Source organism: Bombina bombina, chromosome 6, assembly GCF_027579735.1.
Source record: "Bombina bombina isolate aBomBom1 chromosome 6, aBomBom1.pri, whole genome shotgun sequence".
NCBI classification, from domain to species: Eukaryota; Metazoa; Chordata; class Amphibia; order Anura; family Bombinatoridae; genus Bombina; species Bombina bombina.
The window spans coordinates 522316363-522460541 of NC_069504.1; positions in this window are offsets into that span (position 1 = coordinate 522316363).

Sequence of the window (144179 nt, forward strand, 5' to 3'; positions counted from 1 at the left end):
TTTATTGGCTAATGCCGGAACATAAAGTTCTTAACTACAGTGCTACAAAGTACACTAACACCCATAAACTACCTATGAACCCCTAAACTGAGGCCCCCCCACATTGCAAACCCTATAATAAAAATATTTAACCCCTAATCTGCCGACCGGACACCGCCGCCACCTACATTATAGCTATGAACCCCTAATCTGCTGGTCCTAACATCGCCGACACCTATATTATATTTATTAACCCCTAATCTGCCCCCCCAACATCGCCGCCACCTACCTACACTTATTAACCCCTAATCTGCCGACCAGACATCGCTGCGACTATAATAAATGTATTAACCCCTAAACCGCCACACTCCCGCCTCGCAAACAGTATAATACCTTTTTATTAACCCCTAATCTGCCCTCCCTAACATCGCCGCCACCTACCTACAATTATTAACCCCTAAGCTCCCACCCCCAACGTCGCCGCTACAATAATAGTTATTAACCCTTAAACCTAAGTCTAACCCTAACACCCCCCTAAGTTAAATATAATTTAAATAAAACAAACTAAAATTACTATCATTAAATAAAATTATCCTGTTTAAAACTAAATACTTACCTATAAAATAAACCCTAATATAGCTACAATATAACTAATAGTTACATTGTAGCTATTTTAGGATTTATTTTTATTTTACAGGCAACTTTGTATTTATTTTAACTAGGTACTATAGCTATTCAATAGTTAATAACTATTTAATAGCTACCTAGTTAAAATAATTACAAAATTACCTGTAAAATAAATCCTAACACTAAATTACAAAAAAATAAAAAAATATTACAAGAATTTTAATATAATTACATCTAATCTAAGCCCCCTAATAAAATAAAAAAGCCCCCCAAAATAATAAAATTCCCTACCCTAAACTAAATTACAAAGTAACCAGCTCTTTTACCAGCCCTTAAAAGGGCCTTTTGCGGGGCATTTCTCCAAAGTAATCAGCTCTTTTACCTGTAAAAAAAAATACAATCCCCCCCAACATTACAACCCACCAACCACATACCCCTACTCTAAAACCCACCCGATCCCCCCTTTAAAAAAACATAACACTACCCCCCTGAAGATCACCCTACCTTGAGCCGTCTTCAGCCAGCCGGCAACCGATGGGACAGAAGAGGACACCCGGACCGGCAGAAGTCTTCATCCTATCCGGGCAGAAGAGGACATCCGGACCGGCAGACATCTTCATCCAGGCGGCATCTTCTATCTTCATCCTTCCGGAGTGGAGCGGAGCCATCTTCTATCCAGCCGACGCGGAGCCATCCTCTTCTTCCGACAGACTAACGACGAATGAAGGTTCTTTTAAATGATGTCATCCAAGATGGCATCCCTCGAATTCCGATTGGCTGATAGGATTCTATCAGCCAATCGGAATTAAGGTAGGAATAATCTGATTGGTTGATTTAATCAGCCAATCGGATTGAAGTTCAATCCGATTGGCTGATTGGATCAGCCAATAGAATGCAAGGTTAATTCTATTGGCTGATCCAATCAGCCAATCGGATTGAAGTTCAATTCGATTGGCTGATTAAATCAACCAATCAGATTTTTCCTACCTTAATTAGGATTCTATCAGCCAATCGGAATTCGAGGGACGCCATCTTGGATGACGTCATTTAAAGGAACCTTCATTCGTCGTTAGTCCGTCGGAAGAAGAGGATGGCTCCACTCCGGAAGGATGAAGATAGAAGATGCCGCCTGGATGAAGATGTCTGCCGGTCCGGATGTCCTCTTCTGCCCGGATAGGATGAAGACTTCTGCCGGTCCGGATGTCCTCTTCTGTCCCATCAGTTGCCGGCTGGCAGAAGCGTCTCAAGGTAGGGTGATCTTCAGGGGGGTAGTGTTATATCGCTTATATGTTGATTTCTCAAAGTATATTACTTATAGGGTAATTTCCCAGCATTAGGGCTTATACTATTGATTGACTAATTTCAGCCCACTTTATTTTCATACATATGTCTTGAATCACTGTCAATTTTACACTCCTGCACACTTACACATCAAGCAGGTTTTTATCAGAGAATAACCTGACAACACACCACGCTCCCCCTTTCTTGTATATGTGCAGATCTTGTCAGATAGACTTCACTCTTTAAAAATGTTTTAGGACTATACTGAAATATTGTTTTTAAGGTAATACTAATATTAATATGGATCCATATTTTTGTATGTAACATATTAAATTCTGCTATTTTATTTGAAAACGTATTTTCTGTGCCATTCATTGTTCTTATCGATAAATTCTTCACTGTAATATACATACAATTTTGATTTTAAACTTGCATTTTTAGTGAATGTTACCATAACCCCCAGTCTAAGGAAATATACGCTTGGACCTCACGCATTCAATAAATCTACTAACACATTAGATAGGACTATTGCAACCTCTATGGTCTAACTTCACACAGGACTAATCCCAATCCTGATTACATTAAACCAACCATTCCCTTAACTTTTGGCCTTGCCTCCTTTGGCGCTCCTATCTAACTATTTCTCTAAACATTAGAGCCAATCAACAACAGACACTCCCAGCTACTCGGAATCCGCCATTTTAGACTCATAACGACCTTGCTTTTTTAATGAGAGGACGTGTTGTGTTTTTGCTCCTGACATTAATAGGAAAAACATAGCTAGGCTAGTGTATTTACAATCCAGAAGGACTCCACTCATCTCTGCTGCAAGCACAGCACCCCAAAAAGCCCTTTTTAGGGCTATATTTCGTGCCGTTTTTTTTTTTTTTTTTTTTTTATTAGCATTTGCCTGGCTTTCAGCTGTGTGTTTAAGGCTCACAGCATATGCTGTGACTACTGCCACCACTGATATCTCCCTAACAACATTAGTTTAAATTTAACTCACCCAAAAATATAATTATTTTTCTAGTGTAATTTTTTTTCATTTTCTATCAGGCCAGTGTCACACAGCATATACTCTGGTTCATTGCTCTGTGCCAGCCAGCAGCCAGCAGTGTTAATATCCGTTTATAACATTATTTTTCATTTTAAAAAAAAAAACACAAAAAAATATTTTTCTAGTGTAATCTAATTACATTTACTATCATGCCTGTGTCTGTCAGGCTCACTCAGCATTAATATACCTCTTTTTTTTTCAGTCTTTTGGTTAATTGGTCTGTGCCAGGCAGCCACCCAGCACTCATATATATTTTTCTTTCACCTTAATTTTAATATTAAAAAAAAAAAAGTTTAAATTTGTTTGCTAGTGTAATCAAATCTAATTTTCTATCCGGCCTGTGTGTTTTGCTGACATAGAGAGCCTACTGTGTTTACTTGCTGCCCTCCCTAGTCTATGAGCCACGACTCATATGTGTTTAACCTTTTTTTAATTTCCCCCCCAAAAAAATAATTTCAATCATTTTTCTGGTATAATCTAATAGTATTTTCTATCAGGCGTGTGTGTATCCGACATACATAGCCTACTGTTTTTAATAGCTGCCCTTGCAAGGCTATCAGCCACGACTCATATGTATGTGCTTAACCTTTTTCTTAAAATTTCCAAAAAAAAAGTCTTTAAATCATTATGCTAGTGTAATCTAATTGTATTTTCTATCAGGCCTGTGTCTAACTGTCTATCTGACTTACACAGCATACTGTTGTTATAATTGCTGCCCTACGTAGCAGCCAGCCAGTGCGACCACTCATAGAGTCATATGTGCATTGCACTTCTTAACATAATTTTAATATTAAAATCTAAAATTTTAAAATATTTTGCTAGTGTAATGTAACTTAATTTTCTATCAGTCCTGTGTTTTTGGTCACTTACACAGCATACTGTGTTAAATTACTGCCCTACCTACCATCCACGACTCATATCTGCCAGCCTGTCTGCCAGGCCCAAGTAGCCAATTAGTGGCACCAATCACAATTCTTGTAACAGTAATAAAATAAAAAAAATCATAATTTTTTGGACTGCAATTATTCAGTCTCCTAGGGCCATTGAATTTCATTTACCTCCTGCCTGCCACTGCCAGACTTTTGTGCCAGGCCGTCTAGCCAACTATTTACACCAATCATAATTGTTGTCTCAGTCAGACAGTATAGTTATTAATTTAAATAAAAACATTTTTTAGTGTTGATCTTAACCCTCAGTTTGCTCGTGCCTTTGAATTGCACTTTTCTACAGCCTTCCAAGCCTGTGTGCCAGGCCTACTTCAAAAATATTTACACCAATCATATTTGTTGTGACAGTATTCTAATAATTAAAAATTAATATTTTTGTTAATAGTTGCTGTGATTTGAATCGTCAGTTTGCTGGTGCCATTGAAACACACTTTCCTCCTGCCTGGCAGCCTGCTGTGAGCCAGGCCCCCACCTAGCCAATTGTTGTCAGCAATCATATTTCTGTTAACAGTATTGCAAACATTGTCAATCATCACTGTTTAGACTGTCAGTAATCAGTCTCCTAGTGTCCTTGAATTGCATCTCCCTCCTGCCTGCCATCCTTTTGTGCCAGGCCGTCTTGCCAACTATTTACACCAATCCTAATTTTTTTGTCACAGTATAGTTACTAATTAAAATTAAAAAAATCTTTATTGTTGATGATCTTAACCCTCAGTTTACTCGTGCCTATGAATTGCACTTTTCTATAGCCTTCCAAGCCTGTGTGCCAGGCCTACTTAAAAATATTTACACCAATCATATTTGTTGTGACAGTATTCTAATAATTAAAAATTAAAATTTTTGGTAATAGTTGCTGTGATTTGAATCGTCAGTTTGCTGGTGCCATTGAAACACACTTTCCTCCTGCCTTGCAGCCTGCTGTGAGCCAGGCCCCCACCTAGCCAATTGTTGTCAGCAATCATATTTCTGTTAACAGTATTGCAAAAATTGTCAATCATCACTGTTTAGACTGTCAGTAATCAGTCTCCTAGTGTCCTTGAATTGCATATCCCTCCTGCCTGCCATCCTTTTGTGCCAGGCCGTCTTGCTAACTATTTACACCAATCCTAATTTTTTGTCACAGTATAGTTACTAATTAAAATTAAAAAAATCTTTATTGTTGATGATCTTAACCCTCAGTTTGCTTGTGCCTTTGAATTGCACTTTTCTACAGCCTTCCAAGCCTGTGTGCCAGGCCTACTTAAAAAATATTTACACCAATCATATTTGTTGTGACAGTATTCTAATAATTAAAAATTAAAATTTTTGGTAATAGTTGCTGTGATTTGAAACCTCAGTTTGCTGGTGCCATTGAATAGCACTTTCCTCCTGCCTTGCAGCCTGCTGTGAGCCAGGCCCACCTAGCCAATTGTTGTCAGCAATCATATTTCTTTTAACAGTATTGCAAAAATTGTCAATCATCACTGTTTTGACTGTCATTAATCAGTCTCCTAGTGTCCTTGAATTGCATCTCCCTCCTGCCTGCCATCCTTTTGTGCCAGGCCGTCTTGCCAACTATTTACACCAATCCTAATTGTTGTCACAGTATAGTTACTAATTTAAATTAAAAAAATCTTGATGGTTGATCTTAATCCTCATTTTGCTTGTGCCATTGAATTGCACTTTTCTACTACCTGCCAGCCTGTGTGCCAGGCCCAACTATCCAATTAGTGCTAGCAATCATATTTCTTTTAACAGTATTGCAAAATGTGTCAATCAACACTGTTTTGACTGTCAATCTGCAGTCTACTAGTGCCCTTGAATTGCATTTTCCTCCTGCCTGTGTGCCAGTCCCAACTAGCCAATTAGTGCCACCACTCATATTTATTGTAACAGGATTGGAATTTTTGTTAATCATAACTGTTTTGACTGTGATTCTTCAGTCTCCTAGTGCCATTGAATTGCAGTTTCCTTTCTCCCAGCGTGTGGGCCAGACAGGCTCATTTGCCAAATAGTGCCAAACAATCATATTTGTTGCCACAGTACTAGTAATATTTAAAAAAATTAACAATTTGTGATTTTTAAAACATCTGTCTTTTTTGTTGTTGTCAGTCTCACAGCGTATACTGTGCCCACTTTCACAGTGCCACCACTCAATTGGTGTAATAGTATTGTTAGTGTCCATTTAAAAAAAAATGACAGGCAGAGGCAGGCCACCCCGCAGGTTCCGTGGTCGTGGTCGTGGTGCTGTGATTCCTTTAGACCCTACAAATATGCACATTGTTCAGACGCCGGGTGCCAGGGGGGATGCAAAAACTTCTGAGGAGGACCTAGTTGAATGGCTAACACAGGAAACCCAATCTTCTTCAGCTTCCGCTGCTAGTCCTCCTAACCTTGACGCACCATCTAAGTCCAGCTGTGCTTTGGGCAGGTCTCAAGTGACCAGTGACACTCCGCCGCCTGTCGCCACCACCAACACTAGCACCACAGCCGCTTCACTTGATCTGTCACAGGAGTTATTGACACATCATTTTGAAGAAATGAGTGATGCGCAACCATCATTGACAGAGGATGTAGATAATAGTGATCAGTCTCAGTCAGGCAGCATTACCGACATGGAGGTACGGTGTGATGATGATGGTGATGTTGTACCCGCTGCTGCTTCCTTTCTTGATGTTTCAGATACAAGTGAAGCGGTTGATGATGATGTGTCGGTGGATGTCACGTGGGTGCCTGCTAGAAGAGAAGAAGAAGAGGGGGAAAGTTCAGATGGGGAGACAGAGAGGAGGAGACGATTTGGAAGCATGGGGAGGTCGTCTCAAGGAGCTAGTGGCACAGTCAGACAGCATGCATCGTCACCAGGGGTCAGCCAGACAGCCCGCCGACGCCCATCAACGCATGCTGTTGCCACCACCAGAATGCCGTCATCGCAGAGCTCAGCAGTGTGGCATTTTTTTTGTGTGTCTGCCTCTGACAACAGCGATGCCATTTGCAACCTGTGCCAAAAGAAACTGAGTCGTGGGAAGTCCAACAGCCACCTAGGTACAACTGCTTTGCGAAGGCACATGGTCTCCCATCACAAAGGCCGATGGGAAGAACACATGAGTAGAAGCAGCACACAAAGTGAAAGCCGCCCTCCTCCTCCTGCTCCAGCATCTTCAGCCACGTCAACCAGTGCTGTCCTCCTTGCCCCCTCTCAACCATCCTCCACTCAGTCTCTCTTACGTAGCAGTTCCTGGTCATCTGCCCACAGTCAGGTGTCTGTCAAGGACATGTTTGAGCATAAGAAGCCAATTTCTCAAAGTCACCCCCTTGCCCGGCGTCTGACAGCTGGCTTGTCTGAACTCTTAGCCCGCCAGCTTTTACCATACAAGCTGGTGGAGTCTGATGCTTTCAAAAAATTTGTATCTATTGGGACACCGCAGTGGAAGGTACCTGGCAGAAATTTCTTTTCACAAAAGGCAATCCCAAACCTGTACTCTGTTGTGAGAAAGGAAGTTATGGCATGTCTGGCACACAGCGTTGGGGCAAGGGTCCATATGACCACGGATAGCTGGTCTGCAAAGCATGGTCAGGGCAGGTATATCACCTACACTGCGCATTGGGTAAACCTGCTGACTTCTGACAAGCATGGAATGCGTGGCTCTGCAGAAGAGTTGGTGACACCGCCACGACTTGCAGGCAGGCCTGCTGCTACCTCCTCTACTCCTCCTACTCCATCCTCTTCCATAACCTCTTCCTCGGCTGAGTCCTCTTCAACTTCTGCGTCTTGCTCCACATCTATGGCACCCCCCCAGCTCCCCAGGTACTATGCTACATCCCGGGTACGGCAGTGTCACGCCGTCTTGGGGTTGACTTGCCTGAAAGCGGAGAGTCACACCGCACCAGCACTCCTGACCGCCCTGAACGCACAGGTGGATCAGTGGCTGACTCCGCACCAACTGGAGATTGGCAAGGTTGTTTCTGACAATGGAAGTAATTTGGTGGCGGCATTGAAATTGGGCAAGTTGACACATGTGCCGTGCATGGCACATGTGTGTAATCTGATTGTACAACGATTTGTCCATAAGTACCCAGGCTTACAGGACGTCCTGAAGCAGGCCAGGAAGGTGTGTGGCCATTTCAGGCGTTCCTACACGGCCATGGCGCACTTGTCTGATATCCAGCGTCGAAACAACCTGCCAGTGAGGCGCTTGATTTGCGACAGCCCGACACAGTGGAATTCAACACTCCTAATGTTTGACCGCCTGCTCCAACAAGAAAAAGCTGTTAATGAGTATTTGTATGACCGGGGTGCTAGGACAGCCTCTGGGGAGCTGGGGATATTTTTGCCAAATAACTGGACGCTCATGCGCAATGCCTGTAGGCTCATGCGTCCTTTTGAGGAGGTGACAAACCTTGTCAGTCGCACCGAAGGCACCATCAGCGACATCATACCATTTGTTTTCTTCCTGGAGCGTGCCCTGCGAAGAGTGCTGGATCAGGCAGTAGATGAGCGTGAAGAGGAAGAGGAAGAGTTGTGGTGTCCATCACCCCCACAAACAGCCGAATCAGCATTGCTTGCTGGACCTGCGGCAACGCAGGAAGAGGAGTCAGAGGAGGAATGTGGCTTTGGGGAGGATGAGGAGGAGGAAGACAGAGCACAACAGTCATCCCAGGGTGCTAGTTGTTGTCACCTCTCTGGTACCCGTGGTGTTGTACGTAGCTGGGGGGAAGAAGATACCATCAGTGAGATCAGTGAGGAGGAGGAACGCGACATGATTAGCTCAGCATCCAACCTTGTTCAAATGGGTTCTTTCATGCTGTCGTGCCTGTTGAGGGACCCTCGTATAAAAAAGCTGAAGGAGAACGACCTGTACTGGGTGTCCACGCTCCTCGACCCCCGGTATAAGCATAAAGTGCCTGAAATGTTACCAAATTCCCGCAAGTCGGAAAGGATGGAGCATTTTCATAATAAATTAAAAACTATGCTTTATACAGCGTATAAGGGTGATGTCACAGCACCACGGGAATGTAATAGGGGAAGAGATGAAATTAATCCTCCTCCTCCCACGACCACGGCGGCAAGGACCGGGCACTTTCCTGACGTCTTGTTGATGGAGGACATGCGTACCTTTTTAACTCCCATGCACCATCAGAGCCTTTCGGGATCCAGCCTTAGAGAAAGACTCAACCGACAGGTAGCAGACTACCTAGCTTTAACTGCGGATCTCGACACTCTCAGGAGCGATGGACCCCTTGACTACTGGGTGTGCAGGCTGGACTTGTGGCCTGAGCTATCCCAATTTGCAATGGAAATTCTGGCCTGCCCCGCTTCAAGTGTCCTGTCCGAAAGGACTTTTAGTGCAGCAGGAGGTTTTGTCACTGAGAAGAGAAGTCGCCTAGGTCAAAAAAGCCTTGACTATCTCACTTTTATAAAAATGAATGAGGGCTGGATCCCGAAGGGACTGACATTGGGCGATACATTTGAATAAAAAACTACTGATGATGATATGAGCTGCCTTGGGCTACAACTGGTACACAGGCTGGCCTTTTTTTTTTGGTTATAAAGACGGAGGACTTGCTTGACTTATCCGCCAACAACTAGTGTTCAAGCCACAAGCTTTTAGGGCACTTTATAAATGTTTTACAAACATCGATTTTTCTGGCCGCTGCTACAGCAGTTGCTCCAACAATACCCCAATGTTTCAGTCATTTGTACATTCTTAATTTTTCTGGCCTCTGCTGCATCTCTGTGGGTACAAAACTCAAATAAAAAAAATAAGGCACATAACACTAGTGATTAAACTGTTACGAATTGTACAACTTTACACACCACTCATATCCGGTGGACCATTCAATTGAACGCAAAATGCAACAAATTTGAAAGAGTAGGACCGACCAAGCATCTTTATCCGTCTCTTGGTTGATCTAAATTATCTCCGTGTTCCATCTATGACATACCTGTACTCTATTGTGCAAAAGGGTGGCATATGTTTTGTTTCATGCTGTTGTGCCTGTTGCGGGTCGTGGCCCATGATATAAAAAGGCTGAAGGAGAATGACCTGTAGTAATGGTTGCCCCATCCAGTTTTTATAAAAATGTTCCTGGTTCCTCTCAATTATCTTTTGGTTTCTAAAATGGATGCCATACCTGTACTCGCTTGTGCAAAAGGATGGCATATGTGGTGGTGTTTCCTGCAGTTGTTTCTGTTGAGGGTGCTGGACCCTCTTATAAAAAAGCTGAAGGTGAACGACCTGGAGTGGGAGTCCAAGCATGGTTTTTGGTGCTATTTCACTTTTACAAACAATTATCTGTCGTTTTCACAAATCAATGCCGTACCAGTACTCTATTGTTCCAAAGTATGCCATATGTTCTCTTTCCTGCTGGTATTTTGTTTGAGGGTCCTGGACACTCTTATAAAAAGGCCTAAGGTGAAAGAGGTGTACTGGGTGTCCACTCATTTTTATTTTCTATTTCTCATTTGACCAAAATTATCTCTGGTTTTGTAAAATCAATGCCGTACCTGTACTCTATTGTTCAAAAGGATGCCATACGTCCTCTTTCCTGCTGGTGTTTTTTTTTGAGTGTCCAGGACCATCTTATAAAAAGGCCTAAGGAGAAAGAGGTGTACTGGTTGGCCACTCATTGTTATTTTTCTATTGAACAATTGGCCAAAATGATCTCTGTGTTTGTAAAATCAATGCTGTACCTGTACTCTATTGTTCAAAAGGATGCCATACGTCCTCTTTCCTGCTGGTTTTTTTTTTGAGGGTCCAGGACCCTCTTATAAAAAGGCCTAAGGAGAAAGAGGTGTACTGGCTGTCCATCGAATCATTTTTTTTATTCAAATTTACATTTTAAAAAAAAATTCTATGGGTTTCTAAAATCTATGCCTTTCCTGTACTCTATTGTTCAAAAGTATGCCATATGTCCTCTTTCCTGCTGTTTTTTTGTTTGAGGGTCCTGGACCCTCTTATAAAAAGGCATTATGGATAAAGAATTGTACCTGGTGTCCATCCAATCATTTTTTTTAATTCAAATTCACGGTTGCAACAAATTATCCTCGGGTTTCTAAAATCAATGCCTTTCCTATAATCTTTTTTTCACAAAGGATGCCATATGTCCTCTTTCCTACTGCTGGTTTTGTTGAGTGTCCTGGAGCCTCTGCTAAAAAGGCAGAAGGATAAAGAATTGTACTGGTTGTCTATTCAATGTTTTTTTAGATTTCCCAGTTGTAACTTATTTTTTCTGTCTTTCAAAAATCAATGCCTTTCCTGTAATCTATTTTTCAAAAGGATGCCATATGTCCTCTTTCATGCTGTTCTTCGAGTTGAGGCTCCAGGACACTCTTTTAAAAAGGCCTAAGGATAAAGAAGTGTACTGGGTGTCCAATCAATGTTTTTTTTCTATTTCCGGGGTCATATAACTGATCTCTGTGTTTCTACAATCAATGCCTTTCCTGTAATCTAATTTTCAAAAGTATGCCATATTTCCTCTTTCCTGCTGGTGTTTTTTTTGAGGGTCCAGGACCCTCTTATAAAAAGGCCTAAGGAGAAAGTGGTGTACTGGGCGTCCATCGAATCATTTTTTTGATTCAAATTTACATTTGCAAAAAATTATCTATCGGTTTCTAAAATCAATGCCTTTCCTGTACTCTTACTGTATTGTTAAAAAGTATGCCATATGTCCCCTTTCCTGCTGGTGTTTTGTTTGAGGGTCCTGGACCCTCTTATAAAAAGGCCTAGGGAGAAAGAATTGTACTGGGTGTCCATCCAACCATTTTTTTTATTCAAATTCACGGTTGCAACAAATTATCCCCGGGTTTCTAAAATCAATGCCTTTCCTATAATCTTTTTTTCACAAAGGATGCCATATGTCCTCTTTCCTACTGCTGGTTTTGTTGAGTGTCCTGGAGCCTCTGCTAAAAAGGCCGAAGGATAAAGAAGTGTACTGGGTGTCTATTCAATGTTTTTTTAGATTTCACATGTGTATCTTATTTTTCTGTCTTTCAAAAATCAATGCCTTTCCTGTAATCTATTTTTCAAAAGGATGCCATATGTCCTCTTTCATGCTGTTCTTTCTGTTGAGGCTCCGGGACACTCTTCTAAAAAGGCCTAAGGATAAATAAGTGTACTGGGTGTATAATCTATGTTTTTTTAGATTTCACGGTTGCAACTAATGATCTCTGTGTTTCTAAAATCAATGCCTTTCCTGTAATCTAATTTTCTAAAGTATGCCATATGTCCTCTTTCATGCTGCTGGTTTTGTGGAGGGTCCTGGAGCCTCTGCTAAAAAGGCCTAAGGATAAATAAGTGTACTTGGTGTGTAATCGAAGTTTTTTGTGATTTCACGGTTGCAACTAATGATCTCTGTGTTTCTAAAATCAATGCCTTTCCTATAATCATTTTTTTCAAAAGGACACCATATGTCCTCTTTCCTGCTGCTGGTTTTGTGGAGGGTCCTGGAGCCTCTGCTAAAAAGGCCGAAGGATAAAGAAGTGTACTGGCTGTCTATTCAATGTTTTTTTAGATTTCACATGTGTATCGTATTTTTTCTGTCTTTCAAAAATCAATGCCTTTCCTGTAATCTATTTTTCAAAAGGATGCCATATGTCCTCTTTCATGCTGTTCTTTCTGTTGAGGCTCCGGGACACTCTTCTAAAAAGGCCTAAGGATAAATAAGTGTACTGGGTGTATAATCTATGTTTTTTTAGATTTCACGGTTGCAACTAATGATCTCTGTGTTTCTAAAATCAATGCCTTTCCTGTAATCTAATTTTCTAAAGTATGCCATATGTCCTCTTTCATGCTGCTGGTTTTGTGGAGGGTCCTGGAGCCTCTGCTAAAAAGGCCTAAGGATAAATAAGTGTACTTGGTGTGTAATCGAAGTTTTTTGTGATTTCACGGTTGCAACTAATGATCTCTGTGTTTCTAAAATCAATGCCTTTCCTATAATAATTTTTTTCAAAAGGATGCCATATGTCCTCTTTCCTGCTGCTGGTTTTGTGGAGGGTCCTGGAGCCTCTGCTAAAAAGGCCTAAGGATAAAGAAGTGTACTGGGTGTATAATCTATGTTTTTTTAGATTCCACGTTTGCAAAAAATTATCCACGGGTTTCTAAAATCAATGCCTTTCCAGTAATCTATTATTCACAAGGATGCCATATGTACTTTTTGATGCTGTTGTTTCGGTTGAGGCTCCGGGAGCCTCTTATTAAAAAGGCCTAATGAAAAATAAGTGTACTGGGTGTCTAATCAATGTTTTTTTCGATTTACCGTTTGCAACTAATGATCTCTGTGTTTCTGAAATCAATGCCTTTCCTATAATCATTTTTTCCAAAGGATGCCATATGTCCTCTTTCCTGCTGCTGGTTTTGTTGAGGGTCCTGGAGCCTCTGCTGCGCATAATAAAGAAAAAAAAATTAATTTAACTTGACATAATAACTGAAGCATGACTTCAGGAGTCAGGTGTGGTAGTAGGTAGTGGTTGTTGTTAGCAGATTATTTTTATTGCAAATTGCAATTGCCACAGTGTGCATAAAATGTGCGTCACTAGTCCAAATTTTAATTATTTTTTTTTCATTCATGATTAGTTTGGGGTACGGCGCAATTTTGGAAAGGCAAAAAACAGGTCTCGGTACCCGTTGATATAAGGGGTGACTACTAGTGCTTTTACCAGGCTCCTCTTGGATAGCCCCAGAAAGTGTGAGTATAAATCCCCCCAAAAAAATTAAATTAAGGTTGAAAAATTACTCCTAAGTAAATTGTAAGACCAGGAGCTCCTCAAACACACGTCCTACCGCAACAGGTATAGGCTCCGCCCACCCAAATCTTACTTTTTTAATGCCAATTGATATTGCCACAGCTGGAATAACAGTAACTAACATGTGCGTCACCACAGTCTCCGAATCTATTGTCGGATGTATACAAAAACAACAATAAAGAATTCATTTTGGGGCGCAAAGAGATGGCTACCGGAACACTCCAGGAACTTCACAAAAGTGGCTGTCTTGTGTTTCTGGTGATGTTGTAGACATCTGGGTAGTGTACAGGGAGGGCAAAAATCCTCTCCATCTCTGTGCACTACAGGACAGGACGTCCTTGTCATCCATAAGCACATGAAATTGCTGGCATTTTTGTTGCTTCAAGAAGTTCATTTTTTGTGGTGATAGATAGTACTGAATTAAATAAACTTTGGTTTCCTACCATACTCAAGACAATCTTGTAGTTCAAGCTTCGGACTTGCTGTTGGAAACAGTGGGCTGTCCATAGCAGGAAGATGATTTAGACAGAAGTAACGGGCTCTGCTTGCAGGTGACACATGTTTATCGTCAATCATCAAAGGTGTTGCGTGCAGAATATGGCTGATGGCCCCTTATTCACATGTTTGTTCAGAGCAACAACATTTGCAAACAGCCAGAAGAGAGGTCGGTTCTAACCAGCCTTAAGTTGAGCTTCAATTACCAAATGCTGATATTCAATAAATAGACAAACAGTGCCTTAAAAAACACATTTGCAATATGGATTCAGCAGAGCAAGGTCATTGCTAGTATTTCCCACAGTAACAAAATTAAAATGACACAACTCCGCAATCTTCCCCTTCACATTATTATTGTCACACTCCATTGTACTCCTATGCCCACCTCCCTGCTCTTGTTTTTGTTGAGGGTCCTGGAGCCTCTGTTAAAAAGGCCTAAGGATAAATAAGTGTACTTGGTGTATAATCGAAGTTTTTTGTGATTTCACGGTTGCAACTAATGATCTCTGTGTTTCTAAAATCAATGCCTTTCCTGTAATCTAATTTTCTAAAGGATGCCATATGTCCTCTTTCATGCTGCTGGTTTTGTGGAGGGTCCTGGAGCCTCTGCTAAAAAGGCCTAAGGATAAATAAGTGTACTTGGTGTATAATCAAAGTTTTTTGTGATTTCACTGTTGCAACTAATGATCTCTGTGTTTCTAAAATCAATGCCTTTCCTATAATCATTTTTTTCAAAAGGATGCCATATGTCCTCTTTCCTGCTGCTGGTTTTGTCGAGGGTCCTGGAGCCTCTGCTGCGCATAATAAAGAAAAAAAAATAATTTAACTTGACTTAATAACTGAAGCAAGACTTCAGGAGTCAGGTGTGGTCGTAGGTAGTGGTTGTTGTTAGCAGATTATTTTTATTGCAAATTGCAATTGCCACAGTGTGCATAAAATGTGCGTCACTAGTCCAAATTGTTATTTGGGGTACGGCGCAATATTGGAAACGCAAAAAACAGGTCTCCGTACCCGTACTGCTTTTACCAGGCTCCTCTTGGATAGCCCCAGAAAGTGTGACTATGAATCCCAAAAAGAAAATTAAATTAAGGTTGAAAACTAACTCCAAAGTAACTTGTAAGACCTGGAGCTCCTCAAACACACGTCCTACCTTAACAGCTATAGGCTCCACAACCCACAAATCTTAACTTTTTCATGCCAATTGATATTGCCACAGCTGGAACAACAGTAAATAACATGTGCGTCACCACAGTCTCTGAAGCTGTTGTCGGATGTATACAAAAACACTGATAAAGTATTCCTTTAGGAGCGCAAAGAGATGGCTACCGGAACACCAGGAACTTCACAAGAGTGGCTGTATTGTGTTTCTGGTGATGTTTGAGACATCTGGGTAGTGTACAGGGAGGGCAAAAATCGTCTCCATCTCTGTGCACCAAAGGACATGACGTCCTTGTCATCCATAAGCACATGAAATTGCTGGCATTTTTGTTGCTTCAAGAAGTCCATTTTTTGTGGTGATAGATAGTACTGAATTAAATAAACTTTGGTTTCCTACCATACTCAAGACAATCTTGTATTTCAAAATTCGTACTTGCTGTGGGAAACAGTGGCCTGTCCATACCAGGAAGATGATTTAGACAGAAGTAACGAGCTCTGCTTTCAGGTGACACATGTTTATCGTCAATCATCAAAGGGGTTGCGTGCAGAATATGGCTGATGGCCCCTTATTCACATGTTTTTCCAGAGCCACAACATTTGCAAACAGCCAGAAGAAAGGTCGTTTCTCACCAGCCTAAGTTGAGCTTCATTTAACAAATGCTGATATTCAAAAAATAGACAAATAGTGCCTTAAATAACACATTTGCGATATGGATTCACCAGAGCAAGGTCATTGCAAGTACTAAGTTCCCACGATAACAAAATTAAAATGCCACAACTATGCAATCTTCACCTTCAGATTATTATTGTCACACTCCATTGTACTCCTATGCCCAGCTCCCTGCTCTTGTTTTTGTTGAGGGTCCTGGAGCCTCTGCTGAAAAGGCCTATGGATAATAAAGTGTACTGGGTGTCCAATTTTTTTTTTGATTTCCCGGTTGCAAGTAATTATCTCAGTGTTTCTAAAATCAATGCCTTTCCTGTAATCTATAATTCAAAAAGATTGACATATGTCCTCTTTCATGCTGTTGTTTCAGTTGCGGCTCCGGGACCCTCGTATTAACAAGGCCTGAGGATAAATAAGTGTAACCGGTGTCTAATGAATGTTTTTTTCTATTACACGGGTCATATAAATGATCTGTGGGTTTCTAAAATCAATGCCTTTCCTGTAATCTTTTATTCAAAAGTATGACATATCTCCTCTTTCATGCTGTTGTTTCGGTTGAGGCTCAGGGACCATCGTATTAAAAAGGCCTGAGCATAAATAAGTGTCACGGGTGTGTAATCAATTTTTTTTTCTAATTTCACAGTTGCAAATAATGATCTGTGGGTTTCTAAAATCAATGCCTTTCCTGTAATCTTTTATTCAAAAGGATGACATATCTCCTCTTTCATGCTGTTGTTTCGGTTGAGGCTCCGGGACACTCGTATTAAAAAGGCCTGAGCATAAATAAGTGTCACGGCTGTCTAATCAATGTTTTTGTCTAATTTCAAGGTTGCAAATAATGATCTGTGGATTTCTAAAATCAATGCCTTTCCTGTAATCTTTTATTCAAAAGGATGACATATCTCCTCTTTCATGCTGTTGTTTCGGTTGAGGCTCCGGGACCCTCGTATTAAAAAGGCCTGAGCATAAATAAGTGTCACGGCTGTGTAATCAATTTTTTTTTCTAAATTCACGGTTGCAAATAATGATCTGTGGGTTTCTAAAATCAATGCCTTTACTGTAATCTTTTATTCAAAAGGATGACAGTACTACCAAAATACAGCCATTGAAGGGCCTTAGGAAGACTGAGCCAAGGTTGGATTGTAGTATTTGGTTAGGCTAATCATGATGGCCATGTAGACCACCACCACCGAGAGTCCTGGAAGTAACAGGGATGATGAGATGAAAGAGCTAAGAATAGTAGAACTTGAAACAACAGAGTTAGCCATGGGTGTTAGTGCAAAACCGCTTGGCTTTTTTTTGGCTTTGGGTGCAGCTATTCATGCAGGCCATATAGAGCTGACAACATTCGGTGTCGTATCAGCTATTAAACTAATAAGAACAGTACTACCAAAATACAGCCAATGAAGGGCCTTAGGAAGACTGGGCCAAGGTTGGATTGTAGTATTTGGTTAGGCTAATCATGATGGCCATGTAGACCACCACCACCGAGAGTCCTGGAAGTAACAGGGATGATGAGATGAAAGAGCTAAGAATAGTAGAACTTGAAACAACAGAGTTAGCCATGGGTGTTAGTGCAAAACCGCTTGGCTTTTTTTTGGCTTTGAGTGCGGCTATTCATGCAGGCCATATAGAGCTGACAACATTCGGTGTCGTATCAGCTATTAAACTAATAAGAACAGTACTACCAAAATACAGCCAATGAAGGGCCTTAGGAAGACTGGGCCAAGGTTGGATTGTAGTATTTGGTTAGGCTAATCATGATGGCCATGTAGACCACCACCACCGAGAGTCCTGGAAGTAACAGGGATGATGAGATGAAAGAGCTAAGAATAGTAGAACTTGAAACAACAGAGTTAGCCATGGGTGTTAGTGCAAAACCGCTTGGCTTTTTTTTGGCTTTGGGTGCGGCTATTCATGCAGGCCATATAGAGCTGACAACATTCGGTGTCGTATCAGCTATTAAACTAATAAGAACAGTACTACCAAAATACAGCCAATGAAGGGCCTTAGGAAGACTGAGCCAAGGTTGGATTGTAGTATTTGGTTAGGCTAATCATGATGGCCATGTAGACCACCACCACCGAGAGTCCTGGAAGTAACAGGGATGATGAGATGAAAGAGCTAAGAATAGTAGAACTTGAAACAACAGACTAGCCATGGGTGTTAGTGCAAAACCGCTTGGCTTTTTTTGGGCTTTGGGTGCGGCTATTCATGCAGGCCATATAGAGCTGACAACATTCGGTGTCGTATCAGCTATTAAACTAATAAGAACAGTACTACCAAAATACAGCCAATGAAGGGCCTTAGGAAGACTGGGCCAAGGTTGGATTGTAGTATTTGGTTAGGCTAATCATGATGGCCATGTAGACCACCACCACCGAGAGTCCTGGAAGTAACAGGGATGATGAGATGAAAGAGCTAAGAATAGTAGAACTTGAAACAACAGAGTTAGCCATGGGTGTTAGTGCAAAACCGCTTGGCTTTTTTTGGGCTTTGGGTGCGGCTATTCATGCAGGCCATATAGAGCTGACAACATTTGGTGTCGTATCAGCTATTAAACTAATAAGAACAGTACTAATAAAAAAACCGGGAATGAAGGGCCTTAGGAAGACTGGGCCAAGGTTGGATTGTAGTATTTGGTTAGGCTAATCATGATGGCCATGTAGACCACCACCACCGAGAGTCCTGGAAGTAACAGGGATGATGAGATGAAAGTGCTAAGAATAGTACTACTTGAAACAACAGAGTTAGCCATGGGTGTTAATCCAAGACCGCTTGGATTTATTTTTGTATTGGGTGCAGCTAATCATGCAGGCCATATAGAGCTGACAACATTCGGTGTTGTATCAGCTATAAAAATAATAAGAACTGTACTATCAAAATACAGACAATGAAGGGCCTATGAAGACTGAGCAAAGGTTGGATTGTAGTATTTTGTTCGGCTAATCATGATGGCCATGTAGACCGCCCGTAACAGGGATGAAAGTGCTAAGAATAGTACTAATTGAAACAACAGAGTTAGCCATGGGTGTTAGTCTAAGAACACTCTGCTTTTTTTGGGGTTTGGGTGCAGCTAATCATGAAGGACAGATAGACCTGCCACCATTTGGTGTTGTAACAGGTATGAAAATGCAAAGAACAGTACTACATAACACAACCTACTTACCATGGGTCCCAGAACATATGTTTGGTTGTTATATTTTGTAAGGGTAATCATGCAGGCCATATAGACCTCCACCGATAGGGTGAGTATGAGTAACAGCTATTAAAATGTGAAGGACATTACTAATTAACACAACATAGTTACCATGGGTCGCAGACCAAGAGCAGATGTCTTATTATTATATTTTGTATGGGTAATCATCCAGGCCGTATAGACCTCACCAAATAGGGGGAGTTACAGAGATTAAAGTGCTAAGAATGGTAGTACTTAAAACACAACCTCGTTAAAATAGGTAGCAGACCACATGTCTTATTATTATAATTTTTCAGGGTAATCTGGCAGGCCATATAGAACTCCCACGATAGGGGGGGGGGGGACAGGGATTAAAGTGCTAAGAAAAGTACTAATTGACACAAGCTAGTTGGGTCCAAGAACGCATGTTTGATTATTAGAATTTATTAGGGTAATTATATATCTAACAAATATATCTATTTCTCTTGACAGAGGATAGCTGTTTTTGACAGTAATCTGATTCAAGGCTTGATAATCAATACAGGGACGAAGACCTCCATCTTTTTTCCCAATGAAAAAAAAACCTGCACCCACAGGTGAAGAGGAAGGACAAATGAATCCTCTGGCTAACTTGTCCTTTATGTATTCCTCAAGAGAGACATTTTCTTGACGAGAGAGGGGATAGGTCCTTCCCTTAGGTAGAGGAGCCCCTGAATACAATTCTATAGGACAGTCAAATATCCGGTGTGGAGGTAACGTCTCAGCCTCTTTTTTAGAAAACACATCACAAAAGGCATGATAGCAATTGGGCAATGATTCAGGAACTTCTACCATAGCTACGACAGGACAGGATGGTTTAGAGGGATTTTGCAGGCAATGTTTGAAACAGGTAGTTCCCCAGGAAATAAGTTCTCCTTTAGACCATGAGAAAACAGGATCATGAAGCTGCAACCAAGGTAACCCCAGAATCAATGGTATGTGGGGAGAAGAAATGACATCAAAACAAATAATTTCAGAATGAAGTATGCCCACAGTCAAAGAAGAGGAATGGTAGAATGTTGTATGATACCAGTACCTAGAGGCTGTCCACTGACAGTAGTTACCTTAATTAACTGTTTCTTGGCTTGAAGAGGAATCCTGAGAGAGTCAGCAAAGTTTGAATCAATGAATACTCCAGCAGCTCCAGAATCGATGAGAGCTTGAGCTCGAAACTTGGTGTTTCCAAAAGAGATAGTTACAGGAACAAAAAGTTTAGAATTGAGGGAAGACATGGGATTCTGGCTTAACTCTGTCCCTCTATCAAAAGTTAAGCCTTGGCTTTTACTGGCCGGGCAGGACAGTCCTTCAGTAAATGTCCTTTGGTACCACAATACAGACATAACCCAAGAGTACGCCTTCTATAGCGTTCAGCTTCTGACAATTTAATAGCTCCTACTTCCATGGGTTCCACAGACTCAGGAGATTGGAAATTATTATTAGAAAGACTTGAGGTTCGAATAGGAGGACGAAAAGAAGATTTAACAAAGGATCTCTGATTCCTATCTCTCTCCTGAAGACGTTCAGAATGCCGGGCGTCAAGAGTAATACATAAATTGATAAGACCCTCCAATGAATTGGGGAGTTCCCGAAATACAAGTTCATCCTTAAGGCGTTCGCAAAGTCCTTTGCGAAAGGCTGCCCGTAAGGCTCCATGGTTCCAATCAGTTTCTGCGGCTAAAGTCCTGAATTCAATAGCATATTGAGCTACCGAAAGGGATCCCTGTCTCAGATCCAACAATCCTGCCTCAGCAGCTGCAGACCTCCCAGGCTTGTCAAAAACAGAAGAAAAAATGGACACAAATAATTCCACATCCTGTAGTAATGGATCATTCTTCTCTAAAAGAAGGGACACCCAGGCTAGAGCCTTACCCTTCAAGAGAGAAATAATAAAGGGGATTTTGGAAGTAGAATTGGAAAAAACTTGAGGATTGTTTCTGAAGTGTAAACGACACTGATTAAGAAATCCACTGCATTCTTCAGGATTACCGTCATATTTATCTGGAAGTGGGATTCGTGGTATATTCTGTCCAACAGTTTGAGGTGGATTAAAGACAGCGTTGGTGCTAGTAGAAGTGGCAGCAGGAGTCACCGTCACTTGAGAAGGAGCGGAGAGATTATGTAGCAGAGCAGTAATCTGGTCAAGCTTGGAATCCAAAGATTGCAAATGAGCAGAATGATTTCTTAGAAGTTGCCCTTGTAGAGCCACAGCCCTGGATAACTCGTCAGGGTCCATATTATTGCCAGTTTGTACTGTCAGGTTAGGAAATGTCCAGAAGAAAAATGCTAGGGCGAACTTAAACAACACCCTTGCACTCTGAGTTTAATCCAGGACGTGACCCCACGACAACCTCCAAAAAACAAAGTACTCACGATATGGAGCAGGGTTAGCCTGTGCCAAAGTAATTCATTATATCAGCCAGATAGACTTCTGAATAAGGAACTGGTTTCAGGAAATGTCTTCCACAGTATCAGGAGAGCAGGGATAGTCCATTTATACTCAGACAGAAGAAGGGTAAAACAGGAAACAGTTAATAATGCAGGAGTAGGTCATTTGTTATCAGGCAGTCTGAAGGTTAACACTGTGTAGGCAGTCTTTGCAGAGTATGCAACAGGTAATCAGGCAGTTTGAGGGTTAACACTGAGTAGACAGTCTTTGCAGAGTATGCAACAGGTAATCAGGCAGTTTGAGAGTTAACACTGTGTAGTCAGTCTTTGCAGAGTATGCAACAGGTAATCAGGCAGTTTGAGGGTAAACACTGTGTAGTCAGAGTAGACAAAAAAAGACAGCGCCTCATAAGGCAGACAACTTCAAAAGTGGATATCAAACTTGAAAAGAAAAAGCAGATGTACTCACAAAGGGATTGGCACTCTTGTGAAAAGAAGTGCAAATGTGCAGGCTGACCTTTAACAGCAGTCAGTACGCTGAGAAACGCGTTTTTAAGCTCTCTTTTACTTGTAATTCCAAGTGTTTGTATTAAAACCAAACTGTTTTTAATTATACTTTGTTGCGGTTTCCATTTTACAAAGATTTGGACTGTTTTTCACGCACGACTCGTAAGAGGTCTTTATTTCATATAATTTCCCAAACCATCTACTGTACATTGTGCTGCTTGATCCTGACACAGGATCATCTAAACATTCAGACCTGACGCTGACATCCAAGGCTTCGTGTGAGTTTGAAGGAGAGTCCACGGCTGCATCACCGATCCCCTGGAGGATCCATCTCTCAGTGCACTGGCATAGGATTCCGTGTTGAGTTCCAAGGAGAGTCCACGGCTGCTTTCACCGGTCCCCTTTGGAGGATCCACTTCTCAGCGTACTGACTGCTGTTAAAGGTCAGCCTGCACATTTGCACTTCTTTTCACAAGAGTGCCAATCCCTTTGTGAGTACATCTGCCTTTTCTTTTCAAGTTTGATATCCACTTTTGAAGTTGTCTGCACTATGAGGCGCTGTCTTTTTTTGTCTACTTCACAGATTCACTGAAGGATCACTCAGTCCAAAGACCAGCTACCGAACGTTTTTTTAAAAGTACTTTCACTACCTTTGGAGAGACTACCATATTATATTTATACATATCCTTTTTGAACATATATACATATTTTTTTGAACTTTTATCCACATCAATATTTATTATTCAATGATTTTTCTTCATCTGAGTGTTTTTCATATTGGTTTTAAATTGCACCAGGATAGCTTTTTGTTTTTTCCTAAATATTTTTTCTTTACTTCTCATTAACTAAACATTGGTTTTAATTTCATTATATGGTCATATTTTATGGTTATTTTTTTTGTAGCCGGCGCATACTATAATACTATATATCTTTATATAGTATTTTTCACTGTGTAGTCAGAACTTGCAGAATTAACAACATGTAATCAGGTAGTTTGAAGGTTAACACTGTGTTGTCAGAACTTGCAGAGATAGCAACAGGTAAGCTGGTAGTTCGAAGGTTAACACAGATTAATCAGTACTTGTTGAGATTGGCAACAGGATATCAAGCAGTTTGAAGGTTTACACTGAATAATTGTATTTGCAGAGTTTGGAAACAGGTAAACATGCAGATTGAAGGATTCACAGAAATAACAGTATTTGAATAGTTTGGCAGTACACAGAGTAGTCTGAATATGCATGGTTTGCAGCAGGTAAACAGGAAGTTTGAAAGTTTCACAAAACAAACAGTACTTGCATTGTTTGGAGACTGGTAATCAGGAGGTTGAAGGTTAATCCAGCATAGTAAATCCTTGAAGAGATTGGCAACAGAAAAGCAGCAGTTAGAGAGATTCCTCAGCAAAATCCTATCAGAAGCCACAAAGTTAACAAACAAACTGGTACTGGAGAAACAGGAAGCTAAGAATAAAAAGCCTGGTTGTGACATCATCAGGAAGGGGTGGCTCAGACACCTGTCAATCAAGCACACAGAGAGGACTGCAGAGCTTCCCAGCAGCTGAGCGTGACAGTAACTATTAGTTATATTGTAGCTATATTATGGTTTATTTTATAGGTATTTAGTTTTAAATAGGATTAATTTATTTAATGATAGTAATTTTAGTTCCTTTTATTTAAATTATATTTAACTTAGGGGGGTGTTAGGGTTAGGGTTAGACTTAGGTTTAGGGGTTAATAACTGTATTATTGTAGCGGCGACATTGGGGGTGGAAGCTTAGGGGTTAATAATTGTAGGTAGGTGGCGGAGATGTTAGGGAGGGCAGATTAGGGGTTAATAAAATTTATTATAGTGTTTGCGAGGCGGGAGTGCGGCGGTTTAGGGGTTAATACATTTATTATAGTGGCGGCAATGTCTGGTCAGAAGATTAGGGGTTAATAAGTGTAGGTAGGTGTCGGCGACATTTGGGGGGACAGATTAGGGGTTAATAACTATAATGTAGGTGTCGGCGATGTTGGGAGCAGCAGATTAGGGGTTCATAGGGATAATGTAGGTTGCGGCGGTGTCCGGAGCGGCAGATTAGGGGTTAATAATATAATGTAGGTTTCAGTGATAGTGGGGCCAGCAGATTAGGGGTTAATAAGTGTAAGGTTAGGGGTGTTTAGACTCAGGGTTCATGTTAGGGTGTTAGGTGTAGACTTAGCAACTGTTTCCCCATAGGAAACAATGGGGCTGCGCTAGGAGTTGAACGCTGCTTTTTTTGCAGGTGTTAGGTTTTTTTTCAGCCAGCTCAGCCCCATTGTTTCCTATGGGGAAATCGTGCACAAGCACGTTTTTCCAGCTTACCGCTACTGTACGCAACGCTGGTATTGAGGGTTGAAGTGGAGCTAAATTATGCTCAACGCTCACTTTTCTGAGGCTAACGCAGCCATTCAGACAACTCGTAATACCAGCGTTGGCTTAAGGGTGTGCGGGGAAAAAAAGACTCGTTAGCACCGCAGGTGTTTACCGACAAAACTCGTAATCTAGGCGTTTAAAGTTCTGGGAACCCTTTTGTCTGTGATCAGAATTCAAGTTATTGCAGTTGCCTTACCTAGTCAATATCTTGGTATCTTGGTTCTGCTTTAGTTTTTCTTTTAGCAGAATCTCTTCTTTTCAGACTGTGGATGTATATTTACCTATATGGTTGAAATTTCTGTGTTTTTCTCAGACAAGGGTTTGGTTTTTTTTTGAGAAAGCTAGTGTTAGTTAGCTTGTTAGATCTTCTTCAGTCTATTTTCATTTCTCAATTAGGTCTCATGTTTGCTGCATTGAATGCTTTTCAGTTTACTAGTTTTTACTTGAGGCCTCTTCAACTTTGTATGCTTCTGCAGTGGGTCGGGATCATACGCATCAGCCTTAAATGTTTATCTATTTCACAGGACAAGGTAGTCCCTGTCTGGGTGGTTGTTTTATCAGCTTTTTATGTAGGGGGCTGCTTTTGACCATCCTATTTGGACTGTAATCTCTTCTGATGCAAACCCTTAGGTTGGGGGTTGTCTGGAGGTCTCTGAGGGGACATGGGGCTTGGTTTTTTCTGGAGACGATGTTGTCAATTTATGTTTTAGATCTCCATGCAAGTCCTTCAGATTTGGCCTCTGTTAAAAAGGTAATCGTATCTCCATTTTCAGACAGACAATTTTTTGCATTGGCTTTCATCTTTCATCAGGGGGAACTCTTGGGTCCCTAGCTATGAGTGAAGTATCTCAAATTCTTTCCTGAGCAGAAGCCAATTGTTGCTTAATTTCTGTATTATTATTTTGCCAGGAGTGAACTTATGGAAAAACATAATTTATGTAAGAACTTGCCTGATAAATTCATTTCTTTCATATTAGCAAGAGTCCATGAGCTAGTGACGTATGGGATATACAATCCTACCAGGAGGGGCAAAGTTTCCCAAACCTCAAAATGCCTATAAATACACTCCTCACCACACCCACAATTCAGTTTAACGAATAGCCAAGTAGTGGGGTGATAAAGAAAGGAAGGAATAAAAAGCATCAAAAAAGGGAACTGGAAATATAATTGTGCTTTATACAAAAAATCATAACCACCATAAAAAGTATGGGTTTCATGGACTCTTGCCAATATGAAAGAAATACATTTATCAGTTAAGTTCTTACATAAATTATGTTTTCTTTCATGTAATTGGCAAGAGTCCATGAGCTAGTGACGTATGGGATAGTAATACCCAAGATGTGGAACTCCACAAAAGAGTCACTAGAGAGGGAGGGATAAAAATAATAACAGCCATTTTCCGCTGAAAAAATTAATCCACAACCAAAAAAATTTTGTTTTTTTTCTCATAGTTGAAAAGAAAAAAACTTAAACATAAGCAGAAGAATCAAACTGAAACAGCTGCCTGAAGAACTTTTCTACCAAAAACTGCTTCCGAAAAAGCAAATGCATCAAAACGGTAGAATTTAGTAAATGTATGCAAAGAAGACCAAATTGCTGCTTTGCAAATATGATCAACTGAAGCTTCATTCTTAAAAAAAGCAAGCAATATACAGAGGTGAAAGATGGAAAAAACACACAATATTCTGTACAAATGAACTAAGAACTGATACTCTCCTTTAGGTCAGACCACAGCCTTCTTGCAGTCTCTCCCTTGTGACTGTGTATAGGTAGATAGTAGTGGTAGATGGCGCTAGTCTATTGAATGATTTTCTCTAGTAAGTGAAGAGAAAACAGGTTTGAAGCATATATGGAAGCCAATTAATATGGGTGCAGTATACTCACTCCATAAGATGAATCTATACAGCTGAAAGGAAACATGGCATCAGATGGAAAGAGTCCACAGATTCCTGGTGTCAGATACTGAATTTTCCAGGTTTATCCAAAAATGGACTATAAATGAATAAAGACCCAAATGACAAAAGTATCCAGTGTAAAATTAAAAAAAATGTAGTAACTTACTCCATAAATAAGGAGATTCCAGCTCAGCACATCAAAACAAGATCTTGACAATCTTTCAACAAAGGATTCTTAAAAGCCCACAAAGTGGAGACTGATCTAGTAGAATGAGCTGTAATTTTCTGAGGCGGGGCCTGACCTGACTCCAAATAAGCCTAATGAATCAAAAGCTTTAACCAAGATGCCAAGGAAATGGCAGAAGCTTTCTGACCTTTCCTAGAACCAGAAAAGTCTTCCTGAAGTCTTTAGTAGCTTCAATATAATATTTCAAAGCTCTTTCAACATCCAAAGAATGTAAGGATCTCTCCAAAGAATTCTTAGGATTAGGACACAAAGAGGGAACAACAATTTCTCTATTAATGTTGTTAGAATTCACAACCTTAGGTATAAATTTAAATGAAGTCTGCAAAACTGCCTTATCCTGATGGAAAATCAGAAAAGGAGATTCACAAGAAAGAGCAGATAATTCAGAAACTCTTCTAGCAGAAGAGATGGCCAAAAGGAACAACACTTTCCAAGAAAGTAGTTTAATGTCCAAAGAATGCATAGGCTCAAATGGAGGAGCCTGTAAAACATTCAAAACCAAATTAAGACTCCAAGAAGGAGAGATTGATTTAATGACAGGCTTGATACAGACCAAAGCCTGTACAAAACAGTGTATATCAGGAAGTAAAGCAATCTTTCTGTGAAATAAAACAGAAAGAGCAGAGATTTGTTCCTTCAATGAACTTGCAGACAAACCTTTATCCAAACCATCCTGAAGAAACTGTACAATTCTACGAATTCTAAAAGAATTTATGAGAAGAACACCATGAAATATGTCTTTCAAACTTGATAATAAATCTTCCTAGAAACAGATTTAAGAGCCTGTAACATAGTATTAATCACTGAGTCAGAGAAACCTCTATGACTAAGCACTTAGCATTCAATTACCATACCTTCAAATTTAATGATTTGAGATCCTGATGGAAAAATTTACCTTGAGACAGAAGGTCTGGTCTTAAAGGAAGTGGCCAAGGTTGACAACTGGACATCCGGACAAGATCCACATACCAAAACCTGTGAGGCCATGCTGGTGCTACCAGAAACACAAATGATTGTTCCATGGTAATCTTGGAAATCACTCTTGGAAGAAGAACAAGAGGCGGGAAGATATAACCAGATTGGTAACACCAAGGAACTGCTAACACATCCACTGCCTCCGCCTGAGGATCCCTGGACCTGGACAGGTACCTGGGAATTTTCTTGTTTAGATGGGAAGCCATCAGATCTATTTCTGGAAAACCCCACATCTGAACAATCTGAGAAAACACATCTGGATGGAGCGACCACTCCCCCGGATGTAAAGTCTGATGGCTGAGATAATCCGCTTCCCAACTGTCTACACCTGGGATATGTACCGCAGAAATTAGACAGGAGGTGGATTCCGCCGAAGACAGTATCCGAGAAACTTCTTTCATAGCTAGGGGACTGTGAGTCCCACCCTGATGATTGACATATGCCACAGTTGTGATATTGTCTGTCTGAAAACAAATTAATTGTTCTCTCTTCAACAGAAGCCAAACCTGAAGAGCCCTGAAAATAGCACGGAGTTCTAAAATATTGATTGGTAACCTCGCCTCTTAAGATTTCCAAAACTCTTGTGCTGTCAGAGATCCCCAGACAGCTCCCCAACCTGAAATACTTGCATCTGTTGTGATCACAGTCCAGGTTGGACGAACAAAAGAAGCCCCTTGAACTATACGATGGCGATCTAACCACCAAGTCAGAGAGAGTCGAACATTGGGATTTAAGGATATTAATTGTCATATCTTTGTATAATCCCTACACCATTGATTCAGCATACAAAGCTGGAGAGGTCTCATAAGAAAACAAACAAAGGGGATTGCCTCCGATGCTGCAGTCATGAGACCTAAAACATCCATGCACATAGCTACTGAAGGGAATGATTGAGACTGAAGGTTCCGACAAGCTGAAACCAATTTTAATCGTCTCTTGTCTGTTAGAAACAGAGTCATGGACACTGAATCTAAATGGAAACCTAAAAAGGTGACCCTTGTCTGAGGAATCAAGGAACGTTTTGGTAAATTGATCCTCCAACCATGTCTTTAAAGGAACAACACTAGTTGCTTCGTAAGAGATTCTGCAGAATGTAAAGACTGAGCTAGTACCAAGATATCGTCCAAAATATGCTGATGACGATTCTAAGCATTAGGCATGTACACACGTACAAGTATACACGCCTCCTCAGATACTGACTATACGACAGAGGATTAAACACCCCCAGCTGACGTCACTGACGGCATCTTTGGAGCCTGTATTTGTTTGTATTGAGCACTTTGTTTTTTTAGTAACGTTTCAAGGTATTCACTACACACATCCTCCGTGATTTTATCATATATGTACCAGTTATGAAGATGATTGATTGGTTTCATTAGGTCCACTGACGGATCATACTTATATTCAGTGGCAAAGGAATTGGTAGGTCAATGGTATTATTATATACATGTGATTATACAGCCTTTTAGATACTTTGCCATCCTTGTGAGTTGATATGGGGTCTGTTGTACCCGAGAGACGAGTATATACCCCAACACATATATTGAATGGGGTCAGAATGTGACATCACTAATAGGATTATGCATCAGCTGTGTTGATGACAGAATGTAGGAGTTAATGAATATGTGCACACAGATGGGATTGGGTTTGGTGAAGGGGGTGGGTAGGCCAAATTAACCAATGAAAAGGTTCTGGATGTGTATATAGCAAGTGTATCTACTTTTTTTTTTTTTGGTTTTCAAATATTTTATTAAGAGGTAAAGAAATTACAACATCTTAGAGCATCACAGAATGAACAATAAACAGTAAAGGTGTGCCTTCTCGGCTCCCAGTGCAGCAGCGGGGAGGGTGGGTAGAAAAAAGTCCCCAGCTGGGGGCTGGTCCGCCAGCCCCGAGGTATTTATGTTACACAGTCTTATAATGACTCATAATGGCAGTTCACCCCATTGTCCTGGGAATGGCCGTAGCTGGATCGCCCCATGTCGTGGTGATGGAAGAGAGTGATATGGAATGTCTTGGGTGAGTCAGTGAAAAGTCGAAGTCATTGTTCACATCTATTCGATCTGTGCAGCTTCACCGTCAGACCACATGGCCAGCATCTGCTCGTGTGTGTCTAGTGTGCCCTGAGTGAGATGGTGATATCTCTACAGGTGGAGAAGTGTAGAGACCTGTTGCTTCCACTCCTCTAGAGTCGGGACTGTCTAGGATTTCCAGTACCTAGGAACTAACATCTTGGCGCTATTCAGCATGATCATCAGCAGGGCCCTGGAGGTTCTGTTCCTCATTTTAGGTAGAGATATATAAAGTAAGGATTTGGGGTCATTTGTTAATGTGTACCCTGTTGTGTCTTTTATATGGGTGAGTATCTCTGTCCAGTACAAATCAAGTTTGGGGCACCCCCACCAAATGTGGGAGAGTGAGCCCTCACCTCCACATTCCCTCCAGCATCTCCGAGAAGCTGTCTTGTATATGGACTGCAGTCTGACTGGTGTAAGATGCCATTGGGATAGGAGCTTGTAGTTGGATTCTTGCACCCTAGCTGAGACTGAAGAGTGTTTAGTGTTATCGAAGGCTTTGTGCCATGCTTTGTAGGGGATGTCACAGTTTAATTCCTGTTCCCACGCCTTAGTGTAGGAGGGGAGTGTTTGCGTGTCGGCCAGTAACAAGAGTTTGTAGAGCCTAGACGTTGCATGTCTTTTGGGGGATTTTTGTATACACAGGGTCTCGAAAGGGGTCAGAGATCTTGTGAGTTGTTGCTTGTGTTGGTGGGTGGAGTAAAAGTGGTTTAGTTGGTTGTATGAGAACCATGTCAAGGGAATGTCAGGTTAGGAAATATCCAGAAGTAGACCCAAATGCAAGGGCGAACTTAAACAACACCCTTGCACTCTGAGTTTAATCCAGGACGTGACCCCACGACAACCTCCAAAAAACAAAGTACTCACGATATGGAGCAGGGTTAGCCTGTGCCAAAGTAATTCATGATATCAGCCAGATAGACTTCTGAATAAGGAACTGGTTTCAGGAAATGCCTTCCACAGAATCAGGAGAGCAGGGATAGTCACTTATACTCAGACAGAAGAAGGGTAAAACAGGAAACAGTTAATAATGCAGGAGTAGGCCATTTGTTATCAGGCAGTCTGAAGGTTAACACTGTGTAGACAGTCTTTGCAGAATATGCAACAGGTAATCAGGCAGTTTGAGGGTAAACACTGTGTAGTCAGAACTTGCAGAATTAATAACATGTAATCAGGTAGTTTGAAGGTTAACACTGTGTTGTCAGAACTTGCAGTGATAGCAACAGGTAAGCTGGTAGTTTGAAGGTTAACACAGATAATCAGTACTTGTGGAGATTGGCAACAGGATATCCAGCAGTTTGAAGGTTTACACTGAATAATAGTATTTGCAGAGTTTGGAAACAGGTAAACATGCAGATTGAAGGATTCACAGAAATAACAGAATTTGAATAGTTTGCACTACACAGAGTAGTCTGAATATGCAGGGTTTGCAGCAGGTAAACAGGAAGTTTGAAAGTTTCACAAAACAAACAGTACTTGCATTGTTTGGAGACAGGTATTCAGGAGGTTGAAGGTTAATCCAGCATAGTAAGTCCTTGAAGAGATTGGCAACAGAAAAGCAGCAGTTAGAGAGATTCCTCAGCGAAATCCTAACAGAAGCCTCTAAGTTAACAAACAAACGGACACTGGAGAAACAGGAAGCCAGAATAAAAAGCCTGGTTGTGACATCATCAGGAAGGGGTGGCTCAGACACCTGTCAATCAAGCACACAGAGAGGACTGCAGAGCTTCCCAGCAGCTGAGCGTGACAGTGCCCCCTCCTCAAGGACCCCTCCGGGGGACCCGACCGGGCCTGGCAGGGTATTTCTTGTGAAAAGACTTGACAAGAGCTGGAGCATGAACATGAGAGGCCAGTTCCCAAGATCGTTCAGAGATAGGATAACCCTTCCAATGGACCAGGTAGTACAGCCGATTGCCCCGTAGCTTGAAATCGAGAATCTGGCTGACTTCAAACTCAGAAGTTCCCTCTACGGAAAGTGGAGGAGGTGGTTTACTCTTGATAGAGTACCGATTGTAGATGACTGGCTTGAGTAGGGAGACATGAAACACTGGATGGATCTTGAGAGTCTTGGGTAAGGCCAGGCGGTATGCAGAAGAACAAACTCTGGAAACAATTTGAAAAGGTCCAATGTACTTAGGACCCAACTTGGTACAAGGTTGTTTTAGATGTATGAATCTGGTGGATAAAAATACTCTGTCTCCAATACGAAGTAAAGGAGCCTTGCACCTTCTGCGATCAGCATATTTCTTATGTCTTAAGGAAGAAGAGAGTAGATTTTGATGAATGAGTTGCCAGTGATTACTGAGATTTTTCACTATACGATCTGCTCCAGGGACTTCAGTAGAACTGGTAATCATAGGATAGGTTCTAGGTTCAAATCCATAAGCTGCCTTAAAGGGAGAGGTCTGTAATGAGGCGTTATAACGTGAGTTGTGAGCTAATTCCTCCAAAGGCAATAACTGAGACCAGTTGGAGTGTTGATGGTCTACATAATGTCTTAGAAAAGATTCCAAGGCTTGATTTACACGCTCAGTCTGTCCGTTGGATTGAGGATGGTGTGCAGTAGAAAGTGATATGTTGATTCTGAAGTGTTTACAAAAAGACCTCCAAAATTTGGAAACAAATTGGACTCCACGATCTGAGACTATGTCAGTGGGAAAACCATGTAAACGAGATATATGTAGAACAAAGAGTTCAGAAAGTCTTTGAGCTGTAGGCAAGCCTGGAAGAGGTATGAAGTGAGCAGACTTGGAGAACCGATCCACCACTACCCAAATGGTCGTATTTCCAGCAGAATCAGGAAGATCTGTAACAAAGTCCATGGATAAGTGAGACCAAGGGTAATGAGGAATAGGAAGAGGGTGTAATAGACCAAACGGTCAATGAGAAGATTGTTTGTTCGAAGCACAAGAACTATAAGCAGCAATATAATCCTTAACATCCCTCCTCATAGTGGACCACCAAACATGCTGCTTCAGTTTCCACAATGTATTGGTTATTCCCGGATGACCTGCTGAAATGTTGTCATGAGCCCAACATAGAAGCTGAAGACGTAATCCTTTGGGTACATACAGGATACCAGAAGGTAGTTTGCAAGAAGATGGTACCCGGACTTGAGCAGCATGTAAAGCCTGTACTGGAAAAGAGGATACTTGAGCCAAAACTTTGACTGGACGTAGTATAGGTTCTGAATCCAATGGAGAAGGTTCAGAAGATTGGAACTGCCTAGAAAAAGCATCTGCCTTGGAATTTTTTGAACCAGGAACATAGGAAAGTACAAAATTAAACCTGGAGAAGAACAAGGCCCACCAAGCCTGACGAGGATTGAGATGTGTAGCTGTTTGGAGGTATAAAAGATTCTTGTGATCTGTCAGAATGAAAAAAGGTTGACTGGTACCCTCTAACCAATGCCTCCATTCATCCAAAGCTAATTTTATAGCCAAAAGCTCCTTATTGCCCACATCATAATTTAACTCGGCAGGATTGAATTTTTTCGAAAAGAACGCCACAGGATGTATCTTGCTGGTAGTCGGATCACGTTGGGAGAGAACAGCTCCAGCTGCTATAGAGGAAGCGTCAACCTCCAAAATAAACTGGAAATCAGGAATTGGATGACTGAGAAGAGGTGCAGAAGAAAATGCTGATTTTAGCGTTTCAAAAGCCCGTACTGCCGAAGTGGACCAGTTCTTACAATTTTGCCCTTTCTTAGTAAGAGAAGTGAGTGGAGACGTGATGTCAGCAAAGTTCTTTATCAACTTTCTATAGTAATAGGCAAAGCCAAGAAACCTCTGCAGGGATTTGAGAGTAGTTGGTCTGGGCCAGTCCTTGATAGCCGACAGTTTAGCAGGATCCATCTCAAAACCTGATTCAGAAATGATATACCCCAAAAAGGGGATGGAACTCTGATGAAAAGAGCATTTCTCCAATTTAGCGAACAGGGAATTGTCTCGTAACCTCTGAAGAACCAGTCTTACATGATGTACATGTTCTTGTAATGTTTTTGAATAGATTAGAATGTCATCGAGGTAAATGATAACAAATTGATTTAGATAATCTCTGAAGATTTCGTTAACAAAGTGCTGAAATACTGCTGGTGCATTGCACAATCCAAATGGCATTACTAGATACTCATAGTGACCAAATCTAGTGTTAAATGCCGTCTTCCATTCGTCTCCTTTACGGATTCTGACCAGATTGTAGGCCCCACGGAGATCTAACTTGGAAAAAATAGAAGCACCTTGAAGACGATCGAATAACTCAGAAATGAGCGGCAAAGGATAGCTGTTTTTGACAGTAATCTGATTCAAGGCTCGATAATCAATACAGGGACGAAGACCTCCATCTTTTTTCCCAATGAAGAAAAAACCTGCACCCACAGGTGAAGAGGAAGGACGAATGAATCCTCTGGCTAAGTTGTCCTTTATGTATTCCTCAAGAGAGACATTTTCTTGACGAGAGAGGGGATAGGTCCTTCCCTTAGGTAGAGGAGCCCCTGAATACAATTCGATAGGACAGTCAAATATCTGGTGTGGAGGTAACGTCTCAGCCTCTTTTTTAGAAAACACATCACTAAAGGCATGATAGCAATTGGGCAATGATTCAGGAACTTCCACCATAGCTACGACAGGACAGGATGGTTTAGAGGGATTTTGCAGGCAATGTTTGAAACAGGTAGTTCCCCAGGAAATAAGTTCTCCTTTAGACCATGAGAAAACCGGATCATGAAGCTGCAACCAAGGTAACCCCAGAATCAATGGTATGTGGGGAGAAGAGATGACATCAAAATGAATAATTTCAGAATGAAGTATGCCCACAGTCAAAAGAAGAGGAATGGTAGAATGTTTTATGATACCAGTACCTAGAGGCTGTCCGCTGACAGTATTTACCTTAATTAACTGTTTCTTGGCTTGAAGAGGAATCCTGAGAGAGTCAGCAAAGTTTGAATCAATGAATACTCCAGCAGCTCCAGAATCGATGAGAGCTTGAGCTCGAAACTTGGTGTTTCCAAAAGAGATAGTTACAGGAACAAAAAGTTTAGAATTGAGGGAAGACATGGGATTCTGGCTTAACTCTGTCCCTCTATCAAAAGTTAAGCCTTGGCTTTTACTGGCCGGATAGGACAGTCCTTCAGTAAATGTCCTTTGGTACCACAATACAGACATAACCCAAGAGTACGCCTTCTATGGCGTTCAACTTCTGACAATTTAATAGCTCCTACTTCCATGGGTTCCACAGACTCAGGAGATCGGGAATTATTATTAGAAAGACTTGAGGTTCGAATAGGAGGACGAAATAAAGATTTAACAAAGGATCTCCAATTCCTATCTCTCTCCTGAAGACGTTCAGAATGCCGGGCATCAAGAGTAATACATAAATTGATAAGACCCTCCAATGAATTGGGTAGTTCCCAAAATACTAGTTCATCCTTAAGGCGTTCGCAAAGTCCTTTGCGAAAGGCTGCCCGTAAGGCTCTATGGTTCCAATCAGTTTCTGCGGCTAAAGTCCTGAATTCAATAGCATATTGAGCTACCGAAAGGGATCCCTGTCTCAGATCCAACAATCCTGCCTCAGCAGCTGCAGACCTCCCAGGCTTGTCAAAAACAGAAGAAAAAATGGACACAAATAATTCCACATCCTGTAGTAATGGATCATTCTTCTCTAAAAGAGGGGACACCCAGGCTAGAGCCTTACCCTTCAAGAGAGAAATAATAAAGGTGATTTTGGAAGTAGAATTGGAAAAAACTTGAGGATTGTTTCTGAAGTGTAAACGACACTGATTAAGGAATCCACGGCATTCTTCAGGATTACCGTCATATTTATCTGGAAGTGGGATTCGTGGTATATTCTGTCCAACAGTTTGAGGTGGATTAAAGACAGCATTGGTGCTAGTAGCAGTGGCAGCAGGAGTCACCGTCGCTTGAGAAGGAGCGGAGAGGATATGTAGCAGAGCAGTAATCTGGTCAAGCTTGGAATCCAAAGATTGCAAATGAGCAGAATGATTTCCTAGAAGTTGCCCTTGTAGAGCCACAGCCCTGGATAACTCGTCAGGGTCCATAATATGGTCCGTTTGTACTGTCAGGTTAGAAAATATCCAGAAGTAGACCCAAATGCAAGGGCGAACTTAAACAACACCCTTGCACTCTGAGTTTAATCCAGGATGTGACCCCACGACAACCTCCAAAAAACAAAGTACTCACGATATGGAGCAGGGTTAGACTGTGCCAAAGTAATTCATGATATCAGCCAGATAGACTTCTGAATAAGGAACTGGTTTCAGGTAATGCCTTCCACAGAATAAGGAGAGCAGGGATAGTCACTTATACTCAGACAGAAGAAGGGTAAAACAGGAAACAGTTAATAATGCAGGAGTAGGTCATTTGTTATCAGGCAGTCTGAAGGTTAACACTGTGTAGACAGTCTTTGCAGAATATGCAACAGGTAATCAGGCAGTTTGAGGGTAAACACTGTGTAGTCAGAACTTGCAGAATTAATAACATGTAATCAGGTAGTTTGAAGGTTAACACTGTGTTGTCAGAACTTGCAGTGATAGCAACAGGTAAGCTGGTAGTTTGAAGGTTAACACAGATAATCAGTACTTGTGGAGATTGGCAACAGGATATCCAGCAGTTTGAAGGTTTACACTGAATAATAGTATTTGCAGAGTTTGGAAACAGGTAAACATGCAGATTGAAGGATTCACAGAAATAACAGAATTTGAATAGTTTGCACTACACAGAGTAGTCGGAATATGCAGGGTTTGCAGCAGGTAAACAGGAAGTTTGAAAATTTCACAAAACAAACAGTACTTGCATTGTTTGGAGACAGGTATTCAGGAGGTTGAAGGTTAATCCAGCATAGTAAGTCCTTGAAGAGATTGGCAACAGAAAAGCAGCAGTTAGAGAGATTCCTCAGCAAAATCCTAACAGAAGCCTCTAAGTTAACAAACAAACGGACACTGGAGAAACAGGAAGCCAGAATAAAAAGCCTGGTTGTGACATCATCAGGAAGGGGTGGCTCAGACACCTTTCAATCAAGCACACCGAGAGGACTGCAGAGCTTCCCAGCAGCTGAGCGTGACAGGGAATGTGTGGTGTATCCTCCTCTATCCCCGCCAGGTCCTTTAGCTTGTGTCCCTCAACTAACGTATGCCACACCCTGTCTGACGTGTGTGTGACCCGGTACTCTCATAGAGGGGTTGCTATGTAAAGGGATGAGTGGGGAGATTCTGGTGGATATGTTTGTGGATGTGTTGATTATCCTATCCCATGTATGGAAGAAGTCAGAGAGTATGGGGTAGGTTGTTACGGACTCTGGCCTATGTCTTGCTTCTAACCATGCAGTCGAGCCCGCATTGTTAGTGTGTAAAATGTCACAGTCTAAGTGGATACAGTCTTTGTGGGGGTCATTCTGGCACCACTCTAGTAGCCTGTGCAGGGAAATGGCCTGCTTGTACACCGGGATATTAGGGACCCCCAACCCACCTCTGTCCCTTGGGAGATAGATGGACCTCTTGGCCACTCTTGGCCTAATGTCTTTCCAGATATATTGTTCCAGGTGGGATTGGATTCTATCCAAGTATCCTGGCGGCAGCGGTATGGGGGTAGTTTGTAGGAGGTAGAGAAGTTTGGGTAGGACTTTATCACATTGATTCTCCCTAACCAAGAGATAGTTTTATTTTTCCAACTAGATAAATCTGAGACAAGCTTGGTTTCTAGGGTCTTGTAGTTGGCCTGGAATGTCATTTGGGGGTCCGGGGAGAGGTATATGCCTAGATACTTCATTTTAGAGTGCTGTCTCTTCAAGGGGCAATTTCTGAGAATGTTAGGTAGCTGATCAGCATCGTATGTGATGTTCAGCAATTCCGATTTACCGAGATTTAGGTGGAAGTTGGATACCCTACCGTATTCTACTAAGGTCTCTAAAACCTTGGGGAGCGAGGAGTTGGCATTCGTAAGGGTAAGCAGAATGTCATCTGCGTAAAGTGCGAGCTTGTGCTCGGTTGTCTCAGTTTTAATGTCTGTGATTAGGCTGTCTAAGCGCATTTTTTGTGCCAGTGCCTCAATAGAGATGGCAAATAGGATAGGAGAGAGCGGGCATCCCTGCCTCGTTCCATTCTGTATTAGAAAGCTATCAGAGAGCAAATTATTCACTTTGACCTGCGCTGTGGGTTTGCTGTACATGGAGAAGATGTGGTCTATGAGTTTATTGCTAAACTTCATCTTGACCATAGTTGCTCTAAGGAATCCCCAATGGACCCTGTCAAAAGCCTTTTCGGCATCTGTTGAGACAAGGACCATTGGGATCTTATTTAGTTGGGCATATGATATCAGCTGCATCGTTTTTAGAGTGTTGTCCCGCACCTCTCTACCTGGGACAAACCTACTTGATTGGGGTGTATCAGGGACGGGAGGTTTTTATTTATTCTTGTGGCTATTATTTTTGCGTATATCTTTAAGTCTACATTTAACAGGGAGATGGGGGCGAAAGTTTTCGGGACGGTCTGGTTTCTTACCCTGTTTGGGGAGGACGGTAATATGTGCTTTCAGCATTTGTTTTGTAAAGCCGCCGGTCTCTAAGAGGGTGTTAAAGACCGAGGCGAGGGGCTGTAGTAGATGATGCATGTACGTCTTGTAGTATTTAACGGTCAGCCCGTCAGGTCCAGGACTCTTTCCATTAGGCATGCTTTTTATGGCTGCTTTGATTTCTGCTATCGTTATGGGGGCCTCAAGCGCGTCCGAGTCCTCTGATGAAAGTGTGGGAAGTTGTAGGTCAGTCAGGAATTTGTCAATGTCATCCTGCGTGCAGTCGCTTTCTTTCTTTCTTTCTAGGTTGTACAGCGTTTCGTAGTAGCATCTAAATGTTTCCGCTATCTGTTTGCTATCCCTATGTGTATGCCCTTTTGCATCCCGTAGTGAGTGTACATGTGTATTCAATTGTTTGCGTTTAAGGGCCTTTGCCAGGGATGCCCCGGCTTTGTCGTTGATGTCATAGAATTTTTGTTTCAGTATGGCTGTCTTGCGTTGGTATGTTTTAGTTAGATAGCTCTGAAGATCAGATCTGACCTGCTTGAGGTCTTTTTATGTTCTGTCTCCCAGAATTTGATTTGGGCCAGGGTGGCGTTCAAAAATTGTCTGTTCTCCCTAACCTCCCTAGATTTGTGTTTGATGAAGTCTCCCCTTGTCACACATTTGTGTGCCTCCCAGATAGTGATAGGGGTGGTACTGTCCTCTGTGTTTTCTCTAAAGTAGTGGCCCAGTGTGGTGTCTATGTCCTGTTTGACCAAGGGATTGTTTAGAAGGAACTCATCGAGTCTCCAGATAAAGGGTAGGATTGGAGAGGAGGGCCAGGATATCTTGCACGTTACTGGGGCGTGGTCTGACCACGTTGTTTGTAGTATAATAGAGCTGTCTATCAGGGACAGTCCCAACTGGTCACATAATATATAATCAATTCAGGAGTAGGAGCGGTGTGGGTTTGAATAAAATGTATAATCACGTAAGGACGGGTTGGAAGACCGCCACACATCGTGTAGTTTAAGTTGTTGTATGTGCGTTGTTACAGCTTTGATCGTCCGCTTCGGTACGCTAGACCTGCCTGTGGTTGTGTCTAGTTCAGGGTCTAGGGGGAGATTGAAATCACCTCCTACTAGCAATATGCCTGTTGCGTGCTCCAGTATTAATTGGGTTATTTGTTTGAAGATAGCACAGGAGTTATCAGCGCTAAAAATCTAAAAAGGATACCTAAGCCACTCTCCACTATCTCCTCAAGATAGAAATGGAACAAACAATATGGCAATTGGGAGGGCGCTAAAAAGCTGGGTATACTTAACACACCTAATTATTAAGATTATATCAAAACAAAAAATAAATCAAATATAGTGAGTTTTAAAAATCTTTACTAGTGGGAATAATCCCTACTTATGCAATACATAAATTTAAAAAACAATACGTAAGAACAATTACAGGCACATAAAGTAAGTATTGGATACGATATATATAACTATTACTTGGAATACCACCCTGATAAAAATATTTATAATAAGCGCTTTTTTAAAAAAATATAGAATTGATCAATTACTATGTCCTTAAAATCAAATATTTTGTTCCTGAATATAATGGACAGTCTCTATGGTCCTTATATATTTGCAGCAGATGAAATCCCTTTTTGTTTGTATGGTATATAACATACAAGACTTATCTCTGTGATTGAAATTAACGTGCTGGGTAAAAACGATAAAATGTTCCTTAATTAGGATACTTTGTATCTTTGCTGGTTATATGTAACTTTAACTCACAGAAAGTTGCAGCGACTGTGTCCAAATGTCGCTGTAATGTATCTCAGAGTCTGTGGTCTTTAGTCAAAACACGCTCCTTGCGTGTGAGCCGCTTAGTGTGCTGCAGCTTCTATTCCTTGGTACAGGATTCACCACTCCCTCCGTGGGGAGGTGACCGGCAAAGGTACGTCGCTCCTTGTGTGTGAGTACCTGGCAAGCTGTTATCTTTTGCTTCCAATGTTCCCAGCTCCCTGCTTTTGACAGACAGTCTGGATCTTTGTAAATACAGTCACTGAGGTGAAAAAGGCACCCGCTCTTAGCGTTAATACGCGCGGGCAAATACTAGGTACCTAGTGGGTTTGGTTCTGGTAACAGGCAACTTCAGCTTCTACGCGTTTCACCCATGTGTGTGGGCTTTATCAAGATATCAGTTGCTGCCAGAACTTGGATTTAAAAAGCCGTTACTTCCTTCTCATTGGTTGGTGTGTTTTCAGGTAATTGTTTCTTAAGGTGGATTTCTCAGGTGAATGATTCTTAAGGTGGAATCACATTAGTTATTATTTTGTTCCTTTGGGAATCTTAATCTCCCATGTTTTCCTGTTATGTTTCTTTGGCCATTACGAGATTATGGAATAATGTATTAACAATAATGTTCTTTTATATATAAAACAATAATAATGTGAATATAATTGGGATTATTACTGCCTCAGGGTGGTATTTCCAAAGGGTGGTATTCCATTGTTTGAAACGAAAACAAAATATAAATGAGAATAAGTTAAAGTAGGGAAAATGTATATATATAATCACTATGATCTGGGTATCTTGCTAATATTATACTAAATTATATTTTTGTTTAGCGCCCTCCCAATTGCCATATTATTTGTTTGAAGAGCAGGTGCTGGCCAGAATTAGGGAGGTAAATATTTACTAGCATCAATGGGCAGTCAAAAAGAAGGCCTGATACAATTATGTACCTGCCATTCACATCTTTTACTATGTGTTGGGGTTGAAACTTAACTGAATTGCGTAGCCAGATACCCACCCCGCCATTCTTATTCTGGCCCGAGGCCGTAAAGGCTGTCCTAAATTGGTTGGTGATGTGTTTTGGTTCCCCCCCTCTCCAAAAGTGTGTTTCTTGTACAAAAATCATGTCCCCCGCTGCCTGGTGTAGGTGGCGGAAAGCTATTGAACGTTTCTCGGGGCTGTTTAAACCCTTGGCGTTTATAGATATCAGTGTGATGGGACGGGCTTTGTGTGCAGGGTTGTCCGCCATAGTGTCAGGGGTATTGTCCAAGAGGTCAAGGTCGTGTAGGGCCTGGGGATAGGTCTTGTTGCCCGTGTGTGGTCTGTCGTCAGTGAGAGGGCAGGGAAGCGCCCCCTTGGGGCCGGTGGCAAGGACAGACAGTTATATTGATGTAAAAAGTGTACCAAGCTTGCAAACCCTCTGGGGGGAAAGAGGAAAAAGAGAACAAAACAAAGGGAAACAGTGCAATAAAACTTGTAAAGAGATATAAAATTTGTTTAACAATCAGATTGTTAGTTAACTGTCCTATGAGGCTGGTAAACCCACAGTAAAAGAAAACCTTCAATATATGCACAAGTTGAGTGGGAAGTATCCCACATCTCTAACCCTAAGAACAAGATAAACATATCAATGCAATAACATAAACATACGACCTGTAGCCTTCTGTCCATAATTAAAGTATCAGTCCCAGGAGAAGGTAGTTGGTGGCTCGTCAGACACCAGGATTAGAGTCCTTGTTGCGCCCAGCAGGTGGTTGAGTTTTGGTGGGCCCCTCATGAATGTTTCCTTGAGAGGGCTATGTTCTGGATGTGGATGAGAAGGCATCCAAGGGGCTGTCTGGTTGAGGGTCGTGGTGTTTTATAGTGATCCGCAGGGCTTCACAGAATCATGGGAGGTCATCCTTATGCTTGAAGACAGCAGTTGTGTGTCCCCTTGTAGCGATGATGCTAACTGGAAATCCCCACCTGTAGGGGATATTGTGCTCTCGCAGAGTTGATGTGATGTAGGATAGGTCCCGTCTCTTCTGCAGGGTGGTGGGACTCAGGTCTGCAAAGATCTGGATTCTGTTGCCAGCATGTGTAAAGTCCTTTTTCTGCCTTGACAGCCTTAGGATTTCCTCCTTGTCTTTGAAATGTAGAATTTTAAGGATAACATCTCTTGGTGGCGCCTTTGGGGGTGGTTTTGCATGTAAGGCTCTGTGGGCTCTTTCTATTTGAATCTCTGGTGCCCTCTCATCTCCTTTTAAGGTTCGGAAGAGGTTTTGTAGGCAGCCCTCCAGGGCGCCTGGCTAAACACTTTCAGGGATGCCCCGTATCCGCAAGTTGTTCCTCCTGCCCCTGTTAAAGTGCTGGGCTTAGGGCCTAGGCTGCAGCAGTCCTTATGCTTGCAGGCTGTTTATATGCTTCTGGCCCTATGAGTCTTTATTGTGGCTGTGGGCACGGTATGTGGGCCTGCTGCGTGTGCTGGATGAAGACTGGCCCCTTGTATGTGTCCGCCGGTGAGCGGTTATGTGCAGTAGTTGCTGTGTGACCTGCACCAGCTGTGAGTGAGCGTGATCGCTTACCGGGCGCTGAGGCCTCAGTTCGTTCCATGCGCGGGGCCGCTCTGGGAGGTAGTCTGCTGTGCCGCCTGCTTACTCTCAGATTTGCAGAGAGTTCTTCGGCTGTGGATCTGTTGGCGGCGTGGGTAAGTTACGGGCCTCTGCAATACTTCCAGCCCTTTGGGTAAAAAAGTTGCGGCTCTTTGTCCCGCGCAACGGCCCGCTCTGATGTTTGTCAGGACCCGCTGCGGAGTCTGTGCGGGGGCACCAGTCAGTTCGTTTTGTGCCTGGGGTCTTAATCCTCCTCCCTGGGTACGTTTGGGTAACAGTGAAGGCTAATTTTATGAGGGTTAAAAGATGTGGGCCTAGGAGCTATTCCTCTACACGGCCATCTCTCAAAGCGGCCAAGCTCCGCCCCCAGTGTATCTACTTTTACATTTTTATTGTATAGCCTGAGAAAACAGCCCTAGAGGGGCTGAGAAACACGTTGCTTTGTTTTTAATAAATACTTGTTTGTGATACACTTGCTGTCATTTTTGGGACTTTATTTTGTTTGGATATACGCCGTGTGGCTAGCGATTGGATTCTACCTTTGCCTCAGCACAGTCTACTGGGCGTCTGAAAGGTTCCAGCTTGCCTTTATTGCAGCTGGTGGTGCGCTCCTAATTGTAAGTTTGACCAGTAATTGCGAATTTATCTTTACTTAAACTGTACTGGGCTATAGGTGTTGTTTTATATCACCCACAGGAATACAAGTTTGGGTTGCTGACCTGTTGTTATCTACCTGAGTGTCTCCATTGTGGATATACAATAGGCTGGACCGCTGCTAATTTATCCAGCCTGTGCCACTTGCACCTTTGGGTGCTCCACTTTTTTGAGTACTACTCCACTTAACAATGTTCTACCCATGTGCAAACGTTGTTAGACCATATTGGCGCCTCTGTGTCTCCTTTTTTCCAGAATGTAAAGACTGAGCTAGTACCAAGATATCGTCTAAAATAAGGAAACACAGCAATACCCTGTTCTCTGATTACAGAGAGTAGGGCACCGAGAACCTTTGAAAAGATATTTGGAGCTTCGAGTTTGGAGCGAAAAATTGGTAATGCTTGTCTAGAAAAGAGAATCTTAGAAACTGATAGTGGTCTGGATGAATCGGAACATGAAGATATGAATTCTGTAAGTCTATCGTGGACATATAATGCCCTTGCTGAACAAAAGGCAGAATAGTCCTTCTAGTAACCATTTTGAAAGTTGGCACTCTTACAAAACGATTCAAAATTTTCAGATCCAAAACTGGCCTGAATTCATTTTCTTTCTTTGGGACAATGAATAGATTTGAATAAAACCCCAGACCCTGTTCCTGAAACGGAACTGGTATGATTAACCTGAAAGCTCCAGGTCTGAAACAGACTTCAGAAAAGCCTGAGCCTTTACTGGATTTGCTGGGATGCGTAAGAGAAAAAAATCTTCTCACAGGAGGTCTTACTCTGAATCCTATTTGGTACCCTTGAGAGACAATACTCTGAATCCATTGATTTTAGACAGAATCTGCCCAAATGCTTTGGAAGAATCTTAATCTGACTTCTACCAGCTGAGCTGGAATGAGGGCCGCACCTTCATGCAGACTTGGGGGCTGGCTTTGGTTTCTTAAATGGCTTGGATTTACTCCAACTTGAAGGTTTCCAATTGGAACCAGATTCTTTGGGGGAAGGATTGGGTTTCTGTTCCTTAATTTGTTGAAAGGAACAAAACGGTTAGAAGCTTTAGATTTACCCTTAGGTCTTTTATCCTGAGGCAAAAAAAAACTCCCTTCCTCCCAGTGACAGTTGAAATAATCAAATCCAACTGAGAACCAAATAAATTATTACCTTGGAAAGAAAGAGATCGTAATCTAGACTTAGATACCATGTCAGCATTCCAATATTTGAGCCACAAAGCTCTTCTAGCTAAAATAGCTAAAGACATAGATTTAACATCAATTTTGATTATATCAAAAATGGCATCACAGATAAAATGGTTAGCATGTTGAAGCAAGCGAACAATGCTAGGACAAATCAGGATCCATTTCCTGTTGCACTAAACTTTCCAACCAAACAGTTGATGCAGCTGCAACATCAGCCATAGAAATGGCAGGCCTGAGAAGATAGCCAGAAAAATAAGCTTTCCTTAGATAAGATATCAAGTTTCCTATCTAAAGGGTACTTAAAGGAAGTACTATCTTCCATAGGAATAGTAGTACGTTTGTCAAGAGTAGAAATAGCTCCATCAACTTTGGAGATCTTTTCCCAAAACTCCAATCTAACTGCTGGCAAAGGATACAATTTTTTAAACCATAGAAAAAGGCAAGAGGCATATAGGAATGGGGTTTTAAATAATTAAATTATTTGGCGCTAAGTATGACGCACAATGTAAAATTTAATTTTTGAGTGCTAACAACATCCGGAAATGACACACTCACATCATTGCAAACGCAACCTTATGCAAGGAAACTCGGCGTCGACTAAGATGCCGGAAACTACAAATTTGCGTCAACGGACGTACCTTCGCGCCAAAAATGACACAATAAACATCAGCATTTTGCGACCTCACAAGGCTAATTTTGCCCGCGAAAATGTAATGAAAAAGCAGTCAATTTGAAAAAAGTAAAAGTAAGAAAAATATTTTCCTAAATATGTTTTTTCCCAAATATGAAACTGATAGTCTGCAAAAGGAAATATACATAAAACTGACTCATGGCAAATATAAGTACAAAACATATATTTAGAACTTTATATTAATACATAAAGTGCCAAACCATAGCTGAGAGTGTCTTAAGTAATGAAAACATACTTTCCGAAAGACACCCATCCACATATAGCAGATAGCCAAACCAGTACTGAAACGGTTATCAGTAGAGGTAATGGAATATGAGAGTATATAGTCGATCTGAAAAAGGGATGTAGGATATAACAGAGAACCTATGAAAACGATTTCCCGCAAGGAAAACCATAGAATTCTATAGGTGATACTCCCTTTACATCCCTCTGACATTCACTGTACTCTGAGAGGAATCAGGCTTCAAAATACTGAGAAGCGCATATCAAGCACAAACTTACTTCACCACCTCCATAGGAGGCAAAGTTTGTAAAACTGAATTGTAGGTGTGGTGAGGGGTGTATTTATAGGCATTTTGAGGTTTGGGAAACTTTGCCCCTCCTGGTAGGATTGTATATCCCATACGTCACTAGCTCCTGGACTCTTGCCAATTACATGAAAGAAACAGATTTTTATCTGTCATCAGTCACTGCATCCAGGGGTGTGGTCTTATTATCTAGATGTTATATTTTGTATAGTGGATCTTTGGTGTCTCCTAGAGGTAGATCTGAGGATCTTTCCATTGAATTATATTCTTCTTAGTGGATACTCTGGTAGCTCCATGGCCTTTTCGGCTGGCTTATGTTTTTTACTCCTCTGGTTCTTCTTCCCAGAGTGATTTTTAAGATCAGGCTAGTATCTTGATTGCTTCAGTTTAACCTTACAGAATTTGGTATGTAGATCTGTTTCAGATATCCAGTGGCCCTCCTTGATCTTTGCCTTTGAGTCCGGACTTTCTATCTTAAGGTCTGTTTCTTTCATCAGGATCTTGTTTCTCCAAGTTTAATGGCATGGAGATTTAATGGTTATTTCTCAGGCAGAGAGGTTTCTCTAATTCTGTTGTTGAGACTTTGATCAATAAGACTTTTTTGGAGGTGGGTTTTTGCCCATTCTATCAGATAAGTTTCCACTTTTGGGCTTTTTAGAATGAGGCTTTTGTTGGCCAATTTTGCAAGGTAGCTTTGGTTGGAAGTCTTTCAGGGAGCTTTGTCAGGATAATTTAGATTTTGCCTGTTAGTCATTTTCATAATGTATTACCCAGTGTTTTTCTTTGGGTTCTGTTTGGTTGTGTATCTTTTCTTTTACAAAGATATGACGAGTCCACGGATTTCATCCTTACTTCCTGCTGACAGGAAGTGGCAAAGAGCACCACAGCAGAGCTGTATATATAGCTCCTCCCTTCCCTCCCAATCCAGTCATTCTCTTTGCCTTGTTAATACTAGGAAAAGGTAAAGTGAGGTGTTAGTTTTATTTTCTTCAATCAAGAATTTTTTATTTTAAAATGGTGCCAGTGAGTACTATTTTTCTCAGGGAGAAAATTGACAGTTCCTTACTTCCTAAGAGGAGTGGGGACATTTGGTTTTCTGTACTGATGTTTATGATCTTAAGAAAGGTTGTCTAAGACTAAGATCCGTGTTAGTTCCCACAGCATCTGAAGGTAGTGAAAGAAAATCTTCAGTGTGGAGAACCATGTCTTTCTACAAGCAACTTTGAGGTATGTTCAGTCCTTTTAGTTTCTGGGAGAATTGATGTACGGAACAGGCTGACATTTTTACCTTATGGGTAGGGGTAAGCAGTATACATTATGTGTAAAGTGTTAATGTACCTGAAATCCCTTATTTGTTCATTGTTATTTTGTTTTGACAAAGTGTATTCTATGTTCTTTGTTTTTACTATGGGCCTTTTTTTTTTTTAGTTGCTGGGAGTTGCGGTTTATTTTAGGTTGTTGGGTATACACTGGCCGTAGGTACCTGATATTATAGAGGGTACATGGCTTTATTTCGGACATGTTTTTTGTTTTTGTTCATTCAGACCCATGCGGGTCTTGCTGAGTTTGTAATACACCCACGGTGGGTGGCGCCTTGTTTTGTGCGCTGCATAACCGGATCAGGTGGAGTTTAGAATCCTGATCTGTTGTGGGGCCTATGTTATCCGGAGCTGCTAGGACCTGACATGCTTCTCGATCGGCGGCTGTGTTCAGTCCGGGGGCAGTAAGGCGCCACATCGGTGCTGTGGCGTGATGCAGAGGTTTAATAAAATATAATTTTTTATACTTGGGACAAAGACGTTATCTTATTGATCTGTCTTCTTTGCAAACTATACAATACTGTTAGAGTGTTTGGGACACTTTTAAAAGGATATTTATTACCATAAAACAGTTTTTTAAGTTTTTGAGAAATATAGTTGCTTTTTTAAAATTTAAAGGCGCAGTACAGTTTTTTTGCTGCATTATTTTTTTGATTATAATATAATTCAGAGATAAAAGTTTATTTTATAAACGACTATATTTGAGATTGTTAATCTGTTTAACATGTCTGACTCTGAGGAGGAAACTCATTGTTGTATGTGTTTAATTGCCATTATGGAACCCCCTTTATCTTTTTGTCCCTCATGTACTGAGAGGGCCTTACAATGTAAAGCACAGATTTTATGTAAAGAAAATATGTCTAAGGATGATTCTCAGTCTGAGGAGAATCAAGGTATACCGCCTAATTCTCCCCAAGCATCACAACCTTTAACGCCCACTCAAGCGACGCCTGGTTCTTCAACAGCGTCTAATTCATTTACTCTGCAGGATATGACTGCAGTTATGTCAACTGCCCTTACAGAGGTATTATCTAAGTTGCCAGTATTACAGGGTAAACGCAGTAGGACAGAGGTTAATTTTAATGAGCCTTCTGATGCGTTGTTAGCTATTTCCGATGTACCCTCACAGGGATCTGATTTGGGGGTCAGGGAACTTCTGTCTGAGGGGGAGCTTTCTGATTCAAGAAGTGCATTACCTCAGACGGACTCGGATGTCATGTCTTTTAAATTTAAGCTTGAGCACCTCCGTCTGTTACTTAGGGAGGTTTTAGCGACTCTGGATGACTGTGACCCTATTGTGGTTCCACCAGAGAAATTGTGTAAGATGGACAAATACTTAGAGGTACCTGCTTACACTGATGTTTTTCCAGTTCCTAAGAGAATTTCGGAGATTATTAAGAGGGAATGGGACAGACCGGGTATCCCGTTTTCTCCCTCTCCTAATTTCAAAAAAATGTATCCTATATCTGACACTGTTCAGGACTCGTGGCAAACAGTCCCTAAGGTGGAAGGAGCTATTTCTACCCTGGCTAAGTGTACAACTATCCCTATTGAGGACAGTTGTGCTTTTAAAGACCCTATGGATAAGAAATTGGAGGGTCTTCTAAAGAAATTGTTTATTCATCAGGGTTTTCTTTTACAACCAGTGGCCTGCATCGTACCAGTTACTACTGTGGCGGCCTTCTGGTTTGATGCTTTAGAAGAGTCTCTTAAGACTGAAACTCCTTTGGAGGATATTTTAGACAGAATTAAGGCTCTTAAGCTGGCTAATTCTTTTATTACATTTGCCGCTTTTCAGATTGCCAAGCTGGCGGCTAAGAATGCTGGATTTGCCATTTTAGCGCATAGAGCGTTATGGTTAAAATCTTGGTCTGCTGATGTGTCATCTAAGTCTAAGCTTTTGGGTAAGAGATGTTCAGGATCCTTGGACACTGGAAATCGTGTCCCAAGGGTATCAACTGGAATTCAAGGGTTCTCCCCCAAGGGGGAGGTTTCTACTTTCACGGTTGTCTGCAGACCAGACAAAAAGAGAGGCGCTCTTACGTTGTGTAAAAGACCTCTCTACTATGGGAGTAATTCGTCCTGTTCCAAGACTGTAACAGGGAGAGTGGTTTTACTCGAATCTTTTTGTGGTTCCCAAAAAAGAGGGCACGTTTCGACCCATTTTAGATCTAAAGAGTCTAAACAAGTTTCTCAGAGTCCCATCATTCAAGATGGAGACTATTCGCACAATTCTTCCATTGATCCAGGAGGGTCAATATATGACTACCGTGGACTTGAAGGATGCATACCTTCATATTCCTATCCACAAGGATCATCATCAGTTCCTAAGGTTTAGCTTCCTGGACAAACATTTTCAGTTTGGGGCTCTTCTATTCGGGTTGGCCACAGCATCCAGGATCTTCACAAAGGTTCTAGGGTCCCTTTTGGTGGTTCTCGGGCCGCGTGGTATTGCAGTGGCGCCTTATCTGGACGATATTCTGATCCAGGCGTCGGCTTACCATCTGACAAAGTCTCACACAGACATGGTTCTGTAATTTCTGAGGACTCACGGGTGGAAGGTGAATCTAGAAAAGAGTTTATTGATTCCACAGACAAGGGTTCCCTTCTTGGGAACTCTAATAGATTCTGTATCCATGAAAATCTTCTTGACCGAGGTCAGAAAGTTAATGATTCTGAATACATGCTGATCCCTTCAGTCCAATTCTCGGCCATCAGTGGCCCAGTGCATGGCAGTAATTGGATTGATGGTGGCAGCAATGGACATCATTCTGTTTGCTCGTTTTCATCTCAGACCGCTACAGCTGAGCATGCTCGGACAATGGAATGGCGATTATACAAATTTGTCTCCTCAGATAAATCTGGATCAGGAGACAAGACACTCTCTTCTTTGGTGGTTGTCTCAGGATCATCTGTCCCAAGGGATGTGTTTCTGCAGACCATCCTGGGTAATTGTAACGATGGACGCAAGCCTTCTAGGTTGGGGTGCAGTCTGGAATGTGTGGACTCAGGGTGTGTGGACTCAGTCGGAGTCACTTCTTCCAATAAATATTCTGGAATTGAGAGCAATATTTAATGCACTTCAGGCATGGTCTCAGTTGGAATCGGCCAAGTTCATTCGTTTTCAGTTGGACAACATCACGACTGTGGCTTACATCAATCATCAGGGGGGAACAAGGAGTTCCTTAGCCATGACAGAAGTATCCAAGATAATTCGGTGGGCAGAGGCCCACTCTTGTTGTCCGTCAGCAATCCACATCCCAGGAGTAGACAACTTTGAAGCAGACTTCTTAAGCAGACAGACGTTTCATCCGGGGGAGTGGGAGCTCCATCCGGAGGTTTTTGCCACTCTGATCCTCAAATGGGGCAGACCAGAGTTGGATCTGATGGCATCTTGACAGAATGCCAAGCTTCCAAGATATGGGTCCAGATCAAGGGATCCTCAGGCCGAACTGATAGATGCCTTGGCAGTACCTTGGTCATTCAACCAAGCTTATGTGTTTCCACAGTTTGCTCTCCTGCCACGGGTGATTGCTCGGATCAAGCTGGAGAGGGCTTCAGTAATTCTAATTGCACCTGCATGGCCTCACAGGACTTGGTATGCCGATCTAGTGGACATGTCCTCTCTGCCGCCGTGGAAGCTTCCACTGAGGCAGGACCTTCTCATTCAGGGACCCTTCCAGCACCCAAATCTAGTTTCTCTACAACTGACTGCTTGGAGATTGAACGCTTGATTTTATCTAAGCGGGGGTTCTCTGATTCGGTTATTGATACTTTGATTCAGGCACGTAAGCCTGTTACTAGGAAGATCTACCATAAGATATGGCGTAAATATCTTTTTTGGTGGGAATCCAAGGGCTACTCATGGAGTAGAGTTAGGATTCCCAGAATTCTGTCTTTTCTCCAAGAAGGATTGGAGAAAGGGTTATCAGTGAGTTCCTTAAAGGGACAGATCTCTGCTTTGTCAATTTTACTACACAAACGTTTGTCAGCTGTTCCAGATGTTCAGTCTTTTTGTCAGGCTTTAACCAGAATCAAGCCTATGTTTAGACCAATTGAATTTAGTTCTTAATGTTCTTCAAGGGGTTCCGTTTGAACCTATGCATTCCATAGATATTAAGTTGTTATCTTGGAAAGTTTTGCTTTTGGTTGCTATTTCTTCTGCTCGTAGAGTTTCTTAGCTTTCAGCATTACAATGTGATTCACTTTATCTTATCTTCCATTCTGATAAGGTGGTTTTACGTACCAAACTTGGTTTCCTTCCTAAGGTTGTTTCTAATAAGAATGTAAATCAGGAAATTGTTGTTCCTTCATTATGTCCTAATCCTTCTTCTAAGAAGGAGCGTAAGTTGCATAACCTGGACGTGGTCCATGCCTTGAAGTTTTACTTGCAGGCGACTAAGGATTTTCATCAATCATCTTCATTATTCATTGTTTATTCTGGACAGCATAGGGGTCAGAAAGCTACGGCTACCTCTCTTTCTTTTTGGCTGAAGAGTATCATCCGTCTGGCGTATGAGACTGCTGGACAGCAGCCTCCTGAAATAATTACGGCTCATTCTACTAGGGCTGTGGCTTCCTCATGGGCATTTAAAAATTATGCTTCTGTTGAACAGTTTTGCAAGGCTGCAACTTGGTCGTCTCTTCACACTTTTTCCAAATTTTACAAATTTAATACTTTTGCTTCTTCTGAGGCTGTTTTTGGGAGAAAGGTTCTTTAAGCATTGGTACCTTCCATTTAGGTTCCTGTCTTGTCCCTCCCTTTCATCCGTGTCCTATAGCTTTGGTATTGGTATCCCACAAGTAAGGATGAAATCCGTGGACTCGTCATATCTTTGTGAAAGAAAACGAAATTTATGCTTACCTGATACATTTATTTCTTTTACGATATGACGAGTCCACAGCCCACCCTGTCATTTTTAAGACAGGTATATATTTATTTTTTATTAAACTTCAGTCACCTCTGCACCTTTAGCTTGTCTTTTCCTAACTTCGGTCGAATTACTAGATTGGGAGGGAAGGGAGGAGCTATATATACAGCTCTGCTGTGGTGCTCTTTGTCACTTCCTGTCAGCAGGAGGATAATTCCCACAAGTAAGGATGAAATCCGTGGACTCATCATATCGTAAAAGAAATAAATTTATCAGGTAAGCATAAATTTCCTTTTTATCCCGCCCTTATTTTTCATTACTCGTGGATTTAACAGCTTGGGTATCAGTTCCCAGGAGTAATTGATCATGGACACTCACCATGAAAACATAATTCATACTTACCTGATAAAGTCATTTCTTTCATTGTGATGAGAGTCCATGAAATCCCACCCTGTTTTTTGGTGTTGATACATTTTTGCATGCATTTTTTCCCCCTGCTTTTATTTCTTTTCCTACCCCTTTTGCTTTGCTGTATGTCAGGCTGGTTTTATAGAGCTCTTGTGGTTTGGGATATTTTGCCCCCCTCCTAGTGGTAGGTAAGAGTAATTCCTAGGAGTAATGGATCACCACCATAAAAGAAATTAATTTATCAGGTGAGCATAAATTATGTTTTTTTCCTGCCATGCAGTGTTCCAGACATGTGCACACTACTGGTATCTCTTAAACAAAGAAGACCATCAAAACAAAGCAAATTTTGATATTAGTAGTAAATTAGAAATATTTTTTATAATTGTATTCTGTCTGATTAAATAAATCCCTTAATAAACTTGAAGGTTTTTATATCACCTCTCTCCCTTCTCTCCTCTAGTAAACACATTACAACTTAGCCTTGGATATTTGTCAAGGAGTGTAGTAGATTTAACATAAATATTTTGAGTTGGAAAAGATGGTAAATATCGTTAAAAGCTACTCTGTGAATCTTATGTATAAAGCTGTTTATCTTTTGAAATAAGGACAATGTCTATTTTCTAGGACCCATAAAGTAACAAAATCTCCCCACTTCATCTAACAGTAAATCTTGGATGGAAAAAGCCTTTAACCCCTTAATGACAACTGACGTACCAGGTACGTCATGCATTAACAAGCAGTTAATGACAATGGACGTACCTGGTACGTCAGTTGTCTAACAGAGTGCTGGAAGCGATCACAAATGCTTCCAGCAGCTCTGAGGGTATTGCAGTGATGCCTCGATATGGAGGCATCCTGCAATACCACTTTACAAGCCCCCGATGCAGAGAGAGCCACTCTGTGGCCCTCTCTGCACCGGTAGCGATAGTGCCGGGTGTGAGGGTGCGCGTGCACGATGCACGTGTGTGCACGTGAGCATGCATGTGCGCGCGCGTGCACATGCACCCATTAGCCACACTGACACCAATGAATGAGGGCAGAAAGGGGAAAAAAAAGGGATTTTTAAAAAAAAAAAATATATAAAAGGATCTGGGAGGGGGTGGGGGTGGGGGTATTGTCGGGGGCTGCTACACTACAGAAATAGTTTTTTAAGTAAAAATAAAATAAAAATACTTTTTGGGGGGGTTTTGGGGCCAAACTGGGTACTGGCAGACAGCTGCCAGTACCCAAGATGGTGGTAATTAGGTAGGGGAGAGGGTTAGAGAGCTGGAGGGGGGATCAGGGAGGTTGAGGCTAAGGCAGGGGTCCATCACAGCTAAAATACTTTATTATTTTTATTTAAAAAAAAAAAAAACTCTTTTATTTAGTACTGGCAGACTTTCTGCCAGTACTTAAGATGGCGGGAACAATTGTGGGGTGGGGGAGGGAAGAGAGCTGTTTGGGAGGGATCAGGGGGTGGGATGTGTCAGGTGGGAGGCTGATCTCTAAAATTAACCCTGCAAGCTCCCTACAAGCTACCTAATTTAACCCCTTCACTGCTGGGCATAATTAACGTGTGGTGCGCAGCAGCATTTAGCGGCCTTCTAATTACCAAAAAGCAACGCCAAAGCCATATAAGTCTGCTATTTCTGAACAAAGGGGATCCCAGAGAAGCTTTTACAACAATTTCTGCCATAATTGCACAAGCTGTTTGTAAATAATTTCAGTGAGAAACCTAAAATTGTGAAAAATGTTAAGTTTTTTTTTTTATTTGCTCGCATTTGGCGGTGAAATGGTGGCATAAAATATACCAAAATGGGCCTAGATCAATACTTGGGGTTGTCTACTACACTACACTAAAGCTAAAATTAACCCTACAAGCTCCCTACAAGCTCCCTAATTAACCCCTTCACTCCTGGGCATAAAACACGTGTGGTGCGCAGCGGCATCTAGCGGCCTTCATACATATAAGTCTGCTATTTCTGAAAAAAGGGGATCCCAGAGAAGCATTTACAACCATTTGTGCCATAATTGCAGAAGCTGTTTGTAAATAATTTCAGTGGGAAACCTAAAGTTTGTGACAAATTTTGTGAAAAAGTGAACTTTTTTTTTTATCGCATTTGGCGGTGAAATGGTGGCATGAAATATACCAAAATGGGCCTAGATCAATACTTTGGGTTGTCCTCTAAAAAAAAATATATACATGTCAAGGGATATTCAGGTATTCCTGACAGATATCAGGGTTCCAATGTAACTAGCGCTAATTTTGAAAAAAAGTGGTTTGGAAATAGCGAAGTACTACTTGTATTTATTGCCCCATAAATTGCAAAAAAAGCAAAGAACATGTAAACATTGGGTATTTCTAAACTCAGGACAAAATTTAGAAACTATTTAGCATGGGTGTTTTTTGGTGATTGTAGATGTGTAACATATTTTGGGGGTCAAAGTTAGAAAAAGTGTGTTTTTTTCCATTTTTTCCTCATATTTTATTATTATTTTTTTTAGTAAATTATAAGCCATGATGAAAATAATGGTATCTTTAGAAAGTCCATTTAATGGCGAGAAAAACGGTATATAATATATGTGGGGTACAGTAAATGAGTAAGAGGGAAATTACAGCTAAACACAAACACTGCAGAAATGTAAAAATAGCCATTGTCATTAAGGGTAAGAAAATTGAAAAATGGTCCGGTCATTAAGGGGTTAAAGAGGTTTTTTGATTGGCTGTCAGGGACCACTGTCAGTTCTTAAAGTGTACACAACATACTTGAAGTTTTCAAAGAAGTTTATGGTATCTGACATTGTAGCTTACATTAGTTGAATGAATATGCTTCACATGCAAAATACTTTTATTCCTACAGAAATCCCAACACTATTTCAGACAAGTGTAGGATGGGTTATCCAAACAGACCACTTAGGGGAAAATCACAGATGACCCATTATCTTATTAAGTCTAGACATTGGGGCCTAGTTATCAAGCCGTCAACCTCAAATACGCTGGAATTCCGCAGCGTATTTGTGGCGAGGCTGATTCGCCTTAGTTATCAAAGGCTAGAGACCGGCAAAAGTAGAATTTTGTGACGTAAGCTTCGATCCGCCGGACTCAGTCCGACACAGATCGATTCTTACGTCACTCCAGATGTTCCGCACACAAGTGCGGCACAATCTGACTACTTTTGCTAGTAATCAAAAAACTAGCAGGTACGCACGGCACTTTTCCGGCCCAGCGTACCTGGTTTTCAAACCGCCACCTTGGAGGCGGCGGATCCCATAGGAATCAATGGGAGTCTGACCATAGCGAAAGTACAAGTTCGCTGCTGCCAGACATCCCATTGACTCCTATGGGAGATGTCTGCACCTAACACCCTAACATGTACCCCAAGTCTAAACACCACTAATCTGTCCCCCCTACACCGCCGCAACTAAATAAAGTTATTAACCCCTAAACCGCCGCTCCCGGAGCCCACCGCAACTATAATATATGTATTAACCCCTAAACCGCCGCTCCCGGAGCCCACCGCAACTATAATATATGTATTAACCCCTAAACCGCCTCTCCCAGAGCCCACCGCATCTATAATATATGTATTAACCCCTAAACCGCCGCTCCCGGACCCTGCCGCAACCTATATTAAATTTATTAACCCCTAATCTGCCCCCCCTACACCGTCGACACCTATAATACATTTATTAACCCCTATCCTGCCCCCCACTACACCGCCGCCACTGTAATAAATTTATTAACCCCTAAACCTAAGTCTAACACTAACCCTAACACCCCCTAACTTAAATATTAATTAAATAAATCTAAATAATATTTCTATTATGAACTAAATTAATCCTATTTAAAACTAAATACTTACCTTTAAAATAAACCCTAATATAGCTACAATATAAATAATAATTATATTGTAGCTATCTTAGGATTTATTTTTATTTTACAGGCATCTTTCAATTTATTTTAACGAGGTACAATAGCTATTAAATAGTTATTAACTATTTAGTAGCTTACCTAGCTAAAATAGAGAGAAATTTACCTGTAAAATAAAAACTAACCTAAGTTACAATTACACCTAACACTACACTATACTTAAATAAATTATTCCTATTTAAAACTAAATACTTACCTATAAAATAAACCCTATGATAGCTACAATATAATTAATAATTACATTCTAGCTATCTTAGGATTTATATTTATTTTACAGGTAACTTTGTATTTATTTTAGCTACTTAGAATAGTTATTAAATAGTTATTAACTATTTAATAACTACCTAGCTAAAAGAAATACAAAATTACCTGTAAAATAAATCCTAACCTAAGTTACAATTAAACCTAACACTACACTATCATTAAATAAATTAAATAAATTAACTACAAATAACTACAATTAAATACAATTACATAAACTAACTAAAGTACAAAAAATAAAAAAAGCTAAGTTACAAAAATTAAAAAAAATAAGTTACAAACATTTTAAAAATATTACAACAATTTTAAGCTACTTACACCTAATCTAAGCCCCCATAATAAAATATCAAAACCCCCCCAAAATAAAAAAATTCCCTACCCTATTCTAAATTTAAAAAGTTCAAAGCTCTTTTACCTTACCAGCCCTTAAAAGGGCCATTTGTGGGGCATGCCCCAAAGAATTCAGCTCTTTTGCCTGTAAAAGAAAAATACAACCCCCCCCAACATTAAAACCCACCACCCACATACCCCTAATCTAACCCAAACCCCCCTTAAAATAACCTAACACTAATCCCCTGAAGATCATCCTACCTTGAGTCGTCTTCACTCAGCCGAGCAGCGATGGAACCGAAGAGGAGACCCGGAGCGGCAGAAGTTATCCTCCAAGCGGCGCTGAAGAAATCTTCCATCCGATGAAGTGATCCTCCAAGCGGCGCTGAAGAAGTCTTCCATCCGGGCGATGTCATCTTCCAAGAGGCGCTGAAGAAGTCTTCTATCCGGGCGATGTTATCTTCCAAGCGGGGTCTTCAATCTTCATCCCGCCGACGCGGAACATCCTTCTTTCCCGACGGACTACCGACAAATGAAGGCTCCTTTAAGGGACGTCATCCAAGATGGCGTCCCTTCAATTCCGATTGGCTGTTCGATCAGCCAATAGATTGCGAGCTCAATCTGATTGGCTGATTGGATCAGCCAATCGGATTGAACTTGAATCTGATTGGCTGATTCAATCAGCCAATCAGATTTTTCCTACCTTAATTCCGATTGGCTGATAGAATCCTATCAGCCAATCGGAATTGAAGGGACGCCATTTTGGATGACGTCCCTTAAAGGAGCCTTCATTCGTCGGTAGTCCGTCGGGAAAGAAGGATGTTCCGCGTCGGCGGGATGAAGATTGAAGACCCCGCTTGGAAGATGACATCGCCCGGATAGAAGACTTCTTCAGCGCCTCTTGGAAGATGACATCGCCCGGATGGAAGACTTCTTCAGCGCCGCTTGGAGGATCACTTCATCGGATGGAAGATTTCTTCAGCGCCGCTTGGAGGATAACTTCTGCCGCTCCGGGTCTCCTCTTCATTTCCATCGCTGCTCAGGTGAGTGAAGACAACTCAAGGTAGGATGATCTTCAGGGGATTAGTGTTAGGTTATTTTAAGGGGGGTTTGGGTTAGATTAGGGGTATGTGGGTGGTGGGTTTTAATGTTGGGGGGGGTTGTATTTTTCTTTTACAGGCAAAAGAGCTGAATTCTTTGGGGCATGCCCCACAAATGGCCCTTTTAAGGGCTGGTAAGGTAAAAGAGCTTTGAACCTTTTTAATTTAGAATAGGGTAGGGCAGTTTTTTATTTGGGGGGGTTTGTTATTTTATTAGGGGCTTAGATTAGGTGTAAGTATCTTAAAATTTTAATATTTTTAAAATGTTTGTAACTTATTTTTTTTATTTTTTGTAACTTAGCTTTTTTTATGTTTTGTACTTTAGTTAGTTTATGTAATTGTATTTAATTGTAGTTATTTGTAGGTAATTTATTTAATTAATTTAAAGATAGTGTAGTGTTAGGTTTAATTGTAACTTAGGTTAGGATTTATTTTACAGGTAATTTTGTATTTCTTTTAGCTAGGTAGTTATTAAATAGTTAATAACTATTTAATAACTATTCTAAGTAGCTAAAATAAATACAAAGTTACCTGTAAAATAAATATAAATCCTAACGGCTAGATTTAGAGTTTTGTCGGTAACGACCCGCGTATCTAACGCTGGCTTTTTTCTGGCCGCACCTTTAAAATAACTCTGGTATTGAGAGTCCACAGAATGGCTTCGTTAGGCTCCAAAAAAGGAGCGTACAGCATATTTAATGCAACTTCAACTCTCGATACCAGAGTTGCTTACGGACGCGACCAGCCTCAAAAACGTGCTCGTGCACGATTCCCCCATAGAAAACAATGGGGCTGTTTGAGCTGAAAAAAAAACACCTGCAAAAAAGCCGCGTTCAGCTCCTAACGCAGCCCCATTGTTTCCTATGGGGGAACACTTCCTACGTCTGCACCTAACACTCTAACATGTACCCCGAGTCTAAACACCCCTAACCTTACACTTATTAACCCCTAATCTGCCGCCCCCACTATCGCTGACCCCTGTATATTATTTTTAACCCCTAATCTGCCGCTCCGTAAACCGCCGCTACTTACATTATCCCTATGTACCCCTAATCTGCTGCCCCTAACACCTCTGACCCCTATATTATATTTATTAACCCCTAATCTGCCCCCCACAACGTCGCCTCCACCTGCCTACACTTATTAACCCCTAATCTGCCGAGCGGACCGCACCACTATTATTATAAAGTTATTAACCCCTAATCCACCTCACTAACCCTATAATAAATAGTATTAACCCCTAATCTGCCCTCCCTAACATCGCCGACACCTAACTCAATTATTAACCCCTAATCTGCCGCGACTGGAGCTCACCGCTATTCTAATAAATGTATTAACCCCTAAAGCTAAGTCTAACCCTAACACTAACACCCCCCTAAGTTAAATATAATTTTAATCTAACGAAATTAATTAACTCTTATTAAATAAATTATTCCTATTTAAAGCTAAATACTTACCTGTAAAATAAATCCTAATATAGCTACAATATAAATTATAATTATATTATAGCTATTTTAGGATTAATATTTATTTTACAGGTAACTTTGTATTTATTTTAACCAGGTACAATAGCTATTAAATAGTTAAGAACTATTTAATAGCTAAAATAGTTAAAATAATTACAAATTTACCTGTAAAATAAATCCTAACCTAAGTTACAATTAAACCTAACACTACACTATCAATAAATTAATTAAATACAATTCCTACAAATAAATACAATGAAATAAACTAACTAAAGTACAAAAAATAAAAAAGAACTAAGTTACAAAAAATAAAAAAATATTTACAAATATTAGAAATATATTACAACAATTTTAAACTAATTACACCTACTCTAAGCCCCCTAATAAAATAACAAAGCCCCCCAAAATAAAAAAATGCCCTACCCTATTCTAGGGGGGTGTTAGTGTTAGGGTTAGACTTAGCTTTAGGGGTTAATACATTTATTAGAATAGCAGTGAGCTCCAGTCGGCAGATTAGGGGTTAATAATTGAAGTTAGGTGTCGGCGATGTTAGGGAGGGCAGATTAGGGGTTAATACTATTTATTATAGGGTTAGTGAGGCGGATTAGGGGTTAATAACTTTATTATAGTAGCGGTGCGGTCCGCTCGGCAGATTAGGGGTTAATAAGTGTAGGAAGGTGGAGGCGACGTTGAGGGGGGCAGATTAGGGGTTAATAAATATAATATAGGGGTCGGCGGTGTTAGGGGCAGCAGATTAGGGGTACATAAGTATAACGTAGGTGGCGGTCGGCAGATTAGGGGTTAAAAAAATGTAATCGAGTGTCGGCGATGTGGGGGGACCTCGGTTTAGGGGTACATAGGTAGTTTATGGGTGTTAGTGTACTTTAGAGTACAGTAGTTAAGAGCTTTATGAACCGGCGTTAGCCCAGAAAGCTCTTAACTACTGACTTTTTTCTGCGGCTGGAGTTTTGTCGTTAGATTTCTATTGCTCACTTCAGCCACGACTCTAAATACCGGAGTTAGAAAGATCCCATTGAAAAGATAGAATACGCAATTGACGTAAGGGGATCTGTGGTATGGAAATGTCGCGGCTGAAAAGTGAGCGTTAGACCCTTTTTTGAATGACTCCAAATACCGGCGGTAGCCTAAAACCAGCGTTAGGAGCCTCTAACGCTGGTTTTCACGGCTACCGCCAAACTAAAAATCTAGGCCTAAGACAGCTAGAATGTAATTATTAATTATATTGTAGCTATCTTAGGGTTTATTTTACAGGTGAGTATTTAGTTTTAAATAGGAATAATTTATTTAAGTATAGTGTAGTGTTAGGTGTAATTGTAACTTAGGTTAGTTTTTATTTTACAGCTAAATTTGTCTTTATTTTAGCTAGGTAAGCTATTAAATAGTTAATAACTATTTAATAGCTATTGTACCTAGTTAAAATAAATTGAAAGATGCCTGTAAAATAAAAATAAATCCTAAGATAGCTACAATATAATTATTATTTATATTGTAGCTATATTAGGGTTTATTTTAAAGGTAAGTATTTAGTTTTAAATAGGATTAATTTAGTTCATAATAGAAATATTATTTAGATTTATTTAATTAATATTTAAGTTAGGGGGTGTTAGGGTTAGTGTTAGGCTTAGGTTTAGGGGTTAATAATTTTATTACAGTGGCGGCGGTGTAGTGGGGGGCAGGATAGGGGTTAATAAATTTATTATAGGTGGCGACGGTGTAGGGGGTCAGGATAGGGGTTAATAAATTTAATATAGGTTGCGGCGGGGTCAGGGAGCGGCGGTTTAGGGGTTAAACTATTTATTTAGTTGCGGCGAGGTGCAGGATCAGCAGGATAGGGGTTAATAACTTTATTATAGAGGGCGACGGTATAGGGGGGGCAGGATAGGGGTTACTAGGTATAATGTAGGTGGCAGCGGTGTCCGGGAGCGGCGGTTTAGGGGTTAATACATTTATAAGAGTTGCGGCTGGGTCTAGGAGCGGCGGTTTAGGGGTTAATACATTTATAAGAGTTGCGGCGGGGTCTAGGAGTAGCGGTTTAGGGGTTACTAACTTTATTTAGTTGCGGGAGGCTCCGGGGGCGCCGGTATAGGGGTAGAACAGTGTAGTTAGTGTGGGTGCTTAGTGACAGGCTAGCAAGAAAGCTGTAAAAAAGCCGAAGAGCAGCGAGATCGGATGAGTGATAACTCTCACAGTCCGCTGCTCATCGCCCCGTACTTGGTGCGTGGCTTTTTGACAGCTTTTTTGATAACTTAGGCGAATTTTTGCAGGTCCGCGGCGGCGATGTGAGGCGAGCTTAGGCGGGCGTATTGGGCCGGCGAAGACAGGTAAAATAGACACGTTGATAACTACCCCCCTATATCTTACCAATGGTGCTCTGAAGTTGCTAACGCCTCCACTTTTCACTTGTTCCAACCCCCCAACAGAGTGCTGGAATTTGGCCTTATCCACCAGAGAGAAAATGATACCTAAGAAATCAGCTGTGAAAAACATGTAAAAAAAAAATCCAAAATATTTTAGTTTGATGTCCTTTGAGGAACTGAAAGCACCAACATTTCTTTTGCAGAAGGATTGCTTGCTTAGCAGTGCCATCTGAACCAAGTGAGTATATCTAAATGATTTGTTCCACTGTATTTGAGCTGTTCCGATCAGCCAATAGAATGCGAGCTCAATCTGATTGGCTGATCAGATCAGCCAATCGGATTGAACTTGATTCTGATTGGCTGATTCCATCAGCCAATCAGAATTTTCCTACCTTAATTCCAATTGGCTGATAGAATCCTATCAGCCAATCGGAATTCGAGGGACGCCATCTTGGATGACGTCCCTTAAAGGAACCGTCATTCGTCGGGAAGTCGTCGGAAGAAGAAGATGGGTCCGCGGTGGAGGTCTTCAAGATGGAGCCGGTCGTCATCGGATGAAGATAGAAGATGCCGCTTGGATCAAGATGGTTGCCGGTCCGGATCGCCTCTTCTTCCCGGATAGGATGAAGACTTTGGAGCCTCTTCTGGACCTCTTCAGCCGCCGGATTATGGATCGCTAGCCCCCGCTTGGGCTTGGATGAAGATTCTGGAGCCTGTAACGATCGGTGATACCTGGCATGGTGAAGACAAGGTAGGAAGATCTTCAGGGGCTTAGTGTTAGGTTTATTTAAGGGGGGTTTGGGTTAGATTAGGGGTATGTGGGTGGAGGGTTGTAATGTTGGGGGGGGTATTGTATGTTTTTTTTTACAGGCAAAAGAGCTGAATTCTTTGGGGCATGCCCCGCAAAGGGCCCTTTTAAGGGCTGGTAAGGTAAAAGAGCTTTGAACTTTTGTAATTTAGAATAGGGTAGGGCATTTTTTTATTTTGGGGGTCTTTGTTATTTTATTAGGGGGCTTAGAGTAGGTGTAATTAGTTTAAAATTGTTGTAATTTTTTTCTAATGTTTGTAAATATTTTTTTATTTTTTGTAACTTAGATCTTTTTTATTTTTTGTACTTTAGTTAGTTTATTTAATTGTATTTATTTGTAGGAATTTTATTTAATTTATTTATTGATAGTGTAGTGTTAGGTTTAATTGTAGATAATTGTAGGTATTTTATTTAATTAATTTATTGCTAGTGTAGTGTTAGGTTTAATTGTAACTTAGGTTAGGATTTATTTAACAGGTAATTTTGTAATTATTTTAACTAGGTAGCTATTAAATAGTTCTTAACTATTTAATAGCTATTGTACCTGGTTAAAATAAATACAAAGTTACCTTTAAAATAAATATAAATCCTAAAATAGCTATAATATAATTATAATTTATATTGTAGCTATATTAGGGTTTATTTTACAGGTAAGTATTTAGCTTTAAATAGGAATCATTTATTTAATAAGAGTTAATTTATTTCGTTAGATTTAAATTATATTTAATTTAGGGGGGTGTTAGTGTTAGGGTTAGACTTAGCTTTAGGGGTTAATCCATTTATTACAGTAGCGGCGAGATTCGGTCGGCAGATTAGGGGTTAATAATTTAAGTTAGGTGTCGGCGATGTTAGGGAGGGCAGATTAGGGGTTAATACTATTTATTATAGGGTTATTGAGGCGGGAGTGAGGCGGATTAGGGGTTAATAACTTTATTATAGTAGCGGTGCGGTCCACTCGGCAGATTAGGGATTAATAAGTGTAGGCAGGTGGAGGCGACGTTGTGGGGGGCCAATTAGGGGTTAATAAATATAATATAGGGGTCGGCGGTGTTAGGCGCAGCAGATTAGGGGTACATAGCTATAATGTAGGTGGCAGCGGTGTACGGAGCGGCAGATTAGGGGTTAATAATAATATGCAGGGGTCAGCGATAGCGGGGGCGGCAGATTAGGGGTTAATAAATATAATATAGGGGTCTCCGGTGTTAGGGGCAGCAGATTAGGGGTTCATAGGGATAATGTAGGTGGCGGCGGTGTACGGAGCGGCAGATTAGGGGTTAAAAAATTTTTATAGAGTGGCAGCGATGTGGGGGGACCTCGGTTTAGGGGTACATAGGTAGTTTATGGGTGTTAGTGTACTTTAGAGCACAGTAGTTAAGAGCTTTATGAACCGGCGTTAGCCCAAAAAGCTCTTAACTACTGACTTTTTTCTGCGGCTGGAGTTTTGTCGTTAGATTTCTAACGCTCACTTCAGCCACGACTCTAAATACCGGCGTTAGAAAGATCCCATTGAAAAGATAGGATACGCAAATGGCGTAGGGGGATCTGCGGTATGGAAAAGTCGCGGCTGGAAAGTGAGCGTTAGACCCTTTAATGACTGGCTCCAAATACCAGAGGGCGGTAAAAACCAGCGTTAGGAGCCTCTAACGCTGGTTTTGACGGCTACCGCCCAACTCTAAATCTAGGCCTTAGAAAATTGCTTAAAATTACTGCTCTATCTAAATCATTAAAGAATAAAATTGGGTTTAGTGTCCCTTTAACTGATAATAGGAAGGTTGTTCTGCTTTATTTATACCAAAACTGTGGCAACGTGATGTGCAACGTATTGGAATGAACCATTTGTGTGCACCGCAGGGCTGTACCTAATAAAGTGACCACACAGTGTTTATCAGGACATTTCTATCATAATAGTTTCAGGCAAGGCAACATAGTCAACAGGGACACTCCTTGTAGACAAATTAAAGTAAATGCTTGTTCAGAATAAAAGAATAACAATTGTCATCTCGGCCCAAAATAATCAATGTAGGGTGAGCAGTGAGGTGGGAGGAATGTCCTTTAAAGAGGGAAGACCCAGAGATCAGGTCTAGGTCTAGTCGAGAACTTAAAGGGACATAAACCCAAAACTTTTATTTCGTGTTTCATATCGAGCGTACAATTTTAAACATCTTTCCAATTTACTTCTATTATCAAATTTTCTTTGTTTTCTTGTTATCCTTTGTTGAAAAGCAGGGATGAAAGCTCAGGAGTGTGCATGTGTGTGAAGGACTATATGGCTTTAGTTTTGCAACAATGTTATACATTAGCAAGAGCACTAGATGGCAGCACTAGTTGCATGCTACCTACCTTGGTATCTCTTCAACAAAGAACAACATGTGAACAAAGCAAATTTGATAATAGAAGTAAATTGGAAACTTTTTTAAATTGTATTCTCAATCTGAATATTGAAAGAAATGTTTGGGGTTTTCATGTCCCTTTAAGCAATAGATAATGTCTTCCTATCTAGTGATGTCCCAAACTGTTCGCCCGCGAACGGTTCACAGCGAACATAGGTTGTTCGCGTTCGCGTTTGTGGGGGCGAACACATGGCGATGTTCGATCCGCCCCTATGTGTCATCATTGTGGAAACTTTGACCCTTTATGTCACAGCCGCCTGACACATTAGAGCCAATCAACATCAGACACTCCCTCACAGACACTCCCAGCTACTCGGAATCCGCCATTTTAGACTCATAACGACCTTGCTTTTTTAATGAGAGGACGTGTTGTGTTTTCGCTCCTGACATTAATAGTAAAAACATAGCTAGGCTAGTGTATTTACAGTCCAGAAGGACTCCACTCATCTTTGCTGCAAGCACAGCACCCCAAAAAGCCCTTTTTAGGGCTATATTTCGTGCCGTTTTTTTTTTTTTTTATTAGCATTTGCCTGGCTTTCAGGCTGTGTGTTTAAGGCTCACAGCATATGCTGTGACTACTACCACCACTGATATCTCCCTAACAACATTAGTTTAAATTTAACTAACCCAAAAATATAATTATTTTTCTAGTGTAATTTTTTTTCATTTTCTATCAGGCCAGTGTCACACAGCATATACTCTGGTTCATTGCTCTGTGCCAGCCAGCAACCAGCAGTGTTAATATCCGTTTATAACATTATTTTAAATTTAAAAAAAATATATATATATTTTGCTAGTGTAATCTAATTACATTTACTATCATGCCTGTGTCTGTCAGGCTCACTCAGCATTAATATACCTCTTTTTTTCAGTCTTTTGGTTAATTGGTCTGTGCCAGGCAGCCACCCAGCACTCATATCTATTCTCCTTCACCTTAATTTTAATATATAAAAAAAAAAGTTTAAATTTGTTTGCTAGTGTAATCTAATATAATTTTCTATCCTGCCTGTGTGTTTTGCTGACATAGAGAGCCTACTGTGTTTACTTGCTGCCCTCCCTAGTCTATGAGCCACGACTCATATGTGTTTAACCTTTTTTTAATTTCCCCCCCAAAAAAATCATTTCAATCATTTTTCTAGTGTAATCTAATAGTATTTTCTATCAGGCGTGTGTGTATCCGACATACAGAGCCTACTGTTTTTAATAGCTGCCCTTCCAAGGCTATCAGCCACGACTCATATGTATGTGCTTAACCTTTTTCTTAAAATTTCCAAAAAAAAGTCTTTAAATCATTATGCTAGTGTAATCTAATTGTATTTTCTATCAGGCCTGTGTCTAACTGTCTATCTGACTTACACAGCATACTGTTGTTATAATTGCTGCCCTACGTAGCAGCCAGCCAGTGCGACCACTCATAGGTGTCATATGTGCATTGCACTTCTTAACATAATTTTAATATTAAAATCTAAAATTTTAAAATATTTTGCTAGTGTAATGTAACTTAATTTTCTATCAGTCCTGTGTTTTTGTCACTTACACAGCATACTGTGTTAAATTGCTGCCCTACCTACCATCCACGACTCATATCTGCCAGCCTGTCTGCCAGGCCCAAGTAGCCAATTAGTGGCACCAATCACAATTCTTGTAACAGTAATAAAAAAAAAAAAATCATAATTTTTTGGACTGCAAATATTCAGTCTCCTAGTGCCATTGAATTTCATTTACCTCCTGCCTGCCACTGCCAGCCTTTTGTGCCAGGCCGTCTAGCCAACTATTTACACCAATCATAATTGTTGTCACAGTCAGACAGTATAGTTATTAATTTAAATAAAAAAATTTTTTAGTGTTGATCTTAATCCTCAGTTTGCTCGTGCCTTTTGAATTGCACTTTTCTACAGCCTTCCAAGCCTGTGTGCCAGGCTTACTTAAAAAATATTTACACCAATCATATTTGTTGTGACAGTATTCTAATAATTAAAAATTTAAATTTTTGGTAATAGTTGCTGTGATTTGAATCCTCAGTTTGCTGGTGCCATTGAATAGCACTTTCCTCCTGCCTTGCAGCCTGCTGTGAGCCAGGCCCACCTAGCCAATTGTTGTCAGCAATCATATTTCTGTTAACAGTATTGCAAAAATTGTCAATCATCACTGTTTAGACTGTCAGTAATCAGTCTCCTAGTTTCCTTGAATTGCATCTACCTCCTGCCTGCCATCCTTTTGTGCCAGGCCGTCTTGCCAACTATTTACACCAATCCTAATTTTTTGTCACAGTATAGTTACTAATTACAATTAAAAAAATCTTTATTGTTGATGATCTTAATCCTCAGTTTGCTCGTGCCTTTGAATTGCACTTTTCTACAGCCTTCCAAGCCTGTGTGCCAGGCCTACTTAAAAAATATTTACACCAATCATATTTGTTGTGACAGTATTTTAATAATTAAAAATTTAAATTTTTGGTAATAGTTGCTGTGATTTGAATCCTCAGTTTGCTGGTGCCATTGAATAGCACTTTCCTCCTGCCTTGCAGCCTGCTGTGAGCCAGGCCCACCTATCCAATTGTTGTCAGCAATCATATTTCTGTACTAATAGTACTACTTGAAACAACAGAGTTAGCCATGGGTGTTAATCCAAGACCGCTTGGATTTATTTTTGTATTGGGTGTGGCTAATCATGCAGGCCATATAGAGCTGCCACCATTCGGTGTTGTATCAGCTATAAAAATAATAAGAACTGTACTATCAAAATACAGACAATGAAGGGCCTATGAAGACTGAGCAAAGGTTGGATTGTAGTATTTTGTTCGGCTAATCATGATGGCCATGTAGACCGCCTGTAACAGGGATGAAAGTGCTAAGAATAGTACTAATTGAAACAACCGAGTTAGCCATGGGTGTTAGTCTAAGACCACTCGGCTTTTTTTTGGGTTTGGGTGCAGCTAATCATGAAGGCCAGATAGACCTGCCACCATTTGGTGTTGTAACAGGTATGAAAATGCAAAGAACAGTACAACTTAACACAACCTACTTACCATGGGTCCCAGAGCATATGTTTGGTTGTTATATTTTCTAAGGGTAATCATGCAGGCCATATAGACCTCCACCTATAGGGTGAGTATGAGTAACAGCTATTAAAATGCGAAGGACATTACTAATTAACACAACATAGTTACCATGGGTCGCAGACCAAGAGCAGATGTCTTATTATTATATTTTGTATGGGTAATCATCCAGGCCGTATAGACCTCACCAAATAGGGGGAGTTACAGAGATTAAAGTGCTAAGAATGGTAGTACTTAAAACACAACCTAGTTAAAATAGGTAGCAGACCACATGTCTTATTATTATAATTTTTCAGGGTAATCTGGCAGGCCATATAGAAGTCCCCCGATAGGGGGGGGGGGAACAGGGATTAAAGTGCTAAGAAAAGTACTAATTAACACAAGCTAGTTGGGTCCAAGAACGCATGTTTGATTATTAGAATTTATTAGGGTAATTATATATCTAACAAATCTATCTATTTCTCTTCTATCGATTCTATCTAACTATCAATCTATGTATATCTATCTATCCTATCTATCAATCTATCTTCTGTCTGGGATGTTTTGAGACAGCCACTTTGGGAATGTTAGTTGATTTAGACCCATAATGGCTTAAAAGCAGACTCTGCATCAACTATGTAATTTTCCATGGGAGTTTTGCCAGGGATCCCCCTCCAGCATGCAACAGTCCAGGTGTTAGTACCCTTGAAACAACTTTTCCATCACTATTGTGGCCAGAAAGAGTCCTTGTAGGTTTTAAAGTTCGCCTGCCTATTGAATTCAACTGAAAATTTTAGGTTCGCGACATCACTATTCCTATCTAGTGAGTCCCAGTTTTCTCATATGTAATAAAATAATTTAGTCTGTAAGTTGTAATTATGTTCCTCTATCATTTTTAGGAATTTTACTAAATCTAATATACCTTTACAATGTGGAGCAGCATTGCCTTTTCCAATTTCTGGCTATAACAGGTTTTGTGGTCATCAAGATATAAATCTTAAGAGGGGTCTGGCATCTATTAAGTTTGCATGAGGAAGTACTGCAGTTGCCTTTGATATAACAATGTCTTAGTACCCTCATAATATTTGCAATAAAGCCACCAATGCTAACATTTTTATAACTTTACTCTCCCTGATACTTTATAAAATTATAGCGCCCCAGCAGCACTCAATACTATTAATTTACATTAGAAAGTATTTCATCCAGGGGGTGGAGTTAACTGCCTAGCTAAGCAGACGCTACATAGTGGAGCTCCGTGGAGAAATCCTTTTCAAACATAACATAGTGAGCTAAAAAAACTTGGAAATTGCTCCTTTTGTTACCCTAATGTTCCCCTAACTAGAGGTGACCACTCTGAGACTTTTGAGCACTTATCTGAGGAGGGGAGAAGAGAGGGCTTTGAATCCTCAGCACACACAGACCCAGGAGACCGCTGCGGCCCACAGACCGGGCAGGAGACACGCAGATACTACAACCTGACTGACTTGCCAGATACCAACTATACTCGTGGCGTCAGATCGGAGATCTAGTGCAATTAGCTGAGACCAGCGGAGAGCAGCGCACGGGCCGCGATCTAATTCTGGCGGCCATACCAGGACCGGTGAGTCGCCGCAACTCCTTCCCACAAACAGCTCTGATTGTCCCCTCACAAAGGACCACAGAGGACCACTGAGGACTTACCGGCAAAACGCTGTCATCTGACACCGGGTAGAGGAGAAGACCCACTGCGGTGAGTGCCTTAGAGCTTAAACAGCCTAACCTGGGCGGAGAATTAGTGGCGCGAAAAATCGCCATCTTGTCTTTTTGGAACTCTGCCCAAGTTACTTGCCGCGGCCCGCTGCAGACTACTAACTAGTCATATTACCCCAGGACTTAAACAACCTCAGCAGACAGATTCAGTATTAAGCAGTGCATTAGCTCTCTTATAATCATATCAATAAACAACACTACGATCTTAAGGTCTGTCATAACTGAAGCAGCATAACCTGCTTACCATATTTTGGCTGCATTATAAGTAACATTACCACATATATTCTAAGCAATAGCCTGCTTCATAAACCTCCACCTCCTGCATATATGTGATAGAATTTTGTTTAAGGAAGGTAGAGCCGTTGGATATACGCTTTGTGTCTGTGATAAGCCAAAACATTAAAATTGTCCATCCTCAGCAGCTGTACATCTTTCAAAAGAAAAAACCCCTCTCCCTGCCATTTCCCACCTGGTACCACAGGTGGGTCATATCCTCAGCCCCTTATCCCACTTTGTCAAAAGGAGACACATCCCCTGGGGAGTGGGGTGCACAGCTAAGACCATTACAGCCTTTGGACAAGCTTCCAGAAACAGGGACTACAAGACACACAGGGCACATTCCTCAATATGCAGATCCTATCTCTTCTACAACTGAAGCACCAGTAGTATAGGATAAGACCCCTGACAAGCAAACCTCCAGCCCACATAGCCCTTAAGAGGACATACATTTCTATTAAAAAGTGACAACACATAGAGGCATGTAACCAACCCCCAAGTGTTTGTGGTCCCGCCGGTTAATGTATCTTCACTAACATATGTGTCATAAGTAGGCTCTCAACAGTGACACGCACGTACCAATAAGAAGTCATATGTCTCAAAGCAACAGCATGTCACAAGCTCATAAAAGGAAACAGAAACCCCAAGCCACGCCAAAAAGAACTGTTATTGATCACTTTCAGCATCGTACTAGCTCTACCCAGCCAAGATCAGATGATGAATACTCAGATACCGGTAGCGCTTCAGACACCCAGACTGGATCTTTACTTAAACAAAAAGCGACACAGGTTCTGGGAACGGCAGGCGGTTCTGATAATAATATGATAGAAGCCATCCAGTCCCTATTATCCTCACATCATGACTCCTTGACCAAGAGATTTGACAGGTCTCATGCAGATCTAAAGAGAGATATCGGCCTCATAGGGGAACGAACAGACGCGCTAGAGCGCAAACAGGAAGACCTAGCAATAGACCACACCAATCTACTCAGCTACTCCCAATCTCTAGCCATCCAAATCTCGGATTTAGAACTAAAACTGGCAGATCTGGAGGACAGATCTCGCCGTAACAATATTCGTATTAAAGGCATTCCGGAAACCGTCCTACCACAAGATCTAGAAAAATATCTCCAAGACCTATTTGAAGCAGTACTGGGACCTGCAACAGGCACCGAAGCCCTTATAGATAGAGCGCACAGGGCACTCAGAGCTCGCTCGGCAGATGGTGGCCAACCAAGAGACGTCATAGCGAAGCTCCACTACTACACATACAGAGAAAAAATATTTCGAGCTTTAGCTAGAGACAAACGCTTACCTGAAGAATATGCCAGCTTGCAGGTTTACCCGGACCTTTCCACCCATACACTGCAGATTCGCAGACATTACCAACCATATACCAGAATACTGAGAGAAAAAGACTTAAAATATAGATGGGGATTCCCAGTACGCCTCTTTATTACCAAAGACGGCCAGCAATACATGGCTTCTACTCCTCAACAGGCCCGTGAATTACTTCAAAAATGGAACTTACTCCCTGCTGATGGCGAGGACCACTCGCCTACTCTTGAACTACCTACCGGATTAAGAGCATCAGCCCCACCATGGAAGCCTCTACCGCAAAGACCCCCTAACACCTCTGGACATTCCAATGAGACTATTAAGAGACGCAGAGACCTTATTGGCCCACATCAGGATTCAGACCCATAGAGAGCCTGCTTTTATCTTTTATATTTTATATTTCATGTTTCATACTTCATACTTTATCTGTTGAACCTCCTGGAAGAAGCGATCATCTCCTCACAGGAGGAAACACTCGCCAATCCTTGAAAAAGTCTATCTCATGGCCTGCAAAGAAAGAAGACGGGTGAGATCTAGACAATTATATAGTGTACCTTATTGATCTTTTTGCTTTCCTTTCTTTTTATATGGGCGCCCATCATAGACTTTCAACGTGTCTGCTTTTTGTTTTTCTTATCCTACCGCCCACATGAACATTACTACTGTTTATTATTGTAATGGACATTTGCCATAAGTTTTGGACACGTTTTACTTTCTTATTAGTGCCCATATAGATATTACCACTACTTATTTTTACAAAGGACACTTATCAGAGACTTTAAACATGTTTATTTCCCTTCTTTTGTTACATACATATGTATTGTTATTTCTTCAATAGGTTTATGAGTACTAATTATGTTTTTATCTAGTTTATGAATCACATGTTTGCCCATGGTCCTATAGTACCGTACTATGCATATGCACACCTGAAGACTCACAGACTCACTTCTCTGACCTCCCTAGATGCCCGGACATGACGGAAACTGTAATTAGGCCAAGTCTACTCCTAAAATACCCATGGTAATTATATACCCGTTAGGCTTCACTATGAAATGGTCACACCCTAAGATTAGTCTACGCTCTAGCTCCACCCATAACATCTAGGACTATATGGAGTTTATAGAGACATTTCGCCCAACTCCCTCAAAGACCTCCTATGAGACGACTGACCTAACCATACTGAGACTTTTAATGACAGGCCCCTAACCCCTATGGTCCCCCGACTCTTAGATAACGGTTAGTAGACTAATGAATGGTACCGCAATCCAGAATCCGAATGCCCATACCACCCTCAGGGAGAACCTGACCACATGGCACATAGGGTTTCATCTTAGACATGAAAAACATAGTGATGCCTAGCGAGGAAGTGATGGCTGTGAGGCTTCTAATTACCCGATGTTAGACTATTGTGCTTAATCCAAAGTTCCCCCTGTTGAAATTGAAATTAATACTGTTTTAAAAGGTTCACAGAGTTAAATGTTATCTTATATATGACATATATTTTTTTTTTTAACACATATGCTTTTCAAACTTTAATCTCTTTCTTTTCCTCCTGTCTCTTCCTCTCCTCTCTCCTCTTTCTTTCTCTCTTTCTTTCTTTCTTTCTTTCTTTCTTTCTTTCTTCTTTCTTCTTCTTTTTATACGTTACCCCAAACCGGCGGGGCCATGGACCCCTCTCCGCTTAACTCCCCCCCAATTTATTAGTTGTGCCCCACTGGAATAGCCCAGTCGGTGCACTCATTGCGAAAGTGTACGCTCATCACTTTTAGCCAGTCACGGAAGTTTCTTATTACCCAAGCACCATTTCCTTTACTCTAAAACATTTCACGAGCTCCTAGACCTCATCACATACGCTTAGTACCCTGTAATCAATAGCTGGAATACACCCGCATTCCAATTGGCGCAGGAAACTCAGCCCACATCTCCGCAATGACCCCCATACGCATAGCCACGCTGAACGCGCAAGGCCTAAACTCTCCCACTAAGAGAAAACTACTACAACAATATGCCCTGACACACAAAGTACACATTATGTTTCTACAAGAGACTCATTGGATGGGGGAGCCCCATATCTCTGGGCTCACTCGGCACTACCCAGTATGCGAAACTGCTTCTAATCTGGAGAGTAAGAACAGAGGAGTTGCCATCTTAATTAGTAAAGACCTGTCATTTAAATTGGAATATGCCGAGAGAGACAATGAGGGCAGGTTCCTGATTCTTATCTGCTCACTCAATGACTCACTATTCACGTTTGTCTCACTGTACGCACCCAATACCAAACAGATCCCTTTCCTTCGTAAACTTTTAACACACATAGACCAGATTAAAAGGGGACACCTAGTAATAGGGGGAGACTTCAACATGGTCTGGGATCCAACCACTGACAAACAGTCCTCTGCTGCAATACGCTCTGACAGAAACACCTCTTCTATCTCTAATGCCTTCCGGAAACTCATATATCAATATAACCTCTATGACGCCTGGCGGTGCTTAGCACCCTCAGCAAAAGACTTCACGCACCACTCAAAGGCCCATAATTCGTACTCCAGATTGGATTATATATTCTGCGACTCATGGTCCTTAGACCAATTCACCAACCCCAATATTAACCCGTGCACTTGGTCAGACCATGACATGGTCTACTTAGACTTCACTAAGCTACAAGCTTGCACTAATAGACCCCCGTGGAGACTCTCAGAACAATGGGTATCGGAAATAGAACTCCCTGCACTTCGAGAGATTGTACGAGAGTTCCTAGCACATAATGACTCAGGACTCTCCGATATTACAATGGTTTGGGCTGCCCTTAAGGCATACCTACGTGGACACTTTATTAAAAAGGCAGCTAGATTGCATAAAGAGGCTGGCAAGCCCCTAGCGAAATTATATGGGGATCTCCGTACCCTAGAACGGGAAAATAAAACAACTCCAAATACTCCGATAGCTCTCCAAATCGGGCTTATCAGAGATGAAATCTCCAAGAGAGATTTATTGCGGGTCCAAGAAAATCTGCACAAGCTCAAGCAGCTATATTACCACAAAGGTAATAGAGCAGACAAACTTCTAGCCAATAAACTCCGCAAGCGCACGTTGCAAAAAAGAATACCCTGTATTGCAACGAATGACGGCGTGGTATACTCCCCCAAAGAAATAGGAGCAGCATTCGCTGACTACTACTCCTCTCTATATAACATTGAGAGTTCGAAAGCAGTTAATGACACTGCACACATTGATATCCTCAGATTCTTGAAGAGTCTACCTGTGCCCACTCTATCCGAGGAATCTAAGGCTGAACTGGAACGACAGTTCACCTTAGCGGAAGTAAGAAAAGCTATAGAAGACCTAGCTCCTCATAAGGCGCCCGGACCAGATGGGTTCACGGGTACGTTTTATTGTGAGCTTAGCCCACTTATATCCCCAGTACTGCTCCGGCTGTTCCAGAGTGCAGCGACTAAGGGCGCTTTTCTGGCGGAGTTCCTTGAGGCAAACATCACTACAATCCACAAAGAAGGTAAAGACCCGTTGTTGTGCTCCAGCTACAGACCCATATCGCTCTTCAATGTCGATGCCAAAATATTGGCAAACCGATTAGGGAAACACCTACATTCAATTGTACACTTAGACCAAGTAGGTTTTGTGCAGGGGAGACAGGGCACCGATAATACTCGACGCCTTTTAAACATCTATTCGGAGGCAAAGGATATGGGACTACCTATACTCACCCTGTCACTTGATGCCGAGAAGGCCTTTGACAGGGTGAGATGGGCCTACCTATTTCAGACACTTTCAGCGTTTGGTGTACCAGACCCATTCATCACTGCGGTCAAAGCACTGTACTCAGCCCCGACTGCAGTTGTTAGGGGAGTGGGATTCTGCTCCCCTAAAATTACAATTAGCAATGGAACCAGACAAGGGTGCCCTCTCTCTCCGTTACTGTTCGTACTAGCTATTGAACCTCTAGCAATTGCGATTAGAGAATCAACACTAATCCATGGAGTACAGATGCACGATACCCCCCAAAAGCTCCCACTCTTTGCAGACGATCTTACGGTCTTTCTCTCTGACCCGGTAGATTCTCTCCCTCCACTGATGGCCCTCTTCAGGCAATTTGGAGATATCTCCTACTATAAATTGAACGTGACCAAAACGGAGGCCTACTCCATTAATATTCCTCAGAATGAGAGAGACGAGATCCAACGTCTCTATTCCTTCAAGTGGTCCTACAAGGGGATCCGCCATTTGGGGGTCTTCCTCTCACATACAAAGACTGTGGTGATCAAGGAGAACTTTGAAACACTACTAACGACGGTCACCTCAGAAATTCATTCTAAGAGATACTGCGATATATCCTGGATGGGCAGGGTAGCAGCTCTTAAAATGATGATCTTGCCAAAACTCACATACCTGTTCCGGTGTATCCCGATACCAGTACCGGGGGCGCTACTGAGAAGGTTCCAATCCCTCTTCAACACATACACCTGGCATGACAAAAGACCCCGAGTGGCAGCGCATATCTTGCAACAGCCAATTGAGAAAGGAGGTCTTGGCCTTCCCAGTGTAAAAGCATACTATGAGGCAGCAATGCTAACTCATGCCACGGCGTGGGCCAAGGCCCTCCCGCCAACGAGATGGAAGGAGCTGGAGCAAGCTTCGCTTCCCGCATACATCCATCTTGAGGATCTTCTTTGGTTACCTCAACATTGGCAAACCAAAATCCACGTCGCGAACAATATCGTGAAGGGATGCCGAGATGCTTGGACTAAACTGAGACACAATAAATTGGTGGCTCCGCATCCCTCACCAATACACCCGATAAGAGGCCTCTTGATAGGACTACTCGACTCAAATCTCAGCTCATGGGATGCTACGGGAATAAACTCTGTGAGAGACTTTTACAGAAACGGACAGATACGACCACATAGAGGCATGATGGACCTTCCCACGCTGCCCCCTAGACACCAATTTGACTTATTGAGACTCCGTACTCTAATGAAATCCTGGGGTTTTTTAGATGACACGTTGAGGGACCTGACCATTTGGGAGACGCGGTGGACAACAAATACCCAACTACACAAACCTCTCTCGGTACATTATCACTGCCTTCTGGAAGAAGGGGTTACCCCAAAAACAGTCCATATGAAGGCATGGGAGGAAGAACTACAAGTTACATTCTCGGCAGAAACCTGGGACAAGGCCATTAGACTAACAAAGAGGGCGACCCATTGTATCACTCTCTATGAACTATACTTTAAGGTATTAACCAGATGGCACTTAGTACCCACAAAACTAGGGAGACTTTTCCCAGAACATTCGCAGCTGTGCTGGAGGGAGTGCGGGGAGTTGGGCTCCCCCATCCATGTTTGGTGGACCTGCCCCAAGCTAACGACCTACTGGCAGAAAGTAGGTAGACTATGTGCAGAATTGAAACTAACCCAAGCCCTGAACCCAGCCCTAGCTATCTTACATTTAGACATAGATAAGCTTCCTAAAGCCAAGCAAAATCTCTTGATCTATGTTCTTGTTTCTGCTAAACTGCTTATAGCCAGAAATTGGAAAAAGAGCCAGCCCCCTAGGCTACAAAGTGTAATTGAGAACATGAACTACCTTAAAAACATGGAAAATTATGTTGCTAGAGAGAGAAGGCAACTGAGCAATTATTGCGCAATCTGGGAACCTTGGGAATCTATGCTGGCCCGACCGACCCCTAATACTGGAACCTAGACACTAGAGAGAGTACAGTGAGATCGGAACACCCCCCCTTCAGATGCCCTCGCCTATAATCTTTATACTTACTCCCTGCCCCCTCCCCTGTCTAGGAGCTACTACGGTAGCCCGAAGCTCTACCTACCAGTTTACAAGCGGAGAGGGGTCGAGGAACTCCTTACCCCGCTTGGAACCTGAACTATGATACACTGAGTAATACCATGCTAATTCTTTACTTCTTTTGACTGGCCTGTTTCTTTCAGGAATACACCTTTGTAGACTGATGATATACCTCTGTATTTCCTTTAAATGTTCATTATATATACATAAGGTGACCTCTGTAAAAACGAGGATTCCCACACAAGGAGACACTTCTAATCTCAATCACTGATAGTATGATTAGAACCCTATGCATAAGAATACTCCTTTCATGCTTCGCTCAATACGAACTCTGTTTATCTTCATGTTTATGTAAAGCTGTATGTAAAAAAAAAAGTATATACTCAATAAAGTATTTCATCCAAGGAGGTTTACACAGCTATAGAAAAATAGTATTGGTCAATGCTTTGATATGGTGAAACCATTTTTGAGGAACGTCAAAAAATGGCTGCAGAATTTCTGGGAATGCTAAGGTTTATAAGCAAATAGCAACCAAAGAAGATATCCTAAGTGGCACTAATAAAAAATGATGGGCACAATAATTACAGTTATTAAATGACACTATTTAAATGAGATAGGGTTGGAGCCAGACAAGAGGACTGTCAAAAGTGCCATAACAGGAGATGGTAGTTCTAAGTAGATGAACAAGAAATCAATACAGCTTGAGAGGAAGGCAGCACTGTATGCCCTGAGATGTCAGAAAGCAGATTGATGTTTGCAGTACTTTGCCTTTAGAAATAGACAAGCAGGTTGATTTATTACAGCATGAACAAGTTCTCAAACTCAATGGGAGTGTAATTTGGCACATCTCATGCCATGCAAGATGCCACGCAGTGATTATTGTTTAATGTCATTGCATTAGTAGGAATTACATGTAACTATACTTGCACAGGAGTCTCACTTGATGGGATTAATAATAATTAGTTATGCATATGTGTCAGAAACGCAATGCTCCTTTTTTATCCTTAGCCAAAGCCACAGAAATACTAGGAACATTATATTCAAAATGTAATAAACCATGATTGTATCAATTAATGAAAATAAAGCAAAACTGTGATGTAGATTCATTATTTTTCCTTTGCTTGATGTGAAACCATGTGCTTGTTCTAAAGAGGCATAAAAGCAAAACCTTTGGTATCTACACTATATATTTTCTATTTTTTCATATTTTATATATTTTGAGGTGTTTCAATTGGCAGATTTATTAAGTTTGGTTTCCTTTGCACTTTCAATAAACGCAATAAAAATAGTGCAAATTTTGTGAGCCAGCTACATGTCATATCTACCCTTGTTTAACAGGACATTAAACCCAACATGTTTCTTCCATGATTCAGAAAACAACACACAATTCTAAATTCCAGTTTATTTCTATTATCAGATTTGCGTCATTGTTTTGGTATCCTTTGTTGAAAGAGCAGCAAACCACTATTGGGAGCTAGCTAAACATCTTGCCGGAAGCGTTGAGACACGTGATAAGTACATGTCTCACTCCCAGATGCGTTAAGCTATATTGTGGTCTTATCGCTGTCAGCGGATACTGTGCTATTTAACCGATTAAAGTAAAAACGACAGTTGGCCTTTAAAAGGTTAAAACACATTTTAACCAAAAACTCTTTTAACCCGATTGAGCGTCATTTATTTGTGAGAGGCTGCGTGCAGAATAATACTCTGTGTGTCATCAGTTGCTCTCAGCTTGTAATCTTATTTCTTACTGTTTTTATTTATTTTTTCTGTTCTGTCATTTTCTAATTAAAATGTCAACTCCTATGAATTAGCCTATTGAAGGCTTAGAAAAGGAAGTAACACTTTTTTTTTTTTAATCAGATGTACTCTGTAACCAGAAAACGTATTTGTTACAAATATGCATCAATAAAATTAGCACTTGTTTTCAAGAGTTCATATGCCCTTATGCTTGGGCATGTGTCAAGTCTATGACCGCTCACTAGAAAGAAGAGAATTCACAGTTTCAACGTAATCCTTATTGTTATGAATTGGACAGTGTGAATATTTATTCTCTAAGATGTTTGTTACCAAGTTTACAAGAAGGTTGTGAAACTGTCTCTCTATATCTTAGCGCTGCGGAATCTGTTGGCGCTCTACAAATAACCGATAATAATAATAAATATATCAGCCAAAAATAAATCTATACACCCATGAATGAGATCACTTACTTAAAAGAGAACAATATTCTCTTACAACTGAGAGGGGGGTCACAGTTTTAACAATAAATATAGAAAGACCCTGAAACTGTACATCTATGTCATCCCAAAATCAGATCACTTATTTAAAAATCAAATGGAGAATCACTATTTCAAATGAGATCACTGAATTTCAGCAGAATTAGCGTAATAAAAAAACATACAATCATGAAGAAAAAAAATGGATACATATTTAGGGATAATTAAGGGATTGCTAATTTATTGTGGGCCAGCAAACGGGCAAATTTGCAATAAAAAAAAATCAGCATTTAATATTTTTAAAGTTAACCAGTAATTTTTTGGGGGCTAAAGTTGGCGGGTATAGGGTGTTAGAAAGAAAAAAAAACTGCACTGAAAAGTGCCTTTACATTGCGATCTTTGGGAACTGTGTGTAATCATATACTGTACATATATATTTAAAATGTGCTGCCTTCGCTGCGTTTTGTTTCTGTGCCGTGTATGACGGCATCAGAACAAGGCTCCCATTGGAGCCTATGGAAGTGCGCTCTTGTGAGCACAATGCTTCCCAGCAATGTGAACGTGAGCTCCCATTCACATTGCTGTCAAATTATAATACCAGTTCATATGAGCGTGGGCTGTTATTACTCAATGGGGTGCAAAAATTTGCTTTAACAAAAGAAATATTTAGCGCTCAATTTTATTTCCAGCAGATTAAGGGCCAGATTACAAATTATTTGGTCACGGGAGACTGCACCACCCCTATACCAAATAAACCAACACACAGTTGACGTCTCACATTATACAGAGCAGACTGTCCTTTATACAAGTGATTGGTCACTTATTTATTTATTGTATACAGCCCCCTCACAGAAAATTCCAGGTGCTGTTAGTATCCTATTTGGAATTCCACATTTGCAGTTCAGAGAGTCACTTGTTAAGCAATGATTCAAGTCATGAAAATCCACTCTCACTTTAAGCAGCTTATCTAAAGCCACAGTCTCTTATAACACATAAGGAAGAAACAGACTGTGTTGACTTATTTGCAGATTTAAATTCGCAGTGCATCCCAAAGCATTTTAAATCCACTTTTCTCTGTGTCTTATGGGCTAGCAACCAGCGTTCTAACTAATTAAAGAACTAAATAAGGGTGTGGCTTAGGCCATGATGTAATATAGCTACAAATAATTTTAAAAAATCTAAAATAGCAACATAGGTCATTTGTATATAAAAATTGTCTTTTTTTTATTTTTTATTAAGCAAAAGCCATGACCCTTCCCCCAACTTTATTATAGACAGTGGCACATGATGATATATATTCATCAAGTGCTGCAGAGCTAATTACTAAACCATGTTCATTGTCTGTTCTATAAAGTGAGGGTATTTACACTTCAAGGAGGATTATTGTGGACAATGTTGCTCTGTAACTGTAGGAGAGGTAAACATATTCCTCAGCAAAATAACCCAGACCATGCTGCTTAGAGATGCTGAAAACCTCTGTAGGATGGAAGAGTTAATTATTTAATTTGCAGGGCAGTGTTCTGTCATAGCAGTGTATGTTTTGAATGGGTGACTTTTTCACAACACTGTCAGGGATGTAATGGAGAGATGTAACTGCAGGCTGCCATCACTTAGGACCATCGTATCCATAGAAACATAGGTTGCCAGGAGTTCACTGATTAGTGCCCTCTTTACAAAGGTATAATTTACGTTACCCAAAGGCATTTACTGGAATATAGTGAGTATTCCCTTCATATCAAAATGTTTTGTCAGTCAAGAAAGGACATTTTATAAACAACATACATAAATATCTTTTCATCTTTATCTATTATAGCAAAAGGTCCTCCCACATATAATTGTCTGCTGCATTTTGCACCTAGAAACAGAATACAAAGGAAACAATTGGGCTTTTTTTTCATTAGAGTAAGAGCACATATAAATACATCATTCGACATGATTTAATAAAACACCTTTGGAATATTAAATACACAAAATCCTATCTGGCATCTGAGGTTATGCAGTTTAGCTATTCTTGTTTAAAAAGGAGAGAACATTCAACACATTTCTTTTATTCATAAGAAAAAGCACTATTTTAAATTGTTAAATATAGTTTTGCATGAAGAAAATTTGTAGCTATTTATTTAGATTCTGAAGCGAACAGGAAATGTTATGTAAGTTTTGCATTATTAAATCACTTATTATTGATTTACCGCCCACAATGGGGTTAAGCACAAAGTAAAAATCCTGTTCTAGAGTTGGAAGCCATCCAGTTCTTGAGCCTGACAGGGCAGTGATTGCCAGCAGGTGAACCTAGAAGGCAACTACCAACCTAGGCTTGTATTTCCTGAGGTGGACTTTACCTAAGTGTTTAACACATTTTTGTGGGTAAACACATAAGCATAGATTATATGTGCAAGTGCAAAAATATTAGCACTATTGAGCACTAAGACAATGCAAGTTAAATCAGTAGTGCTCTTATTACCGTTCTTTTATTAAAAATTGAAAATAAAAAGCGCACAAGCAAAAGACTCAGACGCGCTAACATTTGGAGGACAGGTAGCCCAACCACACTAACTCTCTCCAGTGACCTCTATAGGGTGGCCATAAAAGCCTCTTCTGGCTTTCGTTTCCGTGCTAACCTGAAGGTGCGCTAAGATAAGAAATACTTTAAATACCTATGTTCTCCACTTAGAAGAAAATGTTATTTTTATGTATATATATTTAAAATATATATCTGTAGCTATATCATTTTATATCTATATAAATATATATAAATATATGTTTAACAATAAACATAGTTTTCTTCTAAGTGAAGAACATAGGTATTAAAAGTATTTCTGTAAAAAAGTATACATTTGTTAAAATGGATATTTTGTATGTCTATGTGTTTAAGAAGGGCTTAAAGGTGTGTATATATTTGTATATATTTGTGTGTGTGGCTGCTATATCTATTGAAAGTATAGGGCATGCTGAAGGGATGTCGGCCGTGCTAAACATTCTTTAGTTATTCAGTTATACCATGGATTTGCAATACTGGATTGCCCACTAAACCTAGTGCAGTCCAGTGCTATTGATATAGCAAACTATGTGCTATCAATAGCGCTTCACTTGTAATCTACGCCGTAGTAAGCAAGAGTAAGTAATGCAAGAATAAAATATTCTAACAAATTAAAGCAAGCTGGATTGTAAGTAGAGTTCAATTGATAGTGCAGGGTGTGTTATCGTTCGTGTGTCCTTGTGCAAAGAATAACACAGTCTGATATTAGAAGGTGATGTTAAACCATCCAGAGACTCTTATACTGGCAGACAATTTTTTTTAGCGTGCCTTTTTACTTTTAAAGGATAACACAGAACACTATAAAAGCTCATATTGCAAGTGGTGAGTTAAGTGTTGTGCTTAAGTGCAGCACAAAATAGCGCTAAAAAATGTAGCGCTTTTGAAGACCTGTAAAATGTTAAAGTATGTGTGTATGTACAGTAGACATGTGCGTTTCGATTCAGAACAAATCGAAATTCGGCCGAATTTGTTAAATTCAGAGATTCGGATCGATTTGAATTTCCGAATTACGGTAGTACCGAATCTACTGAATAAATCCGAATTATAACTGATTCCTCCCTCCTACCGGATTCAGCCTCAGATAACTGATTCCTCCCACCTTATGTTTCAACTTTCTGCTTTTTTCACTCTCCAATTGGATGCAATTAAGAAAGAGCTGGGTTCTATCACCTCTGAAGTATCCATACTATCCATTGAAATTAGGCAATTTGCGATAAGGGTGACAGAAGCAGAGAGCAGAATTTCAGAATTGGAGGATCAGGTTAGTACCCAGAATAATTTAATCCAGGAACAGAGAAGGTATATTCAGTCGATCAATACTAGACTCGAAGACCTTGAGGATAGGTCTTGACGTAATAACATACGCATTGTAGGCCTTCCAGAAAATACAAATTACTCAGACTTAATCAAATTTACCTCATTAATACTACTACAAGCTCTTGGTATACCTGAGGAAAATGTTCCGTTAAAAATAGAGAGAGCTCATAGGGTGGGTATTATTAGATCTAAACCGGAGGATACAAGGTTTAACAGAACACTCATATCAAGACAAGATAGAAATGTTTAAACCCTATAGGGAACTTGGTACATTAACTGTAAATAATCATAAAATACTGATGTTCCAAGACTTCTCTAACGAAATTTAAAAAAAAAGGAAAAGTATGTCCCCCAATTTTTCTCAATTAACTGAAAAAGGCTGTAAAGTTAGAATGTTATATCCAGCCAAACTATGGGTGGATGTTAAGGGAAAAATTAACATATTAAATAATGTCCAAGAAGAACAGGAATTGCTGGCCGCTATTTAAATAATTTTTTTTAAGGAACCAAGGCTTATCCTTATGGAAAATAGGGTTAATAAAATTTGTACTTTTTTGTTACCTGAGTGACCAAAGGTCAGTTAACATAGGATATTTGCTTGGTAGGGGTATGTTAGGAGTTTTTGTTTTGCGTTATGTGCGGTGTTTTTTTGTTTTTTTTGCTCCATCTCTCTATGCGTCATTTAAGTATACAGAGTATCTTTAAATGGGTACACAGCTGAATATCCTGTCATGGAATGTCGGGGGAATTTCTTCCCCAATTAAACGCAAGTAAATAAAAATAAAAGTGGAGTGTGATCCGAATAGTAGGTATATATTTGTTCACTTAATAATTGGTGGTACACAATATATGATAGGTAATATATATGGGCCAAATGTGTTTTCTCTACAGTTCTGGGACACAATTAAAATTAAGTTATACTCAATTGCTAGTGAAAAATTAATTCTTGCTGGTGATTTCAGTATGACACTATGTTCTAAGTTAGATAGATCTTAAACTAAAGAGAAGGTTAAGAATGAAAAAATTGCCCAGTATTTTAAAACATTTTGTATGGCCTTAAAGGGACAGTATACACTCATTTGCATGTAATAGACACTACTATAAACAATAAGATGCACAGATACGGATATAAAAATCCGGTATAAAACTGTTTAAAAACTTACTTAGAAGCTCTCAGTTTAACTCTGTTAGCTGGAAAGCCCACTGCAAGTGGGAAATAAGACACTCCCCCCTCCCCCTTCTTTTGCATATGAAAAGACCCTTTACACAAACAGGAGCAAGCTGTTGTAGATATCTGACGGTATTCTCATAAAACTTTGGGGCTTGGTTAGGAAATCTGAAAATCAGAGCAATGTTATTTAAAAATAAGAAAAACTATACATTTTAAAAAACCAAAAAATTTTATAGGCTATATAAATAGATCATCTACAAAACATTTATGCAAAGAAAAAATGAGTGTATAATGTCCCTTTAATGATATCTGGATAATTAAAAACCCAGAAAGCTATGAATATACATGTATCCAAGACCCATCGTTCATTCTCCAGAATTGATTATATTCTTGTTTCAGAGCAGCTAATTTTATAAGATTCAGAACCCAAAATTCATGATATATTGGTTTCAGGTCACGCAATAATTTCCATCAAATTTCAATTGTTAAAAGCTGAAAAGCGCGTAAATAATTTTTTCACATTTTCACGTTTTATGTTAGAGAATACTAAATGTAATACTTGGTTGTCCGTTCAATGGAAATATTTCCATCATAATGATAGAGGGTATTATGATAAAATTTAAGTATATTGGGAAACGGCAAAAGTGGGTTTGTGGGGAAAGATAAAAGTATATATGTGTAACTGGAAAAGAAAACGGCAAGCTAGGGAACTACAGCTATCTAATCAGCTCAGGAATGCATTTTTAGTATATAGATCGGAGAAGTTTAACTGGGATAAATACTGTCACGCTAGAACTGAAAGGGAGTTATTTTTAAAGCAAAAGTGTTTAGCGTAAGATAAGAAAATTAACAATTGCTCAGCTAAATATTTAGCAAAAATAACTAAGAATAGGAAGAGTAAAAACTATATAGCAGCAATTAAGGAAGGGGGTTATAGATATACTGATAACGAAAATATCAGGGAGGCATTTTATAAATTTTATCAAAATTTGTATAAAAAAGTTAATAAAGACCTATCTAATAGAACAAACTTCTGGTCCAAAATTTCACCTCCCAAGATTTCAGAAAACTATCTTGAATTGATCAATAAACTATTCTCAGTAGATGAGATATGTGAGGCTATCAGTGAATCTAAACTGAATAAGGCGGCGGGCCCAGATTGGCTCCCGGCAGAGTTTTATAAAATTTTAGTAGAAGATATTAAGTATACACTTACTAAACTCTTTAATTCGTATTATACTACTAATATGCCAATATCAAGCTACTTTTCCGCAGCTAATCTTACTCTTATTCATAGAAAAGGCAAGGATGCCGAAGAGCCAGCTTCTTATAGGTCGATTTCTGTTTTAAACACCGATTATAAAATCCTCACGTCTATCTTAGCGAACAGGTTAAACACATTTCTGCACAAAATAATACATCCTGATCAAACAGGCTTCATACAGGGAAGGAATATGTCTTTAAACTTGCTTAAAGTGGAAGTCATTTTGGATTATTTTTGGAATACAATCCCTCAACAATTACCTAAAAAATCCAATAAAAAGAAGATGTTTGACATAGATCTGGCTCTGCCGTCATTAGACGCAGAGAAAGCTTTTGACTCCATTTCTTGGAACCACCTGCTAGATTCATTATTCCAGTTTGGATTCATTGGTAGTTTTGTAGGTTTTATTCGGAAATTATATACAAATCCCTATTCCTATCTATTGATTAATGGTAACCCTTCAGCTAGAATTTTATTAGGTTGTGGGACTCGTCAAGGATGTCCCCTTTTTTATATTGTTCAATATATCTATAGAATCCCTCACTATATGGCTTTGGTCTGAATTTATAGGGCTTAAATTTAGTATTGAGAATATTAAAATATTATTGTATGCTGATGATTTACTGGTTTTCTTGGAAAACTTAACAAATCTATACCTTTATTATTAGACATGCTCACTACCTTCAGCTCGATTTCAGGCTATAAGATCAATCTGGGAAAAAGTGAATTGATGTGGATCATGAAGAAGTCAGATAGCTATTTACATCATCCTTTTCAAACAACAGATTATATAAAATATTTGGGGATACAACTTCATAAGAATCCAAAATTTTGGTATGAGATGAATTTTCCGCAGGTTTTTAGTAAATCTATTTCAGATCTCAAAAACTGGATGGATATTCCCATTTCTTTGTCAGCCAGAATCACCTTGATTAAAACAATTATATTTCCACAAATTCTGTATTTTTTACAGAATTTACCAATTTTTAATTTTAAACAGCAAATAAATCAATTCTATTCAATTTGTTCATAATTTTTTTGGAAAAAGCAAAAGGCCCACATATCAATAGCAAAACTTACTAAAAAAAAGAGAATTCTGGGCTGGCGTTTCCAGATATTAAACTGTACAATTTTGTAACGTTATCCAAGACCTCTATGGACTGGCTAATGAATCTTAGTGAATTCACCTCTAATGAACTTGAAACAGAAATAATCTCACCATTTTCTCTCAAGGCTATTTTGCATTGTTCAATAGAGTATCTCCCTAGTATTCTAACAAATTTAATAACTTTTAAGAATGTTATCATTGCATGGCAGAAGATTTGTTCCAACCTGGGAATAGATTTGAAATGCTCTTCCCTTCTTCCAATATGTGGGAGTCCAGAATTTATACCAGGAATCCAACAAGTAGTTTTTAAATCATGGTCCCAAAAGGGGTTGATATTTCTACATCAATTGTTCTCTGCTACCGGACACTTACTATACTTTAATAACCTTATTCGCATGTTCCAAATATCTAGGAATGACCTATTTGCATATTTTCAGATACGTCATTTTATTAATTCTAAAAGTTGGAAAATTGAGCTACTGTGTCGATGGTCTGAGATCAATCTATCCAAAAGGAAATTTTCTGTAGGCAAATGTTCTATATTGTTTTTGTATAATATTTTGCTTTCTAAACAGGGTCAGCTATATTTAAATAAAATTCAAGCTTTCTGGGTATTGCATTTTCCAGCAGTAGACTCTATTAATATTAGACACAGTTTTATGTTAATACAAAAACTTACAATTCCCACTAGTGTGTATATATATATGTATATATATATATATATATATATATATATATATATATATATATATATATATATATATATAAAATGTGTGTGTGTGTATGTGAGTAGTGTTCGTAACTTATATTTCAGTACAAAACCCTAGTGTAAAACTAAGTAAAGAGCTCCACTTCTTCAGTGGAGGTTAAGCGCATCTGAGCTAAGTTTTCTTTTTTAAGCGTGCTGTCTCAGAAGTACATTATGTCAAGGATTTACCGCACCCGTGCTATCCAACATCTAGATGTTAGCGCTCCCGATGCTTTCATTCAGGCAATAAAATATGACTTTAAACTTGTAACATAAGCACAAAAATAAAAGCACTTTTATCAATATTATCAGTTATTTGTAGAGCACCAAAAGATTCTGCAGCACAATTAATTTAATTAGAATGTTATAAGCACGCATTAGTGCTAATATTTTTTATGATAATTTTTTTCTTAGAGCAAAAAAGTTTCATACGTTTTAAATTGCTCTCTTTTAAATGCAACACATTAAAAAAATAGTTTGTGTCCCTTTAAAATTAAGCTAACATCACACAGAAAGTCACACTGTTCATAATTTGACATACATTTGTTTAGATTCTCTTTTTTGAGTAAATGTGTCGAATTAGTGCACACATTACATAATTAACCTATACAATAAGGCTTTTGCACCAGCTTTACTTTTTAAAATGTATTTATTTTCTTATTTAAGATAAGGAAAATTGAATCACCAATGAGAAGTGGAAAATCTGTCACATAAATCAAGCTGCCAGTCTCACACAAAAATCAATTGGCAGATTTACCATATCTGGCACTAATGACAGATATATCAGCTTTAATAAAGCATTTTCATCAAGCCTATTTTTTCTTTTTCTGGGTGATTGAGAGTAAATGATTTGAGTGCAATTAGCACGTCTGTTAAATGAACAAAGTGTTATATTACAAACCAATTAAATACTAATATTTCTTTAGCAGGCTTTCTTCTGCATTATGTAAATTTGATACTGAAAACGCGTTCGCTCACGTTATTACTAAATATTTCAACACCGCGGTTGCTGAGAATTTCTTTGCCATATAGTCACGGCTTAACTTTTTATTGCAATACATTATTTCAATGCTGAGATCTTTATGTAGAGAATTGGTATTATTACTTTGTTGATTTGCAATACATAGAATGAGGAATATATATTTCACATGATTTGAAAACTAATGGATCAAATACTTTGGAATAAATACAAATTCTGTGTTTGTCCTTACTACCTAATTCTCTTTCTCCTGCTTTGATCCCACACCAACCACTAATTCCACTGTGAGTCTCTCTTAATAGAACCAAAATAGTAAAACAAAATCAGCTGCTCTATTTTGTTAGATCTTTTAGTTTCTATCCTAGTTATTTAACCCCTGTTGAAGTGTTTAAAACAGACAAAGTATAAGAGCAGATCAGCCAATCAATGACTTAAAGGCCAACCTCTACAGCCACAAACTAACCGTTTTACCTGTGTGCCTTTTTTGGGGATGGCACATGAGCTTATGTTGGCCTATATATCTATCCCAAATATGTAAAGATGATCGCAAATAAAGAGGAAAGGGGAGGATTAAAAGAAAAAAGGGATAAGGGGTTGTCAACAGCCTCATGCTCTTGTGATGGGGAACCATTGCCTTAGACGTAGGAGCAGTATTGGCTGAAGTACCACTGCCCAAAATACTGAATCCAGCAGGGAAAAAACCCTGAGCAGCCTTTAACAAAGGATACCAAGAGAGCAATGTAAATTTTGATAATATAAATGAATTAAAAGTATCTTAAACCTACATGTTGTGAATCAGGAAAGTTTATCTAAGAAAGTGCCTGCCACAAGATGACTAGCAACAGACTTGTGATGGACTCTGGCTACCCCGACTGGGTAGCTCTGCCAAAAGGGTCTTTCCTGTACCTGGAACCTGTATCAGTAGAGCGGGGAGAGTGATTTTAGCCAGAGCCCACCCTAATAACCAGACAAGACCAGTATTAAGGTGAAACACGAACAGACTTTATTGGGAAAATCACAGAGCTTATATACACATTCTCATCTTGATTAGAGCCTTATCTGATCCCAAGATACCCACCCCTCCCGACAGCCTGGCGTCTCCATAAGAACTATAGGTACTTAGGGATCCCATCGCAGCTAGGTCGTGATCTCGTGGGGATCCCAAGGGAGCGGCGGCTATTTCCGTGTACCATGGTCAAGTTGTCTCAGTCCAAAAAGCTACATGATTCGTCGCTGAGGGCCAGGGCAGCAGCTGATCAAAGGTACACTGGGTCAGCCAGTAGTAGTAGTAGTGGTAGAGGGGGGGTCCACAACCCTGAGTTCTGAAGTGAGCTACCTCCTGGAAATCACCCCAATCCTTGACCTTCATAGGAAGTACCAAATTCCAAAAGAGCAGAGCTCTGGGGCAAAGTGCCTCTGGAGTCTGGAGCGACCTAGGATGAAGTTCAGCGGGGATCCTTATTGAGTCCAGCCAGCGAGTAGTTCCATGATATTCCTGCCGGACCTCGATGAGGCAGGAAGGGGATAAGCGGGGTAGAGATCAGCTCTTTCAAGGCAAAAGTTCAAGCAGTGTAGTCACAAATAAAAGGAGGTCGGTGAAAACACAGTAATCTAATAATGAGGAGGTGGCCTTGGCAGCTTGGTATCTGTGACAGTGCTCCCCCCTCATAGTCCGACAGACCTGGCTAGTTTCCTGTTGGGTCGGCTTAGGGCTGTCCAGCGAGGCTACTCCAATTCAGATTGCCGGGAGAGGCCATTTGCATTGCCTTTGCTCTTCCCCGTCCGATACCGAATTGTAAATTTAATGGGCTGCAAAGCTGAGCTCCACAAAAACAGGCGTCCATTGTCCCCAGAAACCTGGTTAAGCCGGACAAGGGGGTTGTGGTCTGTGCGCACTGTAAAAGCTGTCCCATACAGGTAGGGCTGCAAGCATTTCTTCTTCACTGCTGCGTAGCCTACTTCCTGAGGTAGTAGTTTTCTGCTAATGTAGGCTACAGGGTACTCACGGCCCCCCTCATCCACCTAGCTCAGCACTGCTCCCAACTCAAACATGGAGTCATCTGTATGAACACAAAAATGTTTGGATGGGTTAGGAGCGGCCAGGATAGGGGCAGAAACTAGTGCTGTCTTCAGTTGCTGGAAGGCAGCCTCGCACTCTGGGACCACAGGACTTGCGGGGGCTAGTGTTTTTTGGTCAGGGTGCTATAGTTGGGGACAAACTTGGGGTAGTACCAAGAAAGGCTGACTTGGGTTTTGGTTTTGGGGGGTCGGCCAGTTAGCGACTGCCTCAGTCTTGGCTGGCTCCGGCCTCTGCTTCCCGCAGCCCACTCGGTGTCCAAGGTACTGGACCTCCGAGCACCCTACTGTGCACTTATCTGGTTTCAGCATCAGACCCGCAGCCCTGATGGGCTCCAAAACACTGTCACTGTAGATCACGATGTCATCCAGGTATGCACAGGCATTATCCAGGAGGCCATCGAGGAGGTGATCTACCATCCTCTGGAACGTCGCTGGAGCATTCTTCATCCCAAACAGCATGAACTTAAACTGGTACAGGCCGAATAGGGTGATATATGCTGACTTCGGAATGGATTCCTGGTCCAGAGGAATCTGCCAGTACCCCTTGCACAGATTTAACGTTGTTACCCTGGGCAATGCGGTCTAACAGTTCATCTACCCAGGGCATAGGATAGGCGTTGGTTCTTGGTCCGGTCATTAAGCCTACAGTAGTCTACACAGAAGCGGATCGTGCCATCTCGCTTCGGTACCAGCACCACTAGGGATGCCCAAGGACTGTTAAATGGCTCGATAACTCCTGTGTCGAGCATCTCCCTAATCTCTCTGAGCATGCCTTCCCTTACGGACTCAGGGACCTGGTAAGCCAGCTGCTGCAAGGGCACCTATCCCGGGGTCTCCACACAGTGCACCGCTAACGTGGTGTACCCAGGGTCCATGGAGAACATGTCCTGTAAGCTCTTCAGAACCTGTGTAACCTGTTCTCATTCCACAGTAACTAGCCGCTCATCTAGCATTAAGTCTCTTATACCTGCGGGCGCCCTACTCCGCCCGGGTATCTCCGGCATGGGAAGATTCTCTGAGTCCTCCATGGCTTGAGCACATTTGGTGGCTACCTCCTCTGGCCTCTCCTGGTATGCCTTCAGCATGTTCACATGAAAGGTCCGGCGGACTCGGTCATCTGAACATTTGGCTACTAGGTAGGTATTATTGCCAAGCTGTTCTATCACTCGATAGGGTCTCTGCCAAGCAGCCTGCAGCTTATCTGTCTTGGTCGGTTTTAGGGCAGAAACCTTCTGCCCCACTTCTAGGGTGCAGTTACAAGCATTGCAGTCGTACCACCGCTTCTGCCTACCTTGGGCAGCATGAAGGCTCTCTCGCACTCTGGCGATGAGGTCCATCAGCCGGTCGCTGAAATCCAAGACGTACCCTACAATGGAGGGTCCCTCCTCACCAACTGATCCTTCCCAGTGGGCTCTAAGCAGGTCTAGGGGCCCCTCACCCGCCGGCCATACACCAACTCAAAGGGGGAAACTCAAGTAGATTCCTGGGGCAACTCCCTGTAATTGAACAGGAGGTGCGGCAGGTATCTCTCCCAGTCCTTGTGAGAGGCCGAGAACATCCGAAGCAGCTGCTTTAGTGTCCTAAACTGAAACACAGGAATAAAAGAAGAGCAAAAACTTGAGTAATTTATTATAGACAATAATACAACAATACGTAGCAACTTACACTTAGGTAAGCGTTGAAAGTCCCCCAGTCTGATGGAAGCAAAACAGCGGTAACTGTCTGAATTCAACTCGACACACGAGTCTGCAAGTTTACAGATGATCGCCTCGAATGGGACCGGCGTCTGACGTCAGTGTGGAGGAAAAGATCCGGAGCGTCCTCCTTCTCCGCCTAACAGACCGCACAGCTGTTTAGAGGGTACTGACCACGATTTCCCAGAACACCCTACGAGTTTCGTCCGTATCACGGCCGGACTTTTTCAAGGGAAACAGTTCAAAGAATAGGATAACCTTTGATGACAGGTAGCGTCTTTTTGTACGTGCACAGGTAACGCCCACTAATGTAACAGGTGTCAAAACACTACTGTAGTGTTTTGACACCTGTTACATTAGTGGGCGTTACCTGTGCACGTACAAAAAGACGCTACCTGTCATCAAAGAATATCCTATTCTTTGAACTGTTTCCCTTGAAAAAGTCCGGCCGTGATACGGACGAAACTCGTAGGGTGTTCTGGGAAATCGTGGTCAGTACCCTCTAAACAGCTGTGCGGTCTGTTAGGCGGAGAAGGAGGACGCTCCGGATCTTTTCCTCCACACTTCTTTTTCTTTTATTCCTGTGTTTCTTTTATTCCTGTGTTTCAGTTTTGGCTTTACTTTCGGGTGATTTTTGGAATTATCACCTAATAAGAAGCAGCATTAACCTGTGCTAAACCCCAAGGCTCCTCTGGACATTTCTATCTGAGCATCCACACTTGGACTATTACTCGCAATACATTTGGACTTTGAGTATTTTCATTGTTTTTATTACATGAATTTGTATGTATGTATTGATGTTACTACTATATATTTTTAATTGTTTATAATCATTATTTACACTTAGTTGATTAGCGCAGTCATATCTGTTTGTTTGTTTATGCTTTAGTGTCCTGTTAAACCTCTCGCACAATCCGTTGGTCTGGGAGTGGTAGGGAGTGCTTGGCAGGGGTCTTATCCCGCAAAGCCTCCATAGCTGCTGGGTGAGCTCAGCAGTAAACTGACTCCCCTGGTCCGAGATAATCTCCCGGGGGGAAACCCACTCTGGCAATGATTCCGAGCAGCGCATCGGCTACTGTCTCTGCCTGGATGTTGGCCAGGGGGATTGCCTCCAGGTACCGGGTAGCGTAGTCCACTACTGTCAGTATATATCTCTTTCCCAAGCGACTGGGACGGGGCAATGGGTCAACTATGTCAACAGCTATCCTGCTGAACAATTTATCGATGATAGGGAGGGGATGCAAGAAAGGGATTTTAAGTGATGTAAAATTGTTCATTGATAATACTAAATAATGATGATAGAATATTATGATGACTGTTTATTATTATATCATATGTCTATATGAGAGCTATGAAAATGTATCCATATGATATGTCTTTAGGGGTATGTATGGATGACCTTCAGATACGGGCAGCATCTACGAATATATGGGTTGCATTTATCTTTTATATGGTTATTGTGACAGACCCTTCTGTCAGGACTGAAGGAGTTAACTGTGTTTAGCTTTAAGAAACTATTTTCTAAACACAGGTTGCTGGCTCCAACCATAATTTAGTTAGTGATAAGAATTCCATTGTTTGATCACCCTCAGAGAGAAAATGCCTAAGTGATAAGAAGAGCCAAGAGTGTCTTGTGGTTGAAGTGTTTAAGTAAAATAATTCTATTGTATCATGTCAAAGGGCTTCTTCCCTCCATGTAATGTACAACAGTCTTTCAACCCCCATCTGGGGGGGCGGGGTCAGACCTGCATAAATACTAGGCATAGCCTTTAATAAATGACATTCTGTTTTAAACCTGAAACTGGCTGGGTTGTGAATTGCTGATTCCCTATGCAGGACATTGTTCCCTGGTACTAACCCTTGGTACACTGTTGGTACCGTAACAATTGGTGGCAAGCGACGGAATGAACCTTATCGCCCAGAAGAGCAACTACACAAGCCAGTAACCTCAGGAAGAGGGGGATTATTACAATACTGACTAAGATAGAAAGAGTACCAGGGACAGAAGGAACCAATGGGCCCAGCATAGCAGACAGAACCCCCGCAGAAGCAAGCTTTGATCGGGCGGTTAAAATAAGACTGGCACATTATGGCCCCAACCCATCTGCGGAAATTATCGACCGGGTCATAGCAGCTGTGGAGGCCAACCTACTTCGCCAAAGCGGCGCTGCAGCAAACCCAGTGGAAAAGAGAAAAGTAAATTTTGCAGCTTTTAAAAACTTCCTGGAAACAGAAGGAGAGATTGATGGGTACCTTGCGGATTTTGAGAGGCAATGTGCACTACACAAGGTACCCGCAGAGGACTGGGTCATGATATTATCCGGAAAATTATCCGGCCGGGCCAGTGAGGCTTTTCGGGCCATTCCAGATGAGGAAGTCGGGGATTATAATACTGTAAAAGAGGCTCTGCTCTCCAGGTATGCGGTTACACCGGAGGCATACCGGAGGCGGTTCAGAGACACTGTTAAATTAGCTGGTGATTCCTACCTTGAGTGGGCATGTAAGGTGCACCGCACAGCAGCTCACTGGATAGCGGGGTGCCAAGCCGTATCTGGGGAAGAGGTGCTGCAGCTATTCCTGTTGGAACATTGCTTCGACAAGTTACCCGCAGGAGTTCGAGAGTGGGTTCGGGACCGTAAACCCTCCACCCTGCATGAAGCGGCTCACTTGGCAGATGAGTATACGGATGCCCGCAAACTGGACACTGCTACCACTAAGCCCCCTGCTAGAGTGGAGTACAGACCCCCAGTCACCCCAGCAGCTGCCAGTTACCAACCCCCAGCGCACCGCTATACCACACGGCCTCCGGCCACGAACTACCCTCAGAGAGCCCGGTTCAATTCGCGGGGCTACTCACAACCGATTCGGTGCTTTAGATGTAAGCAACTAGGGCACAAAAGACCAGAGTGTCCCCTAAACGCAGCGAACCAAGCGCAGTCCTGGAGAAGACCCGCCGGCGGAATCCCACGTAATCCTCAGCTTGCGGCCCGCTACGTAGAGGCGCAAGAATGCTGGAGCATCCTACATGAGGCAGACCTTGTGCAAGCTGCCCACCGGAATAACCGGCAACTGGTTAAAGTGAATGGGAAGAAGGTCAGTGGTCTACGGGATACTGGTGCTACCATGACCTTGCTTCAAAAGAACTTGGTGTCTGAGAAACAGTACACTGGAGACACTGTGGCTGTGAGGGTAGCAGGGGGCGATGTGTTCAGCCTACCTGTTGCCAGGGTACATTTGGATTGGGGAGTGGGCGCTAGACCTGTGAATGTGGGGGTCAAGAAGGACTTACCTGCTGATGTTCTTCTTAGAAATGACTTGGCCCCCCTTGTTTCTGCCTACGCTCCTATGGGTCCCGCTGATGTTAACCCTGTGACTACCCGTGCTCAGATCCGTGCAGCAGAGACTGACCCACCTGCTGCTAAGCCCCAGGACGCTGAGCTCAGTAAATCTCTATCCGCTATTGATATGTGGAGGTCCCGTTACAATGCGCTGATGAAGGAGAAGAGGAGCGCAGAGGAAAAAGCACGTTTAGAACGTGAATCTCTGCTAGACAAGCTGCACCGACAGACTGCAGAAAACACCAGCTTGAGAGTGGGACATGAAACCTTAAAGACAAACTTAGCGACACTTGAGGAGAAGCTGACGCTGGCTCATAGTGAGGTGCAGCAACTCAAGGGCACCCTATGTCAGTATGAAGGGATTGTGGATACCTATAAAGAGCAGGTACAGAAAACTCGTAAAGAAGCTGATGGGATTTTGAAGGACTGTTTGGCCCTGGTCTGGGCACTGAGGAATTTGAACCCTTGTTTGTATGGACAGGAATTCTCTCTCATAACGGGAATACAGATGGATTGTCCCAGCAAACTGACATGCCTACCACCTCCTAGTCCGGTCATCCCCAGGTTGACCCGCAAAAGGGTCAAGCCGGGTCTGCCGGAGTGTTCCACAAGGGGGGAGCTATGTGACAGACCCTTCTGTCAGGACTGAAGGAGTTAACTGTGTTTAGCTTTAAGAAACTATTTTCTAAACACAGGTTGCTGGCTCCAACCATAATTTAGTTAGTGATAAGAATTCCATTGTTTGATCACCCTCAGAGAGAAAACGCCTAAGTGATAAGAAGAGCCAAGAGTGTCTTGTGGTTGAAGTGTTTAAGTAAAATAATTCTATTGTATCATGTCAAAGGGCTTGTTCCCTCCATGTAATGTACAACAGTCTTTCAACCCCCATCTGGGGGGGCGGGGTCAGACCTGCATAAATACTAGGCATAGCCTTTAATAAATGACATTCTGTTTTAAACCTGAAACTGGCTGGGTTGTGAATTGCTGATTCCCTATGCAGGACATTGTTCCCTGGTACTAACCCTTGGTACACTGTTGGTACCGTAACAGTTATCAATGGTGGTTGCTGAGAGTGCCTGGAGTTTGTGTTTTTTTACCAATAAGAGTATTAACTATATTGGTCCTAAGTAAGGAACTTTAAATTGCTGGGGATTTACACAATGATAGTTAAACATCTTATTGGTGAGTTAATGCCTCTTCTGTTTTATAATATATGTATTCAAACATAGGTCTTTCTGGTTAAATATACACAATGTTTATTCTTAGTGGAGTGTTGTAATTTAATTTGATGGCAACAATATTGAATATTATAGTACCAAAATGTATCTAAATATGTTGGTACTGGGATCTGTTCTGAACCGTCGTCGTAAATTTGATTTTGTTAAATGTGGATAAAATGTCACAAGTGTATTAGATTTATTTACGGCTTTAAATAGATTCTAATTAATAGTAAATATAAGTATCGAGTGCAGTTGGTTAAACTTCATATTGTAATTTTAAGACAAGATTAGATTATAGGTGTTTGCTGGATATACACAAGGATATGATGTAATAGTCTGTTAAGTGATATGACTGGCTATTAAGTTCAGGTTCTAGCATTCAAATAGAGATGTGTGTAAGTCTGTCATTTAGCTCTGATAAAATGCCTGCGGGCATGAAACGCGTCAGCTGTTAGTGCCTGTGTGCTGTACCCTCAGTGTTTTATGTTTTGTATTCAACAATAAAAGGATTTTTATTTTTAATCTCCCTGAGTGCATCTATCCGCAATAGTAAAGTGCTACTGCTAAAATTGGAAAGTTTTGGTCCCCAGTCTTCCCTATTCTCTGACAAATGTCACATGTACAGCAGTACTGCCTAACATCCCCCGTAATACCTGGCCAGAAGAAGGTCTGGTTAAATTGGTGGTGGGTCCCAGTAATCCCTAGATGTCCTGCAAGGAGAATGTCGTGCCCTATGCGCAGGAGGTCATACCGATACTTTTGTAGTACCACAAATTGTCGTTTGGGCATCTGCCTATTCCCACCACCCTCTGTAACCCTGTATAAGACTCCTCTGACCCACTCAAAGTGGTCCCCTCCTTGCCCATCTCGGTTGGTCCCTGCCCGGGGCCTGTAGGGGCTAACGTCAGGTCACTTGGCATCCGGAGGGCCATCCATGAGGAAGGTGGAGGCGAGGTGTCCCAGATCATTCCCTAGTAACACCTCTGCCGGCAAGTGGCCCATGACGCCTACTTCAACAGTACGGGAACCAGTACCCCAATCTAATAGGACCCGTGCTGTGGGGATTTGGAGCACCTTAACCCCCAACCACACTAATGGTAACCGATTTCTGGGTCTGCTCCACACTGGTGACCAGGTGTGGCTGGACAAGGGTAATGGTGGCTCCGCTGTCTCAAAATCCTTGGGCCTGCTGGCTGTTGATCCATTTGGGCTGGCGATGGAGCAGACGATTGTCACCAGCTGCCGCTTTTACTGGTTCTACCTCATGCAGAATCTCAAATTCCTCTTTGGCCCAAGCGGCAGAGTTGGCAGGGCTCCCTGACTCCAAGCAGTGAGCTACGGCTTGGGAAACTCCAGCCAGGGCTCTAGTCCAGTTGGGGTGGGGCGGATTCTTGGGACAATTGGACCATACATCGCCCACTTGATCACACCCATAGCACTGGATTCCCATCTTCCAGGACGCACTGGGGCCCGAAGAGCGAAGGGGAGCCGGTGGTGCAGGGGGGGTACCGGTGGGTCACTGGAGGCCAGCTCCGTAATGCAGCCCAATTGATTCCTATAGGGAAACAAAATTTATGTTTACACCTAACACCCTAACATAAACCCTGAGTCTAAACACCCCTAATCTGATGCCCCCGTCATCGCCACCACCTACATTACACTTATTAACCCCTAATCTGCTGCCCCCGACATCATCACCACCTACCTACACTTATTAACCCCTAATCTGCCGCCCTCAATGTCGCCGCCACTATACTAAAGTTATTAACCCCTAAACCTAACCCTAAGTCTAACCCTAACCCTAAGCCCCCTAACTTTAATATAATTAAAATAAATCTAAATAAAAATGACTATAATTAACTAAATAATTCCTATTTAAAACTAAATACTTACCTGTAAAATAAACTCTAAGCTAGCTACAATATAACTAATAGTTACATTGTAGCTATCTTAGGTTTTATTTTTATTTTACAGCTAAGTTTGTATTTATTTTAACTAGGTAGATTAGTTATTAAATAGTTCTTAACTATTTACTAACTACCTAGTTAAAATAAATACAAATTTACCTGTAAAATAAAATCTAACCTGAGTTACACTAACACCTAACCTTACACTACAATTAAATAAATTACATTAATTAAATACAATTACCTAAATTACAAAAAAACAAACAAACACTAAATGACACCAAATAAAAAAGAAATGATCAAATATTAAAACTAATTACACCTAATCTAATAGCCCTATCAAAATAAAAAAGCCCCCCCCCCCAAAATATAAAACCCCCTAGTCTAAACTAAATTGCCAATATCCCTTAAAAGGGCCTTTTGAGCTTCAATCCTATTGGCTGATCCAATCAGTCAATAGGATTGAGCTCACATTCTATTGGCTGTTCCAATAAGCCAATAGAATGCAAGCTTAATCCTATTGGCTGATTGCATCAGCCAATATGATTTTTTCCCTTAAATTCCGATTGGCTGAAAGAATTCTATCAGCCAATCGGAATTCAAGGGATGCCATCTTGGATGACGTCCCTTAAAGGAACCTTCATTCTGGAAGAGCCGTCGATTGAAGAGGATGCTCCACGCCGGATGTCTTGAAGATGGAGCCACTCCGCACCAGATGACTAAAGATAGAAGATGCCATCTAGATGAAGACTTCTGCCGGCTTGGATGAAGACTTCGGCCCGCTTGGATGAAGACTTCTGCCGGCTTCGATGAGGACTTTTGCCACTTCGTTGAGGATGGATGTCGGGTCTTCAAAAACTGTAAGTGGATCTTTGGGGGTTAGTGTTAGGTTTTTTAAGGGTTTAAATGCAAGCAAACGAAGAACAAGGAGCACCAGATCTGTTAAAAACACTTATTGATGAAATCGTTTAAAAACTTTGGATTCATCTGCATACAGGTAGGGAGGTTGTAACAGAAGTTCCCTTTCGCTTGACTGAATTGCGGCTCATGCATTTCGGCTTGCGCCGTACTCTAAGCCCATTAAAAAGCACTAGTATAGTGCTTCCTTTAAAACATGCTCAAGCTTTCCTATTGGTCGAATTCCACCCATACAGATCACACTAATCATTTAACCAATTCCTGGCCCTGAAATGTGCCTACTCTCAAACTTTTCCACTCCTAAATGTTTTTCATAATCCCCATATTACCTGTCACTCTAAAGACTTGATCTCATTTTGTCTGCTAATTTCTACCGCCATATGTATAAGATGAAATCACTCTGTATCGTCGTCCACAGACTTCACATAAATCCGATATAAATTAGCATTCAAAGTTTATTCACTAATTACCGTCAACTCTATTACAGATCTAATTTGGAATTGTAATCCAAATATACTACATATGACTCTCTAATCATGTCAGGTTAAGCATCTGCACTGATAATGATGAAAAAAGGTTCACTGAAAGTAACAATACTTATGTGCATATGAATGCTCTAGAGTTAATAATCAATTAAAAATAAATGCAAACATAAATATATAATTATTCAGGACTATATAGCACACCCCTTGCTCCCTACACTCAAGAAATTACTATCGGGGTCTCAAGTACTTTACCAAAAATTAATTAGATCATATTGGGAATTGAGTCCTTTAGACGGAAAATCCAGTAGACTTCCCTTTTGGCTAGTTTTTCGGCCCTATTGCCACCTCTACTTGTGTTTTTCACTTGCTTAATTATAGTCCATCTAAAGCTGTCTGATCTCTTCTCTTGTTATGTCATTGTGAAAAGTGTTTAATCAATGGAGTAAGTATTCCTTGTTTAATGTCCAACAAATGCTCCTTCATTCTGATCCTTGCTGACAACCTTACATACCGTACCCGACAGTCAGAGCAAGTGATAAGATAAATCACATGAGTTGAGCGACAATTAAAACTATTCTTTACGGAGAAATTCTCTTCTGTCACCATAGACTGAAACTGTTCTCCTGTGGTTACCTTTTCACAGGCTTTGCAAGCTGCAAAGTTGCACTTGTATGTGCCATTTAATCTTAACCACGAAGAACCACTCCCAGACCTATTGGATTTCAACTCTGTAGGTGCTAACATATTGCCTATCGATCTGTTCTTTCAGTAAGCAAAATTACAGCCACTCCTCACTACCTCCATTAAGTCATCATCTACTGCTAGCATATTGAAGTGTGATTTCACTATTCTACACACTTCATTGTACTGTTTGGAATAGTCTGTTATGAACAGAAACCTATTAGATTCCTTCTCCATAGTTTGTCTTCTCTGGCTGTTATTTCTACTTTTACTTCTTAGTAGTTCTTCCCTTGGAATTTTGTTTACCACTCCTCTGGTCTGCCTTATCACCTTTCTTGAGTACCCTCGCTCTATCAGTTTCTTGGTGAGGTTCTCTGCCTCCTGCTGGTAAGTAACATCATTGGAGCAATTACGCTTTAGGTGAATAAATTGCCCTTTGGCCAACTGCCTTAAAGACTGTATTGGGGTGGCAACTCCTTGCATGCAGTAAGGAGTTACCCGAGATAGGTTTATAGTATACTTGTATCTCTATTACTTGTCCATGAACGCCTTTTAGTGTTATGTCCAGAAAATTGACCTCCTGCTTATCAAACTCCCAGGTGAAACTGATACCCACATCGTTGGTATTCAGACCTTGGACAAAGTCCAGTAAACTTCTTTCATCACCCTTCCAGATAAACAGGAGGTCATCAATGTAGCGCCCATACCATACAATTTCGCTTTCGTGGGGGTTCCCACCTCCATAGACGTGGAACAGCTCACACCAACCCATGAACAGGTTGGCATAGGAGGGGGCAAATTTTGCCCCCATAGCTGTTCCACGCCCCTGGAGATAGAACCCCCCCCCCCGAATTTGAAAAAGTTATGGGTCAAAAGAAACCTTGCCACTCTTAAGAGATATTCCACATAATTCTTATTATCTCCAAAGCGTCTATTGAGAAAAAAATCTTAAAGCTTGTAGGCCCATTTCGTGTGGAATGCTAGAGTAAAGGGACCTCACGTCAACTGTAAGCCACGTGAAGCTCCTGTCCCATTTAACCTTTGAGAGTAAATTCAGTACATGTTTCGTATATCTTAAGTAACTCTTAAGAGTATTGACAATTGGCTGTAAAATAAAATCTAGCCATTCTGAAAGATTCTCCAAAAGGGAGCCAATTCCACTCACAATCGGCCTCCCCTTTACTTCCACCAAAGACTTGTGGACCTTGGGTAAATGATTAAAGATAGGGATAATCAGATTATTTACCAAAAGATAGCTCTTAGTCTTTTCAACTATATAACCAAGGTCCACACCGTCATCAATTAAACTTTCTAGTTGTCTCTGGAATTGCTTTGTTGGATCATATCCTAACACAGTGTAGTCATCCTTTACACATAGTTGCTTATGTGCTTGCATTTCAAAATCCTTCCTATTAAGGAGAACTACCGCTCTGCCCTTGTCCGCTGAGCGGATAGCCAAATCCTGATCTTGTCTCAAACTATCCAGTGCTTCTCTTTCCTTTTTAGTTATGTTATGTCTCTGTGTAAGATCCGTTCTATAATATAGTTTGATTAAATCCCTCTCTACTCTTTCTTGGAAGACTTCCAGTATCGTCCCCCTATTTTGGATAGGGTAAAATCTTGACTTACATTTAAATGCAGGTATTACTACCTCTGTATCCCTTTCCAGAGAGGATTCATACTGGAGGGATTCCAAATTTAAAACACTACAAATATCTTGAAAATCTAGAGTTTTAGTCTCCATTTGGGATATCATTGATTCTCCATCTACATCCTGGGCATAACTCTCACTCGAAATCTGATCTTTGTAAAACTTTTTCAGCGTTAGATTACGTATCAACTTATTTAAATCCAACAAAGTACCAAAATTAGCAGAAGGGACAAATGAAAGACCTAGACTCAGAACTTTAGTTTCTATTTGACTCAAAGGGTGATTAGAGAGATTTATCACATCTCATTTCTGTATCTAGATGACCCTCTCCCTCTCCTGAGGGGGTATCAATTGTCCTGCTTCTGGAACTGTTGTCTGTGGCCGCGTCCTCGACCACCTTGGCCCCCCCCCTTCGGATGTGCCCTGGGGGATGGAAAAAACCTGTTCCAATTGTGCTTGTTCTTCTGCATTTGAACCATTCCCTTTATTCGTACTTGTACGTTCAGCTGACTGGTATCTCGAGTAGGTAGATGTACCCTGGTTCTTAAGGATGGGTGGCAACCTGTTGGGTCCTTCTTTTGGTCTCACTACTGGTGTCCTTACTTGTGGTCCAGTTTCTCTAATGGGATCCCTTCCTTCATATGGTGGTACCCATTCTTCCCCACCTGAGGTGGAGCCATCGTCCATTAACTCTGCTTCACTCTCATAAAAATGTACATGTTTATTTTTCTGTTGGTGGGCACTCATATTGGTATTGGTATTCTGGTTGCATCTCCCCCTTCCTCTAGATCTCCAATTATTCGGTTTATAGATATCCTTTGAGTTTTCTTTTCTCCTTTGGAAATGTTCCCTCCTATTCCATATATACACTATGCCAAGGTCATAGTCCTGTTGGTCCCTGATATATTTTGAGTGCTTAATTTCCAGTAACAATGCTTTTGCCTCTGGTAATGTTTCTTGTAGAATACAATCAAACTTTGAATAGTTTGGTTCCTCACTCCTTTTATTAAGCTCTTCTTGTACTAGGGTTATTTTATTTGTGATATCACCTAGTGCTTTCATTTTGTATTCTATAACCAACAAGATTAACTTTAGAGAGCATTCTGTCAAATTATTATTCCAGAGTTCTATAAATCTTTTATCTTCAGTGACAAAGGTAGGGAATTTGTTCATCCTTAGGACTCTAGGGATTATCCCTAGCTCATGATACTTTTTCAGAATCCAGATATCCCATTTCATTTTATTCTCTTTTTTTTAAAAAGAAAATCCATTTCTTCAAAAAGGGACACTAGGGAATAATTAGTGCAGTCTGTATTGAATATTTTCTCACAGTCCCATGATAATAAATCTCTTTCTCTGGTTGTTCTAAGGGAGAAGTAATTAGGTGGAATGTGGGATTCCTTTTCCCCATCTTCTACTGTATGCTCAAGCTGACTGCTTAATAAAGATTAGATATTCCCCTGTATACCTGGTAACTGGCCAAAGATCCCAGCGTTATTCGATCAAGACAAAGATTCAGAATAGATGATGGGATACAGGGTAAAATGTCTAATCAGTCCTTATAATGACGTCAACAATCCATTATACTGTTATCAGATACAATTACACAGATACAGATACACACACCCACTTGTCCAGTATTGGCTTTGAAAGGTAGACAAATGCAAAAATCCACTAGAATCAATAAATAACCAGGTTGTAAACAATGATCTTTGTACTGGTATTAATATTCTAGACTATAGGTGGCAAAACCTCTGGGATTTAATTAGTCTCAAGCTTCTATTTCAGTTTCAGTAAGCATAGATATCCAGTGCAATACAAATAACCAACCAATTTCCAGTGTATAGTCATAATGGGTAAATCATATTGGGTAAACCACACTTAACCACATCACATATATTTGCTAATGCACCTGTAAACCAGCCACAGCCATAATTAGCCGATCGGGTCGAGATGGTAGTAAGAGAAATTCTTTGAGATGCTATTTAATTAAGCGTCCAATCTCATAACAAGGTGTTATCAATAGCACAATGTGTATCAAAGTTTGTGTGGAACCCTCCTATAGTGACCGGAGGGCATCCAAAACTCTGGCTTCTTATTGCATCCCACCACAGAGGTCTCTCTCTACACAGCGTTATTCCTCTCGCTTCAGCGTGTGATGTATCCTCGTCTGGGAGCTGGTTCGGACGACTATTGGTCAGTGCGTGGGTGTGTGTTTAGGCAGCCAGCCTATCTTGAGCAATTCCGTTGCAAAGATCTGTGCTTCACTGGATGGCCCCAACTGTGTAAATGTAAGCAAACGAAGAACAAGGAGCACCGGATCTGTTAAAAACACTTTTATTGATGAAATCATTTAAAAACTTTGGTTTCATCTGCATACAGGTAGGGAGGTCGGAACAGATGTCCCCTTTAGCTTGACTGAATTGCGTCTGACGCGTTTCGGCTTGCGCCGTACTCTAAGCCCATTAACAAGCACTAGTATAGTGCTTCCTTAAAAACATGCTCAAGCTTTCCTATTGGTCGAATTCCACCCATACAGATCACACTAATCATTTAACCAATTCCTGGCCCTAAAATGTGCCTACTCTCAAACTTTTCCACTCCTAAATGTTTTTCATAATCACTATATTACCTGTCACTCTAAAGACTTGATCCCATTTTGTCCGCTAATTTTTTTAAGGGTTTATTGGGTGGGTTTTATTTTTAGCTTAGGGATTAGGTGGAAAAAGATCTAAATGCCTTTATAAGGGCAAAGCCCATACAAATGCCCTTTTCAGGGCAATGAGGAGCTTAGGTTTATTTAGATAGGATGTTATTTGGGGGGTTTGGTTGTGTGGGTGGTGGGTTTTACTGTTGGGGAGTGGTTTGTATATTTTTTTACAGGTAAAAGAGCTGATTTCTTTACGGCAATGCCCTGCAAAAGGCCCTTTTAAGGGCTATTGGCAGTTTAGTTTAGGCTAGGGTTTTTTATTTGGGGGGGGCTTTTTATTTTGATTGGGCTATTAGGTGTAATTAGTTTAAATATTTGATCATTTCTTTATTTTGTGTCATTTAGTGTTTGTTTTTTTGTAATTTAGTTAATTGTATTTAATTAATGTAATTTATTTAATTGTAGTGTAAGGTTAGGTGTTAGTGTAACTCAGGTTAGATTTTATTTTACAGGTAAATTTGTATTTATTTTAACTAGGTAGTTAGTAAATAGTTAAGAACTATTTAATAACTAATCTACCTAGTTAAAATAAATACAAACTTAGCTGTAAAATAAAAATAAAACCTAAGATAACTACAATGTAACTACTGTATTAGTTATATTGTAGCTAGCTTAGGGTTTATTTTACAGGTAAGTATTTAGTTTTAAATAGGAATTATTTAGTTAATGATAGTCATTTTTATTTATATTTATTTTAATTATATTAAAGTTAGGGGAGTTAGGGTTAGACTTAGGTTTAGGGGTTAATAACTTTAGTATAGTGGCGGCGACGTTGGGGGGGGGCAGATTAGGGGTTAATAAGTGTAGGTAGGTGGCGGCGATGTCGGGGACAGCAGATTAGGGGTTAATAAGTGTAATGTAGGTGGCAGCGATGTCGGGGGCAGCAGATTAGGGGTTAATAAATGTAATGTAGGTGGTGGCGATGTCGGGGGCAGCAGATTAGGGGTGTTTAGACTCAGGGTTTATGTTAGGGTGTTAGGTGTAAACATAAATTTTGTTTCCCCTAGGAATCAATAGGGCTGCATTACAGAGCTTTACGCTCCTTTATTGCAGGTGTTAGACTTTTTTTAGCCGACTCTCCCCATTGATGTCTATGGGGAAATCGTGCACGAGCACGTAAAACCAGCTCAAAGCAGCACACTGGTATTGGAGTGCGGGATGGAGCTCAATTTTGCTCAACGCTCACTTATTGCCTGCTAACGCCGGGTTTATGAAAACCTGTAATAGCAGCACTATAGGGAGGTGAGCGGTGGCAATAACTTGCAAGTTAGTACCGAGCCGCTCTTACCGTAAAACTCGTAATCTAGCCGATAGTAATAAGCAAGCTACAATGCAATAATACAATTCTCTACCACATCAGAACATTTTATTTTTTTAGTTTAATGCCTATTTTTATTATTTTGTTTTGGTTTAACCTTTTTGCTGCCAGTGGTAGCTAAAAACATAAAAACAAAAAACAAAACAAACATAAGCTCGCAGCTTTAAAAATAAATAGTAATGATTCCTTTGCTTTATAAGTTTCAAACTATTTAAGGTGCTTTAAAGCATTTAAACTATCTTTAATGAAATTAAGACTCATGGGTACTTAGTGTGCTAGGTACTGTGTGTGCTAGGTAATGCTTGTGCTGGGTGCTGCGTGTGCTCAGTACTATATATGCTAGGTACTGTGTGTGCTAGGTACTGAGTGGGCTAGGTATTGTGTGTGTTAGGTATTGTGTCTGCTAGGTACTGCGTGTGCCAGGCACTGTCAGCCTAGGTACAGTAAGTGTTAGGCACGTGTGTGTGATTTGTATAGTCTCAAGTGACATCCCATTCTATATTATCTTCTCTTTCATGTTGCTGTGGTTAGTTGTTCTAGATTGTATTAATAGAACACAGAGAATGACATAGCATTATGTCTTGCTGACATTTAATCTTCTCCTCCTACAAAACAAAATGTCCTCGTTCTAAGAGCATTATAGAAGTGTACGTTCCCCAATGGTCAGATCTATCCCGGTTTCACTTTCATGACTAACTGGACGTTTACACCTCAGTTTGACCTAGGGGGTGAAGGTATCTTATCTTTTGACCTGCGTGTCCTACCTGCGTGTCCTACTTTGTTTCTCTGTGTGCATTTGCACATTATTGTACCTTGTTTGTGTCTATTTGAATAGGGGTCCTGCGTGTCCCCAATTGTTACTTCTAATTCTAAAACCAAAGAAAAAATTATAAAGAAAAAAGAAATTAAGAAAAAAATGCTGGTTTAATCTTAATCTATTTGCCTCTCAAGGAAGATACACACTTTTTATCTTTTAACAATGAGATTAATATAGACATTGACTAACTGCTTATTAAACTCTAAATCCTGTTCAACTTGAATAAATGTAAAAGTCTGGTAAAAAAATGTAACATTTCCATTTGAGCAATTTGTGTAACAGTATTTCCAGACTCTATGAGCCAGATTATGAGTGGAGCGCAAAATATTGCTTATGCGAGCACGATATTTACTCTCCATTCAGTAATACCAGAGCATGGAAATGTTCGTTGGTATAACAAGTTAGGTGCAATGCGACCAAGGGAAGCTTTGTGTTCATGAGAGCGTGCTTCCATAGGCTCCAATGCCCCAACAAAAACAAATCACTACACTTCGTAAATTTCTACTGCACCTAGAGTCCTTGAGCCAGGGTTATCATTTATTTGCTTGAGATTTTAATTTAGTCTGGGCCCATCTTTAGAAAAAAAATCCTCTTCATCAGGGCCGGCATTTGCATAAGGCAAACAAGGCAGCCGCTTTAGAGTGCCCCAGTGGTGGGGGGTGCAAATTTAGAGCAGGAACCAGTGCCAGATTGGCTTGCCGGCAAGCCGGAATTTTTCCAGGTGAGCCGCATCAGCATGGCCGGCATGAGACACTTTAAAGGTGCAGTGCTCCTTTACACTGTTAATTGCAGTCACTGGGCTGGTACAGGCACAGAGAAGAGGGTGCTTTTTATAACTGTAGCAGAAGTTTTATTTATTCCAGAGCAGCAGTAAAACTGTTTAGCTTCTCTGCTACTCGTATGGGAAGTGGGAGGGTTAAAAGTGCCACTATGATTTTGCAATTATTTTAATGTCCAAGGGGGTATTTTTGGAGTGTTGTGTATGAATATATATATATATATATATATATATATATACACAGGCCTACAAGCCTGTGATCTGTGATATAGCATGTAATAGCAACATTTTCTTTCATAAATGTATATTTAGGTATTTTGCTATACTCAGTCTTGCAGTTGTCACTCCATGTGTTTGTGTTTTTGTATGTATGTGTGTGTCTGTTTGCATATGTGTGTTTGTGTAAGTGTGTGTATTTGTGTGTGAGTGTTTATGTATGTCTGTATATGTGTGTGTGGTGTGTGTGGTGTGTGGTGTGTGTTTGTGTATGTGTATATAAATGTGCATGTGGTTGTGTGTGTAAATGTGTGTGTATGTATGTATGTATGTGTATAAATGTGGTTGTGTGTGTGCAAATATGTGTATGAGTATGTGTGCGTATAAATGTGTATAAATGTGTGTGTAAATATGTATGTGTGTGGGTGTAAATGTGTATTAATGTGTGTGTATGTATACATGTGTATGTGTAAATATGTGTGCATGAGTGTGTCTGTATGTCTCTGTGTGTATAAGTGTGTGTGTGTGTGTGTGTGTGTGAAAATATGTATGTATGTGTAAATATGTATGTGTGCAGGTGCAGGTAAAACATTTTACCTGCTATGTTGTGCAGAGCCACCACTTTGGCACATTATGTCATGCAGAAATATCTATTACACATTACTAGAACATTTTGTCAAGAAGCAGTAGTAGCAGGGTATATATTTTTTGTGTGTGGTGGGAAGGGGGGGGGGAGCAAAATGTGTCTTTGCCTGTTTAACCAAAAACCCTTGCACCGGCCCTGCTTCTACTCGCAAACCTGATAAACTTACATTAGCTCTAGCCCATAAGTTTCTAACCTTACTTGCACAATATAATTTTTTTGACATCTGGCATGCATTGAATAGCACCGCTCGGGACTATACCTACTATTCTAGTGTTCATCATACTTATTCCTGTATTGATTTTCTCTTTACTAATCCTAGACTTCTTGATAATATTTCCAGATCTTGGATCCCTCCATGTGATTGGTCAGACCATGACCCAATACACCTCCTCTAATGTCACCCCTCCATATGCATATACAAACCTCTTGGCAGCTTTCTCCAAGTTTGCTTTATTCATCAGAAGTTATTGCCTCTATTGAACAAGACCTTGCTACATATATACACATAAATGGCAATCTTCAACTCAATGACTTTACTCTTTGGGCATCTTTGAAGGTGTTTATTAGAGGTTCATTATTGAAGTTAGCTGCGGGCATTAGAAAAAGAGAAGGTGCAGCTCTTGCACAACTACAACTCCAGCACAACTACAACTGCAGCTTAGATCTAGTTCACAAGCGCATAAGGTAAACCCCACACCAGATCTCTTGACCCAACTAAAAGATCGTAAGCAAAATATCTTACATCTTGAAAGCGAAAGGACGGCTTCCAGACTCCATAAATGCAAATAACTCTACTACCACAAAGGAAATAAAGCTGATAGTTTAATTTCTAATTAACTAAGACAAAGAACAGCAGACGCCTGAATCTATTCAATATTTACTCAAGGCTGCACCTTAACAAAACCAGCAGACATAGGCTCCTCATTTTCTCATTATTACTTGTCCCTATACAATCTAACTAAAGATCCCAACACCTCTCCTCCTCCAACTGCTGCTTTTGAGACAGTTCTCCTCCTACTCAAACTTCCAACTATTACTCCAGGACAACGAGAACTTCTGGATTAACCAATAATGATAGCTGAGGTGAAGGATGCCATCAAATTATTGAAACCCTTTAAATCTCTTGGTCCCGATGGATTCACTGACATATTTTAAAGCAAATTTTAAACTCTCTTCTCTATCGAGTGTTCACTGAAGCAGGCACCACAGGAACTTTCCCCTAAGAATTTCTACAAGTCACTATCGGCTAGATTTAGAGTTTTGTCGGTAACGACCCGAAAAGCTAACGCTGGCTTTTTTTCTGGCCGCACCATAAAAATAACTCTGGTATTGAGAGTCCACATAAAGGCTGCGTTAGGCTCCAAAAAAGGAGCGTAGAGCATATTTAACGCAGCTTCAACTCTCGATACCAGAGTTGCTTACGGACGCGGCCAGCCTCAAAAACGTGCTCGTGCACGATTCCCCCATAGGAAACAATGGGGCTGTTTGAGCTGAAAAAAACCTAACACCTGCAAAAAAAGCCGCGTTCAGCTCCTAACGCAGCCCCATTGTTTGCTATGCGGAAACACTTCCTACGTCTGCACCTAACACCCTAACATGTACCCCGAGTCTAAACACCCCTAGCCTTACACTTATTAACCCCTAATCTGCCGCCCCCGCTATCGCTGACACCTGCATATTATTATTAACCCCTAATCTGCCGCTCCGTAAACCGCCGCTACTTACATTATCCCTATGTACCCCTAATCTGCTGCCCTAACATCGCCGACCCCTATATTATATTTATTAACCCCTAATCTGCCCCCAACAACGTCGCCTCCACCTGCCTACACTTATTAACCCCTAATCTGCCGAGCGGACCTGAGCGCTACTATAATAAAGTTATTAACCCCTAATCCGCCTCACTAACCCTATAATAAATAGTATTAACCCCTAATCTGCCCTCCCTAACATCGCCGACACCTAACTTCAATTATTAACCCCTAATCTGCCGACTGGAGCTCACCGCTATTCTAATAAATGTATTAACCCCTAAAGCTAAGTCTAACCCTAACACTAACACCCCCCTAAGTTAAATATAATTTACATCTAACGAAATTAATTATCTCTTATTAAATAAATTATTCCTATTTAAAGCTAAATACTTACCTGTAAAATAAATCCTAATATAGCTACACTATAAATTATAATTATATTGTAGCTATTTTAGGATTAATATTTATTTTACAGGTAACTTTGTAATTATTTTAACCAGGTACAATAGCTATTAAATAGTTAAGAACTATTTAATAGTTACCTAGTTAAAATAATAACAAAATTACCTGTAAAATAAATCCTAAATTACAATTAAACCTAACACTACACTATCATTAAATTAATTAAATAAAATATCTACAATTACCTACAATTAAACCTAACACTACACTATCAATACATTAATTAAATACAATATCTACAAATAACTACAATGAAATAAACTAACTAAAGTACAAAAAATAAAAAAGAACTAAGTTACAAAAAATATTTACAAACATAAGGAAAATCTTACAACAATTTTAAACTAATTACACCTACTCTAAGCCCCCTAATAAAATAACAAAGACCCCCAAAATAAAAAATGCCCTACCCTATTCTAAATTACTAAAGTTCAAAGCTCTTTTACCTTACCAGCCCTGAACAGGGCCCTTTGCGGGGCATGCCCCAAGAAGTTCAGCTCTTTTGCCTGTAAAAAAAAACACATACAATACCCCCCCCCCCAACATTACAACCCACCACCCACATACCCCTAATCTAACCCAAACCCCCCTTAAATAAACCTAACCCTAAGCCCCTGAAGATCATCCTACCTTGTCTTCACCTCACCGGGTATCACACCGATCCGTCCTGGCTCCGATATCTTCATCCAACCCAAGCGGGGGCTAGACATCCACTGAAGAAGTCCAGAAGAGGGTCCAAAGTCTTCATCCTATCCGGGAAGAAGAGTAGATCCGGACCGGCAACCATCATCTTCCAAGCGGCATCTTCTATCTTCATCCGATGAGGACCGGCTCCATCCTGAAGACCTCCACCGCGGACCCATCTTCATCCGGCGATGTCCAACTGAAGAATGACGGTTCCTTTAAGGGACGTCATCCAAGATGGCGTCCCTCGAATTCCGATTGGCTGATAGGATTCTATCAGCCAATCGGAATTAAGGTAGGAATATTCTGATTGGCTGATGGAATCAGCCAATCAGAATCAAGTTCAATCCGATTGGCTGATCCAATCAGCCAATCAGATTGAGCTCGCATTCTATTGGCTGTTCCGATCAGCCAATAGAATGCGAGCTCAATCTGATTGGCTGATTCAATCAGCCAATCAGAATATTCCTACCTTAATTCCGATTGGCTGATAGAATCCTATCAGCCAATCGGAATTCGAGGGACGCCATCTTGGATGACGTCCCTTAAAGGAACCGTCATTCTTCAGTTGGACGTCGCCGGATGAAGATGGGTCCGCGGTGGAGGTCTTCAGGATGGAGCCGGTCCTCATCGGATGAAGATAGAAGATGCCGCTTGGAAGATGATGGTTGCCGGTCCGGATCTACTCTTCTTCCCGGATAGGATGAAGACTTTGGACCCTCTTCTGGACTTCTTCAGTGGATGTCTAGCCCCCGCTTGGGTTGGATGAAGATATCGGAGCCAGGACGGATCGGTGTGATACCCGGTGAGGTGAAGACAAGGTAGGATGATCTTCAGGGGCTTAGTGTTAGGTTTATTTAAGGGGGGTTTGGGTTAGATTAGGGGTATGTGGGTGGTGGGTTGTAATGTTGGGGGGGGGGTATTGTATGTTTTTTTTTACAGGCAAAAGAGCTGAACTTCTTGGTGCATGCCCCGCAAAGGGCCCTGTTCAGGGCTGGTAAGGTAAAAGAGCTTTGAACTTTAGTAATTTAGAATAGGGTAGGGCATTTTTTTATTTTGGGGGGCTTTGTTATTTTATTAGGGGGCTTAGAGTATGTGTAATTAGTTTAAAATTGTTGTAATATTTTTCTTATGTTTGTAAATATTTTTTTATTTTTTGTAACTTAGTTCTTTTTTATTTTTTGTACTTTAGTTAGTTTATTTCATTGTAGTTATTTGTAGGTATTTTATTTAATTTATTTATTGATAGTGTAGTGTTAGGTTTAATTGTAACTTAGGTTAGGATTTATTTTACAGGTAAATTTGTAATTATTTTAACTATTTTAGCTATTAAATAGTTCTTAACTATTTAATAGCTATTGTACCTGGTTAAAATAAATACAAAGTTACCTGTAAAATAAATATTAATCCTAAAATAGCCATAATATAATTATAATTTATGTTGTAGCTATATTAGGATTTATTTTACAGGTAAGTATTTAGCTTTAAATAGGAATAATTTATTTAATAAGAGTTAATTAATTTCGTTAGATTAAAATTATATTTACCTTAGGGGGTGTTAGTGTTAGGGTTAGACTTAGCTTTAGGGGTTAATACATTTATTAGAATAGCGGCGAGATTCGGTCGGCAGATTAGGGGTTAATAATTGAAGTTAGGTGTCGGCGATGTTAGGGAGGGCAGGTTAGGGGTTAATAAATATAATATAGGGGTCGGCGGTGTTAGGGGCAGCAGATTAGGGGTACATAGCTATAATGTAGCTGGCGGCTCTTTGCGGTCGGCAGATTAGGGGTTAATAAGTGTAGGTAGCTGGCGGCGACATTGTGGGGGGCAGATTAGGGGTTAATAAATATAATATAGGGGTCGGCGGTGTTAGGGGCAGCAGATTAGGGGTACATAAGGATAACGTAGGTGGCGGTCGGCAGATTAGGGGTTAAAAAAATTAATCGAGTTGTGGCGATGTGGGGGGACCTCGGTTTAGGGGTACATAGGTAGTTTATGGGTGTTAGTGTACTTTAGAGTACAGTAGTTAAGAGCTTTATGAACCGGCGTTAGCCCAGAAAGCTCTTAACTACTGACTTTTTTCTGCGGCTGGAGTTTTGTCGTTAGAATTCTAACGCTCACTTCAGACACGACTCTAAATACCGGAGTTAGAAAAATCCCATTGAAAAGATAGGATACGCAATTTACGTAAGGGAATCTGCGGTATGGAAAAGTCGCGGCTGAAAAGTGAGCGTTAGACCCTTTTTTGAGTGACTCCAAATACCGGAGGTAGCCTAAAACCAGCGTTAGGAGCCTCTAACGCTGGTTTTCACGGCTAACGCCAAACTCCAAATCTAGGCCTATAATTTCAATACCAAAACCGGTTAAAGATCCCACAAATTGTGCCAGCTAGTGGCCTATATCGGTTCTTAATTTAGATGTAAAGATATGTGAAAATTATTGCTTTCAGACTAAACCTTATCTTACTGATAGACCAAGTGGGTTTCACTATGGGTTGGCAAGGTCCTGACAATACCAGGCATCTGTTGAACATCTTTTAAAAAAAAAAAAATGATTAGGAAGTCCATGTGTCACCCTGTCGATGGATGCTGAGAAAACCTTTAACAGGGAGAACTGAACATATGTCTCTGGTCTTCCAAAAATTTGGCTTCTCACCCCCTTTTATTAGACATATAATGGCATTGTATTCTGAGCCATTGGCAATTGTAAAAGGATTGTGATTTAGCACAAACTCATTTTCAATAATCAATGGGACCCAACAAGGGTGTCCCTTATATCCTATCATGTTTGCTCTTATAATAGAACCTCTTGTTGAAGCAATACGAATCAACCCGAACATTAAAGAGGTTTGTCTTCATAATACTTTCCAAAAGACAGCATTGTTTGCTGATGATCTCTACCTTAGATCTGCTTTATTCTCCCCCATATCTGTTCCAAATTTTGGAGACTTTTTCTTATGTTAGTTACTATAAACTAAATATATCCAAAATGGAAGCATATTCTATTAACATTCCTAACATAACTCTTGAGACTCTCAGATCCATTAATACATTAAATTGGTCAACTAAAGGTATCAAACACCTTGTGAGTTTTTTTATCCCATGACATTCCCACTATATTAACCATGAACTTTGAACCCCTTTTAATTTCTTTCAAAGCTTCTACTGACGAGTGGAATGTCCCCTCTTGGTTAGGGAGGATTGCAGCATTTGAAATTAGTCTACTCACAAAAATTTACCTACCTATTTCAATCTCTTCCAGTCCCACTCCCAATATCTCTAATTAGACAATTTCAACAACTATGCAACAGATTTGTTTGTAGGAACAGTATCCCAAGGGTCTCAACTCGGATTCTAGAACACCCTGTATTATCTGGAGGAGCAGCAGCTTCTAATATATTATATTAGAAGTGGCAAGATTCTCACAAGTAACTTTATGAGGTGCAACTGCTTATTGTAGTAGATGACAGGAACTAGAACAAGCTTGCTTAACATCAGGAGTTCTCCTTCAAGCACAACATATGAAAAATAAAAATTGATAACTACATCATTACATCTAAGTTAAAGTTTTGGGATAAAATCCATAATTTGCCAACGATTGCTACCCGCACATCCCCCTCACATACACTCCGTGGTCTCATACGCTACCAGATACACATCCAGATTTATGGAGTGAAAGAGAAATTAACACAGTAAGTGATCTTTACTTAAATTAAGAAACATGATGGGACTGTGTGTGTGTGTGTATATATATATATATATATATATATATATATACAGTATATATAATTTTATGTGCACTTTTTATTTGTTTCACAGTATTCACAGTCAATTTCAACAGCGCATGTGCCCATCTCATAGCTGAAGCAAAATCTGATAGGACAACTTCCTTGTCCTTAAGCTGGACAGATAGCTCATCGTGCTAATGCACCGTTACAGAGATCTGTGGCAACCCAAGGTTCGATTGCTGCAAGGTCCACTCAGCCTTTCATCCTTCCGAGGTCGGTAAAATGAGTACCATTAAGTTGGGTAATAATAATACCTGTTATCAGTGCCGCGAGTCGATTAAATTCGAGGTTGTGCGCTATTCAATTATTATTGTCAGCATCTGCTACCTTTGAGTGCGCATGCTGCTAATTTACATAATCGCATTCCACAGATTCCTATTTAACACATGTAGAGTGCAATTACGTAATACAGAGCATACGCAGTAAGATGTAGCAAATTCTGACAAAGGAGCAAATTCTGACAGAACACCGAGATCGGATCATGGGGGACTGCCTACGATGCTAGGGAAGCCCCCCAGTCCGATTTTCCATTCCCTAAGAGGAAGAGGGTGCAGGATGCCATATAAAGTAGGAAGTTCCATGTGGTTAATGTGAATGCAATTGGTTTTTTTACCAATAATAACCAGTCATGACAGCTCCTCTTAATATATTCTTTCATGTTTCAATTTAAAAAAAATAGGTGAATAAGAGCTGAAAGCGGCTGAAATGAAAAAATAGAAGCAGCAAGTAAAAAGCTGTTAAATTTTTTTTAAATTTATTTTTCCTTTTGCTTCTTTTTTTTCTTTTGTATACAATGTAGAAATTGTAGGTTTATTATTTCTGGATGTGATATGAAATGTAAGATGTTTTGACTTTTGATTATTGTGATTATGTTTTTCTTTTTTATTCTTTTGTGGCAACATTTGTAAGCATTATAAAAAAAAAATTTTTTAAAATAAAACAGAAAAAAGCCCTCAGAATACTGGCGTAGGTTAGTGCATTGTTAGCTTTTTTTTTTGAGCTGCCTCAGTTCTTTCACTAAGTTCCTGGTAGCTCCATTGAGACTAACACATCCCATTACTTTACTGATTACTCATTCTGGATATTTTACTATTGTGCTCTAGGTGATGGACAGCTCACCCTTTAAATTGTCTGAGCTTATTGCTTTTTCTGTATTTTGGTAAAACTTTAATTGTTTATAGTCTGCATTGCATGTGCATTTTAGGGATACAATCAGCGTTAAATACTTGTTCCTCAGTGTTATGAACACAGCTTGATATAAGTCGTGCGGCAAATCAGTTGCGAAAACTCTGCGCGCATTCTGACTTTTTTTTGCATTTGGGGTTGTGCAGCTATTACAAGTTGAGAAATAACTTATTTGCGCGCGCATGAAGCAGTGTAATGCAAACTGCGAAATCGCATGCGTGTTTACACTTATTCCCCATAGAAGTCAATGGAGAAGACAAATAGAAAAAAACCCCACAACAACCCCATAAGCCCATGACTTATTCTCCTCAAAAAATATACATGAAAATGTGAATATTTCATATTGCGAAAATGTTTTCGCAACAAAATATGTTCTATTTAATTCTAAATAAATATTTCTCTATATATGTGATAATTTTTGGACAGATACAGTCATGGCCAAAAATATTGGCACCCCTGCATTTCTGTCAGATAAGGCACCACTTCGCCCAGAAAATTGTGGCAATTACTAATGTTTAAGCAGTCTCATGTTTATTTCTTTTGTTTGTATTGGTATGACACAAAAGGGGAGGTAAAAAAAGCCAAATATGACACATTGCACGCAAAACTCCAAAAATGGACTGGACAAAATTATTGGCACCTTCTCAAAATTGTAAGAAATAATTGCATTAATCTCCAGAGAGCTTAATGTTCCTGTGTCCACTGTGCGCAACATTGTCAAGACGTTTGCAGCCCATAGCACTGTAGCTAATCTCCCTGGATCTGAACGAAAGAGAAAAATTGATCAAAGATTGCAACAAAGGAATGTTCGAATGGTGGATAAAGAACCTCTATTAACTTCCAGAAAAATTCAAGCTGGTATGAAAAGGGACGCTACGGTAGGAGACCCAGGAGGACCCCACTACTGACACAGAAACATATTGGAGTTTGCCAAAACTTACCTGAGGAAGCCAAAATCCTTTTGGAAAAATGTGCTGTGTACAGACAAAACACATTTACAGCTTTTTGGTAAAGCCCATCATTCTACTGTTTTCAAGCACATGTCAAAAAGCACCCAGAAATGGTTTATGACAAAGCACTGGAGAGTACTGAACTGGCCAGCAATGATTCCAGATCTAAATCCCATAGAGCACCTGTTACGAGATCTCAAAACAGCAGTTGGGGAAAGGAACCCTTCCAATCTGAGAGACCTGGAGGAGTTGGCGAAAGAAGAGTGGTCCAAAATTCCAGTAGAGAGGTGTAAGAAACTCATCGATGGTTACAGGAAGCGATTGATTTCAGTTATATAATAATTTTGTCCAGTCCATTTTTGGAGTTTTGCGTGGAATGTGTCAGAGTTGGCTTTTTTTTCTATTTTTTATGTCATACCAATACACACAAAAGAAATCAAAATGAGAATGCCTAAACATTTGTAATTGCAACAATATTCTGGGCAAAGTGGTGCATTATCTGACAGAAATGCAGGGGTGCCAATATTTGTGGCCATGACTGTATATCTATTTATAGCGAGATATGTATATGAATATATATGTATATGTCTAGATATCTTGAAATTTATATGTAAATATATCTTTGAAAATCTATCTGAGATATTGTTTAATGTGCATAAGATTGTAATGTAAAATATATTTAATTATCTCCATTGTTAAACATATGTCTTTACATATACTGTATATCCATGTTCTCTATGTATTTGTATGTATGTCAACACCCGCGATCTCGTATCATTGAGCCCTTATAAGTTTTGTGTGCAATATTTTTTAATTTTTTAATGAAATTTTTTGTTGTTGCGCAAAGCTGTTAAAGGGACATGAAACCCAAATTTTTTCTTTTATGATTCAGATAGAGAATACAATTTTAAACAACTTTCTAATTTACTTCTATTATCTAATTTATTTCATTCTCTTGGTATTATTTGTTGAAGGAGCAGCAATGCACTAATGGTTTTTTACCGAAAACATGCAATGACAATCAATATATATATGCAGCCACCAATCAACAGCTAGAACCTAGGTTCTCTGCTGCTCCTGAGCTTGCCTAAATAAACCTTTCAGCAAAGGATAACAAGAGAAGGAAGCAAATTAAATAATAGAAGTAAATTGGAAATTTGTTTAAAATTGTATTCTCTATCTGATCATGAAAGAGAAAATGTTTGGGTTTCATGTCCCTTTAACTTCAGCTCCTCGAGCACGGAAAGGATTGTTGCGTAAATGGCCTTTTTTCAAGACTTGCAATACCTGCGCAATGGAAATTGATTGCAAAAAGACCACATTGCACGCGGAAAAGTCATAACGCGCTGCTTGTAATCATGCTATATATGGGGCTCAGCATATTTCATTGATAGTGAAGAGGTTTTCTTTATGTTATATTCACTGTTTTCATGAAGTAAAGACTGCTTGTTTTCTATTATATACTGTTAGTAAATTTTCAGGTACAATATATATTTATTTACAAAGTCCACTCTGGTGTCTTTTCTTTCTTCCAGTTCCCTCATAATATTTGATGTTGCCTGCGGCTCGGGTTCGTGACATGTTTCTCTCCTCCCATCCTTTTTTCATTTTTTAAAAAAAACAGGAAGAGGGCATGCAGTTATGCTGGCGGAGTAACGTAGTGATCCATATTAACCTAAATTACACCTATGGTTACAATAGTTAAAACTTTCTAAACTAATACTCATCCATTCCCTGACATAAGATGGATATTACTGGAATCCCTCTTGGAGACTAGAAGTAATTTGGAAAAATAGAATCTTGGAGTCAGGGGTATAAAATTTGGTTTTACTTCTGGTGTCTCAATTCTCCTCCTTGATATTTCTCACATGGCAAGACATACATTAACTTTCTAACATGACTGAGGCTTTTCCTACGAAGGATTAGGTTCTTCCGGTGACTTTGTCATTAAAAAAGCTGTGCTTGAATGCTATGATCTAACAGTTTATATGATTCATGTTTGAGTATTGATAAACCTAATGCATAAGTCATGCTTTTATGTTATTGTTAATTTTACTTTGTAATCTATAAACAGGTCCAGAAAAAAGATATGTTATTTTTAAAACACTCCTCTTAAAGGGACAGTCTACACCAGAATTTTTATTGTTTTAAAAGATAGATAATCCCTTTATTACCCATTCCCTAGTTTTGCATAACCAACACAGTTATATTAATATACTTTTAACCTCTGTGATTATCTTGTATCTAAGCCTCTGCAAACTGACCCTTTACTTGCAGTTTAGCCAATCAGTGCCTGCTCCCAGATAACTTCACGTGCACAAGCACAGTGTTATATATATATATATGAAATACATGAACTAACACCCTCTAGTGGTGAAAAACTGTTAAAATGCATTCTGAAAAGAGGTGGCCTTCAAGGTCTAAGAAATTAGCATATGAGCCTCCCAGGTTAAGCTTTCAACTAAGAATACCAAGAAAACAAAGCAAAATTGGTGATGAAAGTAAATTGGAAAATTGTTTAAAATTACATGCTCTATGTGAATCATAAAAGTTTATTTTGGCCTAGACTGTCCCTTTAATCCTTGTTTTTGTTGGATGTAGAAGCCCAAGAGAGGCGTGGCTCAGCAGGTTACAAACAGGGGATTGTAAACAATTAAGGGCTAGATTAGCGACAGCGCTAACTTGCCCGCATATTACAAGTTGAAAGTAAGCAGGTTCGCTTGAGAGCAAACAAAATTTGCACTTGTCGGGTTAGTGTGACTGAAAACCTGGGGCGCGATCCGTAATACGGGGTAGTTTTCAGCGCAAACGAGGGAACCCGCGCCGCCCGTAGTTTCACCTTGCACATCGGGGTATTACATATACCCGCTGGCAGTTCCTAAAGTGCCGTAAGTCGGATAAACTAGCGATGTCCAGAAATAAGCGTAAATACAAATATCTGGAGTAGCTAGTGACTTACGGCACTTTAGAAACTGCCGGCGCCTAAGAAAAGTTAAAAAAAAACTTCTTGTAATTTTTTTTAATTTTCTGTAATTTAGTGTTTGTTTTTTTTGTACTATAGTTTAGTTTATTTAATTGTATTTAATTTTAGATAATTGTAGTTAATTTATTTAAATAATTTATTGATAGTGTAGTGTTAGGTGTATTGATAACTTAGGTTAGGATTTATTTACAGGTAATTTTGTAATTATTTTAACTAGGTAGCTATTAAATAGTTATTAACTATTTAATAGCTATTGTACCTAGTTAAAATAAATACAAAGTTGTCTGTAAAATAAAAATAAATCCTAAAATAGCTACAATGTAATTATTAATTATATTGTAGCTATCTTAGGGTTTATTTTATAGGTAAGTATTTAGTTTTAAATAGGAATAATTTAGTTAATAATAGTTATATTATTTATATTTATTTAAATAATAATTAAGTTAGGGGGGTGTTAGGGTTAGACTTAGGTTTAGGGGGTAATACATTTAATGTAGGTGGCGGCGGTGTAGGGGGGTCAGATTAGGGGTTAATAAATTTAATGTAGGTGGCGGCCGGGTCCGGGAGCGGCAGTTTAGGGGTTAATACACTTTATTTAGGTGCGGCGGGGTCCGGGAGCGGCGGTTTAGTGGTTAATACATATAATGTAGGTGGTGGTGGGCTCCTGGAGCGGCGATTTAGGGGTTAATACACTTTATTAGTTATTGCGGTGGGGGATTGCGGTTGACAGGTAGATAGACATTGCGCATGCGTTAGGTTTTTTTTGGAAGGCATTTTAGGGAGTTACGGTGTTCCCATACTCAGCGCAAGGCCTGCTACGGCTGCATTTTATGGCGAGGTGAAAATGGAGTAAGATTTCTCCATTTTTGCCACGTAAGGCCTTGCGCTGGATATTGGATACCAAATTGCGCGTCTCTTATATGTTAGTCTATGGGTAAAAAAAATACGTCCGACGGGTGAAATATACGTGCCGCATTTATATGCAGCGCTGTATATAGGATACCAAACCCGTGCAAAAACCAGCGTCGCCGGCTTTTACGGGCGACGCTGCATATCGGATGGGACCCCTGGTGTAAGGGGTACAAATAAAGTCGCACCAAGCACAACATAAGTGCATTAAAATTACACTCATATATACACTATCAGATTAAAATTATTAATATTAAAACATTTTTTATTAGGGTTAAGAGGTATTTGGTATATAACAAGGTGTTTGACTGGAAAGGGCTTTAATGTGTGTTTGTTTATGTGTGTAAATATATATATATATTGCCAGGGTATCTGTGAATTTCAGTAGATAATAGATATATATGTATAATAAGATAAAATAAGTATACAATCTATCAAATATTAAATTTGAAAATGCTTATTTAATTACTGGACACATTCTGTGTATTGCAATTCTCAGGTCATGAGACATTAGATGCCTGGCTGACTACACATCAAAATTCAATCCTCCCCCACTCAATATGCAAAATTACACAGGAGAGAACAAAGGATTTAGACCGTTGTATAAATAAGGCCAGTGGGCCATTTCAAAGTAAATGTTAACATATGGAGCCCTCAGATATATATGCCCATAAATGGGTTTCCTGCCCAAGATGAAAAATAAAACTCACAGGTCCCATGTAAGGAACAGACGGTCCGTCTATAAGAACAAGGGAATATACAAACATTTTCAAAAGATGTGGCTCATGCCATCTAGGTGTAAATTATCCCCTGCAGAGTTTCCAATATACATCTCCCAGACGAGCTGGCATTTCAAGTCTCTGTATGACATGGGAAACTAGATCTTGGATAAAGGAATTATGCCTAATTTTCATGTAGTTTAAGATACTCAAATGAATATATATTCAGACACATGTTAAATATGAACACATGAATCTGGGAGATTGTCTCTGCCTAAGAAGGGTAATATGGGAAGCTGAAAACCCTATGAATTTCAACATGTCTTAACCTATGTATTTTTTAAAACATAGAAGTCTTAAGAATTTGAAGTTTGGACAAATCATATATATAGTTTTCAAACATTAAATATGTGCCTCAGACTAATAAATAATAGGTACAAATAAATGGATATGAAATTGTCTGTTTGTATAATATTAAAGGGACAGTCTAGGCCAAAATAAACTTTCATGATTCAGATAGAGCATGTAATTTTAAACAATTTTCCAATTTACTTTTATCACCAATTTTGCTTTGTTCTCTTGGTATTCTTAGTTGAAAGCTTAACCTAGGAGGTTCATATGCTAATTTCTTAGACCTTGAAGCCCACCTCTTTCAGATTGCATTTTAACAGTTTTTCACCACTAGAGGGTGTTAGTTCACATATTTCATATAGATAACACTGTGCTCGTGCACGTGAAGTAATCTGGGAGCAGGCACTGATTGGCTAGACTGCAAGTCTGTCAAAAGAACTGAAAAAAGGGGCAGTTTGCAGAGGCTTAGATAGAAGATAATCACAGAGGTTAAAAGTATATTAATATAACTGTGTTGGTTATGCAAAACTGGGAAATGGGTAATAAAGGGATTATCTATCTGTTAAAACAATAAAAATTCTGGTGTAGACTGTCCCTTTAAATGTGAATGTCTGCTAAATGAAAAATAAAATCATATATTTGTATACACTCAGCAAGAAATATAAAGATATGCAATATTTATATTGATATGAGAAAGTAGTCCAATATGAATATAATTATGTGAAATGACATCTGATTGCTGATTTCAAAGTATGTATATGGTATTAAGATGATAACTGAGATATTAATTAGATCCATGCTTAAAGTATTAAAATCCTTTTAAATACCCATATACTTTAAATGTATAAGAATTACTTTGTATTGTGGGAAGTGGATCAGGTTTAATATTGATGAAATGCCCAGATTATTAAACTGTAGCAGCATTGATGGTAAAACGGCATTTCTGGTTACCTGCTGCCACCTATAGTTCAAAAATGGTATTACAATCAAAAGGCATTTGGCTACTCAGGAAGGCGTTTCCCAAAATAACCTATGAGATGTTCAGATCCGAGTGCGAATCAGAGACAAGCACCGTTAACGGCCTATCAAAATCTTGTGGGAATGATTAAAGAAAAGGAGGAGGGATTCTTTATTTATTTTTTTGGATAAAGACCCATACACACAGGGGACAAGGGATACAGACAGACTCAAAGCAGCATAAGTTTTTGGAGAGAAAAATACACAGACTGTGTGTCAAGTATATTCTCTGCCATTTTGGGACACTTCCTTGAACAAAGGGAGATTAACAATTTTTTAGGCCTGTACCTTTGCGCATTGTGAGTAAATCCTCCATAGATGACCCACAAGAAATTCTGCAAACTGAAACATTGATTTGGTTATCTGGGTAAAGTATACGCGATTGATATATATATATATATATATATATATATATATATATAATATTTTAAATCAAAGGTATTTGGTAGCTACAGTCTAATTGGAGCTGGTAAGCTTAAAGAGCACAATTGGTATTTCAAGCTCATGTTCATAGTTCTGTTTAGTTTAACTAGTCATTATTGCTAAATAATTTATTTGCTAGACAGGACTTGGCACTCCAGATTTATAAGTAATTTATTATAGTGAACTCTTTCAGAACTGTACATAAACTGGTTATTGTGATTAAATCCCTAGTAGTTATTAATTAAGCATAGCAAGTTGGTAATCCATATTGGGCATTGAACTAGAGTTATCAGTTAATAACAGAAGATTCTGGTATTTTATTGTGATATTTTAATGCGATTCATTGTGAGTAAGGTTAGTTTTAAAGGTATATTTGGTTTGCTTTGTAAAGAATATTGTAACAGCATAAGTGTATATCATTTGATTCATAATCTGGTTTCTATAAATATAATTCAATGTGTTTATAAATGTAACTAATAAAAATAATTTAGTAATTTATATTAATTTTAATTGTTTCGTATATACATTTTAATTGGAGGTTATTAAATAAATTGTATTGTAAACCTGCTATATACTGACAATATATATATATATATATGTGTGTGTGTGTGTATATATTTATATATATATATATATACATATATATGTGTGTGTGTATATATATATATATATATATATATATATACGTTGATTGGAGTAGCCATTTTAGTCCAGAGATTTAGATATAAAAATAGAGGATGAAATGAGGGTGTAATACACATCAATGTGTATTACTGCCCTTAGGGGGCGCCTCCTATAGCCTAACAACTAAACATATGTTCAAACAATATCAGTTAACTAAATTAATACTTATAAGAGATATATATATACAGAAACATACATATATATAAAAGTGTACCAACATAAAGTCCAGTAAGTGATATAGATATAGTCCCAATCAGTGGTAAGTCCAAAAAAAACAGTAGTAGGCAGCTCTCGGTCTTAGGATGGTCTTCCTGAAAGATGGGTAACTAGAAAAAAAGAAAACACAGAGGCGCCAAACATGGCCTAGTATAGCCAGATACCAGATATAACAATTAACAGGGTAGCAATTGGATACTCACAAAGGAGACGCACCCAATGGTGCTATTGAAGCAGACTGGAGCCTCTCAGTGGTCCAGCTCACTGATGTGTCTCACGTATCAGTTGTGGTCCTTGGTGATGGTGATTAACAGGTTCCTGAGTGAACAAAAAATATGCAAACCATAGCCCAGTAACGTTTGTACAAGTGAATGGCAATCTGAGCAATCCTACTTACAAGATCCAAAGCACCTGCAGGTGCATACACTGCAAACTGGAACCAAACAGTCGCCCAGTAGACTGATCCCTCCAGGTGAAAGCAGATTAACTCTCAGGTGCCAATCAAAGTTTGAGCAGCATGTAAATGATATAAAGATTGTCCAAAAAGCAAGTGTATTTCTGTAAAAATCTTTATTAAAATGCGACGCGTTTCTCAGCTATAACAAGCTGTTTCATCAGGCTAAAAAATTATAAAAACACATTCAGAATACACTTGCTTTATACAAAACTAAACCTACTAATTAGCCAATCAGATGGCTCCAACCTTGATGGTCATTAAGTGTTAGCACCTGTCTGCTAGAAGGTTGGTATGGCAACCAACAGCCCAAACATAATTTAGTACAGATACCAAACTTCAGCAGACCATACTAGTGACCAAATCATCGTTTGTGTGCATCAAAATAAATCATCATTGTGTATTGATGATAATAAAAAACATAAGCAAAACACTGTTAAGAACAGGAACACATTTCCTATAAAATTGTACTTCATGAAATATAAATAAACAAACTAATACATATAATGATATGTTTCCCATACCTATTCAGTCTACATAAATCGTGCTTTTATAATTTCAGCCTTAACTTCCTCTTAAAAAATGTTAAATTAAATATGCGACTTAATAACAAGTTAAGGACAGGCAAAGCAATGCTGTCAAACTTATTGTTAAACTAATGTTGCAAACCCAAGTGTTCGTTAATACGACTCCTGCTTCCTGATGTCAAATAGCACAATAGCTGATTGAAGAATGTGTTCCTGTTCTTAACAGTGTTTTGCTTATGTTTTTTATTATCATCAATACACAATGATGATTTATTTTGATGCACACAAACGATGATTTGGTCACTAGTATGGTCTGCTGAAGTTTGGTATCTGTACTAAATTATGTTTGGGCTGTTGGTTGCCATACCAACCTTCTAGCAGACAGGTGCTAACACTTAATGACCATCAAGGTTGGAGCCATCTGATTGGCTAATTAGTAGGTTTAGTTTTGTATAAAGCAAGTGTATTCTGAATGTGTTTTTATAATTTTTTAGCCTGATGAAACAGCTTGTTATAGCTGAGAAACGCGTCGCATTTTAATAAAGATTTTTACAGAAATACACTTGCTTTTTGGACAATCTTTATATCATTTACATGCTGCTCAAACTTTGATTGGCACCTGAGAGTTAATCTGCTTTCACCTGGAGGGATCAGTCTACTGGGCGACTGTTTGGTTCCAGTTTGCAGTGTATGCACCTGCAGGTGCTTTGGATCTTGTAAGTAGGATTGCTCAGATTGCCATTCACTTGTACAAACGTTACTGGGCTATGGTTTGCATATTTTTTGTTCACTCAGGAACCTGTTAATCACCATCACCAAGGACCACAACTGATACGTGAGACACATCAGTGAGCTGGACCACTGAGAGGCTCCAGTCTGCTTCAATAGCACCATTGGGTGCGTCTCCTTTGTGAGTATCCAATTGCTACCCTGTTAATTGTTATATCTGGTATCTGGCTATACTAGGCCATGTTTGGCGCCTCTGTGTTTTCTTTTTTTCTAGATATAAAAATAACAAGAGTATTGCATTGAGCAATGATACTTTTTTATTGAACTAACTATACATTTATAAGATGACCATTTTATAGTTAGTCCAATAAAAAAGTATCATTGCTCAATGCATTACTCTTTTTATTTTGATATCTAAATCTCTGGACTAACACGGCTACTCCAATCAACGTGTATATATATATACAGACATGTATAAACATATTTACACGTGTATATACATATCTACACATATATGTACACACTGGAGGCCTTCCCAGACAAATACTTTGAAAATTAATATTTATTCAATTTTAGTATATTTATTTTGTTTTTACTGTAAATATTTCACTTTCCAATGTTCTTCACATAGAAGAAAATGTTCTTTGTATTACAAAAATATAATTATATATATATATATATATATATATATATATATATATATATATATATATATATATATATATATATATATAAAGAGCATTTTCTTCTTTGTGAAGAACAACAGGAATGTAAATATTTATAACAACCTTTGGGCTTAGTGTTGTAGGTCTAACGCTGTATTAGGTTAGTGATAAGTTAGTTTTTTTTGTTTTTTTTTTAAAAGCACACTACTTTGAAGTTTAGGAGAAGAAGTTAATGCAGTTGCGATATCCTAAGTCCTGAAGTTAGCGTGCATTGGGTTTCACTCACACACTAACTTTCAACTTATAATATGCGCACTAGTGGTGTTAGTGCGTGTGCAAAAATTTTTTAAAGCGCAACTTGTAATTTGACCCTTATAGTACATGTTGTTTTTATTTTTTATTTCTTGAGTTCTTATATATACAGGGTTATATGCTTACAATTGCATATTTTGTACATACTGTATACTATATTGTCTGTACAATTTTGAATGTAATCCTCAATAAAAATATAAAAAAAGAAAAAAAGCTGATGAAATAGAATACCACTGTAAAGTACTTGTGTGAAGGTACTTGGAAAAGCACATATGAAAAACATATTCCAGAGGGATATCTAATGTATTAAAAGGGTGTGAAATAGCAATTTCACACACATATATCTAATGAATTGGAATATACCACATTAATTGAAACTGAAAAACACATTTTTCAACTTAAATTGAATCTATCATAGGGACATGGATAGGAAAATTAAACTTATTATTCAGACATAGCGTCAAAATTTAAAAACCTTTTCAGTTTATTTCTATTATCAGATTTACCTCACTCTCTTTGTTTCTTTGGTTAAAACATAGCTCCTTTCCATAAGAGCATACTGAGATAGACTCAGGAGGATGAACATGTCTTTAGCTCTACATAGCAGCTCTGTTTGTAACAATATTCGTAGCAATGTTGCACATAAAGCGCTCAAGTCACATTCAAACCTCTGAGCTTACCTCTTTATGCTTTCATGGAAAAGAATTAAGTATTTATAGGAGACCTATCAAACCTGAGGCGTGCAAAAAGTTGAAGTTCAAATATCGTGCGCACGTTAACGTATTCCCCCATAAAACTCAATGGAGAAAAAAAAGTGGGAAAAAAAAATAACACCCTACTCTCACTCAAACCCGATTGCATATATTCAAGAGTGCTATCCCGACATAAAAACATTAATATTTCACATTCCAATGTTCTTCACATAGAAGAATATGTTTTATTTATTCATAAATACATATTTCTACATATATCTGATGTTTTTTTGTTGTTAATATATATATATGTATACCTATATACAGTATATACACGATTATATATAGGTATAGATATATATATAGGAATATATTTAAAAATACTTAGAACATATTCCCTTATGTGAAGAATGTTGCAATATTTACACTAAATACAAAGTATAACACAGGGTTTGCAAATCTTTAAAGGTCTCCCCGTATTTCTCTAAATTCCTTCCATTTAGCGGCAATCCAGATTTTCCAGAAGGGGTAAAATCAGATGTTGTTAGGAGCTGGAAGGGAAAGGGACTAGAATATGTACTACAATTATTTGGGAATAAATGGGATTCAATTAAAACTTTTGAACAAATTAAACAAGAATTTAGTATTGACAACAATAGCTTTTTTGCTTATTTGCAGGCTAGACATTACTGTGCCTCGATTAGATCAAAATCTCTACCAGAACAGTGGAAAGATATTGCAACAGGGATAAATATTTTTAAAGCTGGTAATTCGTATATTTCCTACTGGTATACATTAATACTAAATAAAGAAGGGATAGACAATATTAATAAGTTAACTCATAAATGGAAAAAAGTTGTTCAATCAGTGGGGAATGATTCTCTTAAGAAAAGTATTCAAAGAGTACATAAAGCTACATTAATATCCTTGTGGAGGCCTTCACATTTTAAATTAATTCATTTTGTATATATTACACCAGATAAACTTACAAAATGGAATAAAATTAGGGAGAGGTAAAAGGTGAGTTTAAAATCCTCCACTACGCAGAAAATAACTCATTGTGTAGTTCACTAACAAATCTAGACAGGCCAGAAGGCTTGTTTTTCCCATAGAAAACCTCTGGAATACATTGTTTCCAATGCAACAAAGGATTCTGGTTAAGATATGCAAATGAAGTTCACAATGACACACCTTTTTACTTCAAGTCTGCTTTTCAGCAGATTCCCTTAACGCTAAAGCATCGCTGTTCACACAGCTTATACGCTTAGCTAGGGTTAGTGCAGTGATTCATAACCATCCCAGGACAGACTGTTTCATAGTTGTTGCTACTCATCAGCTGGGTGAAGGTTTGAATCAATGCTGGGTGAAGTTGATTCCGGGCAAAATACAACAACATTCAAAATTAGGGGGAGGTAAAAGGTGTATATATATATATATATATATATATATTTGTTTGGAAAAGAAGGGCACTCTCAGGTTTTATAGAGAAACATAAAATGTTTTTATTTTGAACAACAACGTGTCATCAGGGACAGAGTCGATGTTTCGGCTCACATCAGAGCCTTCTTCAATACAAAGAAAATCTTACATCAGCGTGTAGCCGTGCTCCCAGAACAGGAAATGTGCTTGAACGTCGACTCTGTCCCTGATGACACGTTGTTGTTCAAAATAAAAACATTTTATGTTTCTCTATAAAACCTGAGAGTGCCCTTCTTTTCCAAACAAATGTATACATGATTCTTTGAGGATTGCACCCAGGTGGTTGACACGTTGCCTAGGCTGGAGTGCTGGGACACCTGCTAATTGAATATATATATATATATATATATATATATACACACACACACATACATATTCATATTTAGAAATTAATATGTATGTATCTCAATGTTAAAGCCCTTTGCCTGCCTTTTTTAAAAATATTTTTTATTAGTGTTATTATGAGTGTAACTATATTTTTTAATGTATTTTTTATGTGTTTTGTGAAACAGTTAACCAGAGCTCTGATGATGAGCTATCCCAACGAGCATTAACTTTAATTACGCTCGAATGATCGCATTTAATTTCAACTTCTAATACAAGCGCAATACCCGACCTGCACAAACAGACGCGATAAACCCATTTTCACTCATGTGTAACTGTGCCACTCATAATCTGGCCTGCTTGATTGGATCCTTTCTGCAACACGGAGACCGTCCGTGGGATTCACCGTCTTTGCTCTACTGTTTGTACATTCCCAGTTTGAGCACCAGGTAGCTGGACAGATAAAGTGAGTGCTGTATACCTCTGCGAATTTATATATATATATACATATATATATATACAATCGTATGCAAAAGTTTAGGCACCCCTGACAATTTTCATGATTTTCATTTATAAATAATTGGGTGTTTGGATCAGCAATTTTATTTTAATCTATCAAACAACTGAAGGACACAGTAATATTTCAGTAGTAAAATGAAGTTAATTGGATTAACAGAAAATGTGCAATATGCATCAAAACGAAATTAGACAACGTGCATAAATTTGGGCACCCCAATAGAAATATTGCATTAATATTTAGTAGAGCCTCCTTTAGCAGAAATAACAGCCCCTAGATGCTTCCTATAGCCTGTTATGATTGTCTGGATTCTGGATGAAGGTATTTTGGACCAGTCCTTCTTGCAAAACATCTCCAGTTCAGTTAGGTTTGATGGTTGCTAAACATGGACAGCCCACTTCAAATCACCCCACAGATTTTCAATGATATTCAGGTCTGGGGACTGGGATGGCCATTCCAGAACATTGTATTTGTTCCTCTGCATAAATGCCAGAGTAGATTTTGAGCAGTGTTTTTAGTCGTTGTCTTGTTGAAATATCCAGCCCCGGCGTAACTTCAACTTTGTAACTGATTCCTCAACATTATTCTCAAGTATCTGCTGATATTGAGTGGAATCCATGCGACCCTCAACTTTAACAAGATTCCCAGTACTGGCACTGGCCACACAGCCCCATAGCATGATGGAACATCCACCAAATTTTACTGTGGGTAGCAAGTGTTTGTCTTGGAATGCTGTGTTCTTTTGCCGCCATGCATAACGCCCCTTGTTATGACCAAATAACTCAATCTTTGTTTCATCAGTCCACATCAACTTCTTCCAAAATGAAGCTGGCTTGTCTAAATTTGCGTTTGCATAACTCAAGCGACTCTGTTTGTGGCGTGTGTGCAGAAAAGGCTTCTTCCGCATCACCATCACATAGAGCTTCTCCTTGTGCAAAGTGTGCTGAATTGCTGAACGATGCACAGTGACACCATCTGCAGCAAGATGATGTTGTAGGTCTTTGGAGTTGGTCTGTGTGTTGTTTTTGACCATTCTCACCATCCTTTGCCTCTCCGATATTTTACTTGGCCTGCCACTTCTGGCCTTGACAAGAACTGTGCCGATGGTCTTCCATTTCCTCAGTATGTTCCTCACAGTGGACACTGACTGCTTTAATATCTGCAATAGCTTTTTGTAGCCTTCCCCTAAACCATAATGTTGAACAATCTTTGTTTTCAGGTAATTTGAGAGTTGTTTTGAGGCCCCATGTTGCCACTCTTCAGAGGAGAGTCAAAGAGGAAAAAAAACTTGCAATTGGCCACCTTAAAAAAGGTTTTCTTATGATTGGATGCAACTGTCTATGAAGTTCAAGGCTTAATGGGCTCACCAAACCAATTGTGTGTTCCAATTAATCAGTGCTAGGTAGTTACAGGTATTTTATGCACCTATATAATTTCATTTTGATGCATATTGCACATTTTCTGTTAATCCAATAAACCTCATTTCACTACTGAAATATTACTGTGTACTTCAGTTATTTGATAGATCAAAATGAAATTGCTGATCCAAACACCCAATTATTTATAAATTAAAATGGTGGAAATTTTCAGGGGTGCCTAAACGTCCCTTTCTTGAGTTCCCTGAAACGTCATCTAATAAAGTTGACCTTTCGTTCACAAAATCCTGAGAGCGCACTATTTATTGGAAGTATATATATATATATATATATATATATATATATAAAAATAAACACACACACATTATAGCCTTTTCCAGTCAAATACCTTGCCGTATACCATATGCCTTTTAACCGTTATAATAAATGTGAATATAGGAGTGTAATAGTTTATTCTGATATGTTTATGATGTGCTTTGTGAACTTTTTTTTAACCCTTACACTTTACGCTAGGTCTTCAGCCACGCTAATACTATTATATGTTGAAAGTAAACACAATTTGTGCTCAAGTGAGACTGTTTACTTTCAAATATAATAGTTAGTGCAGTCGCGATATAGCTTATCGTGTTCCGCGCTAACATTAGCGCACCACTTGTATTCTAGTCTTATGAGGGGAGTGAGTTAGAATGTCTGCACTATCTGAACTCCAGATATTAGCACATCTGAGGCTTTTTCTTAAGAGCAACCATTTAAGGTCTTAGAAGCTCCATTCACCTTTGATATACCTTTACATCTGACACTCTCTTTGAATACCACCATTTATCACCCTTGCCATTATGGCGACCTGAAATAATGACGCAACACAGGAGTTTGGCTAAATATGGAAAGGTCACATTTAATAATTTAATTAAATTTCTCATTGGGTAATAACATACCCCAAATTCAACACAACAACTCAAAATGCACCAGCATTTGCACAACCTGAACTTGGATCCCACGTGTCGGGGGAGAGATCACAAACCCCCCCCTGTGGCAGAGCCGAAGGGGAGGAGAGAGAACCTGCAGCATATACCAGCCATTAGCTAGACCACCGAATCACGACTTAGGCTGGGTATGCTACAGGATCCCCTCCGCCCCTTGCATGCCCCGCCTACGTGCCAGATCCCAATTTCACCGCAACATCTATAAAACGTTTCCTTATTTATGGCTGCTTGCTTATCTTAATGCCTTCAGCTAGCTTAGACCTCTCGAGTCACCCACTAGCTTCCAGCTGCAGCTTTCTTGATTCCCTTTATTAGGGTGCACGGGCAGTCTTACTGCGATCCAACTAAGTAGCTTACATCGTGCCCATAACCATGCCAAATTTGCTTCTTCCTCTTGACCTACAGTCTTGTTAAATTCACGCCACCCCCTTCTGAAAAATATCAACATTCACATTATTATTATCACCCTCCTTATGACTGCTATGGCCCCTGGATCTCCGACCAACCCTTGTGCTACTGGAATCTTTCCCGTTTTAAACCAAGGATTCCCCTCTCCTCTCCCCCGTATCCACCATTACATATGTGTTGCCTTCTACATCCCTGATTGTCCTGGGAGATTCTGCCCCAGACTCTTCCTGCCTCACTCTTTTCCTTGGCTGTTCCCCTATTGTCTCCATGCCATAGACCTCAATATAACCAGGAGGCCCCCTGCTAGCCCCCCTTCTTTCCCCCCCTATCTCCCTCTCCCCTCTTATCTGGCTTGCATGGCTTGGCCTGCCGGGTCTACAACCGGGCCCCTTTTCCTTAATTTGTTCCCTCCCTACATTAGCCTTCTCCCCTTTTTCCTTGCTTATTTGCCTGCCAAGTGCTTTACCTACCCGCCCTTTCTTATTTGCAATTTCCCTATTTGGTGCCTTTCCTACATTGATGCCCTTAACCGCCACACTAACTCAGGGCTTCTCCCTTCTGTTACCCGATGTGTCCGACAGGTAAGCTGCGTTCCCCCCCCCCCCCCGCTCCTACCCATACTCCCCAATCGATGCGCCGGGCCTTCTATGGGCACATCTAAATGTGCCTGCGTAGTGACGTCATACGTCCGCCCATGCCCAACTAACGTGCGTGCGCTCGAGGTGTTCCTGCGTAAAGGGGGAGGGCTGGGGGAAGCACTACGGCTCCTGTTCTGACTACCGCGGCTCACAGTAACTTGTCACCCTGCCCTATACCGCTCCTGGCGCGATGTCTGCTGTGCCCTATGGCTGTAACCTTGACCCCTTGAACAGGCCCGGAGTGCACCGGAGCACGACCCTCCCGCCCGGTAAAAATACTGACTGCCCGTGGTGAACCCTGCTCGCAGCTCTCACTGGGACCCCCCTCCTCCCTATCTAACGAGCCATTTCTATCACCCTGCCCCAGGGGAATTCCGGGGCTACTAGACCCATCTGAGTTTGAAAATAATGGCAGCTCCTCCATACTCACATAATAATCGCCAGGCAAGGCCCCCATGTCCTCACTAACCACCCTATTAATACTTACGGCTCCTTCTCCTAGGCTTGCTCTCCCAGGGTTTGTTACCGGTTGACATCCCAATGGAGCCTCAAACTTCTGCTTCTGATTCTCCTTCTGTTTCTTTTCCATCAGCTTCAGCTTCTTCTGCGCCCGCATCGCCCTTGTCCTCCAGAGTGTTTCGTCGTCGGTGAGGAATCGCTTAGGAATCTTCCTACTTCTTGTGGACATCTTCACGCTCCTTCTCTGAAACAAAAAAGGTTAGTAATAATACAACATCCTGCTGCCCTACCTATATATACCCTTTCCACACCCCTTCTTATCTGCTATCCCTTCAATCCCTCCTCTCACTCTTATCTCTTACTTCCCTATTCTTTTCTAACTCCTAACCCCCTTTCCCCCTTTTTACTCCCCCTCACCCTTCCGGCTAGGAGCCCAGCCCTTAGGCCGCTCCAGTCATATTCATTCCCTCTGCTATTTTTACTTGTCAAATATAATTTGAGCAATAAAATAAAAGCAAGAATAAAAGACTTTTCAAGGCTAATTCTGCTACACATTTGTCCCTAATTGGCTGTATCTGATAACAACTTCAAAACAATTAACTTTATACTAACATTATGACAGGAGCTAGCCTTGTAATTAAGAGGTGTTTACTGTCCCATAAGCCCATAAATGTACGTAATAATAAATCAGTAAAAACAAATTATAAAAAATACACATAACTGAATTAATGAACGTGCAAATTTATTTAAAAAAAAAACTACATTATCCATTATCAGAATTTTATTTTGGAATTATTAAAATATGTACATTATATTAACCAAATAAAATCTACCTATCAAAATGTATTCAGTTTTACTATATGAAAGTACCCAATGAGTTGCAGTACTTACTTACCTTTCATTAAACTAAAATAGCAAAATTGCATAAAAAAGTTCAATTTTATCTTCACCATTAGAAAATATGAAAACAAATTAAGATAATTTGTGACTAATATAATGTTTTGTTTTTCTTTTCTAATAAAGATTTAAAAAAAAAAAAAAAAAAAATTCTATAAAAGTATTAAATACTTATCATTGGACACATCCGTAAAAGTAAAATAAGATAGATTCATGATTATACCATTAAAGCAAAAATACGTCCATTTGAGGAAAGATATTCTGCCAGACATTTGTTAAAAAACATTACCATACAGCAGATTAAGAGTAAATTACATCTCACAGTAGCAAGAAAATTTGTCTTTAGAAATAATGATCTGTTGGGCAGACTTAGAAAGTAAAACCTTATTCGTATAATTGTCTCATTACCCAAGACCTGCAGTGTGTTTCTAGTTGGGAGATGGACACATTGTACAACGTCTGGAGTTAATTCAAAGCAAAACATAATGACACAAAATTGCATCTCCATCAGGTAATTTTCATCAAAGCATTTAGAAGAACACACGCCCAATGCAATGAGGTCGAAACAGCTCACATAATGCAGCGTTGACATTTTATCAAACTCAGACATGGATTTGATTGATAACAACTAATATTGCAATAATTACTGAAATTATGTTGTTTCTATTAATTAAGAAATACCAGTTACCAGGTCAGGGTAGTGTGTTCAGTTAGCATAGGGGTAGTTTGCTTTTTGATTGGGACTCAATTTGCTTTCTGTTGTAGAGCAATTTGCAAATATTAAAAATATTTATTTATAATTATAACAAAAATATATGTTCTAGTATATATTCACTTTAGATGGGTAGTGTTCTAGATATACAGCATTGTTTATTCCTGTACATATTCTAGAAATTGAGAAGCATATCCATGCAATATGTTTCAAATTGAGAAGCATATCCTGTACATATGCTACAAATCAAGAAACATATCCATGCAATAGACATGCGTATACATTGGATGGAACATTATTCCCTAAATGTACTCTCCTCTGCACAGGTGAATTGTGTGTGTGCAGGGTACGGGTTGCAGATGCAGAGAGGTAGAGGATAATAGTGGTATCACAGCCAGATGCTTTAGTATACCATTGTGTGACAATATGAAGTTATACCGTGATGAAGTGCGCATAAGCAGGGTATGCTAATATGTTGTCCCAGTGAAGGGGCCACAAAATGGTTATTTAGCTTAGGCACAAACATTTTACAATTTGGACAGAGGGGAGTCAGATAAAAGCAATGTGTAGCCTTGATCCTTATATTTAACAGCACAGCTTAAGATATGTAAAAAAAGATTTATGCCGGCACTCTCAAAGTTAAAAATACTTTTGTTGATTCACTCAGTTAAAAAAATATACAAAGCAGACTGACCATAACACATCTAATGCGTTTCGGCTAGGGCCTTACTAATAGATGCTTAGATTCACAACTTGCAGTGTGCATATTTAAAAAATAAACCAGGTGGTCATTGGATAGTTACAACCCACCTGACCTGCAAAGACACTTTATTACGGTGGACTTACAATAATACATAAACATGGTTGTAAATAATATTATAACAGAAACATTACAAAACCGTTTTAAAAGATGAATATTAATACAGGCCATATATACAATTTATGGAAACCACACACAGTGGTGGGGTAAATAATAATGAAAAAGAATAATTGAATCACACACTTAATTTAAATTAAATATTAGCAATGATAAACACTGTTATGTGATCACTCAACACCAATAAACATCTAGTTGAAATAAACTAACTCTTTAAGCTAAATTCAATACTGCTATATCCCCATATATAATACATGAAAACACTCCATAAAAGGAGATTTTTACTTGTACACTTAATGTCATGCACAGTCAATACTAGGGATATAAATATTCACACTACTACAAAACCATGTAGGGGCAGAGTTTATTCCCAAAAGTTAATGAGGTCATACTCTGAGTTGAAACCTTTAGGAAACTTGGTATATACGGTTAAAATCCAAAATACTTCTAGTTTTGTTCTGTCTCCATCTCTGTTGGGAAAAACAAGCTTTTCAATTGCTTTTCATTTAAAAAGCAATGTCTCACAGTTGTGAATCTCAATGAAGTGTTTAGCCAAAGCTGAACATTTATCTGATATTTTTATACTAGAGAGATGCTCTCTTACTCACTCTCTGACCTCACGAGTCATACAAACCACATACTGAAGATGACTTTGGAAATAACAAATAACGTAAATGACATATTTGGCTCTACAATTCAGACAAGAATTAATTTGATAATTCCTGCTAGTAACAAAATATTAAAAATGAGTACCTTGGAGGAAAGCCTCATTGTCTAATGAGATCAGGGAATCACACACAAAATTATTACACAATACATACATAACACCTAGACTGTTTCACAAGTGGAGTCCTGAAACCTCAGGGCTATGCCCAAAATGTTCGCACCCTAACCCTAACATTACACACATGATATGGCAGTGCCCGCGACTTAAGAAATTCTGGGGAATGACGCAGAGATGGGTGGAGAAACTTACAGGGGAAAAACTTGAATTGACAACGACTAAGTTGATCCTACTGCATTCACAGTCAGGTGCACAGAAGCACGTTAAATTCATCCACAATGTAATACTACTGGCTAGAAAACTTATTCTCGAACAATGGATGACACCCAATTCACCAAATCTAACACAGCTCAAAATAACTGTACAAAGACAAATGACATATGAACAGATAGACACACAAGGGGACGTAACGTTACGGACCAAACACTTTCTAAATAAAGGGGAACCCCTGATTTGCAGCTTAGACCTCCCACACCAGAGACAAATAATATACCCATTTAAAGACTCAGAGTTTGTCCTTGAAGCCCAACTTAGGGGAAGGTGGAATATCTTTAACTAACATGTCCGTATACGACAAAATGACTTAGGTAAGATGGAGAGCCTTGATCCTGGGGGGGCGCCTCGGGGAGAGTAGGAGGAGAGTAGAACTTTGGAAATGGTGGGATAGGGATGTGATGAAAATGCAAATGTTAAACTTTGATGCCAACAACCTGGAACAAAGACTTACCTCTATGGCAGAGACATTGATTGAAAAAAGGATAACCTATTGCCACATTACTAAGACTTTTGAGAAGCATGCAGCAAATCGCAATGTGGCATAGAGCCTTTTGCTCCCTAACTGATGGGTAGCGGAGGACTGAGATAATGTGACAAATAACATGTGAGGTAAAGCGCATATAGGCTTAGAATGGTAACTAATGGTATTTGAGGGGATGGAGAAAGTGGAAGGAGGTTGGAGGAAGTAAACCATTGAAATATATAGAAAAAGCCAGGACGGTTGTAGTGACAAATCTGTATTGAACATTGTAATGATCCAACTGTTTAAAATGTTTGTTATTATGACTAGTGCTGGAAATAAATAAAATATTTAAAAAAAAAAAAAATGAGTACCTTGTTCAAAATGCTTGCATGACTTGTAGGCAAAATTGCTACATCTGTATATGCCTTTAAATCTTAACCAAGAGCTTGACTTACTTTAAACCTTTCTTAACTTACCGGGTGGGCAGAGCATGGACACTGTGCGGGAGGCCGTACGCTGCCCTAGCAGAGTCTCACTGAGAGTGGTGAATGGCAGCTATACGTTTAGGCTTAAACCTTTACTGGGAGACGTCAGAAATAGTAGCGATATTATCCGGAGCCCACGGATTAAGATTTGCTGAGTGCATGATACAAATGGACAATCCTAAAACTGGATGAGACAAAATCATAATCATGCAAAAGTGAGTCTACTATTCTCATTTGTTTTACTTAAAATATCTCCCAGTGATCATTTTAATTTAACATCTGTATACAGCTCTGAGCGCTCCAAATATACTGTTTTTTTTATAGACTATTGATTGGATCCTTGCAGCACAGTTTAAGAGCAACGGTTCCTGCTTCTAAGTGGTTCCAACAGCTAGGAGTACAGATAACTAAGCTAAGGTACATTAAAAACCTATTTCTTTTGTTTAAACATTTGTCTCACACACCATAGAGGGGACAAAAAGCAAAATCTGTAACTTGGGCATTCAAAATGCTGCAAATTGGGGTGGGGGTGGTAAGGTGGTGGCCTTGATTGGCTTAATTACTTAAAGTTGCTTGTAAGCACTTTATAATCAGTCAAAAGACTGCTATAGCTCTATGAGTGGTTTCTGCATTGAAGGATGTAAGTTTGTTACTTTTACCTGCTCTCCAGTCTGGAATGTTGAGACTTTTCAGAGGCCCTGGCTTAGGATAAGTTCCCAATGCCCTCCTGGTTACCCAGTTGTGCCAGTGTGTGTTATAGATTTTATGCTGCAGTCTGTAATTCTGGCATAAAGTTGGATCTTTTGCTAGTTTACAAATGGTGACCACATGAGCTTTCAGTATTTCAGATGGAAAGAGTAGGAGTAACACTTTTTAGGCCTATAAATATTTCAACTTTAAATTAGTTGATTCCTCACACATTTCTTGTATAACAGCAATGTTTATATCTTTGTGTTGATAGTACAAATCTGCTTGTCTTGTAATCAAAATAATTATTTATTTAATTAAGACAAAATAAAGCTTTCTATTAAAGATTCCTATTGGTGGTTACTAGGTATCACCCCCCCCCCCCCCCTCAAGCCTATAGGGAATAGAGTAGGCGCTAGTCCACATCTTCACACAAAATAAAGCTTTGTCAGCTTGAAAATCTAATGCAAATGTATTCTTATATTCTAGAACCCACACTCTGTTTTTTTCTAAACTAGACATTTTAATCAAAATCCCAATTATAAAAATCTTATCATCCTATCATAAACAACATCAGATATAGCTTGATTATTATTCCAGATAAAATTGTTAGGACCGTGTTAAAGTCCGTCCAAAACAGTCAGCAGAATTACCAAATGGAAATCCAACAGTGTAGTCCAGGAGAAAGGTGTAGTTAACCTAGCAGGCAAAAAGTTGAAAAAAATCTGGTAAACAAAGTTAGAGGAAAAACACACCCATGAGATTAACTCAATACATGGTCAACAATACAGGGTGAACCAGAATAATATAAAGGGGAAAAGGTGCCAAAAACATCAACCATGGCTGACAAAAAAATAAAAGGATGGGAATGAAGCAAGATACAGCATCAAGAATGACATGGCATGGCAACTGCATCATAGCAACCAAAAATATTGCATCAAAAAACAATCCACCATAATAACAAAAATAATCATGTAAATATTTTTAAAAGTCTTGGTATTTTAAATATGCTGAGGTAAGTATTCAGAATCTCTAGCAGGGAGATAATTTCCCTAACAATGCAATCAGCACTCATTCAATCCAATGCATACCTCTGATTTCTACCAAGGATTAAATAGTAATTATAATTCTACTAAACAGGTACAAACAGCACCGCATATAATAGAAATCAAATGTATGAAAACAGGATCTAACTAAGGGGTTAATCACAATATCCTGCTTGTTATTGGAAGATTATGATTTTTGAACATTTATTGGTATTGTCAGTTTGCTTTTCCAGTCATCACAGTCCCAAAATGCTTTTGCTCTCAATACCCCTTAAATCTTTTCCTCACAAAAACATTAAAATTATACCTACATTATTTTCCAGGTTTTTATAATCCAAAAACAAATTAAATATAATCCCATTCCCACAGTAGTTATAAATCTGAGTAATTTTGAAGTTTGTCAATGTGGGGGACTTTAAAAATGCCTAGGACAAGCATAAGGCTATCCTACAAACTAGATAAGTTTATACTTTTAGGAAATATCGAGCAGACTTGCTGGGCCTATGGCTCTTATCTGCCGTCAATATCTATGTCAACCTGGCGTAGGAAAGCAGAGTCAGAATAGTGCCACATGAATGATTTATAGTACAAACCACATTGACACAATATTTATTGAAGTCTGTTTCAAGATATGTTTACAAAGACACTGAACAATGTATAAGATAAAAGTACTGCTCCCTGGATTTGGTGAAGCAAGAGGAACAACAATGGAAAAAGAAAATAATTAAAGCATCTAGCATTTTCCACCTAAATAAATTAAAGGGACACTGAACCCAATTTTTTTCTTTCGTGATTCAGATAGAGCATGACATTTTAAGCAACTTTGTAATTTACTCTGATTATCAAATTTTCTTCATTCTCTTGGTATCTTTATTTGAAATGCAAGAATGTAAGTTTAGATGCCGGCCCATTTTTGGTGAACAACCTGGGTTGTTCTTGCTGATTGGTGGATAAATGTATCCACCAATAAAAAAGTGCTGTCCAGAGTACTGAACCAAAAAAAAAAAAAAAAGCTTAGATGCATTATTTTTCAAATAAAGATAGCAAGAGAACAAAGAAAATTTGATAATAGGAGTAAATTAGAAAGTTGCTTAAAATTATGTGCTCTATCTGAATCACAAAAGAAAAAAAAAATCGGGTTCAGTGTCCCTTTAAATATTATTCTGTATTTTTGAGAGGTGTTTAGCCTATTGTATTTCTGTGGTATTGGAGAGCAGTCTTAGTGATATAAAATTAAGACTGGAAGCACATAATAATCTTACACAACCAAGTAACGGTATAATTACTAGTGGCTAGGAAAACCCAGAGGCAGCAGCGTAAACAATTTACGAGAACAGGAAAGTAAGGCATGTACAACGTGTATATACATTTTTGCTTTAAAGATTTTCCAGGGAATAAAATAGATGTGAACATTATTATGAAAAAAAGTTTTAAAAATCAAGATAAAGAAAACGTACTTAAAAAAAGTAATTAAATGCAAGGTTCTGACACTACGGCTTTTTATGTTATCCAAACGTCATTATAATTGAATTATGTTTTTTTGCATTAGCATAAAATATAATTATAAAATGAACGTACATTTTAAAAAATGATAACTGAATTTACTAAACTAACAACAGGAATGCGCTAACCATGGCAAGATCAATCTTACACTTTTCATAATCATTAAACTATTTGTTTCTGTAGCTATGTCTAAAAATGTTTCTATGTCTCTATTCTTTGCAAAGAAAATAAATAATCACGGATTACATTTAAATACTAATCCAATTCTCTTCAAATGTTCCACTTTTGTTGTGATATACATGACAACTATAACAAGCAAATGTCTGCCAAATTAACCTCTTAAGGACATATGACGGAATTTTTCCGTCATAAAACAATTGAGCAAACTGAAAGCTGTGTCCTTAAAGGGTTAATTAAGATGGCACAAGTTATAAGTATTTTAAAAATCAGTTTTAACCTTGAAAGCTCTTTAAGTTTACCACTTAGATGTACAACCATGCAACTATAATTAACTATTCTATTAGACAATAAGGTAGGCACCTGTTAGAGTGCTAGGTGTCATAGGCTAGAGATTAATTATCCAGCTAAGGGGATTACAGACATTTAGCATAAAAAGTATATGATCTTGATCAATAGATTTTCTTAGCTGTATAGGCCATTATACAATTATTCTGCAAGTAAAAGTGTCAGCAATTATATTATATTCAACGTGCACTCATTATGTATATATATTTTAGAGCTGAAGAGAAAACTGTATCTCATTAAGACCAACATCATAATGACAAAAATGCTAACCAATAGTGAAGACAGGCATGTTAAATTTGGTCTGGGAATACTATTCATATGGAATATTGAACATAGCTATATAGCATAACATAAAATGTAAGCAAACTGGAGATCTTAGAAATTCTACTTGGATCATCCTAATTTTTAAAGAACAGACATATTTAAAAAAGAAACTGTTGGCAAACTCAAAGCACCGCTTCTACAAAGATTACTTTCTCTCATAGTAATGAACTCAGACTGTTAATTATAGTCTGGTTACCAGTGTTGAACTTCTTGAGAAAAGAAAATGTTTTTGGGTAATAGCAATCTTTATAGGACAGAGCAAAATAAATCAGAGGTGACATTTATTTTTGCATATTCCTGATATTCTTCAAATCTTTTCTTGTATCTTTCAACACTGTTTGTGCTGGAAGCATACTACATTTCCAGTTTAGCTAAATTAAAAATAATATTCACTGGGATTCTAATCAATGGCCATACAAAACAACTAGTGCTACAAACAGCTTAAACATAAATATATATATATATATATATATATATATATATATATATATATATATATATATATATATATAGGTAGCCCTCAGTTTACGCCGGGGTTAGGTTCCAGAAGGAATAGTTGTAAATCAAAACCGTTGTAAATTGAAACCCAGTTTATAATGTAAGTCAATGGGAAGTGAGGGAGATAGGTTCCAGGCCCCTCTCAAAATTGTCATAAGTAACACCTAATACATTATTTTTAAAGCTTTGAAATGAAGACTTTAAATGCTAAACAGCATCATGAACCTAATAAAATAATCACACAACACAGAATATATAATTAAACTAAGTTAAATGAACAAAACTATTTGCTAAACAGCATTATAAACCTAATAAAATAATCACACACCACATATACAGGTAGCCCTCAGTTTACGCCGGGGTTAGGTTCCAGAAGGAACGGTTGTAAATCGAAATTGTTGTAAATTGAAACCCAGTTTATAATGTGAAGTGAGGGAGTTAGGTTCCAGGCCCCTCTCAAAATTGTCATAAGTAACACCTAATACATTAGTTTTAAAGCTTTGAAATGAAGACTTTAAATGCTAAATAGCATTATAAACCTAATAAAATAATCACACAACACAGAATATATAA